The following is a 144,179-nucleotide window of genomic DNA, read 5'->3' as shown; positions in this document are numbered from 1 at the left end:
GTGGAGCGTCATATAGCAAAAACATCTGATCGATTAAATTGTGCGCTATGTTCAAAACTATCTAAACGATCTGTATTATCTTAAAAATAAGAAAAAATATTTATGACGAATACGGAAAGTATCATCTACCATGTGCAGACACGGAGTCAAAATTACATAATGGGTCTACCTTATTTACCAAAAATACACAAGCATCTAAAATTCTGCCTCATCTATAAATTTCTTCTCTCTGTTTTATACGTCACTAAAGAAATGATATTTTGAAATACTGTCATGAGTCATTAGTAAATTTCATCTCTTTCTATGTTTTATATCTCACAAATTATTATGTATGTCAAATAGCATCTCATCAACGAATTTCACCACTCTCCGTAATGATTACATTCTATAACAATGCAAAACACGTTGCTAAAAATAGGATCCTCCTTCGTCCTAGGAAACGTGCTTGAGAAACTGGCTTCAGACGAGGCAGTAATACATTAAAATTACTTGTGCGATCCACATTCCTCTAGATAAGTCTGAAGTAAACACTCTTGAATAACCTTCAGCTTTTGGTGCCGATGTTTCCTTTTGATATTTGCACTAGGTTCACTGTCTTAATCCTATGATGCACAAACACAGAACTCTAGGTTCCGTTTGCACTATTATTCCTTCAGTTCTTCCTTTCCAGTATGGTAAGTAGCTATGCAGTTACTTCTCGTGGGAGAGGAAGGTATAAGGGTGGCTTCAAAGGATCTGATAAAGGCACATATTATTTACTTTTTTCTAATATTTCTCTTCCAATTAAGTAATTTACTGTGTATTTCTAAAGACCATCAAATAGAATAGACGCTTGAATGACCTATGGGGAACAAAACTGATCTAAGCGAATTGAATTTCAAATGCACTGCCTGGCCTGTGGCTTGGCGACACTGGCCTGCACACTCTCCTTTTGTACCGTATTTTATATCTTAGCAGTTGGGAAAAATTTATTTACCAAAGTAATAAGTCCATAGTAACCTTGCCTTAGCCTCGTTTTTAAGACATCGTGAGTGTGGAATCTATCCGAACTTTGTAACGCCGGAAATGCATATCCTCCTATTTCCATCTATTGTACTATAATTTTTTTCCTTGGTTTGTTACCTCAAGATATGACATTTCTGTCTCTTTATATATTGTAATTGTTTTACTGTTTGTATATATATATATATTTATGCATTTATGTTTGTTTGTTTTGTGAATATTATTTGTATTTATACGCTGGGTCTGGCCTAAGGAAAACTATGCTATCGTACGAATACATCGATAGGTCGTGTGGAGAACCAAAGCGATTAGGATCTTTGGTAGTGTTAACTCTTGTCGCGTGGAGCGCGGGCAGAGAGAGAGTCTGGCTGGAGTAGCGAGTGGAGCAGGTGTGTTGTGTGAAGAAGCTCTCGCGAGTTGCCGCGCTTTCGGGGTTTGGCAGCATGTAATTGCGCTCGACTTGCGATGATAGTTTCTGACATGGTGTCGCGGACGGGAAGCATTAGCTGGCGCACATCAAGAGCCCGTTTCGTCTGGTGACCGTGTCGAGATGAAGGCGCGCCAACATCCAGCTTCTGCAACAGCGACGGCCGACAATGAGTGACTGTCGCCACCTCCTCGATCGACGGCTTCAAACCTTCAATCAACCAACAAGGAAGACTGGAAGCACGTAAAGTTTTAGAACTGTATGGCAGACCTCAGCTTTTCAAACTTTTAAAATTGTTGCATCACAAAATTACAGCTACTTAGCATGAACCTTTGTTGCTCATTGTCCCAATGGCATTACCAAGCAGGGTCCCTTCCTTTTCCGGAATGAACCCGAGTGTCGTTGAAATTCAAACGCCAGCATCATTCCACTTCACTACTTTAATTTCAAAGTTCAGTTAAAGTATTCATAGCTGGCTACAATATTCAGATTACACAAGCACAAATTAAGAGTGCGAGTTTTGTTACCGTATTTTAGCTTACCTGTGACTGCAGCTCAGCTTGGTACGTACTAAATTTTACTATTGTTAATTGTTCAGAATCATTTAATTCAAGTTCAAAGTTAAATCTCTTCTTTCTAAATTGCGTAGATTCAAGTAGCTTTTGAAATGATTGTTGAGGTAGTCCAAGACTAACCGTATTTTACTGAATTTCGATGTGCTTCAGAAAGAAAGCTCACTATTAACTGCAGTCACTAAATTAACTTTCGATTTTTCGGTTTTATTAATTCTTTTGCTAAATTAAGTCAGAGTATAGCGAAATTTATTACTTCTGACAAACTTTCAGTTTTCACACTACACGTGTCAACCTTCAGTTGCCACGCTTCTAGTGCTATTTATATGTGTAATAACCTTTCTTTTTCAGTTACTATAGTAATTGTCCTTAGGACTGGCGACCGTAATTTCCCCCAAATCTCAATATCTAATTACCGCTAGTTAATTGTTAACGTAACGGCTGCACATTTACTTTCTTCATTAACTTTACCTTTTTTCAAAATTAATTACCACCAGTTGCATTAGCATTTTTCCTTTCATTTAGATGTAACCCTTTCCTCCCTCTTTACCGACAGATTAACTTCGGTGACGATTGCTTTTCCCAAATTTCCATTAGGTACACGCGGTTTAATTTTTCACTGTCATTAAGGTCGATAAGTGAGGGGGAGGTTACACGTGGCGACCTAGTGACAGGACAATCTTCGAATGTGAGGTTGTTCTGGACACGAATTTTGCATTGTGCAAATCTCGTAACAAAGTACTGGTTACGAAATGATCGATACGTCAGCGAGAATATTAGTGTGAGGAATCCTAATTAGATTTGAGATTTGGCATTTATATTGAAAATTATTAAAATGAGTGAAGGCAACAATTACCAAAATTTGGTAGACTTGGATACGGAACAATCGGTCGAACAGTGGGAAACGCGCACCGCAGAACCAATTGTTCAGGGGCAGGCGGCTAGCATGAAAGACGCGACCGCCGAAACGCAACAAAGAGCAGAAATGGAATTCCAAACTTTAGAAAATGTTTCGGAATCGGAAGTGAAAATCAAATCTGAATCCCTTGATGACGAATACGGGGGGACAATTACAGAGGAAATCCTGTTGGATGACGGAAGTAAAAGTTTAGTGGAAGAGATAATCAAATTCCCTCCACGGATTAACATTAGTATTGGTGTGAAAAAAGATCGTTTGCGAGAAGTAATGAAGCTAAAAGCCGATGCTCGCATACGTCGTCATGATGCTAAAGCGCGTTTTGCTAAGTTTGCAATCGGAGACTTAGTACATGTAAAAGCTCATGAGAAATCGTGCGAGATAGACCATGAAATCTCTAAATTTAAGTTTGTTTATAATGGACCATATAAAGTCATTGGTATACCTCACACAAATGCTTATTGCTTAGAGTATCCAAGCTCTGGAAAACTGTTAGGTATACGGAACATTGTAGACTTGAAATTGTACCAACCTAGGATCGATTAATACCACACAATGGGTAATTTGTACAGTATGTAAAATAGAGTGTAAGATTTAACGATTTGCTAGATTGCCATGCTTTTGACTGACCAAGGTCATTAAAGAAGTTGTAATTAATAAGTAATTAATTTTGATTAATCAATTTAATTTTAGTCAATTTAATCATGATCTCATCAACTGAAAAATCTAAGCTGCTAGTTTAAGTTTTCAGCTGAGTCACAGTAGATTAAGGAATGTAAATATGATTTTGTAAATAGCTGTAAGATTTCATAAATATGTGATTTACTAGTCATTGCCGATGTACTTAGACGCTGTTTTAAGTTTCAGGCTAGTACATGCGTGCGATGATGGACAGTGTTGAGTTATCCACTGTGATAGTGTTTATGGACTCCTTGAGATTACTCGGGAGTGAGTTTTTCCTAAAGAATTCAGTGAAACGGACGTTCTGGAAATGCCGTTACACAGGCGAGTGAGATCAAGCGTGCCGCACAGACGGGCGCAACAATACTTGCGAAGCGAAGCCGCTGTCGGCCCTTGTGCCGCTTTCGGCTCTTGTGCCGGTGTAGGAATTCTTTGTACTTGCGGGTACGGAAGGCGGAATTGTTTTTCTTCCTGGACAGCTGAAAGAATTCTACTGTCAATATTTATGGTTTTTTCGATCTGCTGAATATTATTTTCTTGTTTAGCATTAAGTGGACTCTCATGGCGAGAGTATTAATTATGAAAAGATTATATAAAATGTGTATTCTATGTAATTAATAATTAATTTGCGTATTTTGATCTACCTGTTTTTATGACCATGTACTCTGATTAACTTTGTAAATAGTATTCCATTTCTCGATAGTGTTACGGATTTTGACGATTTTGGAATAGCTAAACCATTATCTATATTTTCTATGAATTTTAATATGTTGTCAACCTGTTTTATTTTGATCAAGATGACAGAGTGGAATAAGATTAGGAGTGTCTCCACTCAATTATTAGCGTCTAAAAATTGGTTTATGGTTAATTAGTCGAATGCTAAATTTTGTTGATGTTTTGAGCATATGCATTTCTGCTGTTTCTTTTTTGGGACATTTTCTGAGTCTATTTAGGTTACACGAACATCCTCAGACAATGTGGGGCGCGTGTAACGCCGGAAATGCATATCCTCCTATTTCCATCTATTGTACTATAATTTTTTTCTTTGCTTTGTTACCTCAAGATATGACATTTCTGTCTCTTTATATATTGTAATTGTTTTACTGTTTGTATATATATATATATATATATATATATATATGCATTTATGTTTGTTTGTTTTGTGAATATTATTTGTATTTATACGCTGGGTCTGGCCTAAGGAAAACTATGCTATCGTACGAATACATCGATAGGTCGTGTGGAGAACCAAAGCGATTAGGATCTTTGGTAGTGTTAACTCTTGTCGCGTGGAGCGCGGGCAGAGAGAGAGTCTGGCTGGAGTAGCGAGTGGAGCAGGTGTGTTGTGTGAAGAAGCTCTCGCGAGTTGCCGCGCTTTCGGGGTTTGGCAGCATGTAATTGCGCTCGACTTGCGATGATAGTTTCTGACATGGTGTCGCGGACGGGAAGCATTAGCTGGCGCACATCAAGAGCCCGTTTCGTCTGGTGACCGTGTCGAGATGAAGGCGCGCCAACATCCAGCTTCTGCAACAGCGACGGCCGACAATGAGTGACTGTCGCCACCTCCTCGATCGACGGCTTCAAACCTTCAATCAACCAACAAGGAAGACTGGAAGCACGTAAAGTTTTAGAACTGTATGGCAGACCTCAGCTTTTCAAACTTTTAAAATTGTTGCATCACAAAATTACAGCTACTTAGCATGAACCTTTGTTGCTCATTGTCCCAATGGCATTACCAAGCAGGGTCCCTTCCTTTTCCGGAATGAACCCGAGTGTCGTTGAAATTCAAACGCCAGCATCATTCCACTTCACTACTTTAATTTCAAAGTTCAGTTAAAGTATTCATAGCTGGCTACAATATTCAGATTACACAAGCACAAATTAAGAGTGCGAGTTTTGTTACCGTATTTTAGCTTACCTGTGACTGCAGCTCAGCTTGGTACGTACTAAATTTTACTATTGTTAATTGTTCAGAATCATTTAATTCAAGTTCAAAGTTAAATCTCTTCTTTCTAAATTGCGTAGATTCAAGTAGCTTTTGAAATGATTGTTGAGGTAGTCCAAGACTAACCGTATTTTACTGAATTTCGATGTGCTTCAGAAAGAAAGCTCACTATTAACTTCAGTCACTAAATTAACTTTCGATTTTTCGGTTTTATTAATTCTTTTGCTAAATTAAGTCAGAGTGTAGCGAAATTTATTACTTCTGACAAACTTTCAGTTTTCACACTACACGTGTCAACCTTCAGTTGCCACGCTTCTAGTGCTAATTATATGTGTAATAACCTTTCTTTTTCAGTTACTATAGTAATTGTCCTTAGGACTGGCGACCATAATTTCCCCCAAATCTCAATATCTAATTACCGCTAGTTAATTGTTAACGTAACGGCCGCACATTTACTTTCTTTATTAACTTTACCTTGTTTCAAAATTAATTTCCACCAGTTGCATTAGCATTTTTCCTTTCATTTAGATGTAACCCTTTCCTCCCTCTTTACCGACAGATTAACTTCGGTGACGATTGCTTTTCCCAAATTTCCATTAGGTACACGCGGTTTAATTTTTCACTGTCATTAAGGTCGATAACTGAGGGGGAGGTTACAACTAACATGACCTAATACTCTGTCTACTCGTCATTAGTTCTATATTCATATCTCTTGTCTGGCAGATTTAACCAGTGACCCGGCTCCAAGAGCTCTCCGATGCCAATGACCGAGTTACTGGCGTTCTACCAGTCCCATTTCTAGCGTACAGTATTTCTACAATCCTCCTTAATACTCCCCTACCTACTGCCGCAATACCAGCCAAATCTGTGTCTTGTGTAAAAATTACCACTACTTCTTTAACTTCCACATACACTATGTGATCAAAAGTATCCGGACACCTTGCCGGCCGCTGTGGCCGAACGGTTCTACGCGCTTAAGTCTGGAAGCGCGCGACCGCTACGATCGCAGGTTCGAATCCGGCATCGGGCACGGATGTGTGTGATGTTCCTAGGTTAGTTAGCTTTAGGTAGTTCTAAATTCTAGGGGACTGATGACCTCAGATGTTAAGTCCCATAGTGCTCAGAGTTATTTCAACCATTTTTATCCGGACACCTGGATGAAAATGAATTACAGGTTCGTGGCGCTCTCCATCAGTAATGCAGTATGGTGTTGACCCATCCTTAGCCCAGATGACAGCTTCCACTCTCGCAGGCACACGTTCAATTAGGTCCTGGAAGGTTTCTTGGGGAATGGCAGCCCATTCTTCACGGAGTGCTGCACTGAGGATAGGCATCGATGTCGGTCGGTGAGGCCCGGCACGAAGTCGGCGTTCCAAATGACCCAAAGATATTCTATAGGATTCAGGTCAGGACTCTGTGCAGGCCAGTCCATTACAGGGATGCTATTGTGGTGTAACCACTTCGCCACACAACGTGCATTATGAACAGGGGCTCGATTGTATTGAAAGATGCAATCGCCATCTCCGAATTGCTCTTCAACAGTGGGAAGCAAGAAGATGCTTAAAGCATCAATATAGGCCTGTGCTGTGATAGTGCCACGCAAAACAACAAGGGATGCAAGCCCCTCCATGAAAAACACGACCACACCATAGCACCACTGCTTCTGAATTTTACTGTTTTCACTATACACGCTGGCAGATGAAGTTCGCCGGGCATTCGCCATAACCACAACCTGACATCGGATAAGCTTGCATACACCAGTTACTACCAAGCCTTACTCTAAGCTGTACTAAGACTGAAAAGTTCACATGGTTATGCTTCACGGAAAGTTTAAAAACAGGTTGTTTCTTTTAGAACAGTTCGCTTAAATGTTGTATATCAGTCTCACGTACCAAAAGTACACGTTCACCAGTAAGACGCCATGCGAAATTTAGTTATTTACAATATCAACAATAGTAGTGAATTTCAGTATCATGAAAATCATTCCCTGGTCTCTTAACTGATGTCCTATCATCCTGTCCCTTCTTCTTATCAGAGTTTTCCACATATTCCTTTCTTCTTCGATTCTGCACAGAACCTGGTTATTCCTTACCTTATCAGTCGACGTAATTTTCAACATTCGTCTACAACACCGCATCCCAAATGCTTCGATTGTCTTCTGTTCCAGTTTTCTCACAGTCCATATTTCACTACCACACAATGCTGTACTCCAAATGTACATTCTCAGGTATTTCTTCCTCAAATTAAGACCTAAGTTTGATGCTAGAAGACTTCTCTTTGCCAGGGACGCCTACGTAAAAACAAATGTGTATGCGGTCTTCAAATGGTCTATTTCTCACTATTCTGCAGCAGTTAGTCTGCTTTTGATGTCCTCCTTGCTCCATCCGTCATTGGTTATTTTGCTGCCAAGAAGCAGAATTACTTAACTTCATCTACTTCGTGAGCATCAATCCTGAAGTTAAGTTTCTCGCCGTTCTCATTACTGCTACTTCTCATTACTTTCATCTTTCTTCGATTTACTCTAAATCCATATTCTGTACTCAATAGATTGTCCATTCCATGCAGCAGAACGTGTAATTCTTCTTCACTTTCATTCAGTATAGTAACGTCATCAGCGAATTCACCTTGAATTTTAATTCAATTTCTGAACCTTTCTTTTATTTCCATCATTGCTTCTTCGATGTACACAGTTACTTGATTCTTGATCGTTACTCTTATTATTCCTTCTTGGCTCTTGTACATATTGTATATTACCCGTCTCTCTCTATAGCTTACCTCTATTTTTCTCAGAATTGCGAACATCTTGCACCATTTTACATTGTCCAGGTTACAAACCCTATGAACGTATGTTTACTTTTATAGTCTTGCTTCCTTTATCAACCGCAACATCAGAATTGCCTTTATCTTTCCTAAAGCCAAACTGATCGTCGCTTAGTACATCCTCAATTTTCTTTTCCGTTCTTCTGTAGACTATTCTTGTCAGCAACTTGGCAGTATAAGCTGTTAAGCTGATTGTGCGAGAATTTTCGCACTTGTCAGCTCTTGCAATCTTCGGTACTGTGTGGACGATATTTTTTCGAAAGTCAGTTGGTATGTCGCCTGACTCCTACATTCTACACACCAACGTGAATAGTCGTTTTGTTGCTACTTCCCTAATCGATTTTAGAAATTCTGACGGAATGTTTTCTACCACTCCTGCCTTCTTTGATCTCAAGTCTCCAAAACTCTCCTACATTCTGATTCTAACACTGGATTCCCTACCTCTTCTAAATCGACTCCTGTTTCTCCTCCTATCACATCAGACAACTCTTGCCACTTATGGAGGCTTTCAATGTATTCTTTCCACCTGTCCGATCTCCCGTCTGCTTTTGACAGTGGATTTGCCGTTGCACTCCTAATGTTACCACCCTTCCTTTTAATGACACCGAAGGTTGTTTTCACTTTCCTGTATACTGAGTCTGTCCTTCGGACAATCATTTCTTTTTCGATTTCTTCACATTCTTCATGCAGCCATTCAGTCTTAGCTTCCCTGCACTTCCTATTTATTTCAATCCTCAGCGACTTTTATTTCTATATTCCTGAGTTTCCCGGAACATTTTTGTGCTTCCTCCTTTCATTGATAAACTGAAGTATTTCTTCTGTTATACGTGGTTTCTTCGCAGTTACCTTCTTTGTACCTATGTTTTTCTATACTACTTCTGTGATGGCCTTTTTTAAATATGTCCATTCCCTTTCAATTGTACTGCCTACCGAGCTATTCCTTATTGCTGTATTTACAGCCTTAGAGAATTCACAGCGTATCTCGTCATTCCTTAGTACTTCCGTGTCCAACTCCTTTGCTTATTGATTCTTCCCGAGTAATTTATTAAACTTCAGCCTACTCTTTGTCGTTGCTACATTGTAATCTGAGTCTATATCTGCTCCTGGGTACGCCATACAAACCTGCATCTGATTTCGGAATCTCTGTGTGATCTACATGTTATCGAACTGAATCTTCCCCTATCACCCGGCCTTTTCCAAGTATACCTCCTCCTCTTGTGATTCTTGAACAGAGTATTCGCTGTTACTGGCTGAAATTTATTACAGAACTCAATTAGTCTTTCTCCTCTCTCACTCCTCGTCCCAAGCCCATATTCTCCTGTAACATTTCCTTCCACTCCTTCCCATACAAATGTATTTCAGTCCCACATGAGTATTAGATTTTCATCTCCCTGTACGTTCTGCATTACCCTTTCAGCCTCCTCATATACTTTCTCTATCTCTTCATCATCAGCTTGCGACGTCGGCATGTATACCTGAACTACAATTTTCGGTGTCGGTTTGCTGTTGATTCTGTTTAGAACAGTCCTGCGACTGAACTGTTCACATGAAACACTCTCTGCCCTACCTTCCTATTCGTAACAAAACCTACTCCCGTTATACCATTTTCTGCTGCTGTTGATATTGCCCTACACTCATCTGATCAGAAATCATTGTCTTATTTCCATTTCATTTCACCGACCCCCACTATATCTAGATTGAGCATCTGCATTTCCCTTTTCGGATTTTCTAGTTTTTTCCTGCCACGTTCAAACTTCTGATATTCCAGTCCCCGACCCGTAGAACGTTATCCTTTTGTTGATTATTCAATCTTTTTCTCGTGGTCACCTCCCCCTTGGCAGTCCCCTCTCGGAGATCCGAATGGGAGACTATTCCGGAATCTTTTGTCAATGGAGAAATCGTCATGACTTTTTTTCAGTTACAGGTCACATGTGCTGTGGACACACGTTACGTGTGTTTATTGCAGTAATTTCCATTATCTTCTCCATCCTTATGCCGTTGATCATTGCTGATTCTTCCGCCTTTAGGGGCAGTTTCCCACCCCTAGGACAAGAAAGTGCCCTGCACCTCTGTGCGCTCTTCCGCCCTCTTCGACAAGGCCGTTGTCAGAATGAGGCTGATTTCTTATTCCGGAAGTTTTCAGCCGCCAATGATTACTGTTAATCAAAATTTAAGCAGTCGCGGATTTCGAACCCGGGACGGAGGACGTTTTGATTATTAGTCAAAGACGCCACTCCTAGACCACGGGTGTGAACTTCTGCTTTACTACAGAAGTGAAAAAAGTTGAAGATGATAGACCAAAGTTCAGAAAGGTAGAAGAGGATGACTAACAACACGAAAAGATATTGAAGTAGTATTGTCAATAACTCTAGCACCTGGTAATCGCCAATTACATAGCATTGCAAAGAGTGTGATGCCCTCTGAGGTATTAACGCCAACTCCTGTTTTTTTATCTGGCTGATATCTTCAGCATTACTAAACCCACCAATTTGAAGGGCCCATTTCTGAATCTATTTTTCCCTGGCTATCCAATTACTGGAATCACATGGTCTATCTTTGAACACTTACACTCATAACACTTGCAACAGATCTTACCTCATTAAGTTACATTTCATGGTTTACAGCATCAGCTATCATAACCATAACATCAACACCTTTTACCTCCACATAAACCTCTCGTACTTCTTTGAAGTATGCAGCCTTTAGAGCATTACCATTTCTACAGCAACATACGTAACATTAATTTTAAACTTCCTCACCTTCGTTGGAGTAAGCACCACTTTTTGTGTGTTATTGCCTACAGAAACATCAACTTCAGGCCCTATGCCTGTACTCAGTAACGACTGACTTTCACCGAAGCAGATTCAATTTTGCTTTCTTCAATATTGTTACTATTGCCCACCATTAAACTTCTTTCACCACAGTACATATTCATTTTACCAAACTCCACAGTTGACTCTAATTTATTAACAAGAATGAATACCAGAACCTTATTACTGCCAACTTTAACATCCATACAGAACATAGAACGCGAAGCATACAAAATAACGCTACAACAAAAATTATTTCTTGCCCTACTTTGCAAGAATTTTTATGCAAGAGTTGACAGGTGTTACTAACGTATAGCTGTACCAAAGCTTCCTTTTCCAAATCAAGTGATACACAGAAGTTGTAGCAACATAAAATAGTGTAGACACCAGATAGAAAAGTAAAACAAAAATCGAAGAGCACAGTGGGAACAGAACCCAATTAGATATGAGTTAGTATAGAGTGCACCAGAAAATAAGAACGGAAACACCTAGCTAGAGAAGGTACCACTCGCCAAAGGGTGTCCCTACAAAAATCAGCAAACCTCCTACCTCATTTTACTCCTGCTGTTACTGAAAATACTCTTCAGGTCAACAGTGTTTCTTAATCCAAAAGATTTCCCAGACTTCCAGTATTCCAATCTGTAAGCATTTGGATGCGGGTTTTCTACTGCCATAAGAGGACCCATGTACTCATCTGTAAACTTCTTCGTTTCTGACGTGATCTTCTTCATCTTTTCCCTAGTTTTAACTAAAACCAAATTGCCTATGAGAAAAGTAGTGAGAGGTGGTCTAGCAACATGTCACCTCCTTTTCTCAAGTGCCTTCTTGCTAATATTTTCTCTAGCCGTTTTTTCCCATTTCCCCAATGAAACATCGGCAATCTCCAGCAGTTCCACCAATTCAAACAGTAAATTATCGGGTCTTATTGAGGACATCGTCTCACATGCGGCGAAACCTGTTGCTTCGTGCTTCAAATGATTGATGAACTCCTCAAAATACTCTAAATATTGAGGCCATGCGGTATGCTTTCTATGGCAATATGTTCTATACAACATGTTAAGCTCTTTCTTAATACGCTCACACACCTTGCCTTGGGGAAGGTATGCATAAACTTTGATATGTTCAATATTTTTACTTTCTGAACACTTCGTGAACCTTTTTGAAGCAAACTTTGGGCCATTACCTGGCAATGTGGTTTTAGGTACTCCCAATGTATTGAAGTAGTCGTTTTTCAGATTACTTACTATTACTTTTGCGTTTGCTGTTCTAGTAGGGAATAATTTACAAATTTGCTAAACCAATCAACTAACACAAAAACGTTCACACCCTTCTCAGGCAAAGGACTGAAGAAGTCCACAGCCACTAGATCGAGTTTGTTTTGTGATTCCCCACAATACTTTTGTCCTTGTATTATCCTATTAGTTGCCCTAACTTCTCTCACTTTTATGTATAAGACGCCTTCACGTATTGTTAAAGATAACAGTCTCACTTAACTTGGCGATTCATTTTATTGCCTCAAAGTGACCAAAATTTTTGTGTACATAGTGAATTACCATATCCACATGTTGCTCGGGAAAACAAATTTTCCAGTGGGTTTCAGTGTTACCTTTCTTCCTAACAAGATGCCTTTATGCAATTTACAGTATTCTTCTACCTTGGGATATTTCGGGTTTCCCAAATAACTTTTAACTAACTTCAGATTATCATCCATATTTTGTTTTCGCTTTAGTTCTTTACAAACCCTCTTCAGATGACCTGCATCATCTATGTTGATTATTGTAGCAAAAATATGCACTACCTCTTTATACAACAATGAATTATCGTTCTCAGCTCCTTCTTCTATACTTCTAGATAATTTATCAGCAACTACATTTTCAGATCTTTAATGTACTTAATCACAGTGTCATACAGCTGAATACATAAAGTCCATCTAGATAATTATGGCTGCTAAGTTTACAAGTTTGTAAAAACGTAAGTGCCCTATGATCACTACACACGTGCACTTGCTGCCCCAGCAAATAATGGTGAAACTTTTGCAACCTGGACATAACAGCCAAAGCCTCGAGTTTTGAATTACAAAAATTCATTTTTGACTGCTGAAACGACCTACTAGTGAAAGCTACACTCCTGGAAATGGAAAAAAGAACACATTGACATCGGTGTGTCAGACGCACCATACTTGCTCCGGACACTGCGAGAGGGCTGTACAAAGCAATGATCACACGCACGGCACAGCGGACACACCAGGAACCGCGGTGTTGGCCGTCGAATGGCGCTAGCTGCGCAGCATTTGTGCACCGCCGCCGTGAGTGTCAGCCAGTTTGCCGTGGCATACGGAGCTCCATCGCAGTCTTTAACACGACAGCGTGGACGTGAACCGTATGTGCAGTTGACGGACTTTGAGCGAGGGCGTATAGTGGGCATGCGGGAGGCCGGGTGGACGTACCGCCGAATTGCTCAACACGTGGGGCGTGAGGCCTCCACAGTACATCGATGTTGTCGCCAGTGGTCGGCGGAAGGTGCACGTGCCCGTCGACCTGGGACCGGACCGCAGCGACGCACGGATGCACGCCAAGACCGTAGGATCCTACGCAGTGCCGTAGGGGATCGCACCGCCACTTCCCAGCAAATTAGGGACACTGTTGCTCCTGGGGTATCGGCGAGGACCATTCTCAACCGTCTCCATGAAGCTGGGCTACGGTCCCGCACACCGTTAGGCCGTATTCCGCTCACGCCCCAACATCGTGCAGCCCGCCTCCAGTGGTGTCGCGACAGGCGTGAATGGAGGGACGAATGGAGACGTGTCGTCTTCAGCGATGAGAGTCGCTTCTGCCTTGGTGCCATTGATGGTCGTATGCGTGTTTGGCGCCGTGCAGGTGAGCGTCACAATCAGGACTGCATACGACCGAGGCACACAGGGCCAACACCCGGCACCATGGTGTGGGGAGCGATCTCCTACACTGGCCGTACACCACTGGTGATCGTCGAGGGGACACTGAATAGTGCACGGTACATCCAAACCGTCATCGAACCCATCGTTCTACCATTCCTAGACGGGCAAGGGAACTTGCTGTTCCAACAGGACAATGCACGTCCGCATGTATCCCGTGCCACCGAACGTGCTCTAGAAGGTGTAAGTCAACTACCCTGGCCAGCAAGATCTCCGGATCTGTCCCCCATTGAGCATGTTTGGGACTGGATGAAGCGTCGTCTCACGCGGTCTGCACGTCCAGCACGAACGCTGGTCCAACTGAGGCGCCAGGTGGAAATGGCATGGCAAGCCGTTCCACAGGACTACATCCAGCATCTCTACGATCGTCTCCATGGGAGAGTAGCAGCCTGCATTGCTGCGAAGGGTGGATATACACTGTACTAGTGCCGACATTGTGCATGCTCTGTTGCCTGTGGCTATGTGCCTGTGGTTCTGTCAGTGTGATCATGTGATGTATCTGACCCCAGGAATGTGTCAATAAAGTTTCCCCTTCCTGGGAAAATGAATTCACGGTGTTCTTATTTCAATTTCCAGGAGTGTATATATTTGTGAACCTCTTCCTCTTCTTCCTTATCCACTTGAAACAATTCTACACCAATCCCATACCCACATGCCTCCTTCTGTAAACAAAATTCTTACTGAAGTCTCGATGGTGAAGTATTTCACTGTTACATAAAGCTTCTCTCAGTTCAAAGTGGCTAAATGGTTCAAATGGCTCTGAGCACTATGGGACTTAACTTCTGTGGTCTTCAGTCCCCTAGAACTTAGAACTACTTAAACCTAATTAACCTAAGTACATCTCACACACCCATGCCCGAGGCAGGATTCGAACCTGCGACCGTAGCGGTCGCACGGTTCCAGACTGTAGCGCCTAGAACCGCTTGGCCACCCCGGCCGGCTCCTCTCAGTCCCTCGAATGCTGTTTGAAACTCTGCAGTCAACTGATAACTTACATTTTTCTTTAACAGATTTCTCAAACATGGAGCATTAAGCAACTGTCCTGGTACAAAACGACGATAAGATCCGAATAGACCATACCCACCCTTCAATTCTTTTCTGTTGGTGGGAGCTTTAAATTCCCTTATAGCCTCAGTTTTCTCCAGATGTCGAAGAATTCCTTCCCCGCTAATGATATGTTCCAAAAATTTTAGTTCCGCTTTTACAACCTCAATCTTATTCACCTTTAATTTCATCCCTCCTTTCTCAGCTGTATCCAAAACGTTGTCTAATAATACACAATGTCCCTCCCACTTTACAGTCGAAATCAAAATATCATCAGTATAAAAAGTTATTTTTCTCAGTAGTTTGTCATCCAAAACTTTTGACATAGCTCTCACAAAAGCACAAACACTTGTACTTACTCCAAATGATACTACTTTATAGTAATAACACGTACCTTCAGATAAGAATTCTGTATACTTCTTGGGTTCCTTTGCCTGTGGCAAATCCCAATAGCCACATGCCATGTCCACTGAAATCAAGAATTTAGCCTCTTTAAATTTTTGTGATAGTTTCTGATGGTTTCCGGCCTATCATTTTCAGCTTTCTCAATAATTTCCCACTTTAACATTTTCTGGATTAAGTCCCTTACTGCTTACCTATGCGTTTTTGGAATTGGTATAGGTCTTTTGAAAACTGTGTATATTCTTTCACAGTCAAATAACATTCATAGTCCCTTGCTAAATGTGGCTGATCTGAGAAACCCTTTTATGCTTGCGTAAAACCTCTTTTAATTCTGATTTCTGACTTTCATTTAATTCATTTACTTCCTCTACTTCCACTTCTATCTTGTTCTGTAGAACCAGAAACTCTTCTGTATTAACCCCCATCTCCTCAGTGCCAAATTCATTATACCTTTCCATATACTCTCCTTTTCTGCAATATCTAACGGGAAAACTGTCATTCTCCTCAGTAGTTAGATTCTTTTTCCTAGAAAATGGTATAATTACATTTCTTCCCAGTATTTCTAACGTCATAGAATCCTCATTGAAATCTAGATTCCCTTTCTATTTATTGAAGAAGTCCACCCCTATCAATATGTCCACATCTAATCGTTGAATTATTAGGACATTATGGTAAAACCGTATACCATTTGTTTTAAGAGGCAGCAATACTTCATATTTAGCAGGTTTCTTAACCTCTCCTGTGGCTACAAATATTTTAATCACCATGACAGGCATTATTACTAATTCGTCCTTGTTTGGAAAAGCATCTAACCACCTTTGGCTAATATCACGTAGAACACTGCCTCCTGCCTTCTTGCCAATATTGCTGACTTCAGATTCATCCAGCAAATCTTTCCCCATGCCTACAGATTACACTGATATTTTTAGGAGTATTTTCAGTATTTAACTGCTTAGTAGCAGTCAATCTGTCCACTAATTACAAATCAAAACACCTTGATACATTACCTTTTTCTTCCTGAACCTCCTCTAATCTGTTACTTAACTGACCCCTTATTGTCATCCTCGGCATGTTCTTCTGCCCTTACTAAAAACAAATTCTCATTAATCATCTGCACATTTCTGTCTTCAAAATATTGCAATTTTTTACTATCTCTGCTCTCCCGTTCTTCCTGAAAAGATTCCTCGTCTGTTACGTTGGACACGTTTCCATGTTGATTTGAACCTGTGTCATCAACTGTACACACACATATTAAATCCTCATTACCGTAGTGTTCCCTCCTTCTGTTCCTATTCAAAAAGTCACCTAAGCCACCATTAGATACAAGTATTTTAATGTAATTTACTCATTCCTACTGCCGCATCGTTACTTCCCTGTTCAGTTCACAAAACGAGTTTCTAGTAGTTTTAAACTACCATTTAGCGTCCTACAAACGCTAGCATCTTCACGGATGGGATCTAGTTTCCCATAGTCTGTGATACTGCCATCCCTTCGGCTCGCTCTCCGCTCTGTTGTCTGTTTTGGACATCACTATAGTCATATACTGGAGATCGTCATCTGTTAGCACGTCCTTTATCGGAGTTAGTTTGCCTATCTGCCATAGGATGGTGCCAGACTCTTGTTACTCTTCTCCTACGATTACCTCATGAGATACCCACTCTGTTTACATTTACATTCTGTCAAGGTTCTGCTTTATTCGAGGGCCTAAATATTCTGTTAGCCTGAGCCTCCTCCTGCATTAGTGGCTCTACTCTTTCCAGGTAATTAATAAATTAGTTAATATCGTCCCTGGGAGCCGCATTTATTTTGTTATGCCAGTTCATGTGCAGCTTCCCATATAAACCCATTATAATCTGCTTTGGTTCTAATTTGTTAGTGAGATATAATAAAATTGCAACCCACTTTGAAGCAAATCTTTTCATACTCTCCTTTTCCCCAGCCCAGAAACTGTTTCCAGCTCCATCTGCTTACGTTTATCCCAGTATTCTTTGAAAAATACATCTTTAAACTTTACCAAAGTATCGTATCGTTCAGTAGCACTCACACTCTAGTTCTCAGTTTTCCCCATAAGTTATGATGAAATAAAAAACGATCTTTTGCCTATCAGTCCACAGTCTTGCTAAACATTTTCAAAATCATTCCGCAATTCATTTGGATGCACATGTCCAGGAGGATCAAAACGTAACAACTGTCTATTAGTAATACAAGCTACTTCAGCCAACTCTGTTATCAGACTGCCACCCACACTGTTGGTACACACTTTTGTATTATGTTCTACTTTAGTTAGTCTGTTATTATAATTATGCAGTTCATTTGCTACAACTCCCACATTATCAGCCAACTGATTCATGTTAGTTTCTACATCCTCCGCCTTTACAGCTTTTAAACGATTTTCACTTTCCTCATTGATTACTATTCAAAATTGTATGCTCACTTCCATATACTCCTAGAACTGTAGTTATTTTATGCTCTACTTTCTGAACATTTTGTCGGATCTGATCCATTGTTTTCTTGCTTTCATTAGCTAACCTTTGTACAGTCTCTGTTAATTCCTTTTTTACACTGTCTGAGGCTTTCTTGCAATTTTCTTCAACTTGAGAAACTTAAGCCTTCAGTTCTTTCTTGGCACATTTCCTTTAGATCAGAAACCTGGTTTTTTAACTTAGTATCAGTTTCAGCTCTGAAGTGTGCAAGCTCATCAGCTAAATCATTAATAGTACCAGACTTCTGTTTAAGCTCTAATAGTATTGGACTGATAATCAATTATCCTATTAAAATTATCATTCTGTTCTTCAAATTTACTCAGCTGTTGTTGTTTTACTTCTTTAACATCTTGCTTAAGATCCCTAGCTGAATTTCCATTTGAATCATTAATGCTAAGCATTAATGCTGCTAATATCTCCTTTAAACTTCCCTGTTCGGTTCACTTTACTTGCAGTATACCAAGTTTGAAATCTAAATCTCTTGTCTACTATTCATTTACGTCACCCTGGCTCATGTGAAATAAACCAGAATCACTAAAATTACCTAATCTATTATTAAAGGAGCTGGTACCTTCTCCCATAGTTACATGTGTTAAAACATTTTGTCCCTGTTTCTCTCCCACAGTTGTACATAATTTGGAACTGAAACATCATTTATTTCCAATTCATCCACATTTCTCTGTCTGGTAGTGCTTGTCTGATTGGCACTTCCATAAAACTGAATCACATAATCTTGACAACTACAGAATTATCATTCCCCTCCATTTTTAAAAAGTATTTTTTACCCAAGGAAACAACAGGGGACTAAACTTAAACTATCTCTACTTTCGATTGTAGTCTCGGCACGCTAAATAAAACAACAGGGCTTTCCTCCGCCTCTAGGTGTACCATTTCAATGGTTCCCATCTACCACCACCGTTAGTGCAGAGGCTGAGACAGCGGCTGCCGCTGCGTCCGTCGTTCCATCTGCTTCTTCTGTCTTATGTACGATGACCTTCTTCTTCTTCCAACTGTAGAATTACAGTTCTCGTTCAAATGTCCTGCTTTCCCACTTTGTCACACACTGTTCTGGCCTGTCTTTCGATCACTGAGCGACATTGTTCGTTTTCACATTTATTCTCGACCGTGGGTCTCTTATTTACAGCTTTCTATAATTCCCAACCGATGCACCATTTGCGGCGCCGCGGTGCTGTGCTGCTGCGAATGAAGTTCGACTCTCCTTGTGGTGAATCTGTTCTCACATGTACGCCTCCCTAAAGTTACTGAAATGCACTTCTCGTCCAGAAAAAGGTACAGGAAAGAAACAACTGCGCGTCTCGTAACCACAAGTCGCATTATAAATTGATGGTGGACGGTTAATATTAGTTAAATGAAACTATTTACGTGCGTAAGATTTCAATCTATTACTGTAATCTTGCATACACCAGTTACTACCAATCCTTACTCTAAGCTGTACAAAGACTCAACAGTACATATCCACATACCATTCATAACCGCAGCCAGTTTATGGTAATTATTGGTGATTCAGAAACTTTACAAACGAATTGTTTCTTTTAGAGTTGCTCGCTCAAATGTTGCTATAATCAGTCTCACGTAACAAAAAGTACACGTTCGCGAATAAGCAAGACGCCATGCGGAATTTAGTTATTTATAATGTCCGCAAAAATTCTGAATTTCACACAGTGCATTAAATGGAAGTCTTTTACATACTTTACTGCACTTCTCAAACATATTGGCATCGAATTATCGCAATATCAATAGCTTTCACCGGAGCATCTATCAAAGGGTCTGATGATTACTATCAGATCTAGGCCCCGACTCTACTCATCTTTCCACACAAAAGCAGTTTCTAGTTCCCAAAATACGTGCGAATATCCTAATTTCTGTTTGGCAGAGAAACATCACAGCTAAATGGAAATCAGCATAAAATCCTCTAAATCTGAGCATGTATTCAGAACCAATCAAAATTTGTCACTGAGTCAGAACACTAAATTAACATAAATAAATTTAGAAAACCCACAAATTAAAATTAACTCTCTCTTGGCAAAACTACTTTACCAAAATCATAATCTCATTTCACCAATATCATAAACTGACGTAATAAAATGGTTCAAATGGCTCTGAGCACTATGGGACTTAACAGCGGAGGTCATCAGTCCCCTAGTACCGCTCGGCCACTCCAGCCGGCTACTGGATCACAATAGTATTCTTGGTTACAGATAATCATCATTAAAATTGTACCATACCTCATAATATCATTGCAAAAAACAGGAGCAAATTGCCCCATACATCTGCATGATGTCACAACGCCAGCTGCAAAGCTATAAGCAAATGAAAGTTATTTGGTGAGGAGGCTTACTTACGATAACACATCTCCATGGACCACTACATTCATGGTATGCAGACTTCATGTCGGTACATCTGAAGATAATTGTTGACACACTAAATCATTGGTGACATACATTGTCACCTTGTTGGAGAAAATATACATAAGGATTTGTATAGATATCAAACGATCATAGTTGGAAGTGGCAATTACCGTTGAAAGCGGAAAGATATGAAGAACTGTTGATCAAATGAAGGTGAATAACATTTCCATTTTTATCAAAGGTAGATGTGGCTCAGTAATTAAGCATAACTCAAAATTAGCTTCAGTCTAAATGCCCCTCCAGTCATATATATATATATAATTTCTTTTCATATTTCCCATAACACAGTTAAGGTATGTGGCAGTATAGTTTGTTTAAAAAAACACAGCTAATTTCTTTCCAGTCATTGTCCTGTCTAGGCTGGGTAAAATCTCTAATCATCTGTTGACTAACAGAATAGTTCCAAACATTTTATTCTTCCATTCTTTCAAATCAAACTATGTTGGCTGATGCTTCCAAAGCCTTTTCTTATGTCTGTCAAATAAAACTATGTTAGCTCCCAATTTGCAAGTTAAACTGTGTCTCACAGATCATGACAACTGTTATCCTTTGACCTTCAGTTCAGACTGCATTGTGTTGAGCTGCTTTAATGTGATACCAAACCTCTTTCATTGTCCCATATCCTAGCTCTTGAATGTTCTCAGATGAACATTCTACTTGACAAATCTGTTGTCCAAGATTTTTGGTACAATCTTTGACAGCAGAATGCGAACATAATTCTGAGTTGACATGATTTCAGTATCCCAACAGTTATTATAGAGTTCGTGAGGTATTTGTCATCTAGCAAAATTCGTCTAACTTACCTATATTAGCAGCTTTATTTCTCCATCTTCTAATTATTTCCCTATTAATCGATACATACAGCGCAGCAAACGGATTGCAGCTCCCTGGCTCTGGGTGTGAAGGTCATCACAGCCCTATTCTGACAATATTCTCCCAAGTCAGTTTCTGCACGTATTACGAAGTTATTACTACAGAACTGTTTTTCTTCTTTGTGTTGTTTATAGAAACCAGTGTAACATGAATTCATCTTATACTACTACTTCTTTTCTCTATAGCACATTTGCTTTGTGGTGGGGTTGCTATAATGTGGGATAAAATATACTTTTTGCTTTTCATGCGACCACTGAGTGATGCAGCATGGTGGCACTGACCCTTGTCTGTCCCTCTAAATAAAATTTCATATAACTCTCACTGATATTCATAATCAAGAAAATAAACTTATTAGGTAGGATATATAGCTATGGTCGGTAAATAATGTCACATAATCATGTCATCTGTGATTATTAATTCTGCTTTAACAATTTCACACATTCCGCAGTGGACTGGTGAAGACCGACACAATTGCTGTCGAAATTACAACCTGTATATTACTGTGGCACTGAAGTAGTGGTTTCAAGTTCAATAGATATTGTAAGTAGGCTGTTTAGGTTCTTATATTGTTAACGCCGCCGCCACGTAGCGCTCTGTATGAAAATCACTGGCTGTGCTGTGTGCAGTCTGTGGCTGGTTAGCATTGTTGTAATACTCGCCATTGTAGCGTTGGGCAGTTGGCTATTAACAGCGCGTAGCGTTGTGCAGTTGGAGGTGAGCCGCCAGCAGTGGTGGATGTAGGGAGAGAGATGGCGGAATTTTGAGAGCCGATGATCTGGACGTGTGTCCATCAGAGACAGTACATTTGTAGGACTGGATGTTATGAACTGCTATATATATTATGACTTTTGAACACTATTAAGTTAAATACATTGTTTGTTCTCTATCAAAATCTTTCATTTGCTTATGCCTATCAGTAGTTAGTGCCTTCAGTAGTTTGAATCTTTTATTTAGCTGGCAGTAACGGGGCTCGCTGTATTGCAGTAGTTCAAGTAACGAAGATTTTTGAGAGGTAAGTGATTTGTGAAAGGTATAGGTTAATGTTAGTCAGGGCCATTCTTTTGTAGGGATTTTTGAAAGTCAGATTGCGTTGCGCTAAAAAATATTGTTTGTCAGTTTAAGCACAGTCATGTATAATTTTTCTAAGGGGACGTTTCAATATTTAAAAAATATTGTAGAAGGGGAATGCCCCTTCTGCTGCACTTCGCTTTTCTGACAACTTGTGCTGGTCAGTGTCCCAGCCATTATGTCACAACTCATGACCCTCATATATATGACATACAGAAACATCCCATATTAGTGACGTCATGTTCATGATTTCACAAACCACATCCATTTTTGTATAATGTCATATTGGCGCTAAATTCGCTGAAACAAACAGTCAGTAAACAACGACAACTGGCAATCTGATTGACTAGTATTATTCAAATTACGAATACATCACCAGAATTACATAATATGGCGCCATTTTCAAAAAAGGTATTTTCAGTAATACAAATTTTCCATGACGACAAAAGGAAATATAAATGCTTCCCCTGAACTGCATAAACTGGGCCATACAGCAAATTCATCTCTCTCTCTCTCTCTCTATCTCTCTCTCTCCCCTCCCTCTCTTTATCTCTCTCTCTCTCTCTCTCTCTCCCTCACACACACACACACACACACACATACACACACACACACACACACACACATACACACGAGAGCGCGCACACATAAATGCACACACACACACACACACACACAAACAAAATACGTAAAGATACATTATTGCAGTATTTCCAAGTAAAAAATAAGTAAACTTCACATGAAACGTAAATAGCGTCACGATCAAAAGTATCTAAACTGTCTGAATTGCGCAGCATGTTTAAAGGTACCTAAGTGACTTGTACTATCTATCAAAAATATGTATGAAAGTTAGGTCAAATACTGTACCTAACATCTGACATCTGCATCAAAAATACATAATGGGTGTAGCTTACAGTATTTCCACATCTGCACTATCAAAAATATGTAACCATCTAAAACCGCTGAATCATAAAAAATTCATCTTTCTTTTTTATACGTCGCATAAAATGTTTCTGTGAAAGTCTGTCCTTAATCATTAGTAAATTTCATTCCTTGTTTTGCACCATACCAAAAATGCTTATTTCAGGTACCATTATACCCCACCGATAATTTCATCGTTCTCTATATGTGACTTTCTACAACAGCTCAAAACAATTGTGGCCATACATATGGTATAACATGCTAAGCAGGCAGTTGACAGTTGATTTCACGCCTAAGTAACGAAATTTCGAAGAAGCCTGCGACATTTATCGATTTCAGCTATGATACAAAAGCTTTTAAGTGTCTGCAACATTTATCATAATACATAAAGATACTGGCATATGGATATGAGACCATGTTATTAGTGGTACATTTAACTTTGATTATTTGGCGTTTTTAGAAATTTTTCAGAGATACTTCTCCTCACGAAGCACCTTTTTGTGGGGAAGAAGAACTCATCGTACTGTGAAACAGAAAAATATAATTGACTTTATTTCCTGACTACCATAGCTTTTCTAATTACTTTCACTTACCTGCAGATACGTTCCACACAAGGAGATTTTCATAACAGGCCAGATATTTGATGTAAGGACACGGCATTGCTCCACAACACAACATGGTCAAAAACAATGCTTGAAAAAGCTTCCACATAGAGACAGAAGTTTGATATTTCGGAACTACGATATCTGCCGCAAAATAAAATTACTTACCACAAGACATGCAGGTTAATTATCATAATAAGAAAGCATAAATTCCGATCTCTGACAGGAAACTAAACTCCGATCTTGCACCAGAATAAAATTATTTAGAAAAAATGTACGATCTTAAGTACAAATCACACATGACACTACTTTCACAACTTTATTGTTCTATAAGATTTTAATAAATTCTCATGGTTTACATAATACAAGTACTGATAAAATTTACAGGCTAAGCCAACATCTTGCCGACCAAGGCTCTACACCTGTGCCACACTTTTCAAGGTACAAAGTCCATTTTACTTGCCATAACATACGGTGCTCGTTTATTGGCACTGATTTTATTACTTACGGGTCAGCCAGTGAGCTCAGTTCGAGGCCTGTACCACACTTTAAAAAAAGCAGCATAATTATTATTTATCAAAATACATTGTTGTTCAATAACATGTTGCCAAGGTTGTTTCGATTACTCTGAAAAAGTTTCACTGGGAAGCTGTTACACATCATCCATATAGTCCTCTCCCTACGTGATATATACAATTTTGAAGTCCTGAAGAGAGACGTCAATGACCACCGAATTGCTTCGGATACAACAGTGGCTCCATAGGCAACCGCAAACGTTTTTCCATGAAGAAACTGACTGCCTTGCCTCACAGTGAGACAAATGTATTAACAGTTTTAGTGTTTACTCTTGAAATGATGAAAGTTTGCATACTTATTTTTCATTTGCCTAATTTTCATTTGACTGACCCCAACACATGGATGTCCAGAAAACACCAAAGAATAACGTCACAGAACACCAAAACTATTTCACTATCGCAATTGCCCCTTCAGCACAGTCATTCTGATTCCATATTTCTTGTATAGCATAGTCAGTAGTTTGGCAATTTAGCAGTAGAATGGCACAGGTACTACTATGACCCACAACAAACTTTGACTCAACAGACAACTCAGATCTGGTGAGAAATGTAAGACAGTACTTTGAACTCTTTATCCCTAACCGCACATTCAGAAAAATGAGTTTTAACGTAGAATTCTTACTCTTCAGAGTCACTCCACAGCAATCCAAGTCCATCTGCTGTTGGTGTGTCGATAAAAGCTCCAATATTTCGGTTGGCGCAGTAGCGCAATTGATAATAATAGCCTCGAATTAGTAGGCCTGACGTTTAATATTAACAACAGCATTCATTTTGATTCTCTGACCGTTTTATCCAGGGAATATGTTCTACTTCCGGAGATACGTGCGGGTATGCCTATGCTTATATAGAGGGAGCGTGTCAGCGTAAAAGCAAAATTAGTATCGATTTTAGTATCCCCGTGCTTGATTGTCACTCCCTTCTTACCAGTTTTCCTTGTTCTGTCTACGAGTGAGCACCCCTTACCTACACGGTCACAGTGAGGAATTGCTAGATTTGGTTAAAATTGTCCAAAGGTTGAGTGAGCAGTAACATATGTTATTGTAGGGACTACGGGGGCTGTATGTTGGTGAGCAGATCAGGTTGAGAGTCTTTAGTGGTTATTCACTAAGGTAACGAAAGCCGTGGAATAGCAATAGGCACATATACAGATGGCGGTAGTATAGCGTAAATGAGGTATAAAAGGGCAGTCCATCGGCCGTGCTGTCATTTGTCCTCAGGTGATTCATGTGAAAAGGTCCCGACGTGATTATGGCCGCACGACGGGAATTAACAGACTTTGAAAGCGGAATGGTAGTTAGAGCTAGATGCATGGGAAATTTCATTTCGGAAATCGTTAGGGACTTCAATATTCCGAGATCCACAGTGTCAAGACTGTTGCGAGAATACCAAATCTCAGGGATTACCTCTTACCACGGACTTCGCAGTGTACGAGGGCTTTCAGCTAACAACCGAGAGCAGCGACGTTTGGGTGGAGTTGTCAGTGCTGGCAAATAAGCAGCAGTGCTTGAAATAATCGTAGAAATCAATGTGGGGCATACGATGAACGTGTCCTTTAGGACAGTGCGACGAAATCTGGGCGTTAATGGGCTACGGCAGCAGACGACCGAGGCGAGTGCCTTTGCTCACAGCTCGACATCACCTGCAGTGCCTCTCCTGGCTTCGTGATCATATCGGTTGGACCCTGGACGACTGGAAAACCGTGGCCTGGTCAGATCACTCGCGATTTCGGATGGTAAGAGCTGATGGTAGCGCTTGAGTGTGGCGCAGACCTTACAAAGCCATGGACCTAGGTGCAAGCTGATGGTAGCTCCATAATGGAGTGGGCTGTGTTTACATGGAATGGAACCGATCATTGACTGGAAATGGTTATGATCGCCTACTTCAAGACCATTGGCAGCCATTCATGGACTTAATGTTATATACAACGTTGGACATTCTGGACAATTCGAGCGAATGATTTGTCCACGCAGACCGCACGACATGAGTCCCACAGAACATTTATGGGACATAATTCTGCCCTGGCAATTTATAAGTATGCACGGCTATAGAAGCAGTATGCCTCAATATATGTTGATTCGTTCCCAGGTGAAAAAACGTGATGCAGAGACACAGAGAATAAGGCTTACACGAATAACAGACAGCGCACACGAATCGGCCTCAAAGTTAAAATAAATTAAATTTGCCAAATTATGTAAACAGAGTGCATCGTACGATGGGATATACGCAAGAAAATAGAAAGTACAGGAATACAGTCTGATTTTTGTTTCCACTGGGGTTAACGTCGATGTGTCTCTTTTGTGTTACCTCGTTCGCTCTGCATACTATCATCAGTTATTCTGGTGGCCCCAGAGGTTGATGATACGGTGTGACCTCAGTGGGTGATTTCATTTACAGAAGTACACTCATTGTGCATACATTTTGCCGTAAAACGAAATGCACCTAAGTCCTGTGTGTGTAAGCTGATAAAATGTACATAGTAGGATTCAGTTTGTGAAGGAAACGACGAGGGAGTGCAATCGTCACAGCCATAGCGTCTGGCTGCACATATTCCAGCATATAATTTTCCCGTAACACCTCCATCTGATGACGAATCTGCAGTACTGGCTCAGAAACTAGTTAATGGTGCAATAAACCGACCGCTACGGTCGCAGGTTCGAATCCTGCCTCGGGCATGGATGTGTGTGATGTCCTTAGGTAAGTTAGGTTTAAGTAGTTCTAAGTTCTAGGGGACTGATGACCAAAGACGTTAAGTCCCATAGTGCTCAGAGCCATTTTTGAACCAACCTACGAAGGTCGTTCAATAAGCAATGCCCCTCATTTTTTCTCAGAAAATATTTATTTTTAAAAGTCACAATCTGGTGACAATATACGTCAATATGTCTTGTCCATGTCCTATTTTTCTACGTAGTCTCCATCACGTTCTATGGCCGTAAGCCAATGTTGTTGAAGAGCGTGCATACCCTGCCGGTAAAATCTCTGGTCCAGTAGGCGTAGTCATGTTTTCACTGCATGACTGACACTCCCGTCATCTTCAAAGTGTGTTCCTCGTAGAGAATCTTTAAGCGACCCAAAGAGATGGAAGTCCGAGGGTGCCAGATCTGAACTGTAGGGTGTATGAGGTAATGATGTCCAACCCAAATTTGGTGATGTGTTCCTGGGCTCTCACATTTGTGTGTGAGCGTGCATTACTACGTTGGAGCAAGATTTCTGCTGGATTCTTGTCCGATTGGACACGTCGGAAACGGTTCTTGAGTTTATTCATAGTGTTCACGTATGCCTCTGAATTGATGGTTGACCCTCTTGGCATCACATCCACGAGAATGATGCCATCACAATCGCAGAAGACTGTAACAATGATATCTCCTGCAGTCGGGGTTGTCTTGAATTTATTCTTTTGTGGTGAATGAGGATAATGCCACTCCATGGATTGCCTTTCTGTTTCTTGTGCTAAGTGGTGCACACAGCTTTCGTCCCCCGTAACGATCCGTGACAGAGAGGCCTCTCCATCGTTCTCAAAAAGCTCCAACAATTCAGATGAAATGGCCTTTCTTTGAATCTTGTAGTGCGCTGTGCGCGTTCGTGGAACCCATCGTGAGTACCTCTTTGAGTATCCAAGTGTCTCTATCATTGCAGACGCCCTTCCAATGCTAACCGACAACTGTAGAGCCAATTGTCGAATTGTGCTGCGCCGGTCGGCACGAATAATGCCATCCTCACAATTCAGCATGTCTGGAGCAGTGGCTGTGACAGCACGTCCCGGCGTGGCTGATCATGGAGCTCTGTTTCTGCATTTCCTGAGGATGTAACTTTCTTTACCAGTCGCCGAACCGTACTCCTATCAACTGCAGCATCGCAATACACTGCACACAAACATTTATGGATGTCCACCAGGATTTCTTATTCTGCACACAAGAATTCAATGACACCATGCTTCTTGCGTCGTATGTTGACGTTATTTTGACGCTGTACTACGGCTCTGCCATCTGCCAGAACGGTTCGAAACTTCGCCGGCGCGCCGGCCAATTTGGTCGAGCCGTTCTAGGCGTTTCAGTCCGGAACCGCGCTACTGCTACGGCCGCAGGTTCGAATCCTGCCTCGGGCATGGATGTGTGTGATGTCCTTAGGTTAGTTAGGTTTAAGTAGTTCTCAGTTCTAGGGGACTGATGACCTCCGTAGTTAAGTCCCATAGTGCTCAGAGCCATTTGAACCATTTTGAATCACCGGCGCACGGAGAAAACATCAAATGTGAAGAACAAACAACGACGTTTGCCTATGTATATTAATGACTTTCTAAAAGATGTGGGGCATCACTTGTTGAAAGACTCTCATACATTTATCTTGTGAAAAAGTAATAAGTTTAGTCTCTTCTTTCGTGCTTTCTTCTCTATGTACACATAAAGTTTCGTTACTCGTTACTCGTACTACAGTTTAAAAGATAAGACCCCGAGCATGTTAAGTTTATATCAGCGTCACATGATGAGGAATGAGTGCTAGTCAGACACACGCACGTTGCATGTAGCATCAGTAAGCTTACTGTCCTTGTGTAGAATGAGGAAGGCGCGCCATCTGCCTGAGTTTGACTGGGGGCATATTGTGATGGCCCGATGCTCAACACGAGCATTTGTGAAACTGCACGACTTGTCGGGTGTTCGAGAAGTACTGTGGTGAGTGTCTTCAACACGTGGCGAAACCAATGTGAAACCACTTCTAGACGTCATGGGGTTGGGCGGCTATCCCTCATTACAGACGTCATAGGCTGGGCAGATTGGTAAAACAGGTCAGGCGGCGAACTGTGGCTGAATTAACATCAGACTTTAATACTGGACAGAGTACAAATGTGTCTGAACACATACACACTGAACACTCCCACCGAAAGGCCTCTGGAACAGACTACGCATGCATATGCCGATATTAACACCACGACAACGGCGACTACCACCACGACATCGGCAACACATGGTCTGAAGAATCCCGGTACCTTCTTCATCATGCCGATGGGAGGGAGCAAATCTTCGGCTTCCAGGGGAACAGCTCCTTTAACACCTGTACTGCGGGATGGAGACAAGCTGGTGGCAGCTCCACTGTGCGCCGGCCGCGGTGGTCTAGTGGTTCTAGGCGCTCAGTCCGGAGCCGCGCGACTGTTACGGTCGCAGGTTCTAATCCTGCCTCGGGCATGGATGTGTGTGATGTCCTTAGGTTAGTTAGGTTTAAGTAGTTCTAAGTTCTAGGGAACTGATGACCATAGATGTTAAGTCCCATAGCGCTCAGAGCCATTTTTTAGCTCCACTGTGGTCTGAGGAACATTCATCTGGGCGTCTACCGGTACAGTGGAGCTCGTGCAAGGCACTATCACGGCCAAGGAATATCGTACACTAGTTGCAGACCAAGTACACCCCTTTATGACGATCATCTTTCCCGACGACAGGGGCATTTTTCAACAAGGCCGTGTTACAAGGCCAGGAGTGTGATGGAGTAGTTCCAGGAACACAATGACGAGTTCCAGTTAATGTGCTGGCCCGCCAACTCGCCAGATCTGATCCAGATCCGGTATGTAATTGAACGTTGCGTCGGAGCTCATCTCCCTCTCCATGGAGTTTACGGGAATTAGGTGACTTGTGCGTGCAGATGTGTTGCAAACTCCATACAGCGACCTACCAGGCCCTCATTGCTTCCATGCCACGACGCGCCGCTGCTGCTATCAGTGCCAAAGGGTGGACATACACCATATTAGATAGGTGGTCCTAATGTTCTGGCTGATCACTGTATACGAGAAACGAAACTGGTTGCTTCCGTCAGTCTAAAGAACCCATGTATCGCCTAAGAGACACATGCTAATAGTTCGTTCGAAGGCTGCAAGGTATCATTACCTACTGCAACACGTTCCAGCGCTATGTGTCGACTATTACGTCGAACAGAGATGCTAGATAGATAAACTTATTTTTCTACTGGTGGAACTGAAGAGGTTAACAGTTGTTAATACGCTGAACCTCAGCCTGAGTGCATTTCGCTCACCGTCCGGCTTCGCCATATTTCGTATATCTTTACCAGTTTAGAGAGCAATGAAATTGAAGTGATCATAAAATGTCATCAGAGGATGACAATTCATCTCCGAAATGCATTGTAAACATTAATAATGAAGCCAAGGGCGACTGGTTAAGGTGTTTCACACTACTGGTCGTTAAAATTGCTACGCCAAGAAGAAATACAGATGATAAACGGGTATTCATTGGACAAATATATTATACTACAACTGACATGTGATTACATTTTCACGAAATTTGGGTGCATAAATCCTGAGAAATCAGTACCCAGAACAACCACCTCTGGCCGTAATAACGGCATTGAGTCAAACAGAGCTTGGATGGCGTGTACAGGTACAGCTGCCCATACAGCTTCAACACGATACCACATTTCATCAAGAGTAGTGACTGGCGTATTGTGACGAGCCAGTCGCTCGGCCACCATTGACCAGACGTTATCAATTGGTGAGAGATCTGGAGAATGTGCTGGCCAGGACAGCAGTCGAACATTTTCTGTATCCAGAAACCCCCTTACAGGACCTGCAACATGCTGTCGTGCAGTATCCTGTTGAAATGTAGGGTTTCGCAGGGATCGAATGAAGGGTAGAGCCACGGGTCGTAACACATCTGGAATGTAACGTCCACTGTTCAAAGTGCCGTCAAAGCGAACAAGAGGTGACCGAGACGTGTAACCAATGGCAACCCATACCATCACGGCGGAATACACGCTTCCAATGTGCGTTCACCACGATGTCGCCAAACACGGATGCGACCATCATGATGATGTAAACAGAACCTGGATTCATCCGAAAAAATGACGTTTTGCCATTCGTGCACCCAGGTTCGTCGTTGATTACACCATCGCAGGCGCTCCTGTCTGTGATGCAGCGTCAAGGTTAACCGCAGCCATGGTCTCCGAGCTGATAGTCCATGCTGCTGCAAACGTCGTCGAACTGTTCATGCAGATGGTTGTTGTCTTGCAAACGTCCCCGTCTGTTGACTCAGGGATGGAGATGTGGCTGCACGATCCGTTACAGCCATGCGGATAAGATGCCTGTCATCTCGACTGCTAGTGATACGAGGCCGTTGGGATCCAGCACGGCGTTCCGTACTACCGTCCTGAACCCACCGATTCCATATTCTGCTAACAGTCATTGGATCTCGACATACGCGTGCAGCAGTGTCGCGATACGATAAACCGCAATCGCGATAGGCTACAATCCGACCTTTATCAAAGTCGGAAACGTGGTGGTACATATTTCTCCTCCTTACACGAGGCATCACAACAACGTTTCACCAGGCAACGGAGGTCAACTGCTGTTTGTGTATGAGAAATCGGTTGGAAACTTTGCTGATGTCAGCACGTTGTAGGTGTCGCCACCGGCGCCAACCTTGTGTGAATGCTCTGGAAAGCTAACCATTTGCATATCACAGCATCTTCTTTCTGTCGGTTAAATTTCGCGTCTGTAGCACATCTTCGTGGTGTAGCAATTTTAATAGCCAGCAGTGTAGTTGTCTGTTGAGAGCTACGAAGGTTTCTGCCATGTACAGATGACGCAAGCGAACTGGGGCTCTATTGACAGGCATATGGTGACAAAAAATATTTAATTTTCGCGCTAGCGTCTGTGTTGTTTTGTGTATTTTCATTGGCTTACGGAAATCAGTGCATATCGGCTTGATATATCTGCAGAGCTACATAAATAAATCATATGGCTGTTTAGAGCAGAAGTAAATCTGAGATTTAAGATATGTTCCTAGTGTTACATCAGAAATGTATTGAAGGCCATTGGCTTCGCCGCGCGGGATTAGCTGTGGGGTCTACGGCGCTGCAGTCATGGACTGTACTGCTGGTCCCGGCGGAGGTTCGAGTCCTCCCTCGGGCATGGGTGTGTGTGTTTGTCCTTAGGATAATTTAGGTTAAGTAGTGTGTAAGCTTAGGGACCGATGACCTTAGAAGTTAAGTCCCATAAGATTTCACACACATTTGAACATTTTTTGCAATTGGCTTCGCACAGCCAGGGAACAGTTGTGCCTCATTCGGCACTGACTACGACAGCTATCGCTTCACGCAGAGCCGGCGAGTGTACTTCCATTCTGTTGCTGTCTCTTATCGCTAAAGATAACACGCAAATACTTAGCCGGCACCACACTGTTATGTCAGAGACGTGCGTGCCTCTTGAAAGTGCTGCATCATCATGACGATCCCTTCAGTCGTAATAAAGTCGCACAGATAAGATTATCACCTCCAGTCGCAGTTCGATAGTTAGAAATTCACGTCGTAGGCAAATACTTTTCCTGCTATTTCCAGTATATGTTCAGTTGGAAGCTTTCAGTAAACTTCCTGGACTGGTTTTCTCGCTTCATATGCATTTAACCTATTCACGAAATATCAGTGTAGCGTTGCTGTGCTCCACAAAACTTTCGCCCAAAAAACGATCCTAACTGTATAATGGCAAATAGACTAAACATAAAGGCCTTGTGTCGTCGCAAGCTTTCCCTTGATTGAAATCCGGTCTTTACAGGTGATTTTTTAAAATGTACGGTGCTTCACAAAAAAGTGGAGCACGCAGAAGACGCGGGCGCATGTTAAAGTAGCTTCTTAACGTACATTGCATCGGCGTGCATTAAATGATTAGAGTAGCAATTCTCTGCGACAGTTATAGCGGCCACCACAGTGCATTAGTGTTGTTCGTGCTTAGTGTTGTTACTGGGCCAGGTGGGGCGTATAAGGGGCGTGAAGAGCGTCAGATTTTGAATGATCATTGTGAAGGACTCGAAAATTCCGTGTCCCAGTGTGAATGTCATCGGCCTCACTCTGGGTCTCTGTGTGGTCAAACAGTCGAATCGTGCAGTATCCACGTATATGGAGCATTCGGGTGTGACAGTGGCCCGATGTTGGACGACAAATGAACGTGAAGGTAGACAGACTCACCATTAAAGGTGCGTCGACCACGTCTGACCACAACACGTGAGGATCGCAGTACTGTGCACCAGGCATGTCCTAACGCCTTCACATCACCAGTCATCCCCCAAGAAGTAACGGAATCCCTGCAACATTCCCGGTCGTCCCGCACCACCGGTCGGAGACTAGCTGCAGCCAAAATAGTAGATTACCTTCCCACGAGATGGCTACCTGTTAACATAACAGGAACTGCTGTGTTAGCAATGGTGCTGTGGCGAGAGGCACGGATCGCTCGTGAATGACGTCACGTTGTGTGAATCGCGCTTATACGCTATCCCAGATGCCCGTCATTGGCGACTATGTCGTCTAAAAAAATGGTTCAAATGGCTCTGAGCACTATGGCACCTAACTTCTGAGGTCATCAGTCCCCTAGAACTTAGAATTACTTAAACCTAACTAACCTAAGGACATCACACACATCCATGCCCGAGGCAGGATTCGAACCTGCGACCGTAGTGGTCGCGCGGTTCCAGACTGTAGCGCCTAGAACCGCTTGGCCACTATGGCGTCTACCTAGATACAGCTCCAATTGTTTCAGTGCTTAAGTCAGGCACAGCGGTGCTACTACTGGCAGTATGATGTGGGGAGTTATCGCCTATGACTTCAGGCCACGACGGCAGTGATTGAGGGAACTCCGAAGGCGCATTGGTATGTCACGGACATCTCGCGGCCTGATCAGTCATCTCTCACTGTGTGATGCTGGGGAACTTGTAACCTCCACCTTACTTATCTGCCTATCCTGCTTGCGATATGGGATATGACCGTAGATCGCATGCATGCCTAATGGATTTTTACTGGTTGGATAAGGCTGTCTTTCCCGAAGGAATAATACCGATAAGTAGGAGGAAAGTGTAGAACAGACCCTTCTGATGGAAAAAATCTACTGAGAATAAAAAGTAATTAAACCGAAAAGGATAATAATTTGGAAAAATGAAAGTAGTTTTGTGCATTCACTCACGAACAACACTGGACAGAAAAGAGGTACCACTGATCATGAATCCAAAACTCACACTAATGAACAAAAAGGAAATAAAATTTGCTGGCAGATTAAAACTGTTTGCCGGACCGAGACTCGAACTCGGGACCTTTGTCTCTCGCGGGCAAGTGCTTGACCAACTGAGCCACCCAAGCACGACTGACGCCCCCTCCTCACAGCTTTACATCCTCCAGTACTTGCACTTACCCGCGAAAGGCAAAGGTCCTGAATTCGAGTCTCTGTCTGGCACACAGTTTTAATCTGCCAGGAAGTTTTGTAACTATTCAGTTTTTTTCTTATGACACTCGGTTAGCATATAAGGAAAAAAAAGGAAGAAGGACCGTGCTTGGGAACAATGTCTGAGGGCAATGAGGACACAATCGCCCTGAATTTAACTGATTATTATTTAAATAAATTTTATCAATCAAATCACATTCAGTTGTGCTGCTAGGTTGGCCGTTAATACTTTCTACCAATGAACAGTCTTACTTCAGTGCTGTGCATACAACGAAACTCGGAGCCGACGACGAATCTGTGTTGCTGGAACTGCTACTGTTGTTGAAGATGGTAGCATCTTGTGAAGCATGGCTAGTTACAGGAACGGGCAATCGTAATTAATACAGCCTCTTCCGACCATCCACTGTACTTACTTCTTCTATTAAACATCAGGGCGGCGCTCGTACAAGTACATGATGCCGCCGAAATGGTACACTCTCCTGCGAGAGCATTAACACCACACTTCCGCACACTACAAGCGCTGAAACCCGTCTCCCCTCGCCGTGCGCTCTGTGCAACAACTCTCTACCCCAAAGATTTTACTACGCACAAGCACTGCTATTATCGTTGGTAGTCGATGCAAATAACAATTCCTTTGGCTTTTTCCCTGAGCTTATAAGTTTCACAGTAAGACACAGATAAATACAACGAAATGCCAACAGACCTCTACCTAAATTTACACATACAGTGAAGCAATGTCCTTACTTATTAAAAGAAAGCATTTAAATTACAAATGTTTACATACAATTCAATACATACCAGCTCAGATGTCAATCTGATCCCACTGCCAGTATGCTCGAGAGAATACAACGACTTTATGACGTTCTTCCCAACGGAAACAGCACATACGTCCAGCGCATTCTGATAATTGGTCTCACATTGATAAGTAATTCGTAAATTTGATACAATTTTGTGATCTGCATCTACATCCATACTTTGCAAACCACTGTGATGTGAATGGCAGAGGGTACATCAAATTATACCAGCTAGTGGTGTTTTTCTCCATTTCCAGTCATGTATGGCGCGTGGGAAGAATTAGTGTTTAAATATCGCATGCTATAATTAACCTACTCTTGTCCTCAATATCCCTATGGGAGCGATACACAGGGGGTTGTGGAATATTCCTAGAGTTATCATTTCAAGCCAGTAAGCGGGCTTTCTCCAAATAAATACTTTCAACATTTCGCGGCCCTGTTAGCAACTGTATAAATATTAATTTTAATTTTAATAATCAACAGCCTCAGTTGCACTGTTTACCTAGAATTTACCTAGGTTTCAGTCGGGATAACACAACCTTCTTCAGAATAACAGTAACTACCATTTGTCCACAGTGGACATTGTCAAGCTAAAACTACAAATCCGTAAATTATCGTCAGACTGTAAAACGTATCTGAAACTGCCTCGGCCCCACTTCGCGCCCGTGATGCAGCAGCCACGAGTGCTGTACTGGAGTTCTTTCCATTTCGTATCACTTCGCAGCGTTACGCCCCGATATGTAAACGACGTGATTGCGTCAAACAGGACACTACTAATGCTCTATCCGAACATTTCGGTTTGTTTCTTCCAACTAATCCGCAGTAACTTACATTTTCATACGTTTAGAGCAAGCTGCTATTCATCACATCAATTAGTAATTTTGTCTTAGTCATCTTGCATTCTTCTACAGTCACTCAACTCCCACAACTTCCCGTGCATCACAGCATCGTTTCCAAATGACCACAGATTGCTGCCCACAATGTTCGCCAGATCATTTATGCATATAGAAAGTAATAGCGGTCCTCTTACACTTCCCTGTGTCAGTTCTGACGATAAACTTCTCTCTGATGAAAACTTACCGTCGAGAACGACGTACTAGGTTCTATTACCTAAGAGGTCTTCGAGACACTCACATATCCGGTAACCTATTCCACATGCTCAAACGTTCGTTAACAGTCTGTCGTGGAGCAGCTTGTCAAATACTTTCCGGAAATATAGAAGTATAGTGTAGCGGGATTTTGAATTTCGCCGCGCTACACTCGTTCCCTCAGATATAAATTATACCGTCGCAGCGGTATGAGCTCTCGACGGCAGAGAAAATACTAAAATTGTAACTCTTTTTTTGTTTTCTATCCGTCTATTGTCTCTCGAGAGCGGAAGCTTATTGCAGACGTAAAAAACTTATTAGCTAGTCTTGATCTGATTAAGATGAAAAAACTTATTAATGTGTAGACATATTGTGGAAGTTGTTATGAAATTCGGAGGATGGAAGTAGCAACGTAAAATAAATTGCATTCGGTGTCAAAATGATTTTGATTAGTATAAACTAGTGATTCCTGGACAATTGCAAGATTTCGGAGCAGCTACTACTTTTCAGGCAGAAAGGAAGTAGGAGATTTTTGAAGACCTGGACGCCGCACGAAAGAAGACATGTTAACATGGTAAAGGATGAACTCTTATCTACGCCATTTCCCCTTGTCAGTTACATTTTGTTATTCTCTGTTTTTTTCAAATAATTTTTGTAGTGGAAATTGGTTTGACTTTTGCTCAGAAACGCCACAAGGACCACCCCAATAATAGCTTTTCCGAATCACTAAGTCCGATAACTTTTCTGTAATACGATGTCCGATTTGCATTTCATTCTTTCCCTTTTTTCACGGTCATTAACGATTTTAAAACCCCCTTTTTATTCACCATTTCTTCCCACATTTTCAAACTTTTTTTTTCTTCTCTTTTTCTTTTTTATTAAACACTACAATAGAACCGGCATGTTTCACTTCATCGTTAGTTCGCAGTATATCATGTGAGAATAGCGATGCTTTCTTAATCATTTGAAGGAAACGTTGGGTAACCTAAATTGGGATTCAAAATTTTTGGTAACATTTTCGGGAAGCAGAGATCTTGCAATCTATACGAAACCAGTGAAAAAACAGTGAAGATCGCGATGGTACTTTCTTAAAATGACCGGTTTGGGCCTATACTTAGGCCATCTTCAGACAGCACTCTCAGCTGAAGTTGATGATGCTTACAATAGCCAGTTGACTTCAGGCCGTGAAACTGTCTGAAGATGGCCTAAGTATAGGCCGAAACCGGTCATTATCGCTATCTAGACTGTTTTCTCACTGATTTTATCTAAATTTGAATGGTGAGATGAAAATCTAAACCGCTGTTAGCACAAATAGGAATCAAATATCTTACCATTAGCCCCGCCGAGGCGTAAAAGATTATGAACAGAAGAAGAGTAACATAGTTAACCCAATATACAATAACCAGTCCAAATTTTGATTTCAAAAAGGCTTCCTATAGATCATAGAGTTTTCATTACGTAGTTTGTTGTAGCTATGTTTCGTTTTTTTGGAAGACATCATCTTCGTCTTTGACTGGTTAACACTGTGTATTTTGAAGTCCACTATTGAAATTTCAGGTGTTTTGTCGTTTTCAGGTGGAGCACGCCATAACGTTTGCTGCTACCCACTTGAAAGCTACTAAACGACTATAGTTGTAACAGTGAATTTTATGAGTAAATAGTCTTAACAATCAAAATCGACAATGTTGTCTTTCAAAGACGACCTCTTTCAATTTACAAATCAGAACATGCATAAAACGCAATGCATACATTTTGGCGCGCGCAAATTCAGACCACACGGTAAGAAATAAAGCACGAGAGAAAATAATTAAATGAAACAGAATTTTGTAAACTCTCTGGCGCTTGTGTTGATACGAAGCTGAAGTGGAAGTCAAATGCTGCAGATTATTTTAAACGCCTAAGTGAGAAATGACTCAAGTGTTTCCTCAACCTCTTTTCCTACGCCAGTCGTATCTCGGGGTTGGTGAAAGTCAGCTTGTGCCAAAAGTGACGAACAGAGAGATGTTTTATCAGTGCCTACTTAAAAACTCTCAGCGGCCCTATTGCCAAGGCAGTTCTGTCGGTAGGTGCATTAGACTACATTATGTTGTTTTGAATTTCACTTTAAACTACTACTCTCACGCTTGTCACACCGAACTTACCTATGAAGACGTGAAGACTATCCACCCGTGCTTGTTCTTGCCTTTTTAGGAAATTAGTGACGACAATTTTTTTTGGATCCTGGAAAGCACTGGCACTTCCCTCTGTAGAAAGTGAAATCAGCTTTGCTTGTTTTGGAGCAGGGTCACGGCATCTACCGAGTCCTTTGATCGCCAATTCATTTGTGCCATTTAGGATGAGACCAAACATCGTTCAAATGTCTCTGAGCACTATGGGACTTAACATCTGAGGTCATCAGTCCCCTAGAACTTAGAACTACTTAAACCTAACTAACCTAAAGACATCACACAGATCCATGCCCGAGACAGGATTCGAACTTGCGACCGTAGCAGTCGCCCGGTTTCGGACTGAAGCGCCTAGAACCGCTCGGCCACCGCAGCCGGCTCAATGGGATGGGACCACGTCTGATCAAAAGTAAGAAGTTCAGCGTACCATAACAATTGGATTGTTATTTAAATGTTGACGGTATAGTTGCGAAATCCTTTGGCTTAGCGTTTAACAAATGCGACATGACCATACACGGTGTTTTCTCATTATAATTCATGTAATATGTACCATATTCTTTATTCTAATGTTTCTACGTCGTGGGCAGCACCAGGAAGCTTTACACATATAGCGGTGTTATTGTGCGCTTTTTAGATGCTTTCATGTATGGTTTGCAGTTTTGGGACTTCTTACTTCTGAATCGTCTTCAAAGGTATTTGTAGCACCCTTGAATTCAACAACCCATTTTTAAGTGTGGGATTTGTAGGATTTGGCTTCTTATAGGCCTTCAGCAACTTATTTTATGGAGTTCCGTTGGCGATAATCTTCTAAAAGGGGATGTCCTGATCGCCTCCGTACCTCAGTGGTCAGGTCGGCTAATTACCATCCAGGGGCCCAGATTCCATTTTCGGCCCGATCGGGCATTTTATCCCCTGGGACTTGGTGTTATGTTGCCCTCATCACTTCATCATCATTGACGCGTAAGTCGTCGAAGTGGCGCCAAATAAAAAGACTTTAGCGGGCCGCCGAACAACAACAGACGGGTTCTCCTGTCCAATAATGCCATACGATAATTTCATTTTCGTGATGGCACCATATTTTGTTTTATCCTTATAGACGAAACATACACGAGATAATGTGAAGAGTTTCCATAAATTTTTCCGCGTAGTAGATCATGTCATAATTTATATTGATGAAACAATCTTTCGGCCACTATTGCAAGTAATAATACGATAGCTACGCAACTTAAGTGCGTCGTCTTTAATCTTGCCCCTCTAACCCCTGAAAAGGAGTGCAAATAAAGTTCGTCATATGACCGAATGTTGGGCGCGAAGTGAAAAGGAGGAGGTGGAATTTTTATTAGCAGAAATCGGGGAATCAGGAGGGCCACGTGTGGTGTGACAACTGACGAAGGGAGTCTCTGTAAATGCTGGCTAGTGACGTGTTTTGTGTTCTGGCTCACTACGAACACTCCAATCACATAGTAGGGGAGAAAGGGCAGGTTGGTCCACTTTTGCTCTCTTTTTTTCCCCCAGGTTGTATTTTAAATGTTTGCATCGATCGTTCTATGTGGAAACATTGTGAGGTTCTTTCAGCACCTTTACGAATAAGTAATTACTGCTTCTCAGTGATTGTCTATTGCTTGGAACATATTTAGTACAGAAATACCTCCTGAGACAACCTACCCCATCCATAGGGCAAGTTGGCACAGCAGTTGGGGCAAGTTTGCTGTAAGAATTTATCATTTAACTTAGTTATGACATTGGTTATTTAGTTGAAAAGATATCTACTTTAATACCTACAGTCTATTTTAGTAAAAATTCCTAGCGCTTTGTAACAAAGACTAAAATCATAAATTGTTTTACTATTGTTATAATAACCGTTTGACAGAAAAGTATGTCTGGAAGTTTTATCATTCTTCGACTGGATGCCCAATAGGATCTTCACAGTTCAAACATTCATAAAAATGTTCTTTCAATTTTAACTCATGAGAAATGTGCCCACAGGTTACAATTTGTACATTGAGTCCATTTTGCCTGTATTGATGTGACAAAATGATTTAAGACACCTATGATACAGGACATCCGCATCGTCATCTTCTCCGTCATGAAGAATCTTTTTAGGAATGCTTACGTTCTTTCTGTGTTTTATTCGAGGAGCTTTATCATGCGATTTTACTTGACCGTGGTCACTCTTTTTTAGGTTTTTATGCAGAGAATCCATACTTCTCTTTAACTGGGGACGTTGATGAAATTGACCAAAAATGTCATTTTCGGTTTATTTTTTATTTGTTAGTACTACTCATGGACAATAAGTTCCCAAAGTTTCAATGTTGAAATCGCATCCGCCTGAAAATTAATTAAAAGTGTGACGCGGCCTCCCTGTCATGCCCACGTTTTGAAGCAGCACTTCAATACCAGCTCAGTGAACAACGATTCTGCCTATTATTTTCAACCAAACGTGTGCGGGATACATCTAGAAGGCCGTGATACAAACTCTTTGGTTTTATAGATCATCTCTGGCATATCCTGCACTTCTCAAAAAGTGTGTTCATCGCAAAACCAAAAATCCAAATGAGTCTCTAAATTCACTCATATGGAAACGATGCCCCAAAAACTCATTTGCATCTGATACAGTTGTCAGAATTGCAATTTATGATGCAGTTATTGTATTTAATGGTGTTGTCAGTGCAGGATTCTGTGGACAAATTGACCTCTCGATTATGTCCCACTAATGTTCGATGGGATTCATGTCGGGCAACCTGGGCAGCGAAATAATTCGCTCGAATTTTTCAGAATGTTTTTCAAACCAATCGCAAACAACTGTGGCCCAGTTACACGACGCATTGTCACCCATATAAATTTCATCCTCGTTTGGGAACATGAAGTCCATAAACGGCTGTAAATGGTCAGTGATGGGTTTAGCTGGACCAGAGGATGCAGTCCATTCCATGAAAACACAGTCCACACCACTGCAGACCCACCACCAGCTTGAAGTGTATCTTGTTGACAACTTGGGTTCATTGCTTCGCGGAGTATACGCCACGCTCGAACCTTACCATCCTCTCTTATGAACTTAAGCTGAACTCATCTGATCAGGCTACGGTTTTCTAGTCGACTATGATCTTACCGATATGGTCACGAGCCCAGGGGAGACGCTGCAAGCGATGTGGGGAGTCTGCTGTCATAGCCCACTAACGATAAATTTCGCCTCACTCTCCTACCGGATATGTTCGTAGTAGGTCCCACATTGATTTCTGCAGCTGTTCCATGCACTGCTGCTTCTCTGTTAGCACGTTGCTGCTGTCGGTCGTTAAGTGATTGCCGTTTGCTGCTGTCTTGACTGTGGTGAGAGGTAATATGTGAAATTTGTTATTCTCGGCACACGCGTGACACTGTAGGTCTCCGAACATCTAACTCCAACTACCATTCCGCGTTCAAAGTCTTAATTTCCGTCGTGCGACGCTAATCACGTCACAAATTTTTCATAATAGGGCACAAATGACAGTTCCGCCAGTGCTCTGTCCTATCATACCTTGTGTACGCGATACTACCCCATCTGTATATGTGCATATCGCTACCCCATTATTTTTGTCACGTCAGTGTAATTTGCTATTATTGTTTTCGTGTGTTGCTATTAGTGCTAATAAAACTGTGGATACTACTAGTATAATAACAACAATACAACTGTAATTTCTTAGATTTTCTCGGGGATTCGCTGTCATCTCGTGGAATTGGGTGTACTGCCGGTGATGTGCGTCTTCCCAACACAATATTTCGACGTCTTCATCAGGTGTTTCCTGCAAGGAAGGAAGGAAGACCCCATTAATTATGCCAGCACCTTCAATGTTTCTACAGGAGCTACTACCAATAAAACTTATTTTACAAATATTAGCAATAATATTAATTCTTCTAATACGTTAAACTGCGCTAGGGTCGCTGACTTTCAAAGTATTGTCTTGTGTGGTTCTAGTCAATATTTCTCTCCTGTAATCTGAAATGGACACATGCGCTTTGCTGCTATTAGAATACACTGACGGAAAATAATCGCAGCACCATAAAATAATAAAGGTAGAGTAATGAAATTTTGGGAACGCATTTGTCTAGGTCACATATTTAAGTGATTAATTGGTTCATGTTAGCGTGAGATAAGTCATTGCAAATACGAAATGCTGGTACATTAGCCGGCCGGAGTGGCCGAGCGGTTAAAGGCACTACAGTCTGGAACCGCACGACTGCTACGGTTGCAGGTTCAAATCCTGCCTCGGGCATGGATGTGTGTGATGTCCTTAGGTTAGTTAGGTTTAAGTAGTTCTAGGGGACTTATGACCACGGCAGTTGAGTCCCATAGTGCTCAGAGCCATTTGAACCATTTTTGCTGGTACATGAATTACCGGTTTAAGCATCAGAGTGTTGAATGCAAGACTGCAGACGTGCATGTATTGTGTCGGGGATGTCAGTTTGTTGGATGGAGTTCGATGCATGTTGCATTTTGTCGACCAATACAGGGACGGTGTATGCGGTTTGTGGAGGGTCCTGGACTAGTCGTCGGATGGCGTCCCACATGGGCTCGACTGGAAGCAGAGCTGATGATCAAGCAGTTCAAGGCATCATGTCAACTGAGAGCTGGTTTCTCAAGATGGGACAGGATAACGTTACGATTGTGGACGGAGCAGTAATCAGTTACTCTCGGTTGCGCAACAAATACGTCAACAACAAATACGTAAACTTCATTTAAAGAAATTAAAATTTTAAAACACTCTCTTTAAAAAAAAAACACAATTGACTCTATCACGGCTGAAGGTCTTACCATAAAAAATTCCACAATTTTAGGGACGAAGGCCACCAACAATAACCTCAAACAACAAACGGCTGAAGGTTTGAATTAGAAGTCAGAAAAAAATTCCAAATAGCACATATTAAGATAAATACTTCGTTTTAAAACAAACTGTAACACGGCTGAAGGCCTTGTGACCAAGGAAGTGAAATTACCACTCGGCTGAAGGCCACAAACAATTTCGAATAACATGGTTTAAGGCCTGAATTAGAAATCAGAAAAACAATTCCAAAACGCACACATCTCAACAAATACCTTGCCTTTAAAACAAGTTTGCATTAAAAAAATTTATTGTAACACGGCTGAAGGCCTTATTATGAAAGAAGTGAATTTATTGCTTGGTTGAAGGTCACACACAACTTCAAATCACAAACGGCTGAAGGCCTGAATTATAAGTCAGAATAACAATTCCAAATAGCACTTTGAAAATAAATACCTTGCTTTTAAAACAAGTTTGCTTAAAAAAAAACTTACTGTAACACAACTGAAGGCCTTATCACGAAAGAAGTGAAATTATTTTTCAGCTGAAGGCCACACCAAGGATAAATTTAAAAAAATTACAAATATCCTTAAAACAAACATCACAACCCAAGGAATCAGGACAAGTGGGTCTGAGCTAGTGTTCAAAGGGTCGGACTGGGAAGGTAACTCTAACATAAGGTAAGGTGAGATAGGCAGCCGGCCCTGGTGGCCGTGCGGTTCTAGGCGCTTCAGTCTGGCACCGCGTGACCGCTACGGTCGCAGGTTCGAATCCTGCCTCGGGCATGGATGTGTGTGATGTCCATAGGTTAGTTAGGTTTAAGTAGTTCTAAGTTCTAGGGGACTGATGACCTCAGATGTTAAGTCCCATAGTGCTCAGAGCCATTTGAGACAGGCAGCCAAGAGTTGTACTCACGTAACAGGACGGCAACTCAGACTAGGGGCAGCTTAAGCGCAGACCGACTGACTAACCTATTCGCCTAATATCCGATCACTGGTACAACGATGGAATATTTTAAGGCAAGAGCGAAGAGACAGAGCACTACGTCTTCAGAAAACACCGAAGGCCGTAGGAAACACTAGAACCAAGGTAGACCTAAAAAAAAACAAAGTGCACAGTACAATACAAGAGGCTGTCGAACTACACGCCATGCTGGATAGCATCAACACGACGAGGGAAGGTATGCTGCCGGAAAAGTATGCTACCCTCCAGGGCAGGTAACTGGGGCGTTAGCGGCCACAAGGCGGAAAATACCGCTGGTTGTACCTCACTAATAACGATAATACTAAGTTCAGTGATGAATAACAAATAGAGAAAGACGGCTGCAATATTTCACCCCCTCAAAACACTTCACTCGTTTTCTCCAGGCTCAGCGGCTCTGGGAGCAACAACCCGCCGGCCACAGGCGAGATCTCAGAATAGTCGAAGTTGCATTAGCAGTTAACTCTTCACTCAACGTAAACGTCCAGGGTTCGGTGTGCAACGAAGTAGTCGCTCTCGCAGCTACCCCTCCTCGATCCGGCAGTGGCAGCACCCTGATAGCGGCCCCCGGCTTGCCCTCGCGCTGCACGGACCTGCTCGCTGCTGTGCCCCAACCAAACTGATCTCCGTTCGCAACTCTCCACCCCAAACAACGCGACCCCGGAAATATTAGCGGTCGTTCCAAAGATAGTACCACAGTACTCGTATCAATAAGTGCTGCTGCTGCCAATCACGGGCAGGCAAGCCAGCAACTTAGTGACGCTAGTAAATCGAATAAGAAACGAGATGTATAAGCACAATGACAAGATGCCAAGCAATAAACGGCATGAACACGAGCTGCGCACGGCTCATCAACAATCAGTACAATATGACGAGTTACAACAGTGGTGTGTGGGTGAGCGTTGGAAAACACCCCAAAATGATGTTCATGAATGGCAGCTCAGTGGGTCGAATCACCAAACTAACGTACATAATTGCAGTTGGAGTGCGTGGGATAGCAACGAGAGTGCTCCTGCTCTCATACGAAATCGCACCCGCGACCATAACTCAAGGTATAAGTCCAGGTGTCTAACACGCTGACTGCTTGGTATCAGTCTCTCAACTGGATTCCTCCTAACCATATAGGGCTCTTGCTGGCAGCGAAGCAGAACCAGGGTTCATTTGGAAACACAACAGACCTCCACCTGGGCCTTCAATAAGCTCTCACTTGACACCAGAGAAGTTGGAGATGGCGGTGGTTTGGGGTCACAGTAATGCATACTGCAGGGTGTCTGTCTCGGAGCTGTCCCTAAAGTAACCGATTTGTAATAGTTCGTTGTGTCACTGTGGTGCCAACTGCTAATAAACTTGCTCCTGCAGATGCAATACAGTGCAGCAGAGCCATATGTCGAACACGATGGTCTTCGCTCTCGGTAGTGCCACGTGGGCATCTGGAGCCGGCCTTCTCACGACCGTACATTCTCGTGACTACCGCTGACAGCAATCGTGTACAGTGTTTGTGCAGTATCGCAGAAGGAACATCCAGCTTCTTGTAGACCTATTACACGGCCTCGTTCAAACTCAGAGAGGTGCTGACAATGGCGTCTTTGTCACCTTAAAGTCGTTCTTGCCTATCGTCATCTCACTATGTTCAATCTTATCCGCGTGATAGCGCTACCAGCACCACTCTTATGGGACTGGCGCGAAATTTAAACAGACGTCACCTTTCAAATGTAGAAACATGCCTACAGACTTTCGTTTATGTCACAAAACTCCTTCTTGGTGTTGCGATTTTTCTTGCCAGTGTGTCATCTACACTCTCCGTATCCTTCGTAGCAGACTGGCCAACAGTGTCTTGCTGCCTGCAGACTTCGTGGCGAGAGATGAGCTTTCATTGATTTCTCTTGTTCTTCTCAGGTACGCTACGTCACTTCACAGTTCCGTGAATGGGCCGTGGGATAGTAGAGTTACCGGGATTCGTTATGGTTTGTAGTCTCCTCTACTAGCCAAGCTCCTGTTTGATATGGCTAACTACAGTTAACCCTTGATTTTTCTGAGACAACATAGGTTTAGAGGCTGAAAGTCCTTATTTACTGCGTCATACTGCAAACACTTCTACGCTTTAATTCCTGCCTACCATTCCCTGATGTATCTTCAGCTATTGGTCAGACCCATAAAACACTGTCAGATGTGATGATATAGGAGCAGTGAGAGCTTGTCGTTTCCCTACTACCTATTCTATTAGGATATGTAGTCCCTTTCTTGGATCAAAAAGTGTTACGTGTAGCCTTTGCTTTACATCAGGAAGATACTGAAACGTTCTTCTTCCTGCATCAGAGGAATTCAATTTCTGTTGCCACACTGTAAATACTAAATTATTTACTACTAACAGATCTGTTGCTAGCTCTCCAAAGTATTGCGTTGTTTTTTCTTTATGAAATAGATGTTAGCCTATTTTCTTTGTAGGTCCAACGACTTACTCCATTTGATACATCTAAGACTTCTATAGACGTGTTCTGAAGTCTCGACAATAGCGTAGTAGAATTCCAAACTGTACATTTCTTAATGTAGTAGCGTGTTTCATCACCATTAACGTGTTCACCCAAAAACTGCCTCCATAGCCTAAAATTGCAGTTAATATAGTCTCAGTGTATAGCCTGATTATTTTCAGGGATAATTTAGACGTTTGCGCCATATTAATAATTTTATTTATCATACAGCTGCCTTTCTTTCTGTATTTTTTGTGTGTACTTAGAATATTTCTCTTTCATCTAGGTACACATCTAAATACCTGTTAACCATATGTCTTTGAATTTTCGTCGGATTTATTTTAATCACTGGCGTCCCTAATAAGTCTTCCTTTAACAAGCATGTGTCTCGATTTTTGTGGTGCCACCATGAATGGCCCCTCATGAGTCATAGACTTTGCCGAGGCAGGAGGAGCGGGTGGAATTGGGGGGGGGGGGGGGGGGGAAGGCAGGCGGGCGGCGGCTTGCGAACATGTGTGGAGAAGCCAGGCTAATCCATGTTTCCTGAAGAGGGGCAGCGGCCTTTTCTAAATGTGATGGGGTAACATTGTGGATGGCTGACTCATCTAGCCTTGTAATATTATAAGCCAACATGGCCTTTATATGCTGTACGGCGAACGGCTCAGAGCAAGTGAAAAATACTACCTTTACGTTTGCCGAAGGCATGATGCTGTACAGTTTGTCATGACATCCTCTTGGATAAAATATTTCATTAGCAAAAGTAGTGCCAAACTCTGATCTCCAGGAAAAACAAAACTGGGAGTGTGCAAGTTGGAGCGTGTAGTGTTAGATCCCTTAATCGTGTAGCTAGACCAGGGAGTTTGATATAAGAAATGGATAGACTAAAGTTACAGTAAGAATTAGTGAGTTGCGATGGCAGGTAGAACAGAACTCTTCCTCGGATAAGTACAGGGTTATAAATACAAAATGAAACGGGGGTATTGCAGGAGCAGATCAAATGACGCGTAAGACGATAAGAAATCACGTAAGCTTCTGTGAACAGCGTAGTGAATGTAGTATCGCAATCAGGACAGATACAAAGCCAATTAATTTATGGCACAAATTGATTCAAACAAGGGACTGATAAATCAGACACGTCCTGAGGCAGGAAAGAATCGTTAATTTGGTAATGTAGAGAACTGCAGAGGAGAGAGTAGGAAGGTTAAAAATTGTGAAGAAGAAGATTAGTGTTTGAAATTGAAGTTATTAGAGACAGAGTAAAAACTCGGATTGTGTCAGAGATGGAGGAGGAAATCGGCCGAGCCCTCTCAGAGGGACTATTCCGGCATTTGCCAGGGGTGATTTAAGAAAATAACGTAAGACCAAATTATGGATTGCCGGATGCGGATCTGAACCGTCGTCCTCCCGAATACGAGTCCAATGTGCTAACCACTGCACCACCTCATTGGGTGTAAAAACTTTCTCAGTTTGAGAAGCTCTTTCTCTTGAATAAATCACCAATTTTTTGGAAATCTGTCTGTCTGTACGTGTCCATAACGTCTACCGATTCCCGCACATTCGGATAATTCCTTTGTGGTGCGTCGTTTTCTTTTTTTTTTTTTTCTTTGAGTATATGATGACAAATATTTCTCAGCCGATAGTTAGCTTATGCTATCCTTCATTCTTTAGAATACTAAGGGAGAAGGACTGCTTTGGAGTAATGTACAGTTGCTACTGGATTACTGTAGAGACTAATACACGACACTATCAAGTCCTATATCAACAGTTACCAAAGGTACTACGAAAGGATGTTTTCAAGCATCTCCTTGCGGTCTAGAATTCAGGAACACTATGTGGTCAAAAGTATCCGGACACTCCCCAAAACATACGTTTTTCATATTAGGTGCATTGGGATGCCACCTACTTTCAGGTACTCCATATCAGGGACCTCAGTAGTCATTAGACATTGTGAGAGAGCAGAATGGGGCGCTCTGCGGAACTCACGGACTTCGAACGTGGTCAGGTGATTGGGTGTCACTTGTCTGTACGAGAGATTTACATACTCCTAAACATCCCTAGGGCCACTCTTTGCGATGTTATAGTGAAGTGCAAAAGTGAAAGAACCCTACAGCAGAAAAGTGTACAGGCCGACCTCGTATGTTACTAACAGAAACCGCCAATAGTTGAAGAGGGTCATAATGTGTAATAGGCAGACATCTTACAGACCATCACACAGGGATTCCAAACTGCATCAGGATCCACTTAAGTACTATGACAGTTAGGGGGGAGGTGAGAAAACTTGGATTTCATAGTCGAGCGGCTGCTCAAAAGCCACACATCACGCCGGTGAATGCCAAACGACCGCTCGCTTGGTGCAAGGAGCGTAAACATTGGACGACGGAACAGCGGAAAAACATTGTGTGGAGTGACAAATCACGGTACACAATGTGGCGATCCGCTTGCAGGGTGTGGGTATGGCGAATGCCCAGTGAAGGACATCTGCTAGCGTGTGTAGTGGCAACAGTAAAATTCGGAGGCGGTGGTGTTATGGTGTGGTCGTGTTTTTCATGGTGGGGGGGGGGGGGGGGGAGCTTGCACCCCTTGTTGTTTTGCGTGGCACTATCACAGCACAGGTCTACTTTGATGTTTTAAGCACTTTCTTGCTTCCCAATGTTGAAGAGCAATTCGGGAATGGCGATTGCATCTTTCAACACGATCGAGCACCTGTTCATAATTCACGGCTTGTGGCTGAGTGATTACATGACAATAACATACCTGTAACGGACTGGCCTGCTCAGTGTCCTGAACTGACTGCTATAGAACACCTCTGGGATTTTTGGAACGCTGACTTCGTGCCAGGTCTTACCGACCGACATCGATACCTCTCCTCAGTGCAGCACTCCGTGAAGAATGGGCTGACATTCCTCAAGAAACCTTTCAGCACCTGTTTGAACGTGTGCCTGCGTGAGGGGAAGCTGGCATCAAGGCTAAGGGTGGGCCGATACCTTACCGAATTCCAGTATTACCGACGGAGGACGCAACGAACTTGTAAGTCATTTTCAGCCAGGTGTCCAGATACTTTTGATCACATACTGTATGTTAGAAGAACTTCGGGATAGACTGGAGAATATTGAGGAATTGTTGCCCTCTGAAGGCCTATTATTCCAAGTGCATGTGAGTCGTCATTTGCTAGAAGATAATTGCAGCAACTCCTTCAAATCTGGCGTGAGTGGTGCTGGAAGTGCGACTCAGGGACGTTGTTGTTGCTGTTGTTTTTATTGTTGGTAACTCCAAAGACTGCTTTTATGCAGTTCTCCAAGGTTCTCTGTCGTGTCCAAGCTTCATCATCTCCATGTAACTATTGCAACCTACACACATCAGAAGCTGTTCACTGTGTTCTTCTCTTGGTCTTCCTCTCGCTTGTCAGCGGGTTTAGTTCGAAGCGGAATTTATCACGGAAGACTAATCTGCTCCAATCAATGAGACTCCAGGCCAGAGAAGTATCTGGAGATGTCCTGGACAGCGGTGGGATACCAGCCTGAATGTCACCCGCCATGTAGCCCGACAACCACCAGTGGTTTTCTAGGTTGTCATTTCATTTCATAGCAGGCCCATATGGTTGTCATGCGTGACACCATTACAACACAGAGCTACGTCGACGATACTGTGCACCCCATTTTGTTGCCGTTCATGGCGAAGTCATTTTGGACTTTCATTTCAGCAAGAGAATTCCCGCCCACAGACGGTGAGTTTCTACCAATTGTCTTCGTCCTTGCCAAATCCTACATTGGTCACCAAGGTCGTCTGATCCCCTCCCATCAAAGAACGTTTGAATCATTATGGAGAAGACTCTCCAACTATCTCGAGATTTTGACGCTCTGACGCGTCAGTTGGAATGTGTTTGGCGAAATATCCCTCAGGAGGACACCCAACAACTCTACCAATCAAAAGCCAAATAACTTCTTGCACAATGGCTAGTGGTGTGCCAACCAGTTACTGACTTGCTCAATTTGTGGAGATCTTTCTCTTGAACAAATTATCCAGTTTTTCTGAAACTGTAACTGTTCGGTTGTCTGTACATGTACATCACATCAAACGATTTTCGTCGCATTCGGGTAATTCCTTCGTGGGACCTTTCTTTGTCTTAGAGTGTATCTGCAATGTAATTTGTGTAAGCACCATTGGTTACTGTGGACGCAGCAACAACTCATGAAAGCAGTTCCCTCCAGTTTTTGCAGTGAGTGCCAATCAATACATCGTACGCTTGGTCTATAAAGAGCTGTCTCCCTTCTCCTCACACACAACATTCTATCACAGCGTGTGTTCTGTTTTCACACCTTTTAAGGAATAACGAGGACAGAAGCAAAGACTGGTTATTATATTTGAGTTTGCATTTCCCGAATAGTGTTACATAACATGGTGAAATCACTTAGGATAGTGACTGAGCATTTGTACATCATTTTACAACAAGGTATAGAAACTGACTCTGATTGCGATAGACTACTAACTATTGTGTAAAAAATGTCATTTTGTAGATAAGGTGGATACTTGAATTACGTTATTGTGCAATATGTAGCAACATTGTAACAGAAACACAATTTCGTTGGTATCCACGTAATTTCTCTTTGCTAGCCCGAGAAATGCATCCACGTATGTTGGCGAATACTTATAAACCTTAAATAAGTCAAATCAACTAAGAATATAATCCAGAAACTTGTCTTTTATCTGTTTTTGGGAGGATTTACAAACCCAAACTCTACTTACTGTCACAAAGAGGGCGTGACTTAAACACACGAGTTGCCAAGTCATTACTGCTTATCACAAAGCAGAACTCAACGTTACGCAGCATGCATGAGTCGGCACTTCCGCCTGCCTTGGCTCCGAGATACCCAGACGCTCCTCGTGAGAAACTGCTCTAGTGGTGACGTCACCGAATGCTGTGTCTGCCGAGGTCAGCCAATGCGAGATAAAAGCAGCGGAAAGGAGCACTTACATGCAGACGACATCACATTGCCCTGAAGGCGGCGCCGACGTCCGTGGCTGACAGGTGAAAGTCGTTACTTAATACGTTATGCTCTCCACAAACTTAATCTTATGTTAATCTTAATGTACATTCTTGAAGAACGTTCGTATAAAAGCTCACTCCGGATGGAACTGGCGATTAACGCTCTTGATTGACACCTTTTTGACGATCTTCTTTTCGACCATAACATTTCTACCTCAGAAACCATCATCATGGATGCTTGAATACGGACCGTGCCCTCTATATCAGTGGTTCCCAACCTGGGGGTAATTACCCCCGAGGGTAAAATGAAATTTTCTAAGGAGTAAAATGTAATCGATTCGATTCTGTTTCAGTCATACAACGAAATTATTTTCAAAAGATCATTACTATTGCCACAATTATTTAAGACTGTTATACTGGTTATATAAGTTACCAGTAATTACTTTTTCTCAATTAGTAGCATTAATGCAATGGAGGTTACAGGTTTCTCACATAGTCCATGCACTACACACATTGTTGTGCTTTGTGCTCTATATCACTCTTTTTGATTGACAGGTCCTTAACCTATTGCTCCCCTAACCCCTCCTCCTCCTCTCCCCCTCCAACTCCTCCTCCCTCTCCACCTCCTCCTCCCCCATCCCTCAGGGAACTTCCCTTACTGATACAAGCACACTTTTGATGTTAATTTGATTGACTAATTAACTAAATCAATTAACTAATTATATCCACCCTCTGCAAAACCCCCAGCCTTCCCCCTCCCCACCACATCCCGGAAACTGGCGGGAAGATTGAGGCAAGGAGGTTACGAGAACACAGGATGTGTTGCAGGGAGAGTTCCCACCTGCGCGATTCAGAGAAGCTGGTGTTGGTGGGGAGGATCCTACGGCACAGGCTGTGAAGCAGTCATTGGAATGAAGAATGTCATGCTTGGTAGTTTGTTCTGCACAGTTCGTGACTGGACTGGAGTAGATGGTGGTGGGAGAATGTATGGGACAGTTTTTGCATCTGTGTCTATTACAGGGGTGTGAACCATAGGGTAAGGGCTTGGGAACAGTGGTTGTGTAAGGATTTACGAGTATAGTGCAGGTTTGGTGGATAGCGGAATACCACTGTGGGAGGGGTGGGAAGGATAGTAGGTAGGACATGGACATCAGGACATCAGGGTGTGGCAGAGTGGGTTATAAAAGTTTGCTCGTTTGTCGTACTGTTCAATGCAAAAGTTCCACCTACCTCAGTACGGCGTCAGTTCACCATCCTTTCCCGCGCCCGGGTTCCCGGGTTCGATTCCCGGCGGGGTCAGGGATTTTCTCTGCCTCGTGATGACAGGGTGTTGTGTGATGTCCTTAGGTTAGTTAGGTTTAAGTAGTTCAAAGTTGTAGGGGACTGATGACCATAGATGTTAAGTCCCATTCTGCTCAGAGCCATTTAAACCATTTAAGTTCACCATCCTGTTTCTTTGCATACGTGTGTACTGTTCAGACGGCGTAAAAGCAGTATTGATGAAACGTCGCCGATACACAGCAAAGTCCGCGTAAACTCTAGTAGCCAGCTATGCTGTAAATTGCTAATAATAATTTTAGTGCGGAAGGTGCTTGCTTCTTTCCTTCAGTAAAATATCAAATTTCTAATACAAGTCTTTTTATTTCTTTAGCTCAAATGAAAAAAAAACGTGCCATCAAGCCCGCATGTACTTAACTAACAAAACTACCACAGTTCATGCAATCCAGATCAAACACAAGCAGCCAGAATTTGACCTAAGTCCTACCGAAATAATTACACGATCTTACAGTCAAAGTTCCGCTACTAATAGTGAGTTTCAAATTCTGTCCTTTTCAGTGGATTTCTTTAAAAGAAACTACTCGCCAAATATTCCACACACGAAAACAGAACATGCCACATTTTGAATTTTCTCTCACACGACACATGCACGTCCGCTTCTGTCCCGCTCACCCAGCACAGTGGTCACTTCGCCAGCCGTCGCTGCCGCGGTCAAGATCAGACAGGTAGGCGCATTCTCTATAGACGTCGAAGGCTGAGCTAATACGCTACTTCCGGTTGCCAACTCCTTGTGACCGCCCTTGCAGGCAGCCGCGGTGCCCTGCGAAACAAGCAGCTGCAGCTTGGACATATACAGTCCTTCTAAACAATTCCACCCCGACATAGGTCCATCAGTTCAAAAAATCTACTTTACCCAATCCCAGGCAGCGATGTTGTCGACCATACATCTCGAATTTCTCACGCGAAATGTAGATTCCTCGATTTTCGAAGATAGTGAAATCGGACAATACATGCGTTTTCACGTCGCTGAAGTATCGTTACTTGTTGTGAAAATCCCGTACAGGGCTCTGGCATAGGCTATATTCCCTCTTTCTTTCATTATGTAGAAAAATTTCTTTCCTTATCCGTCACGTCATGCATCACAGGACTAGAATATTAAACTCTTTTTGGCTCATGACGGAGTGCTTAAGGGCCGCGCCATTAAAAACACGGTCACAACGTCTATGTTACCGTCACCCTGCATAAAAAGTGGTCTCAGTTCTGCAGGTACACACAAGAGTCGCTGATAGTGTTACGCTTTCTGGTAGAAATACTGTATGCATTATGGAATAAAGTCTTTCCATTCAACCATATACCTGCGTTGGATCCTATGGAGATGTCATTTACTGATTACAGCCACCAGTGAATCATATTCGTGGCACTCTCATATCTCGAAACGATTCCCCTTTCTCTAACCTATCTGCTACAGTAAAATTCCAACCTCGTTTTAAATAGTCTCTATGCATCTTGTAACTGCTCCTCAGTCTCTGCCACAACATCCCTGCAGCTTTGCGCATGTGATTATTCCAGTTTAAATCGGAACAGAGCAGAAGTCAGAGAGCGCTATACCTCCCACCTTCTGCAACCCATGTAGAAACAGAGTGAGCTGAGTTAATGTGACAGGACCGTGTTTTGACCAATCGATGGACATGGGAACATGTCATCGTAGCTCCACCAACCGTGTACGATGTGTAAGGTCAGTGCCAAACGAAGCCTGCTCCTGCAACACGAGGTAATATAAAAAATAGTACAGACAGTTACGGTGGTGTTTCTTATCGGGAAAATTAGGAAGACTCCACGTCACACAGGTACTGCAGTCTGAAGCAGATCTGCGTCGCTCAGGGTCAGTTCACATCAATCACACAAACATTCTATCATCGTTACTCCGTATCATCCAATAGAGAAAAATTACGATCTATGAAAGCTCTGCTAACTTCATCCGGCAGAGAACTGGGTAAAATTGTTATACTGAATATCTCTCTTCTGATGTATAGGAAACAAATACTGTCTGCATACTGTCGCCGGCCGGGGTGACCGAGCGGTTCTAGGCGCTACAGTCTGGAACCGCGCGACCGTTACGGTCTCAGGCTCGAATCCTGCCTCGGGCATGGATGTGTGTGATGTCCTTAGGTTAGTTGGGTTTAAGTAGTTCTAAGTTCTAGGGGACTGAAGACCTTAGAAGTTAAGTCCTATAGTGCTCAGAGCCATATTTTTGCATGTTGTTATCGAGCGTGTATGTTGATCCTATTAAATATACAGGCACTGATCCACTGGAGGAGGTGGCCAGGGATCAAGTCGCTTGCACAGACCAGTGTAAAGTTTCATCGCCTGTACTGTAGGAGTCCCACATCCCAAGGACTATCAGTAGCAAGAGAGGGTCCCCGTTCTGTAGTTTGATTCTTTGTTTCTTTCTGCTGTAACACGTTTTTTACACTGTTATACTTTATGTTTTTTCCGCCACAACTTCGAGATCTGTGTCAGGTTCTAAACTGAGATTAAAATGCTTTGATCCATTACCTCTCATAGAAAACTAGAGTCGCACAGTGTAAATGATGTTGCTGCTGCTACCTCAACACACACACATGATGATTTTAAATAAAAGACAGCCACAACAAATGGAAACTGGTAGAGTTTTGGGGGGTTGTGGAGCATTTCCAAATAGCTGCCCGAAGGTGATTGATGGCGTCTACATTAAAACTTATCTTTCACAGTGACGGAACAGCTGGTGGCTCAGTGATCCGTTTCGATTGATACCTCGTTTTGCAGTCATGTACCGATCACTGTTTTAGTGCTAGGCATCCCCGGAAGGTGTTGCCCCTCCTCCAAGACTCTTTCTCCATCTCAAACAAGCGATCTCAGTCAGTCATTACGTGATAATCAACCAACAGCATACCAGTGAAAGATAGTATGGAAAAGACACCGTCGATGTTCTGTAATAAGCATCACAGTTGACAATGCGATCAATTTTAGCAATTTTACCGTTATTTCAACAGCGACATTTGATATGGCAGCATGCATCACAATTTCTGTATCATTGCTAAACTGTCCCTTCTCTACTTTGCCAGTATTACTGCGAATGTAGGTAGATGACTGTGCAGTACATCCATTCATTGTTAATTCTCGAACATATACATCAAAGTATGTGATGCACATATTTATAGCACATGGAGCATAGTGCGTAATTTATGATCTTTCTGTATGTGAATGGGAGTCACAGGGTATTCTCGCAATCTTAGGATAAAGTTAGAGACTGAAAGATCTCCTTGCATTGTCTGTGACCAATGCTCCCTGCATTACCATCGCCGATTTAATCTGTAGCTGGCCAGAAGTAGATCGCCACATTCTGCGTCTCGTGAAGGAGTAGAGCGAGCCAAGTCTGTAACTGCTGTTCCACACTCGTCCAAGAGCACAAGATTTCTCCATGTGGATGAGGTTAGCACCCTTTTTCTGTGTATAGGAGTAAATGTGAAAGTGTTGTGGCATAATAGCAGACGGTTGAGAAGAAGAAGAAACGGGTGCTTTTTATGCATGACAGAGCTCCAGGCGGACGGAGTTTGAAGAATTTTACGTAAACCAACTGTGCTGTCAATAATTCTAAAGTATTTCTCTAGTATCTGGGGTCAGTACCAAGAAGATATTGACAAGAGAGAACGTAAATACATGCACTTCTAAGGTTACACAGTTCTACACTTAAAACGGGCTATAATGTTAGAGCAGTGCGTTTTTCGACCTTTTATTCATGTGGAATGCAACGCTGTTAATGTTCCAGTGTAAGAAATATATTTCCAGAGCATGACATACATTCTCCTTGCAGCTTTCTCTACGGTAAACTATGGTGAAAAACCGTAAAATGAAAAAAAAACTACTACCTTAAAACATCGATTTTGTATGATACATGCACAATACAGCTTTCCAAATGTGTATAGCGAGCACTGTTCACATCAGATCACGTTTCAGAAATCATACTATGCTCGTATCAATCATACATAAAATAATCGTCAGTAATGGAGAATACCTCTTATAAAGAAAGAGACAAACGCATAGCAGCGATGATTGACATGTGAAATTACACGTCATGGTGCCACTAACTCCATAAATAGGACATGTGTCAAGTAGAGGTATACACGGGGATTGCAGTACCCCACAAACACTTGTCGCTAACTTAGAATCACCGCAGTTATGAAACTGAAGACTCGACTTTATGACTGAGATAGAGCAGGGGAATCGATTACGTCGCATAAATCTTCGTTTGTCTAAAGGAATGTGTCGAAACACGATGCACATGAGATGGGAGTACTTTGATGACTGAGGGGTTTTCTGTTAACGATCGCAAATACACAAAAAGTTCTCTAAGTCACACACAGAATACGCAGTTGTATATGAGTCGAACGAAGGTTATCTCAACAACTGATTCATCCCAACAGAACGGCAACATCTCTCTCTCTCTCTAGAATGTATCATCAGTCTACCATTAAATCATACCTCATTACGACTCCATCTCATCCGATCACTCCATCCATTCTCAATTATCCTTTAACGCAGATGCAAGTAAGTTTACAAGCAGCTGATTCTCTTTTTTCCAGGAAAGCATCAAAGTAAGCAGTCAACTCGCGTGTATCACTATTAACTCAATAGACATGCAGTAAAATGTTACCTCGACGAAAAAAATTACTGTTATCCTGGTTCCCGGTGCTTCCATGTCAACGTTTCTTCATATTCCTCTTACTGTCGTATATCCGTTCGCATGTACAAGAATTGCTCTGCACCAAGCAGAAGAAGTGCAGGTACTACCTCAATTTCCCCGTATTTCGACGCACTTTCACCCAATTTATACGTGTTTGCAGTCATTTTTGTCATTTTATCGATTTTATGTCACTTCTACCCATGCGATCATGACATCACTTCTAATTTCTTAATCTAAAATTGCCTGTAGTACAGCTGTTAGCAGCTAGCGCAAATGCACTATTTTCTGGTCGGGAGACGTACTACGGCATATACTCGAATGCTGTATGTCTGTGTCGCGGAAGACTCCCATGACCCGGTCTTCCCGCTGGTGGAACCGACTTCAAACATGGAACACATTTCCAAATGTAACACGCGGTACATTCACCTTCAAATACTATCCTGGATGTAGTATACTGTGGATCTGCATCCCAATATCGTTCCGGATATTATGCAAACGGATCCGCCTTCAACCCTATCCCGGACGTGGCATATTGTGGATCTGCATCCCAACAATGCCCCAGATATAACGTGTGGACGATCCACATACTGCACCTAACTCGGGTCTACTCTGGGTCATTGGAGCCTTCTACAACACAGACATACAGACAACAGTGAAAATGCACTGCAGCTGTAGAATATGTGGTTGGAGGTGCCTGGATGCATTCGAGTACAGTGCTGGCAGCGTACATGGGGATAGGGGCGCTGGGTGTGGAGCATGGGACAGGAGTGCAAGTGTTTCCAGCTGTCTCCGACAACTAGCCCTGACAGATTACTGTTATGGACTAGTTCGTGGTATAAGTGTGTCGTGTTTAGTGCTTTTGAATACATGAGAGTGGACTCTGTCTTGCAGTGGTATCTGCTATTCTATCACTCAGTAGAACCTTCGTCCCTTCTTCCGCATGTACCGGAGAGAATGAATGTGGGAAGTCTATGGCACTTTTAAAAATGCAATCGCGACGTCAAATTCCCAATTGATCAATTTATTGTTTCCGATAGTTATGATGCGTGCGTGCATGCATGCGTTCGGTGTGGGTCTCTCCGAGCCAGAGCAGACGGGGGGTACCCTGCAGTGGGCTCACGGCGCGCGCCTCGCGATCGCTAGCTTGTGTGAGGGTAAGGAAAATTTTTTTCACCAGATACGTTTAGCGGAACTATTGTGGTGGAGGAGGGCGTGTATAAGACCTCGGATGCATTTAGCGCTACGATCTATTTGTGCGTGTGATACTCAAACGTTGAAAATATGTTTCGATCTATTTGACTCCGGAAAATTTTTAAACAATTAATTTGACAGCTTAGTGCAAATGGATTAAATCTCCCTATTTTGACATCGAAATTAAGTCAGCTTCTCTTTGCCTCCAGCATTAGACAACAGGAATATAGTATTCTGAGGTGAGATGAAAACTTCCAGCTTCATGTTTGGAGACATTGGTTCACACAGACAAGAATGGAGTGGCTTCTGGCGACCGACAGAGAGAGAAAGAGAATCTGGAATTTGGCGATGTACAATGCTGCCACTTCATGATTTGCTTGGGGGCCACGAGATCAAAGGAGGCTGATACCTGGTCCGTCGTTAGTAGTATTTAGTAACATAGTCTGTAATTAGGATATTTGGCTGTCTTGACTTTCGTGACTGACGATAGAGACACACGCAGGCTCACCCAAACGAGGGCTAACATATCGCACTTAATTCCATTCCCTTGTGATTACAGTTATTATGTCATGGGGTGCAAGGGTTGGAGTGCGGTCAAGTTGTCTGCACGTCTCCTGCAAAGTGATCCAATAAAGAACGTTTATCGATAAATATTATGGACTTTGATCTGAATTTCGTGTTGTGAGATCCTTCTTCGCCATCACAGAGTGAGTCTTTTTCTTACCAGTTTTTTTTAGGAGGGGTAGGGAGGGAGGGGTGAGGAGAAGGGGGGTGGAATGCTGCGGCGGCGCGGTTCTTTCCGTCCCTTTACGACGGACCTGCATCTACCTGTGAACATTGTCTCAGCAGATCATCAGTAGGAAAGCCGAGTGAAACCTACTGTACTTAGACGTGAACCAGGCTGCAATTTAAGTCACTAATCTACGTTTCGGGAGAAACACGAAATGAAAGGTTGGAAATTTTGTCCTTAATTAATATATTCTGAAACTTAAGCGAACAAGTATCACTGCCAAGCCCGTGCTAGTCTTAACACAGTCACTCATAATCACTTTCACTCACGTTAACAAGTTTATGGTGTTGCATTGTTGCATTTCCCGAAAAAGTAATAGCTACAAAAATACTGATTGTTTTAGATCGATAATGCTCGCCAATTATTAAGTCTGTCGGTACCAAATGCAGTCACAGTTTTTAGCCACCGACCTGCTAAATACGCCACGCGGAATATATGTCTTTTCTCGTCACAAAATTCACTTAAAAATTCCGAAATTTCTACACACACATCGGAATAATTATGCCGTCACATTCCAACACTTTTGATGTATGAAACACTGCTAGATCTGGCAACTTATCATTTCCATCGGAACTACTACTGCACACGTCCGATCTCTTTCATGGCTAGCCTTCGACCCTTCTCTAGAATACTCTGTCTTCTCTACCAGCAGAGAAAGGCGCGCGAAGAATATTGCTTTACCATTGGTCAGTTTACTCAACAGCCAATAGCAAAACAACATTCTCCCGCGTCAGTCCGCGCTTTTCATCAATAACCGATCGCAAAATAGTAAACCTAACGACTGCACTTTTTACCGACGTAATTATCTAATATGCTGAAGTTTTGTTTATGCATAAAGTTATTTAATATTGTTATTTACACCTGAATTAACTTTCCCTTTACCATAAACTTACTTTACAAAACTATTCTACAAAAATCCCCATATCCATACTTCTTCGAAATGTTCCCACACTAAATCCCACTACATAACTCGTTAAACAATTATCTTCATGTTAACCTTAAACCACAATCACGCATCATTCATACTGCTAAAACACATTTATAACATTTTACATGCACAAAAAGAAATAATAACACTTTATGAAACTACTAGAACAGTTTATGAAAGACATTCTATTACTTTAGTGCACTCTACTGGGCACAATCGAAACTAAAATCACAGTCCCCCTATTCAATATTGTCCTCTATCGGCTGATACATAAACTACGTGCGCGTCCAGTCTCGCGTCACCATCTGCCACTCTCCAGCTCTGAGACATATTTCCCACTTAACTGCCTCCAAGGGAGGATCGTTATAGGGCGCTATGCCTCAATTTTTTTTTTCTTTATTGTGATTTTAAAACCTGTGGAACAGGTAGGTTGGCAGCAGCACAATACGCCGCTCTTCAGCCGAAGATAGTACAATGATATAAACAGAGAAGATACATCACTTGGAAAAACGGCGGGAAAAAACAGTAGACACATGAACATAAAAAAACATGAAGCCGTTCACACTCGATGACAATCCACACGACAAACTGTTGACACGAAGCACAAACACTGAAGATGACGATGGCACTGGTGAACGATGGAGTGTGACGGTGAACACTGAACACTAAACACGACGGCACACACGAGACACTGATGGCGATGATCTCTGGCGCGCGAATGTCCACTTAGCGTGTGCGAGTCCGGGGACCTGCCAAGAGAGGAACAAGGATGAGGTGGGGGAGAGGGGAGAACAGGGATGCCAATGGCTGAGGAGATGGGGGCAGGAAGAGAGGGACAGGGGAGGGGAAGCCCGGGGGAGGAGTGGGGAGAAATGGAGGAGGGAGGGAAGAGGCAGAGAAGGGAGGGAGGGTGCCCAGACGAGCAAACACAGAAGGAGGGTGGGAGGATCAAAGTTGGTAGGAGGGGTAGATGGAGGGGAGGAGGGCATCATCAGGGAGAGGGAGCTGGCGGAAGCCACCTTGGGAGAGGGTAAGGAGGGTGGAGAGATGGAGACCGGGTGGGACATGGGAATACAGCACGGCAGCAGGCAGGGGTGGGAGAGGATCGGGGAGACTAGCGGATGAGGAGGATCGAGTTTGCGGGAGGTGTACAGGATCCGTATTCTTTCAAGGAAAAGGAGGAGGTGGGGGAAGGGGATGAGATCGTACAGGATTCGCGATGGGAGGGGAGACAGATGCAATACGCGAGGCGGAGAGCATGGCGTTCAAGGATTTGGAGGGATTTATAAAATGTAGGGGGGGGGGGGGCGGAGATCCAAGCTGGATGGGCGTAACAAAGGATAGGGCGGATGAGGGATTTATAGGTGTGGAGGATGGTGGAGGGGTCCAGACCCCACGTACGGCCGGAGAGGAGCTTGAGGAGACTGAGTCAGGAGCGTGCCTTGGCTTGGATTGTCCGGAGGTGGGGAGTCCAGGAGAGGCGACGGTCGAGGGTGACGCCAAGGTACTTAAGGGTGGGAGTGAGGGTGATAGGACGGCCATAGATGGTGAGATAGAAATCAAGGAGGCGGAAGGAAGGAGTGGTTTTGCCTACAATGATCGCCTGTGTTTTGGGCTATGCCTCAACGCCCTCTCGTGATAGCACTGTGAACTAGCGAAGTCGATCGCTGCATGTCAAAGTGAGCACACACGGCCCGCATCTCGTGGTCGTGCGGTAGCGTTCTCGCTTCCCACGCCCGGGTTCCCGGGTTCGATTCCCGGCGGGGTCAGAGATTTTCTCTGCCTCGTGATGGCTGGGTGTTGTGTGCTGTCCTTAGGTTAGTTAGGTGTAAGTAGTTCTAAGTTCTAGGGGACTTATGACCACAGCAGTTGAGTCCCATAGTGCTCATAGCCATTTGCACCATTTTTTTGAGCACACACAGGAAAATTATCCAGTAAGACAACTCCTTCAATCTGCTGCATTGTAATTACGTAATTAGGACATGTAGTTGCTGGATGCGAGCTTTTGCCACCAAATAAAACTGAGATCCAGCCCCTGAAAATTAAATTTTATAAATAAACAGTATATTGTGTACTAACTAATTCAATTCATTGTCGTGAGGGCCTTTCTCTCTAGCACAGATAGCAGCTTAGAGCCCACGGCGGAATCCATTCTCAGTCATGAATTTGCTTTGGAAGGCACCTCGCACTCGTCGGTATTCCGCAGGTGTTCACCGGGTAAAGGTCTTTATGGCGGCTTGTTCGCACCGCGATAGATGGCGCGTGCAGGCCTGGCAGTGGCATGTTACACTAGGAGAAACAGAGAAAGATCACGTGTTTCGACTTTGGGGGCTGCGAGAATGGGCAAGGGCAATAAGAATATAGTGCGGGACAATGAGTTGGGAATGTGGGTCTCACGGGAGGCGTGCTAGAGATAAGTCCCTGCAGTCGGCCGGCCGGGGTGGCCAAGCGGTTCTAGGCGCTACAGTCTAGAACCGCGTGACCGCTACGGTCGCAGGTTCGAATCCTGCCTCGGGCATGGATGTGTGCGATGTCCTTAGGTTAGTTGGGTTTAAGTTCTAGGGGACTGATGACCTCAGCAGTTAAGTCCCATAGTGCTCAGAGCCATTTGAACCATTAGCCCTGCAGTCGCACTATCCTCCGTGTCCTCGGTGGCTCAGATGGAAAGAGCGTCTGCCATGTAAACAGTCCCGGTCGGGGAACACATTTTCAGCTGTCCCTGTTGACTTATATCAACGCCTGTATGCAGCTACGTGTATTCATTTCATTGTAATTCTATATACGTCATGAACTTTTAGATATGTAATTGTTCCGATTTTACAGTCTATGCTTGGACACCAGTAAGCTTAGAAAAATGAGGAAAATAAATAACAAGAGCCTTAAAATCCCTGATTCTGGCAGCAAATATAAATTAAGCCTACTCAGCCTTTCCAACCGCGATCAGAATAAGAAAAGCGCCGCAATTGTTTAAATATTCCATACTGCGATCGATTTTCTGACATATTCTTTAAATAAACTACATTCCATAACCACCTTGTATCCTGTAAATTGTTTAAATAAACAGTATTTTATATACTGCAGTCAATTTCCCGACAAATTTTTAAACTAAGTAAACAAAATACACACACAAAAAAGTTCTGCATCACTCCGGTTCCCAGAACTCCTGAAGGTAGACGTAGACTGTAGGTATTGTATCACAGACACAGTCCCTTTGACTGTTGAGAGATGTCACTAAATCCGTCCAAAGATGTAAACAACCATGCATGAGCAGCGCCTAATAGACGGAGGGGGTCCGACAGCCAATCAGTTCCAGTTATTCCACCAGGAAGGAGGTACATGGCATGTGTTGTCTGCAATTCATCCGTGCCTAGACGGTCAATACCGACGTTCGATCGCGTCCGCGTTGTTACTTTGTGCCAGGAAGGGCTTTCAACAAGGGAGTATCCATGCGTCTCGGAGTGAACCAAAGCAATGTTGTTCGGACATGGAGGAGATACAGAGAGATAGGAACTGTCGATGATATGCTTCGGCCAGCCTGCCCAAGGGCTACTACTACAGTGGATGACCGCTACCTACGGATTATGGCTCGAAGGAACCCTGACAGCAACACCACCATGTTGAATAATGCTTTTCGTGCAGCCACAGGACTTCGTGTTACGACTCAAACTGTGCTCAATAGGCTGCATGATGCGCAACTTCACTGCCGACGTCCACGGCCAGGTCCACCTTTGCAACCACGGCACCATGCAGTGCGGTACAGATGGGCCCAACAACATGCCGAATGTGCCGCTCAGTGGCATCACGTTCTCTTCACCGATGATTGTCGCATATGCCTTCAACCAGACAATCGTCAGAGACGTGTTTGGAAGCAACCCGATCAGGCTGAACGCCTTAGACACACTGTGCAGCGAGTGCAGCAAGGTGGAGTTACCCTGCTGTTTTGGGGTGGCATTATGTGAGGCCGACGTACGCCGCTGGTCCGCTGGTGGTCATGGAAGGCGCCGTCATGGCTGTACGATACGTGAATGTCATCCTCCGACCGATAGTGCAACCATGTCGGCAGCATACTGGCAAGGCATTCGTCTTCATGGACGACAATTCCTGCCCGCATCATGCACATCTTGTGAATGACTTCCTTCAGGATAACATCACTCGAATGATGTAGCCAACATACCTTCCAGACTAGAACCCTATCGAATATGCATGGTATAGATTGAAAAGGGTTGTTTATAGATGATGTGACCCACCACGTACTCTGAAGGATCTACGTCAAATCGACGTTGAGGAGTGGGACAATCTGGTCTAACAGTGCTTTTATGAACTTGTGAATAGTGTGCCTCGACGAATAGAGGCATGCATCAGTGCAAGAGGGCGTGCTACTGGGTGTTAGAGGTAATGGTGCACCGCGTCTGATGGTCTCGCTATATGGTGGTACAACATGCAATGTGTGGTTTTCATGAGCAGTAGCCAGCCGCAGTGTCCGACCGGTTCTGGGCGCTTCAGTCCGGAATCGCGCTAATGCTACGGTCGCAGGTTCGAATCCTGCCTCGGGCATGGATGTGTGTGATGTCCTGAGGTTAGTTAGGTTTAAGTAGTTCTAAGTCTAGGGGCTGATGACCTCAGATGTTAAGTCGCATTGTGCTTAGAGCCATTTGAACCATGAGCAAAAAAATGAGTGTAAATGATTTTTATGTTGATCTTGATTCCAATTTTCTGTACAGGATGTGGAACCCTCAGAACTGAGGTGATGCAAATCTTTTTTTGATGTGTGTATATTCCAAACACTGCCTTCTATCGTGCAAATTGTTTAAATAAACAATATTCCACACTAAGTAGTTTAGACAATATTCTATACACTGCTATCGATTTCCTAACAAATTTTTTAACTAAATAAATAAACTATATTCTGTACACCGCATTGAATCCCATAAATTGTTTAAATAAACAATATCCCATACATTGTCTAAATTGTTTAAACAATGTTTGATACACTTCAGCCCATTTCCCTTGAAATGACCGATCAACGGTGTCTCTTTCCCGCCAATTTACAGGAGGTGGGGGGGGGAGGGGGGGCTGGGGGTTTCGCAGAGGGTGGATTAAATTAATTGATTGATTTAATTAATTAGTCAGTCAAATTGATGTGAAAAGTGTGCTTGTATCGCCGGTCAGTGTGGCCGAGCGGTTCTAGGCGCTTTAGTCTGGAACCGCGCGACCGCTACAGTCGCAGGTTCGAATCCTGCCTCAGGCTTGGATGTGTGTGATGTGCTTAGGTTGGTTACGTTTAAGTAATTCTAAGTTCTAGGGGACTGATGACCTTAGATGTTAAGTCCCACAGTGCTCAGAGCCATTTGAACCATTTTAGGAAGACTAATGACACAGGTGAACGTTGAAATTATCATAACTGTTGAGAAATAGCTGAGTTCATACTAACCTAAGGACATCAAACACATCCATGCCCGGAGTAGGATTCGAACCTGCGACCGTAGCGGTCTCACGGTTCCGGACTGAAGCGCCTAGAATCGCTCGGCCACTGCAGCGGGCATTAGTCTTCCTCTTTCTGGTGATATTATATACGACTTCTTAGTATTATTGATATTATTTATTCCTTTTTTAAATTCACTGTTACTCTGTCGGTAATTGTAATTATGCTCTTGATGACACCTCAAATATTTAGAAAATGAGAACATTTTACAGTTTTTTTGGTATATACAGTTCATGATGAGAGAGTGAGAGGGGGGGGGGGGGGGGGGCTGGAGGTTCTACAAAGGCAATGGATAAATACATTCAGCTCATTAGCATCACGCAGATAGCCCTTTCCATTCGAAACTGCTTCGGTGAGGTAAATAAAAACTGTGGGGTTTCACGCAATTTATGCCGCTACACGTCTTTCTATTGTACAATTCGCGAATGAAATTCGGGGAACTTATTGCTTTATAGCTCTTTGTTATTGTTAACAGTAATGTGTAAACAAGTACCTTGGGAGGACTGTACTTTCTTACGATGTACGAATACAGATTCCTGATATTTTAACAACAGCTCTTCTCACCATGTATGGTATCTTTTCCTATATGTTTGTGGAATGTCGCACTGACGTTCAGCATCTCTGTAGCTCTGACTTATGAGCCCAGTACCTCACTGGTCGCACAGCCCGTCTTTGAAAGTGTTATTTCTCTTTTGTGAACAGGATAAATGACCCAGACATATCACTGATACCTTGCAAAAATCTCATGTTCAAACATAAGTATTTCTGAAACGTATCTCTTACAGTCTTCATTACACTGAGGTGATAAAAGTCATTTGATACTTCGTAGTGTCGTGTCGGACCTTTTGCCCGGCGTAGTGCGGCATGGACTCAACAAGTCGCTGGAAAACTCTTACAGATGTATTCAGCCATCTGCCACTATAGCCGTCCATAATTGCGAAAGTGTTGCCGGTGCAGAATTTTGTGCTCAAACTGACCATTCCATTATGTTCCGTAATTGTTAGATGGGAAATATGTTGGGTGATCTGGGTGGCCAAATCATTCGCTCTAACTGTACAGAGTGTTGTTCAAACAGACTGATAACAACTGTGGCCCGGTGATAAGCTGCATTGTCATCCATAAAAATTCCATTGTTGTTTTGCAAAAAAACGTCCATCAATGGCTGCAAGTGGTCCCCAAGTAGCCGTAACCATTTCTCTTCAATTACTGGTTCAGTTGGACCACAGGACCCAGTGCATTCCATGTAAACACAGCCCACACCATTATGGAGCCATTACCGGCTTGCACTTTGCCTTGTTGACAACATGGGTCTAGGGTTTTGAGGAGCCTGCGCCACCCTACCATCATCTCTTACCAACTGAATCATCTGATTAGGCCAAGGTTTTCCAGTCGTATAGGGTCCAGGCAATATGTTCAAGAATCCAGGATGGGCGCCGCAGCAATGTCATGCTGTTATCAAAGGCACTCAAGTTGGTTCGCCTGGTGCCATAACCGATTAATGTCACATTTCGGCGCACTGTCCTAACGGATACGTTTGCCATAGATTCCACATTAATTTTTGCTGTTATTTCATGCATTGTTGCTACCTTTTAGCTTTGACAGCTCTACGCAAAGGCCGCTGCTCTCGGTCGTTAGGTGAAGGCCGCCGTGGTGAGAGCCAATACTTGAGATTTGGTATTCCCGGCACACTCCTGTCTCTGTGGGTGTCGGAATATTGAATTCCCTAACGATTTCCGAAATGAAATGTCCCACGCGCCTAGCTGCAACTACCATCACGCGTTCGAAGTCTGTTAATTCCTGTCGTAAGGCCATAATCGCGTCAGAAACCTTTGCACATGAATCATCTGAATACAAATGACAGCATCGTCATGCACTGCCTCTTTATACCCTCTGCACGCGATACTACCACCATCTGCGTATGTGCATATCGTTATCCCATGACTTTAGTCACTCCAGTAAATAAGCGTAACTTCTGCTTGTGTTTTCATTTGAGTGTCACTTTTTGTACGAATTACGTACATATTTGATGTCACTGCTAAGGCATATTCTTATTTTGTCTGGTGTATTGCAGTTTTTGACATCCATGATTATTTTGGAAAACAGAATATTTTCCCTCATATTTTCAACAATTTCTGTTTCGTAACTGAACAAAAACATATTACATGAACAGAAAAAGATAGAGAAATAGAAATCAACACCTGTTGCTATTCTATTTGGTCTTAAACAGATTTCGAATCTACGTCTATTTTTCAAAAGCCACCTTACAGTGATAAACGGAGGGCAGTTCTGGACTATTATTATCGCCCCCTCCCACGCCATTTCAGTCCCACTCGCGACCTGTGCGTCGTGAGAACCTCCTTATCATCCTAATTTCCATTATTTTTCAATCGTGCGGCGGAACGCACCTGATAATAAGCAATTTTCTGCCCAGCTTCCCTCGTAACGTATGTTAACAGTAAACATCGCCGTGTTGCAAAACCCCTCTCTTGCTCCGTTTGCCATTGGTGTGTGTCGAACATCTCCATAACGCTCTTGCACTTACCAGACGAATACTTCACGAAACGCGCCTCTCTTTGTTGGGTCTGCTCCGTGTATCATCTCTTAAAGTAACTCTTTTGGGTATAAAAGAAAGAATAATAACGAGCAGGCGAGCAGTACTCAGGAATCGATTACACGACTGTTTCGTCAGATATACTTGGCGGACCGAAATCGCAACCACAGTTGAAGTCCACTATCGTGAATCAAATGAAACATGCCTTCCTTCTTTATTTACTTTTGGGACACACAGACGAGGAACTATTGCTTTAAAACTAAGAGGAAACTGATCTTGTCAGTATTCCAGGTCAGGTCCAACAAGGCACAAAGTCTTTTCTGCAAATAAAATACAGTAGTATTATGTCCACATAAAATGCATGTCACTGAGTAGATATACGTTTGTAAATGATCACTGCAGCTTAACAAAAAGGCTTTCTACAGTATATAAAGTTTCGCATGTTAAAATCCACTTGAATTTATTTTTCTTTCCATAAGAGATATTCTTCGTTCTACAATTTGTTGTAAATTAAGCCCCTTTTGCGTTGTGTGAAACACATTTGTACGATGTGCAGATAATTTCCCATGGAAGATGCGAGATGATTATGACTATAAAGCAATGGGAGCGACTTCTGTTGGTGTTGAAAAATTAAATTTACTATCTATATTTGGCAGAATACGTGAGAACTGTTCACACAATTTCATTTATATCAGACTGACCGTCTGTCACGGCGAGCTAGGGTTGCAGGTGCACCATTGTTTCTATAAATACGGAAACACAGTAGACGGGGAAGGTAAAATAAATGCACCAAGTCACCGTCAATGGAATCACGTTAGTCATGTACCACGCTTTGACTTCTGTTGGTGTTGAAAAATTAAATTTACTACCTATATTTGGCAGAATACGTGAGAACTGTTCACACAATTTCATTTATATCAGCCGGTAACAGACTGACCGTCTGTCACGGCGAGCTAGGGCTGCAGGTGCACCATTGTTTCTATAAATACCGAAACACAGTAGACGGGGAAGGTGAAATAAATGCACCAAGTCACCGTCAATGGAATCACGTTAGTCATGTACCACGCTTCAGCATCAACAAGCTATTGGTGACCGCTTCATTGCTCTTGTGCAGGAGGGAAATATGATACTATCGAAAGCGGGACACGGTATGGCGTTCCTGAGCAAACTCCGAGACGGTGGCTAAATCATTATCGAGATACGGGTGAATCCTGTAGGCGTGTGGATCTGGACTTGGGCGTGTAACAACACCTGCCCAGGATAATGAACTTGTCAACAGGTAACGACAAAATCCTTTTTTTAAATGGGGTGCGGATGAAACATACTACTGCGTTTCTCGGCTCGGTGGATTCGGTTTGGTGCCGGCCACTGGAGGCCGCTACTTAGGAAGCATGCGGCCATCAAGGAAAGGTTCCGAGATGATAATCGACTCTACTCATTAACGTTTGCCGAGGACGAGGTCAATCGTGATTGGCGGAACGTGAACTGGTATTTTCTCAGAGAATGACTGTCCAGTATGAGTGAGTATACAGGCCATGAGGTGCCCATTTCCACACCAAATACAGCCATCTCGCAGCGACCGTGTGTCTGGCAGTGTGGGGCTGGAAGTGTTCATGTGAATTGCTTGACGGGCTAGATGGTCAACTTGATTCTGTCCAGTATACCCATATTAGGAGTAATATTATCGTCCCATAAGAGTGATAACTGTGTCTTCGTGGCTGCAGTGGCCGAGCGGTTCTAGGCGCTTCAGTCTGGAACCGCGCGACCGCTACGTCGCAGGTTCGAATCCTGCCTCGGGCATGGATGTGTGTGATGTCTTTAGGGTAGTGAAGTTTAAGTAGTTCCAAGTTCTAGGGGACTGATGACCTCAGATGTTAAGTCCCATAGTGCTCAGAGTCATTTGACCCATTTGATGGAGTAATCTGTTTCCACAAGGACCAATCGTCGATGTACATGTCAGCGATGGTGCAGCAGTAGTTTGCAAAAAAGAATGAGATTTCTCTTCTCGACTGGTCCCCTTCTGCGCCAGAATTAAAACACTACTGCACACTTATGGGCGGAGACGAATAGGACCTTGCGAGAAAACAGGCCTGACCCTCTTGCCGGGGAGGAGGAGGCAGAAAATACAAGATTTATTAACCACCTCAAAGCCTACCTTTCTCACAGGTCGCAGACAATTATTAAAGTTCAAGATCTTGGGACAAGATATTAAGTGGTAAAGAGAGCGCTTGGTTGAATGCGGAGAAACTAACACCCAAGGAGACAATGACCAACATTCCATTAGTAATGACACGAATTCACTCCTGTCCATGTTGGAGCATAAATTTACGACAACACAAAATTAGTGTATCAATTGAAATCTATATCTTACACTACTGGCCATTAAAATTGCTACACCAAGAAGAAGTGAAGATGATAAACGGGTATACATTGGACAAATATATTATACTAGAACTGATTTGTGATTACATTTTCAAGCAATTTTGGTGCATAGACCCTGAGGAAGCAGTGCCCAGAACAACCACCTCTGGCCGTGATACGGCCTTGATACGCCTGGGCATTGAGTCAAACAGAGCTTGGATGGCGTGCACAGGTACAGCTGCCCATGCAGCTTCAACACGATACCACAGTTCATCAAGAGTTGTGACTGGCGTATTGTGACGAGCCAGTTGCTCGGCCACCATTCACCAGACGTTTTCAATTGGTGAGAGATCTGGAGAATGTGCTGGCCAGGGCAGCAGTCGAACATTTTCTGTATCCAGAAAGGCCCGTACAGGACCTGCAACATGCGGTCGTGCATTATCCTTCTGAAATGTAGGGTTTCGCAGGGATCGAATGAAGGGTAGGGCCACGGGTCGTAACACATCTGAAATGTACGGTCCACTGTTCAAAGTTCCGTCAATGCGAACAAGAGGTGACCGAGATGTGTAACCAATGGCACCCCATACCATCACGCCCGGTGATACACCAGTATGGCGATGACGAATACACGCTTCCAAAGTGCATTCACCGGGATGCCGCCAAACACGGATGCGACCAGCATGACGCTGTAAACAGAACCTGGATTCATCCGAAAAAAATGACGTTTTGCCATTCGTGCACCCAGGTTCATCGTTGAGTACACCATCGCAGGCGCTCGTGTCTGTGATGCAGCGTCAAGGGTAACCGCAGCCATGGTCTCCCAACTGATAGTCCATGCTACTGCAAACGTCGTCGAACTGTTCATGCAGATGGTTGTTGTCTTGCAAACGTCCCCATATGTCGATTCAGGGATCGAGACGTGGCTGCACGAGTCGTTACAGCCATGCGGATAAGATGCCTGTCATCTGGACTGCTAGTGATACGAGGCCGTTGGGATCCAGCACGTCGTTCCGTATTACCCTCCTGAGCCCACCGATTCCATAATCTGCTAACAGTAATTGGGTCTCGAACAACGCGAGCAGCAATGTCGCGATACGATAAACCGTAATCGCGATAGGCTTCAATCCGAACTTTATCAAAGTCGGAAACGTGATGGTACACATTTCTTCTCCTTACACGAGCCATCACAACAACGTTTCATCAGGCAACGTCGGTCAACTGCTGTTTGTGTATGAGAAATCGGTTGGAAACTTTCGTCACGTCAGCACGTTTTAGGGTTCGCCAATGAATCTATCTGGCATCTGCTCTACCGATTATTACTTTTATATGGTCATTCCATTTTAAATCACTCCTAATGCCTACTCCCAGATAATCTATGGAATTAACTACTTCCAGTTGCTGACCCGCTATATTGCAGCTACATGATAAAGCATCTTTCTTTCTATGTATTCGCAACACATTACAATTGTCTACATTGAGATTCAATTGTCATTCCATGCACCATGCGTCAATTCGTTGCAGTCCTCCTGCGTTTCAGTAAAATTTTCCATTGTTACAACCTCTCTATATACTACAGCATCATCCGCAAAAAGCCTCAGTGAACTTCCGATGTTACCCACAAGGTCATTTATATATAATGTGAATAACAACGGTCCTACGACACTCCCCTGCGGCACACCTGAAATCACTCTTACTTCGGAAGACTTCTCTCCATTGAGAATGACATGCTGCGTTCTGTTATCTAGGAACTCTTCAATCCAGTCACACAATTGGTCTGATAGTCCATATGCTCTTACTTTGTTCATTGAACGACTGTGGGGAACTGTATCAAACACCTTGCGGAAGTCAAGAAACACGCCATCTACCCGGGAACCCGAGCCTATGGCCCTCTGAGTCTCGTGGACAAATAGCGCGAGCTGGGTTTCACACGATCGTCTTTTTCGAAACCCATGCTGATTACTACAGAGTAGATATCTAGTCGTCAGAAAATTCATATACTCGAACATAATACGTGTTCCAAAATTCTACAACTGATCGACGTTAGAGATATAGGTCTATAGTTCTGCACATCTGTTCGACGTCCGTTCTTGAAAACGGGGATGACCTGTGCCCTTTTCCAATCTTTTGGAACGCTACGCTCTTTTAGAGACCTACGGTACACCGCTGCAAGAAGGGGGGCAAGTTCCTTCGCGTACTCTGTGTAAAATCTAACTGGTATCCCCTCATGTCCAGTGGCCTTTCCTCTTTTGAGCGATTTTAATTGTCTTTCTATCCCTCTGTCATCTATTTCTATATCTACCATTTTGTCATCTGTGCGACAATTTAGAGAAGGAACTACAGTGCAGGCTTCCTCTGTGAAACAGCTTCGGAAAAAGAGATTTAGCATTTCGGCCTTTAGTCTGTCATCCTCTGCTTCAGTACCATTTTGGTCACAGAGTGTCTGGAGATTTTGTTTTGATCCACCTACCGCTTTCATATAAGACAATAATTTCTTAGGATTTTCTGCCAAGTCAGTACATAGAACTTTACTTTCGAATTCATTGAACGCCTCTCTTATAGCCGTCCTCACACTACAACACTACATTTTGCTTCGCGTAATTTTTGTTTGTCTGCAAGGCTTTGGCTACGTTTATGTTTGCTGTGAAGTTACGTTTGCTTCCGTAGCAGTTTTCTAGCTCGGTAGTTGAACCACGGTGGCTCTTTTCCATCTCTTACGATGTTGCTTGACACATACTCATCTAATGCATATTGTATGATGGTTATGGACTTTGTCCACTGATCCTCAATACTATCTGAATTTGAGATAAAACTTTTGTGTTGAGCCGTCAAGTACTCTGGAAGCTGCTTTTTGTCACTTTTGCTGAACAGAAAAATTTTCCTACCTTTTTTAATATTTCTATTTACGGCTGAAATCATCGATGCAGTAACCGCTTTATGATCGCTGATTCCCTTTTGTGCGTTAACTGTTTCAAAGAGTGCGGGTCTGTTTGTCACAAGAAGGTCTTATATGTTATCGCCACGAGTCGGTTCTCTGTTTAACTGCTCAAGGTAGTTTTCAGGTAATGCACTCGAAAAAATTTCACTGGATTCTTTGTCTCTGCCACCCGTTATAAACGTTTGAGTTTCCCAGTCTATATCCGGCAAATTAAAATCTCCACCCAGAACTATAAAATGGTCGGGAAATATACTCGAAATATTTTCCAAATTTTCCTTCAGGTGCTCTGCCGCAACAGCTGCTGAGCCAGGGGACCTATAGAGACATCCAATTATCATGTTTGAGCCTGCTTTAACCACGACCTTCACCCAAATTATTTCACATTTCGGATCTCCGTCAATTTCCTTCGATACTATTGCACTTTTTATCGCTACAAACTCGCCTCCCCCTTCACTGTCCAGCCCGTCTCTGCGGTATACATTCCAATCTGAGTTTAGAATTTCATTACCGTTTACATCTGATTTCAGCCAACTTTCCGTCCCTAGTACTATGTGGGCATTGTGACCGTTTATTAATGAGAACATTCCTGGGATCTTTCTATAGAGGCTCCTGCAGTTTACTATTACCACATTAATATTGTCATTCCCTGTTGCGTTTTGCCCACTTCTACCTTGTCGCGTCTCAGGAGGCGTTTTGTCGGGCCTAGGGAGGGAATTCTTAAAACCTAAAAAACCCACATGCGCACTCCACACGTACTCCGCTACATTTGTAGCCGCTTCCTGCGTCTAGTGCACGCCTGACCTATTCAGGGGGACCCTACATTTCTCCACCCGATAGCGGTGGTCGAGAAATTTGCTCCCCAGATCTCCCCAGAATCGTCTGTGCCTCTGGTTTAAGCCTTCCACTCGGCTCCAAACCAGAGGACCATGATCGGTTCTGGGAACGATACTTCAAATAGTTAGCTCAGATTCCACCCCTCGAGCGAGGCTTTCCGCCTTCACCAACTCCGCCAGCCGTCTGTATGAACCGAGGATGACCTCTGAACCCTGCCGGCAGGAGTCATTGGCGCCGACATGAGCAACAATTTGCAGTCGGGTGCACCCAGTGCTCTCTATCGCTGCCGGCAGGGCCTCCTCCACATCTTGGATGAGACCCCCCGGAAGGAGACAGAGTGAACACTGACCTTCTTCCCCGACCTTTCCACTATTTTCCTAAGGGGCTCCATCACCCGCCTAACATTGAAGTTCCCAATCACTAATAAACCCCTCCCCCCGTGTGCCTGCTCGGACCTTGCTGAAGGAGCAGCAGAGCGGGCGATGCCACACGGCCAGCCTCCACATTGACCCTCCGCCTCGTGCGACGAGAACGCCGCTGAACCCGCCACTCCCCTTGGGGAGAGAGTGGCCCAACTGCCCCCGGTACCCGAGAAGATGTCTCGACAGCAGGGACCGTGGCTGAGCCGCTCGGGATTAGCCGAGCGGTTTAAGGCGCTGCAGTCGTGGACTGTGTGGCTGGTCCCGGCGGAGGTTTGAGTCCTCCCTCGGGCATTGGTGTTTGTGTTTGTCCTTAGAATAATTTAGGTTAAGTAGCGGGTAAGCTTAGGGGCTGATGACCTTAGCAGTTAAGTCCCATAAGATTTCACACACATTTGAACATTTTTTTTGGACCCTGGGTGAAGCATGTAACACCTGGGGTGTACCATGCGACGCACCAGACTCCCCACTGCCGCTACACTCTGAGGCAGCAGCCTGACGACGGCTGACCGTGGCCATCAGCACGTTAAGCTGCTCGTGAACAGTGGCCAGCTCCTCCTGCGTCCGTACACAGCAGTCACACATCCTATCCATCCTAAGAAATCAACAGTTTACTGTAGAGAATTGATCAAGTTTTAACTAGATTGCTAATTCACTAAAGGCGGCTGATAGCTGATTAAACTGTGGTTACTAGACACTTCTTGTTGGAAACAATGAAAATAAGCACCACCTGTCACTGGACTGTATTCAAAACAAACGCTATTACTAGTAGTCGAAAATTAAAGCTTCCTAAAACAAAAACACACGGAAAAAGAAGTGACAAGTAAGAAAAACACAGTTAATACTTAATTTACGTAGTTTGCTGCACAGCAGATGTGAAGCAGACGGCAGTTACGACGACACTGGCATTACAGTTACCTAAAAAGAAAGGATATAATAACACACTATGCCCTTTTGAGGACCGAGAAGATCTTAATAAGAACTGTGAACTGTTCGTTCTATTGATTTCTTAGCTTAAACAGAACAAATTAACAGAGGAACACAAAGTATGGCACTAAGCGAAATTTGAACAAAACCTTGTCGCCTGGTAGTTGTCTACTACTACAGGCCAGGTAATTGTCTATTACGCAAGTGATGGTGCCATTTAGCTGAAAATGTCGATTTTTAGGTACTACCACTCTTGTCTCCACATTACGAAACGAAGCTCCTTTACTAGTCCTATAACGCTACGAATGACACTGAGCAGTTTTCTTTCATGTTTTCAGAGGGTGTGTCCGTATGCTAAATGACAAAAAGGTGTCAGTGATTCTACTACATCTACATTACAACGATTCCTTACTCTGATGAGCACATCTGTACGCCTCGTGGTGCGATTTGCTGCTGCGTAACACGGGCATAATTCAAATTTCAGCCACTGTAAATGAGATTTTCGTTCTCCAAAAATGTGATTCTGTGTGAGCATATCCTGTTTCATAATTCTACAACAGATTTATTATATGTACTACAGTCAGAATTTAGGATTTCCGTACTATTCCTTTCTGATTTGAACTACCTTCCTGTAGCTAATACCATGTAGGCGTTTCTATCTTTAATAATCAGGACTAATTTTGGGACATTACTACGGATGCTGCTGCATTTTACTAATGGGACTCATATTACTGTAACTTGTATTCTGCAAACACATTGGTTTCGCGTTATCTAATACATATGAAGCAGAACATTTATTGGTTAGGTGTCAGAAATTATTATTGCTAGTTATTCACGTAGCTTGGAAAGCGTCAAAGCTTTTCATGTTTATAATTAAAGGAGATAATTGCTTTTAAAATCAGTCATTAGTTTATTGTAATATATGAAATGTGACGGGGGTGAATTATTGTGTCATTAAGCACCGGTAAAGGGCTATGATTCTTCTCTTTGCAAACTTGGTACACTTTGTGCATGAAAGGAATTCTTCTGATGCGTTCCTAGCTGGGAAGCCCGGCGACCAGGTGGACACAGGCAGTGCGCCCACGGGCGAGCGGCGGTCGCGCGCCCATGTCGGCACGCTTCACAGAGGGCAGGCCCCCAGAGGATTAGCGACAGGCGAAGACGCTGCATACATCAACACGCTGCCAAGGGAAGCCGTGGACATTCGCACGTGTGCCCGAGGCAGCGGAAACTATAAACTTAGTGCGAAAAACAGTTTTGTCACGATTCTAGGTAACGCGGACAGAGCGGCGAGTTGAATAGCAACAACACGACTTGGATGTCCAAGAATCTCAAGTGGCCCGGGGAATTTTGGCCGTTTCCCGCGAGCAGAACACCTGGGAACGTAGCGGCAATACTCAAAGGGAGAAGTCTTGGTTTATTTGTATACTCTGTCTCACACAGGGTATCGCTCTCTTTTCCTCGCGGAATGCGACGGCAAGAAGGAAGGAAATTTTGAAACGGACCTCTTCATTGGCAAAAATCTCATATTCGCTTTGAAAAATAGTACGAGCTACGTAATTTGCGGAAGGGCGGAGACAAGACGCTGGAGGGGAGTGGCTCTCTCTCTCGCCAGGTGCGAGGAGTGCACTCGTATTAGGGATTCCGAATATTGCATCTGAGGAGGCAGGAGTTCACTCTTAAGTCGCAGAGGATTCTCTTATCGCTTGTCATGAGACGATGCACTTTGCATTCGTCGCAAACAGCGTAGGGAGCAAAGTTTGTTAGATCCAAGTAGGCGGGCTTCACTCACTGTGCGCGTTATCAAGAGCTTAACTCAGGATCACATTTTGATTTACTACATGTCCGATGACGGTAGTACTATTAGAACAGTTTTGAGCTTTGTTTAATGCAGTTTCACGTAGGTTTGCACTTGCACATGGGCGCATACCGTCGTCCAGTAATGATAACTTCCAGTAGCAGGTTTCGGTCACTATTTTCAGCGTAGGGCATGTCAGGCGCTATCAACTACGTCGCCGACAGAGTCTTGTTGCAGCCGTACGCAATCAGCCGACTCCACCGCCACGCCGACCACGCTATGAACATGGTAATACAGAAAACGCCCGATTACCTAGCTGCGCATTCTTCTATCGCTTTCTTCAATTTCCTTGCAATGTGTTAGATGCTCATTAAGCCGCAAGGACAGTATTCACCGTTTGCCCGCTAAGGGAGTCATACGTTCAGCTGTTTTTATTATTATTATTATTATTATTCCTTCCTCAGTTATTACACCAGGTAAACCCGTCTCGTGTAATTTATTTATATGTTAAATTAGAATGAAGTCATACAATGCTCATGTTAAAAGGAAAATACCAGGGCAGGCACCTTATATAATTCACTTGTTGTGAGCTCTTGCTGTCAATTCAATTCTATTTGTCTTTTTTTTATACTTTCTACAGTATCTGGCGACCCAATTTTTTAAATATTTTTGTTTATCATTATTTGAATAATTTGTTAGTGAATGTTTAATGAATTTGATAAAATTTCAATAATTATTTCATTAAAGTTTAATGCAGTTTCACTGAATAAACCACTTATATGTTGAACAACACTCGTTGCATTTCATTTATAGAGTCTGAATAAAATTCACACCTCTTTCTCCCTCCCACACGTGGTATCTTGCAAGCTGATTCCGCAACTGAATGATCAACTAACGTAAAGCCACTCCAGTACATTAAGTCCAAGACCGGTTTCTGCCTTCACATCAGGCAATTTTCAAAGGGATCTGAAAACTGTTCTGTAGAGAAGTAACGTCAGATTATTATATTTAACCTCAGACAAAGTGCAGCGAAGGAAGCTGTAATTTACCTTTTTACTATGATCGGTCCGAAACGAAAGAGCAAAGAGGTCGTGAAGAAGACGTCAGCCAACTGCACGCTGATCCTCTATGCAAAGAGGACGTAAGCGCCGCGCCGACGGGTCGAGGTCCTTCTCTACAGCAGCATCAAGATTAGGCACTTAAGGACCAGCGACTTAGTAACTGTATATACTGACGAACATTTTTCTGGTTCCGCGCGGCGCGGAATTTGAATCCCCGCCAGACGTCATGGACGTCGAATACCCCTAGAGGTCTCTGCACCATCGCGCCCTAAGCTGTGGCGGCGCGCGCCTCCTGGCCCGCTTTTAGTGTGAGGGCGCCACAGTGGAACACGTGGTTCCAGCGGCCAATAGCGGCGCCCCCGATAGACTACTTACAGCACCTGCCTCTCGCTCAGCCAGCTGCCTCCCCCCCCCCCCCCAAATTCTATAAGTCCCTCCAGATCCTTGAGCGTCATGCACTCCGCCTCGCCTTCCGTATACGCCTCCCGTCCCCCACGCGGATCCTCTATGATCTCATTCCTTTCCCCTATCTGCTCCTATTCCTCGAACATATCCGCATCCTCTACACCTCCCGCCGCCTTGAACCCCCTCACCCCCTGGTTGCTCCTCTCCTCTCCCATCTCCGCCCCCTGCCACGTCCTCACTGTCGTGTCCCCCCTACCCTCCATCTCTACACCCTACATCTCCTTCCATCAACTCCCCCTCCCGGATTGGTGCCCTCTCACCCTTCATTTGTCCCTCCTATCAACTCTGATCCTCACTCCCCCTCCTTTCCTCTGTCCTTTTCCCGGGCTCCCTCTCCCCCCCCCCCTTCTATCCTCTTTCTTCCCCACCTCCCCTCTCTTTGCCCCCGAGTCATTTTACATTTCCCTCCTCTGCCTCCTCTCATTCCCTCTCGCGTCTGCCCTTCTCCCCCTTTATTAGTCCTCTCCCTCCTTGGTTCCCCCCCCCCTTTTTCGTTTTTTTCCTTCCTCCCTCCTTGTTCTTCCCCCTCCTCCAGGTCCCCCCCCCCCCCCATCTGTCTTTGGCTCGGGAGTGTCATCTTTGTGCCGCCACTTTCGTGCAGTGTTCTACAGTGAGTGTTCTACAGTGCGTGTTCCGTGTTGTGTTTTTTGGGAAGTGTTGCGAACGGCCATCATACTGTCGCTGGGTGTGCCTTTTATCTCTTGCGAACAGAAACCAGACTGTCGCCGTGTTTTTTAATTTGTGTGTTCTATGTTACTTGTCTGATTCCTGCGTCTTTTATTAACGGTGCCAACCCCTTTTGCTTTCTGTTTTAACTTTCCGCATTTTTTCCGCCATTTTACACTTGACGTCATCGTTTTATCGCCGGTTTTTCTTGTTTCTTTTCTTCTTCCGTTCTTTAAAATAAAAGTCTGTAGGCCGCAGAGCAGCGTACTAAGCTGCTGCCAGCCCGCCCCCTTCGGGGGGAATTGAAAATCAATAAAGGAAAAAAAAAAAAAAACTCAGCCAGCCAGTCTAATCTCGCGTACGTGTGTGGACACATCGCCTCGCGTTACACAGCTTACATACTTTCTTGTTCTGTGTACGAGTGGACGTGTTTGTTAGGTTCCCTTGTGACTCCGTTGTTCGATCTTGTTGTTCGTTCTGTCCTTCGTTGCTCGTGTCCGTCCTCTCCCATTAAGTTGTTCGTGGGCCTCTCCGCGGGTCCCACCGCGCTTTCCGTCATTTCAACCCCGCGACCACCCCGGCCGCAGTTACAACAATTTTTGATTTTGTCTCTCGCCCTTAGCTATGTTTAACACAAGGTTAAGAATTGTGATCGTTTCCTTTTGTAATAAAATTCATTAATTCGATTTGCTTGAATTGCTGTCTAGCGATCCGAGAAAGCAGGCTCCTAGACCCACTATCTTTGACAACTAGGCAGGGTGCAACATTTTTTCAACTACGAACATTGAACAGTTTTTTTTTGTTTTTTAAATCTAGCTCCAATAAAAAGAAAATTCGACCTTCTTAATCTAGTTAATTTAGCGTCATTTCTCATTACCAATTTCTGAATAAAAGTAATACATATTTTACCTATTTTAATTGCTAACGTTGAGTAGAGCAACATGATGGTGTAAAAACAAAATTCCTTGGCGTGAGTCTTGCTCACTATCGATTCCTCACCGACAGCGCGAGGCTACATATTTGGCGGTCGTTGAGCAACGTCATTTATGACGTCTTGCGAGACTGTGCACGCGTGACCGGCCGCGCTGGCTTAACACGGTGCTGCTATGGCTCTCGGTCAGTTCCGTCTTGCTGCTAGCTGAAGAAGGAAATTCCTGACAAGGGAAACTCCCAATCGCTCCTCACTCAGAGGTAAGAGGGCCCAGTGGACAGCCCGTCGAAAAGTAAACACGTATCAAACATGAAAACACGAAGAAGGTGTTACCAACTATGAAAAAAATTCAAAATAGGAACAGTGAACGGTCCAAGCAAAAGAAGGGCAGCATAGGGCGGCCTTAAGGAGCGACCGCGTCGTGGGTTACGGTGCTTGACTGCCAAGTGGGCGAGCCGTGATAAATGTCCCTCGTGCCAATTCTTTTTTTTTCCGCTGTTCGCTGTATTCAAATTTGTGATGTGTCGTGGCGTAACGCCCATTTGCAACAGCGAGATGTAAGGAAGGAACCTATAATGACAGTTGATTCTGCACAACTTCTCTATTAGCAGCTGACATGAAGTGGCATTCGAATGGTAACCGCAGACATTTGATGACAAAGCGACAAGTCAACCGAATCCTCCATCGGGAAACACGTCTGGTGTGCCATACACGGCGTTAATGACAATACGTGTGTCATATGATAGGAATCTCTTACCGACGGACCTAATCTGTACGCCTGGCAAGTGGGTGAGATATGCCTCCTTGCCCGACTCAGGTGTTCGTACGAATGTGAATGTAATCACTCCCAGTGAAATGATGAAAACATAATAGTTTGTCACGTAAGCTGCATCAAATGAACGCAACAGTTTCAGAATCACACAGCTTCTCTGTGCTCTGTCAAAACATATGCTTTTAACGATTTAGAAGTTGTGTTTCGTTTTCGAAGTTTTGACTCTTGAATTCCTTTGTTGAAACACCCGTTTACTTGTTGTTTTCGTTTCTGTGAGACGTCTATGTGGTATCTCACCTGCTCTCACTATTTGTCACGTTTTTCCTTGCGGCGGTAACGTGTTCTTACCACATAACTCATATTTATAATCAATTTATAGAATGACAACTGCCAAGACTACACGAAAACAACATTTCAAAGACCGAACAGAAAGTTCATAAGGCTGCGAAAAAAAATTAAGATAAATGGCAGAGACAGTTCTGAACACGACTCGTCCGCCTCACAGTCCAACACTGTGTCCACTTAACCACAACGCCGTCGCTCTGGCAGTCCGCCCTAGATTGCACTGCTCGCCCGTGGACTGTTCACTCTTTCTATTTTGCTTTTTCTCACAATTCAATGCACCTTCTTCCTGTTTTCATGCTTGATCTGTGTTCAGTTTTTAACGGGCTAAGCACTGGGACGTCTTACCACTAACTCTGATGGGAGTGCGATGGGGAGTCAAAATGGTCAGTAGCTAAAAATGGTGGTTCCGCGGGGCTATAAACGTAAGAGCATTTCTCGGTGTTGCGCTGTCTTGCGAGCGGGCCGTGGATTGCTAAGCTCACTTGTCTGAGAAACACGGCTTTCGAGTTCCAACACGGCCTTTGCTGTTCGGTCAGTGGGTACATGGGCAGAGTGGAGCAGCAGACGCATATGGTTGTGTTTGGCGGGCATCTTGCTTGACCCTGTGGCGTGCTTTACGCTCAGTGGCTAAGGGTACCCGCTTCCAAGGGCCGTGTACCAGTAGCGTTATTGGGTTCGTTTACCGACGTGCAATGGCAGCATTGCGTTTTGGCGTGTATGTGTTTACCAACTGTTTGTTAGATGTGTACAGTGCACGGGAAAGCTCAAGTTTCCAGTGTTGTACCATTTTTTTTCGTCTTTTTCTACCGAGCGCAGTGAACTGGTCTACGTTGGGCATATGTGCGTTTGCTGGACGAGGTGAAGTGGTTTTGTTAACAATGAGCTAGTTAGCTTTTCGGGCTCTGAGTCATTGGTACCTTGTTTGATCTGTTGTTTTTTATTTAAATATTGTTTAAATTGAAAAATACTTTTAATGTAATTTTTTGCCCAATAATAGCCATTTTAATTGTTTTTGGTGTGATGAGGGTATTTGCTTGACGCTTACGATTACTGGAAAGATATTTTTGAAGATCAGCATTTTGAGCACACTCGTTCGTGCAAACACTTGAGCTGCATCTTTTTTTAATTGTATTTCGCCCACTTGTTCTTATAGCCATTGGTTATGACGGATCACTGCTTGATTTGACCCGATTCTTAAACGTTCTTGAATGCTGCTTCTCGCAGTAAGTCTAATGTACATTTTTTCTCTGTTTTCTTGAATGCTGCTTCTCGTAGTATGTTTAATGTATATATTTCTCTCTGTTTTAATATTGTTGTTCTAGTATAGATTAAACCAAGGGCAGCAAAGAATAAAACTAATTACATTTCAACTATACGTACTTTCTATGATTATGTTACTGATATCTCAAGGTTTATGAACTGTTGTTCATTTGATTAAATACTCTTCTAGAGAAATCTTTTTGGTAATTATTATCACTCTCTAGCTACTATTCTCAATATCCAGTTTTTTTAAAAATTCTTTTACCTGTAAGAGTCATTTATTCTAGTGTCACAAGATAGCGTTCTGTAATAAAAAGCGAAGTGGAATATCTGAAATTTTTTTGGAGTTAAACGTAACTGATATTTTCGAATAAATGTCTTATCTGACACAAGTGTCACTTTTCATTTTCCAGCATCTTACTGCTGTCAGTTCCCTGCTACCTGCCCCATTTTAGAGCGATAGCATACCGTGTGAGTAGTCTTTAGTGAAATTTTTCAACTCGAAACTGTGAGATGAAATGGAAATGAAGCCCAAATATTAGTTGTCTGCAGAAGAATCTCTTATCATAAGACCCAACTGAGCACACGTCTTAGATCTGAATGTTAGCATTAGTTTCAATGTTTCTCTCAACTACTCGTATGGGCATCCAGATTAATGTATTCCGTAGGTTTCGTGAATCGTTTATCACGGATGCTGGGATAATTCCCATGAAAAGATAACATTCGACTCTTTTGCCGAATGACGTCCAATTCTAGCTTGGATGTCGACGGTATATTAACTCTTAATATTCTTTTTTGCATATCGTGAAGGTCTGGTACTGGCGGGAGAAGTGATGGAAGTGTAGATTAGCCACAGCTAAGAGTTGTTTCCGTAAGAGTCAAAGAAACTAGTACACTTGGCTAATATCGTGTAAGGCCCCACGAGCACACAGAAGTGCAGCCACACGACGTGGCATGGACTCGATTAACGTCTGAAGTAGTGCTGGATAGAATTAACACCATGAATCCAGTTGAGCTGTCCATAAATCATTAAGACTACAAGGGGTGGAGATTTCTTCTGAACAGCACGTCGGATGCCATCCCACATGTTGTTGTTGTGGTCTTCAGTCTTGAGACTGGTTTGATGTAGCTCTCCATGCTACTCTATCCTGTGCAAGGTACTTCATTTCCCAGTACCTACTGCAACCTACATCCTTCTGAAGCTGTTTAGTGTACTCATCCCTTGGTCTCCCTATACGATTTTTACCCTCCACGCTGCCCTCCAATAATAAATTGGTGATCCCTTGATGCTCAGAATATGCCCTACCAACCGATCCCTTCTTCTAGTCAAGTTGTGCTACAAATTTCTCTTCTCTCCAATTCTATTCAATACCTTCTCATTAGTTATGTGATCTACCCATTTAATCTTCAGCATTCTTCTGTAGCACCACATTTCGAAAGCTTCTATTCTCTTCTTGTCCAAACTATTTATCGTCCATGTTTCACTTCCATAAATGGATACACTCGATACAAATACTTTCAGAAACGGCTTCCTGACATTTAAATCTAAACTCGATGTTAACAAATTTCTCTTCTTCAGAAACGCTTTCCTTGCCATTGCCAGTCTACATTTGATATCCTCTCTACTTCGACCATCATCAGTTATTTTGCTCCCCAAATAGCAGAACTCCTTTTCTACTTTAAGTGTCTCATTTCCTAATCTAATTCCGGCAGCATCACCCAATTTAATTCGACTACATTCCATTATCCTTGTTTTGCTTTTGTTGATGTTCATCTTATATCCTCCTTTCAAGACATTGTGCATTCCGTTCAACTGCTCTTCCAGGTCCTTTGCTGTCTCTGACAGAATTACAATGTTATCGGCGAACCTCAAAGTTTTTATTTCTTCTCCATGGAATTTAATACCTACTCCGTCCATCCCACATATGCTCGATAATGTTTATGTCTATGGAGTTTGGTGGCCAGCGCAAGTGCCTAAACTCGGAAGAGTGTACCTGGAGGTCATTCTATAGCAATGCTGGAAGTGTGGGCTGTCGCACTGTGATTCTGGAATTGCCCAAGTCCGCCAGAATGCACAATGGACATGAATGGATGCAGGTGATCAGACAGGTTGCTTCCGTATGTGTCACCGGTCAGAGTCATATATAGACATAGCAGGGTTCCCATATGACTCCAACAACACACGCCCCACACCATTACAGAGCCTCCACCAACTTGAACAGTCCCCTGCTGACATGCAGGTTCCATGAATTCGTGAGGTTGTCTCCATATCCTTACACGTCCATCCGCTCGATACAATTTGAAACGAGACTCGTCCGTCCAGGCAATATGTTTCCAGTCATCAAGAGTTAAATGTCGGCGTCGACGGGCACAGGCGAGGCACAAAGCTTTGTGTCGTGCAGTCACTTGTTGATGTCCCGGCATTGAAATCTGCAGCAGTTTGAGGAAGGGTTGCACTTCTGTCACGTTGCAGGATCTTTTTTCGGCCTCGACGATGTCGGAGATTTTTTGTTTCAGCGGATTCCTGATATTCACGGCTCACTCGTGAAATGGTCGTACGAAAAAATCCCCACTTCATCGCTACCTCGGAGATGCTGTGTCCCACCGTTCGTGCGCCGACTGTAACACCTCGTTGAAACACACTTAGATTTTGATAACTTGCCATTGTAGCAGCAGTAACCGATCTAACAACTGCACCAGACACTTGTTGTCTTAGACGTTGCCAACTGCAGCACCGTATTCTGCCTGTTTACATATCTCTGTACTGAAATATGCATGCCTACACCAGTTACTTTGGCACTTTAGTGTATAATATGCCATGGACTGTCCAGAATGACAGCAATGCTGCGTGTTGGGTTTTAGTTATTTCTCCGTGTCGCTGACCAGTACTGTGCTGTGATGTAGTCCTTGTATCTGCCTGTAGGTGCATAGTTCGCAGTTTCACGATGAGCGCCCCTGTGACGATGGTTCTGGTACTGATGCTGGCAGCTGGAGCGAGCCACTCAGCTAAGATTCTGGGCATCATCCCGTCGCCGTCCATCAGCCACCAGCTGCCTTTCCGACTGATAGCTCTCGAGCTCGTCAGGAGAGGTCACGAGGTCACACTAATGACTACAGACCCCATAAAAGTAAGTAGATCTCTGGCTGCATCTAAGATACCATTGTCTTAATACTGGAAGATGGAATCTTCGGTTTAAAATACAGGTTTATGTCGTATGGAGTACAGGTTTCTTCACTGAAGGGTATTAGTCGGTACCGCAGGAATTCTGTGAACAGCCTACAGAACTGTCTACAGAACGTTAGCAATGTAGATGAAATTTCTCGTCTGTTACGGCATGCGATGAGAAGACTCTTTTCATGAGCAGTTGTCCTTGATCAGCAGTTACCTGATTTCTTTGTTTCCTCGCTGCCGTTAATAACACAAAGAAAGCGAAATCACGCATTTATGCTCAAGGGTCCACTCATTCTTTGTGACTTATTGCTGCTTCCTTTCTTGTCATGACATCAGTGGATGCGAATATTCGAGAAGCCTATACAGGGTGATTATAATTGAAGTTAAACTTTCAAACCATTGCAAAAATAACACCTCTGGTCGGAATGACGTCAAATTGCAACGGAATATTATCGGAGAAGGGGGAAAACGTATGACAGAAATGATTCAAATGGCTTTGAGCACTATGGGACTTAACATCTGAGGTCATCAGGCCCCTAGAACTTAGAACTACTTAAACCTAACTAACCTAAGGACATCCCACACATCCATGCCCGAGGCAGGATTCGAACCTGCGACCGTAGCGGTCGTGCAGTTCCAGACTGAAGCGTGTAGAACCGCTCCGCCACTCCGGCCGGCTAAACGTGTGACAGAAGAAAAATAAATAGTAACAAAATGTAGTAATAGATGGCGCTGTAAGTATCATAATTTAATAGTTGTCGACTACAAATGACAAATGAATCATGAAACTATGCCTAAGGTTTACGTTTGACGTGAAACAAAATGTACTACTCAGTGTGCATGGTGTACAGGTGTGATACCGTTAGTTACGTAAGGCCATCCGCCACGGCAAGGTCATATCACAGCAGATGAGAAAAATAGGTTTTTAACTGTCCTGTGGCCAAAAACCGGATAAGAAGCATCAATCACATCGGTTTTTAATTGTCCTGAGGCCAAAAACCGCATAAAAAGCATCAGTCAAAATCAAATCAGATTATTAATTTCCGTGTGACTGGCGCAAAACATGTTCAATATGCTGTACACCGTTTTCTGCAACAAGATGTAGTCGAGGAACAGCATATTCCACAACTGATCGAAGTGTTTCCGGATTGGCGTTCAGAATGTGTTGCGCAATACGTGCCTTCAATGCAGCAAAGCTTGCAATCGGAACATTGAACGCAACATCTTTCAGGTATCCCCACTGCCAGAAGACACACGGATTAAGATCAGGTGGTCGGGATAGCCAGGCTGTAGGGAAATGGTGGCTGATAATTCTAGTACTTCCGAAATGGCGCTTCAGCAGCTGCTTAACTCAATTTGCAACGTGCTCCACGCTGTTGGAGAGCTGGAATGACATGGTTACGCAAAAGACACTCATAGCGATTACCAGTGACGGTACAGGTAACAGTACCGGAAGCACCTGCCTCTTCAAAAAAATATGGCCCTATGATAAATGATGCCTTCAACCCGCACCAGACAGTGACCTTTCCAGGATGAAGTGGCAAACTGATTTACAAGCAGAGCGCGATCCTGCATTGGGGCAGTCATGGCGTACGCCACAGACGCGAAAGGAAGAAAAGCTGTGTACCCGGCATGTTTACACCAACTTCAACGGCTCTTGCGCCTGACAAGTGTTTTCATTTACGTATTCTAACACATACAGCGCCATATATTGATCAATTTTCACACTATCTTTTTTCTTCTCCCATACATTTACCCCCTTCTCCGATAACATTCCGCTTGAAATTTGACGTCATTCTGACGAGTGGTGTTATTTATATAGCGATTTAAAAGTGTAACTGTAATTATAATCACATTGTATATTTATTATATTACTCTCCTGATCTCCAGAATTTCTAGTCTTTCATTATCGAGTGGACACCGATCAAATACCGCACTCCCACTTCTTACAGTGTTGAAGATCGAAACTGCGTTTTCTGATAAGCTGTACTTTTTGAAAAATAGGTCAAACTTCAGCCTGTTACCGAGAAACTGCTGCTGCTGTTATCAGCTGAGATGCTGTCATACAATTATAGACTTTTATTGCAATTATACTGAGATATACGTCCACTGAAATATCTTATTCGCCGAACTATCTGTGACCAGTCGATGAATTTGCGGAGTGAGGTGCACTGAAAACACACAGACATTATTAACTGTATAGTGCTCAACGAATAAAGCCGACGTGTTGTTATTGTTGTCCGCAGTACAAAGAATGGTTTGATGCAGCTCTCCATGTTACTCTACCCTGTGCAGGCCTCTTCATCTCCTAGTAAATACTGCAACCTACATCTTCGTGAATCTGCTTACTGTATTCATCTCTTGGTCTTCCTCTACTATTTTTAACCACCATACTTCCCCTCAGTACTAAACTGGTGTTCTCTCGATGTCTCAGAATGTGTCCTTTCAACCGATCCCTTCTTTAGTGAGCTTGTACCACAAATTTCTTTTCTCCCCAATTCTATTCAGTACCTCCTCATTAGTATCGTGATTTATCCATGTAATCTTCAGCATTCTTCTGTAGCACCGTAATTCAGAGGCTTCTATTCTCATGTTGTCCTACCTGTTTATCGTCCATGTTTCGGTTCCATACATGACTACACTTGATACAAATACTTTCAGCAAAGACTTCCTAATACTTAAATCTGTTCAAAAATGGTTCAAATGGCTCTGAGCACTATGGGACTTAACATCTATGGTCATCAGTCCCCTAGAACTTAGAACTACTTAAACCTAACTAACCTAAGGACAGCACACAACACCCAGCCATCACGAGGCAGAGAAAATCCCAGACCCCGCCGGGAATCGAACCCGGGAACCCGGGCGTGGGAAGCGAGAACGCTGCCGCACGACCACGAGATGCGGGCACTTAAATCTGTGATCGATGTTAACAAATTATTCTTCTTCAGAAACGCATTCCTTGCCATTGTCAGTCAACATTTTGCAGCCTATCTACATCGACCATCATCAGTTATTTTGCTGCCTAAATCGCAAAACTCCTTTACTACTTTAAGTATCTAATTTCCTAATCTAATTCCCTCAGCATCAACTGATTTAATTAGATTACATTTCATTATCCTCGTCTTGCATTTGCTGATGTTCATCTTATATCCTCTTTTCAAGACACTGCCCATTCCGTTCAACTGCTCTTCCAAGTCTTTTGCTGTCTTGACAGAATTACAGTGTTGTCGGCAAACCTCAAAGTTTTTAGTTCTTCTCCATGGGTTCTAATTCCTACTACAAATTTTTCTTTTGTTTCCTTTACTACTTGCCCAATATACAAACTGAATAACACCAGGGACAATCTACAACGCTGTCTCACTCCCTTCTCAACCATTGCTTCCCTGTCACGCGTCTCGACTCTTTATAACTGCCATCTAATTTCTGTACAAAGTATAAATAACTTTTCGCTGCCCTATTTTACCCCTAACACCTTTAGAATTTGAAAGAGAGTCTTGTAGTCAACATTGACAACATGTTTCTATTAGTCTACAAATGCTATAAATGTAGTTTTCCCTCTCCTTAACCTATCTTGTATCAGAAGTCGTAGGGTCACTGTTATCTCACGTGTTCCTGCATTTCTCCGGAATCGAAACTGAATTTGCTCGAGGTCTGCTTCTACCAGTTTTTCCATTCGTCTGTAACGAATTTATGTTAGTATTTTGCAGTCGTGACTTACCTAACTGTTTATTCGCTAATTTGCGCAAGTGTCAGCACCTACTTTCTTTGTAATTGGAATTATTATATTTTTCTTAAAGTCTGAGGGTATATCGCCTGCCTCATACAAGTTGTTCACCAGATGGTAGAGTTTTGTCAGGGCTGGCTCTCCCAAGGCTATCAGTAGCTCTAATGGAATGTTGTCTACTCCTGGGGTCCTGTTTCGACTTAAGTCTTTAAGTGGTCTGTCAAATTCTTCACGCAGTATCATATCTCCCATTTCATCTCCATCTACTTCCATTTCCATAATATCGCCCTCAAGTACATCGCCCTTGTATAGACTCTCTATATATTCCTTCCACCTTACTGCTTTTCCTTCTTTGCTTAGAACTGGTTCTCCATCTGAGTTCTTGATATTGATACCAGTGGTTCCCTTTTCTCCAAAGATCTCTTTAATTTTCCTGTAGCCAGCATTTATCTTTCCCCTAATCATATATGCTTCTAAATCCTTACATTTGTCCTCTAGTCATTCCCGCTTAGCTATTTTGCACTTCCTGTCAGTCTCATTTCTGAGACGTTTGTAGTCCCTTTCGCAAGTTTCATTTACTGGATTTTTGTATTTTCGCGTTTCATAAATTAAATTTAATATCTCTTGTGTTACCTAAGGGTTTCTATTAGTCCTCGTCTTTTCACCTACTTGATCCTCTGTTTTCACTATTTCATCCCTCAGAAGTACCCGTTCTTCTTCTGCTGTATTTCTTTTGCCCGTTCTTGTCAATAATTCCCTAACGCTCCCTCTGAATCTCCCTACAATCTTCTGCTCTTTCAGTTTATCCAGGTCCCATCTCCTTAAAATCCGTCCTTTTTGTAGTTTCTTCAGGTTTAATCTACAGTTCATAACCAATGAATTGTGGTCAGAGTTCACACCCGTCCCTGAAAACGTCTTATAATTTAAAATCTGGTTCCGAAATATCTCTATCTTAACATTATATAATCAATCTGAAACCTTCCGATGTCGCCGGCCGCGGTGGTCTAGCGGTTCTGGCGCTGCAGTCCGGAACCGCGGGACTGCTACGGTCGCAGGTTCGAATCCTGCCTCGGGCATGGGTGTGTGTGATGTCCTTAGGTTAGTTAGGTTTAAGTAGTTCTAAGTTCTAGGGGACTTATGACCTAAGATGTTGAGTCCCATAGTGCTCAGAGCCATTTGAACCTTCCGATGTCTCCAGGTCTCTTCCATGTATACAGCCCTCTTTCATAGTTCTTAAACCAAGGGTTAGTTATGATTAAATTATGCTCTGTGTAAAGTTCCACCAGAAGGTTTTCTATTTCATTCCTTTCCCTCAGTCCATATTCTCCTACAATTTTTCCTTCTCTTCCTTTTCCTTCTATCGAATTCCAGTCCCCTATGACTGTTAAATTCTCGTCACTCTTGACTATCTCAATAATTTCTTTTATCTCGTCGTACATTTCTTCAATCTCTTCATCATCTTCGGAGCTAGTTAGCATATATACTTGTACTACTGTGGTGGGTGGGGGTTCGTGTCTATGTTGGCTACAATAATACGTTCACTGTGCTGTTCATAGTAGCTTACCCGTGTTCTTATTTTTTTATTCATTATTAGACCTCCTCCTGCATTACCTCCATTTGATTTTGTATTTATAACCCCGTATTCACTTGACAACAAGTCCTTTTCCTCCTTCCATCTAACTATATCTAACTTTAATCTATCCATTTCCTTTTTTCAATTTTCTTACCTACCTGTCCGATTAAGCGACCTGACATTCCACGCTCCGATCCGTAGAACGCCAGTTTCGTTTCTGCTGATAACGACGTCCTCCTGAGCAGTCTCCGGCCGGAGATCCGAATAGGGTGGGGGACCTTTTTACTTCCGGAATATTGTACCCAAGAGCATGTCATCTTCATTTAATCATATAGTAGAGTTGCATGCCGTCGGGAAAAATTACGGCTTAGTTTCCCCTTGCTTTCAGCCGTTCGCAGTACCAGCACAGCAATGCCGTTTTGGTTAGTGTTACAAGGCGAGATCAGTCAATCATCCAGACTGTTGCCCCTGCAACTACTGAAAAGGCTGCTGCTCCTCTTCAGGAACCACACTTTTGTCTGGCCCCTCAACAGATACCCCTCCGTTGTGGTTGCACCTACGGTACGGCTATCTGTATCGCTGAGACACGCAAACCTCCCCACCAAAGACAAATTGCATTTACAGTCATTAATTTCGGGAGGAGATGTGGAGCTGTGTCTTAAATCCTATATAACAACTTCGAAATATTGTATGTTTTTAAAATCAATTGCAGCATCAAACACCTATAGAGCATGTAGATTCTTTTACAAATATGTGTGTTTATCTCTCGGACGTGATTAATTGTTACAATATTTCAAATTTCGGGTAATAGACAGGGGAAGTCGCTTACTCATGTTGTATGTAATTACAATAGTTTGGTTTCAAGCTTTCCATAGGAAGTACGACGTTAGTTTCTTTTTTTACTGTATTTTAAACGCATTTTGATGGTTATTACAATGTTAAATTGTACTTCAATGTGATTCCTTTCGATAATTTGTTTATTTGTCTCGCAAGCTTCAAATTGAAAACTTCTTTGTTGTCTTTGTGAGCATTAATCAGTACAGACTAGCATTGTCAGTCTTTTAATTTCTGTTCTATAAGGGACTTTTAATTCTCTTTAATTTACTGTCATATCGTTCATTACACATCCAAACGTATCTTCATCGTTTTTATTCATTTTTACCACGGAGTTACCTTGACACTTATTTTTTAATTTTCGATGTTTATTTATTGATTTATTTATCCTACCAAGATTAGGGCAATAAGACCCTCCCCTACATCTAACAAGGCACCAGGACCTCTTAACTCTGGGGCATTGTACATATTTTACGTTACGTTCATTACGACATGCGATACTTGCAATTCGGCCCATTGGAATGCAGGGTGGAATTGATTAATTGAACTTGAATTACCGGTCAGATATTTATCATTTACTGAGAACATTCATAAACAGCCTCACACAGACACAGATTTGACTTGACCAGAACAATGGTACAATCACACGATTCAGTAACATATCTTTTTCCAAGACCAACTACTAATACAGAAATAAAACTAAATGAATTTGAACAACAGTATAAGAAAACGAGCCGGTGTAAGGCAACTTCAGAGATATATTGGGTAAAAAGATCAAATAATTACCTTAAGTACTGTCACAATTAAGAACATTAATGTCCCTCTTGAAGGACCATGAAAACTCAAATCGCTCTCTATTAAGGCCTTGCACCAGTTGAGGAGGTTGGATAGGAAACAGGGTTCCCTAAGTGGAAACATGCTGAATATTCTCTCAAGATCTTAGACTTATTAAACTTTGTCATTGTAAGAGCTGTCTTAACTTGGTACTGAAAAGGTATACGTTGATAAAACTTTAATTCAGTTAATCAGGCAATATACCACGAGTATTCTTTACAAAAACAGAACACACAGGATCAAGTCCCAGCAGAAATAAAATTAATGTACAATAGAATGATACAATCAATCGGCAACTATTAACTTTCAGTTATGTTTTAAAAGAGAAGAGTTTCATTGAGCTCCTGTGCATCAAACAATGTAAGGCATTACAGCACTAAAACAAAATCTCGATGGGTTATTAAAGGAAATTCTGAAGTAGTCACAAGAAATTTTTATCTTTAACGAACAGCAATATATGACCGCGTAGGGCCACTTTCAAGCACCTTTTTAGTGGTACATTCAGCTTTAACCATCGCTTTAGTAGTACGTTACAGGAGATAACAATATCTCTGAACTTCCAATCTAAGAACAACATGCTGTTATTAACAAACTACTACTGATCATTGACAAATGGTTACAATAGCACTAAGTAAGAAAAAAGCAGTAAAATATTCTCGAAAACCTAAGCCCAGAAAATCTGTGTACCACCATCCTACGATATCCAGCTCAATTAAACGTTACAGGGCCAGAGACAGAATATTCACCATCTCGTTAGCAGCTCGAGAGCAGGCAAACTCGTTGCAGGCCGCTTGCAACTACAAAATAATCCAGTGGTAGCACGGAAAACTAGTGCACAGAATATTATCAGGCTTCTACAGCAAACAGAGAAGTGGAATTAGTCAATTCAAATAACATACACTTCAGTACTTGAGCCTAATTAAACGCTGCAGCGTGCACAATCTACGAAATAAAACAATCCAAATCGGTTCTTTCATAAATGTCATACTTGGCGGCAAAATATGCCAACCCTCCCAAAACAGCTTATTTCGAAATTTCAACCTGTAGCGAAGAAATATCAAAGCAGTCACTTGAACAGAGCGTGAGTTGACGTTAATCCTAGCAGTTAAACCCTTGTAATGCCCACAAGGACAAAATTTCAAAACCTAGTGAGTCTAGCGAAGGCAATGCGTAACATGTCTAAAGAGCCACGACGCCATCACAATCTCCCAAAGTTCGAAGTTCTACCTCGCCATAGAGACAACCGTCCAACTTTGGTACGGAACGTCTCACTTCTCACACGACGTCTGCACACTGCACGTCATCAAAACACCTCGTCTAGTGCAGCCCACGGTGCTCGCTCACTCCCGTCTTCCGCACCGCTCTCTCGTGACTGCCCCACGCAGAGCTGCTGCCGCCATCTTGCGACGCGCTCTGTCCGGCCACCGCCTTTCGTTCAATGCACTGCTTAAGAGCCTTTTCCTCGTCACGGAGCATGCTCCCTCCAGCAACCATCCAGCGATGTTGCTGGACTTTAATAATAAATACAGCGATCTAGTTATTTGAAAGGATATATACTGAAGCGCCAAAGAAACTAGTACAGGCAAGCGTATTCAAATACAGAGACATGTAAACAGGCAGAATTCGGCGCTGCGGTCGGCAACGCCTATGTAACACAACAAGTGTCTAGCAGAGTTGTTAGATCGGTTACTGCTGCTACAATGGCAGGTTATCAAGATTTAAGTGAGTATCAACGTGGCGTTATAGCCGGCGCACGAGCGATCGGACACAGCACCTCCGAGGTAGCGATGAAGTGTAGATTTTCCCGTACGACCATTTCACGAGTGTACCGTGAATATCAGGAATCCGGTAAAACATCAAATCTCCGACATCGCATGCAGCCGGAAAAAGGTCATGCAACGTGACAGAAGTGCAACTCTTCCTCAAATTGCTGCAGATTTCAGTGCTGCGATATCTGCAAGTGTCAGCGTGCAAACCATTCAACGAAACATCATGGATATGGGCTTTCGGAGCAGAGGGCCCACTCGTGTACCCTTGATGACTGCACGACACAAAGCTTTATGCCTCGCCTGGGCCTGTCAACACCGACATTGGACTCTTGATGACCGGAAACTGTTGCCTGATCGGGAGAGTCTCGTTTCAAATTGTATCGAGTGGATGGACGTGTACGGGTATGAAGACAACCTCTTGAATCCATGGACCCTGTATGTCGGCAGGGGACTGTTCAAACTAGTGGAGGCTCTGTAATGGTGGGGGGGTTTGCTGTTGGGGTGATATGGGACCCCTGATACGTCAAGATACGACTCTGACAGGTGACACGTACGTAAGCATCCTGTCTGATCATCATTGCGCATTCCGACAGACTTGGGAAATTCCAGAAGGACACGCCACACTTCCATAATTGCTACAGAGTTCCTCCAGGAAGACTCTTCTGAGCTTAAACACTTCCGATGGCCACCAAACTCCCCAACATGAACATTATTGAGCATATCTGGGATGCCTTGTAACGTGCTGTCCAGAGGAAATTTCCACCCTCCGTACTCTTGCGGATTTATGTACAGCCCAACTGGATTCATGGTGTTAATTCTCTCCAGCACTACTTCAGACATTAGTCGAGTCCATGCCACGTCGTGTTGCGATACTTCTGCACGCTCGCGAGGGCCCTACACGATATTTGGCAGGTGTTCCAGTTTATTTGGCTCTTCTTTGTATATTCCTCTAAGAGCCTAAAGCAACAAAAGTGCAATGTGCGATAATTTTGATTAAATATTATGTTTCAGAATGATTGTAACACCATAATACGTCTCTAGAGCGGGCATCCAATAAAAATTTCTCAGTTCACAATTATTGACGTACTTGCTTAAGCGAGAAGTATTTGGACAAAATTCTATTCCTCACGTGAACTTGAAATAAGTCGGTCAATTACAGTATAACAATTAACTGACCAACTCGTTTCGTATTATACTACTTACGCCACTGTGAGGGACAAAGGATGAAGACAGTAATCATAAATGACACAAAACATTGCAAGAAATCAATCAATGATACATTATGCATGCTCTAATGTGGTTGTGAGGCAAAGGTCAATCAATTTTTATGAAACATAAAGAAAGTTAGCTTTGTTCTCTTGTTAAATTCTTAATATGCACGCGCTTTAGAATGTATTTAGAGCCACCAGGCGAGAAGCTAGCGGGAGGTCGTCTTTCTTCTCTGTTCAGAAGAGAGCCCTTAGAAAGAGACCCACGCTTCAATACTGAGCCGAATTATCGTCACTGGGATGCAGTTTGTCCCGATGAAGCACGCCCGTAGTTTATACACTAGTGGTGGAGTGATTTAAAAATCGGAGGTGTTTTCGTGCGGCTTAGCCATAACCACTCACAAGGCGTCTTGTCTTTTGTAGACGCGCTCCTCTGTAATTCTCTCACAAGCAGAGTGAGAATGAGTGTCTTGTTTTCTGGCAGCAGCGAGTCATTTTCAACTATTCCTTAGAATATCACCATGGCGTTAACCAGATTGCAGCTTACTCACGCAGTGGCCATATGGTGACACATCGCTCGTGGTCACATTCCTCTATTTACAAAATAGTTATTGTGATAACAACCTGGCGTCACACAGTTCAGTACACAACAATCTTTTCCACTCACGGATGGTAAAATCTGATTGGCCACAAGCTTAATTTCATGTGGAAGACAACAGCAACTATGCGATTATCTATCCTGATTGGTGAACTGGGGGTTGTACGATATTGATAGGCCGAAGCAATCGATGCATTTTTCTTAGGAGAGGATAAGCGAAGCTGGGTGGAGAAGCACGAATGATATTCTTGTGCGAAACTTCGAGAGGATCAGAAGTGGCAAGTTGTGAGGGGAACAGCCCTGAAGAGTTCGTCATTGGCGGACCTCTGTCCTGACGGCCGATCACGAGTGGCATAGACACCGAGCCCCTGAGAGCGGAGTCCGACGGCTGCTGATACTGTCTTCACCCTACAACGGACAGCTTTAAATTTGATAAAAGCTGGAACTCGAAAGAGGATGCTAGGCCTGATACAACGTTTCCAAGCTTGACGGAACGCATGGAAGCGCGGGTTTCACTTAGCTTCATTCTGTTGATTCAGTCATCCGCTTCTCTTTTATTCGCAAGTGAACGACAGACAGATGATTGCTCGATCATGGCCGAGCATATGTAATTTCGCCTCATGCATGCTTAACTAAAGTTTCTACAGTACAATATCGTCAAAGCTACTGTTTTTCCCACTCGCGTCGCATAGTTGATGCTCTTCACGATTATGCGGCCGGATTTCATTGTCCTGGCGACATGATATTTCGACGGTCCACCTGGCCGCCATCATCAGGTGAGATAGCAGGTGCACAGTCACGCCGGAAATGAGGACAGCCCTTTCGCTTCTCACGCACAAGCAGAGGCCCATTTCCAGGGTATAAAGGGGCTGACGTTACCTCAGTTCCGGCGTGATTGTGCACCTACAGTCTCATCTGAAGATGGCGGCTTGGAGGCCCGTAGAGATATCGTGTCGTCAGGACGATGGAGCCCGGTCACATACCCTGAAGAGCATCAACAAGCACTACGCCGGAAAAAATCTACGTAATCACACGTCGCATAGTTTTTGGCTGAATTCATTCCAAGTGACATGTTTTATTCCGTCTTGTTAGTTTTCCTTGCGGCCCAACCACCAATGTCCAATGTGATTTTCTTATGATGTTTCAAGTGCCAATCGGTATTCATATGTTCCTTGGAGTTGGAAATAGCTCTTATTTGGTGATCGAATTACAAACAGAATATTTAGAATCGAAAATAAATTTAAAATAGACAGAAGTTCAAGATGATTTTCTTCCACATGTATGTCAATATATGGGCTCATCGTTACACACTGTATATTATTTTTTTGATCTCAGTGTGCTTCACGGCCTACACGAAGCGTTTCAAATAATTAATTATTAAATAATTGATAGGTTTCTAGAACATGTAACTAGTTGTTACGTTTTACTAATAACTAACAGTTAGCCCATCCATAATGTCGTTACAAGGAAGTAGGAAGAGTAATTAGTGCCGAACATCAAGTCACCGACGAGGCCATCAGAAGCAGAGCAGAAACTCGGATTGGGAAATGAAGGAAAAGAAAATCGGCCGTGTCATTTTCAAGAGAACTATCAGGGGATATGCAATTAGGTAAACTACAGAACACCAGAATCAGGATGGCCGGACTGAGCCAAGAGCTTCTGGCCTTCTGAATGATAGTCCAGTTTCTTATGATTACATCAGCCACCTCGCTCGGTCACATGGTCGTAGTATGTTATCTCTGTACCTTAGGTTATGAAAGGCATTCAACCGATCATCAACCAAGTTCTGACAAATTTAATATGATGCCTTGTCAATCACCAAACTGTCCACTATGTTCCAGTAACTGAACTGGCAAACATCATCTTTCCAGATGAAAGTGCCATGGAAATAAGTCTACAATTTGTAGCTGGATTCAACTGTGGAGAGCCGGCCGGTGTGGCCGTGAGGTTCTAGGCGCTTCAGTCTGGAACCGTGTGACCGCTACGGTCGCAGGTTCGAATCCTGCCTCTGGCATGGATGTGTGTGGTGTCCTTAGGTTAGTTAGGTTTAAGTAGTTCTAAGTTCTAGGGGACTGATGACCACAGATGTTAAGTCCCATAGCGCTCAGAGCCATTTTGAACTGTGGAGAACGTATTTGTCACTTATAGGTCCTCGATACTGTTGATACCATATTCTTCTTCTTCAGTCTATCTCAATCCACTGCTGAGTACAAGCCTCTTCCATATGTTTCCATAGTCTTTGATTTGCAGCCATCTGGTCCCATAATGTACCAGTCACCAGATCTTTTAGGGTCTCCCAATGCCTCCTGTGATCCCACTATCTCCAGTGAACAATTGTAGGGGCCCACCTTCTACGATCCTATCGAGCTCCCTGTCCAACCCATTGCCACTTCAGTCTTGCTGTTCTCTCTAGAAAGTCAGTAACCTTTGTTACCTTCTAATGACCTCATATCGAATCCTACCCCTGAGGCTGACTCATAGCATCTGTCGCCTCATGGCTCGTTATACGTACTTTACTTTACAAGCGCTTGCCTTAGTCAAAGTCACAGTTACCAGACCATAGACTGCAACAGGTAGCCTGCAGGATATTTGGGACATTCTTATCGGTCAGGATAAATCTCAGCTTCTGGAATTCTGACCAGCTCAGTCCCATTCTACGAGACATTTCAATATTTTGATTGTTTTTCCCTTGCTTAATTCTGTGGGCGAGGTACATGTATTCATCAACAGCTTCTTGTTGCCAACTGTAAATCGTTGGTTGTCTGGGTTTCATGTTTTTCATTTCAAAACCAATCTTTGCAACTGTCAAGTTTTAGTTCGTAGATCGTACTCTTTAGTTCTTACGAATTTTCCCTTATGAGCATAACATCATCGGTAAAGTGCAGGTGGCTGAGATATGAGCCCTTCAGCTTTATTGGACTGTTGTTCCAATCTAGTGATTTGAATTCTTCTGGTAATGCGAGGGTGAACATTTTCGCAGAGATTGTGTCACTCTGCCAACTACTTTGCCGATTGGTATTTTACTGGTGATAAGGTCTTCATACGCTCTAATTGGCATTGATGTCTGTTCATAGATGTATGTCAGGAGCTTTACATACGGTGAATTTTTCATGACTCTCAAATCACTACAGAGTCGTAAGTATTTCGATTAATTATGAAGGCCAGATGAATCCTGATGCTCCACTCAGTTGTTTTCTCAAGAGGTAGGCGAATAGTATGGGTGTGATCCATAGCCGAAAAACCTTTTCGAAATCTCTTTTGCTCAGGGGACTGATGTAAATCCAATACTCTTGTGAGGCAATTGGTTACGATTTATCCACGTTTTCCTTATCGCCTGTTTTGAAGAGTAGTACCACTTCAGCATTTTTCATTTTTCTAGTTTTCTTCCTCAGTTGATGAATTTTTTGATTAGTATTCTAACAAGTTCCAGCAGGTTACTTCCACCCAGTTTCAGCACTTTATTGCGGCTCCAGTTCAGCACCGGCAGTGGAGGGTGAAGCTTTGACACTCGTGCTGGCGAAACGTCAGTAAAATCATCAGACGAACGTCGTCCGAAGAACCCGAGACAGAATCAAATAGGCAGTTTGTCAACAAGTGGCCACGAAAGCCGTAACAATTTTGTATGCGTCCACAACCTGTACCGTACATCCATTATCTATATTCCCTTACAGGGGATACATCTTACTTGAAAATTGCTTGCCAGGTGTCGGTGCATGAATACGATATTCCAGTGTCGGCAATTGCATCGTAATTCGGAATAACACTGCCACTATAACAATGTATATATCGCATCCTGATATATGTTTTCCGCGTTTCCACTAAATCGCCTCAGGCAAATGCCGAGATGGTTCCTTTCAAAGGGTCGGCCGATTTCCTTTCCCAGTTTTCCCTAATATGAGCTTGTGCGTCTCTAATGACCCAGTTGTCGACGGGACGTTAAAACACTAATTTCTTCCTCCTCGAGTAGCAGCACGGGGACCGCCGAGTTTAACGTCCTCATCAACCCAACGGATCACTGTCAACAGGTATACATGCCCTCACTCCATGAAACGTTGCGGACGTGTGTAGAATTTAGTCTAGGACACTGGCGCATAGTTTGATGCTACACAAATTCAGGGCCAACACCTCTCCTCATCTTGTTGTCCATATATAGGCAGGGAAATGTCTCCCACCACCAAGATCCGAAATGGTTACCTCCAAGTCGTGTGCCACTGCAAAAGCGTCTGTTATGGAGCTCGGCCAATGAGACGAGTGCCGTCTTCAAACAGCTGAAATGACACTTGATACCTCATTCAACGCTATTTAGACATTCGTCAGCGTCTGTACTGTATCTTGGCGCCTGAAGATTGTGCCCCACAAAATAGGGTCCAAACGACGTCCGTCTACCATTACTGTGTAAACTTCACATTTAGACTGCTCTCTGCTCCCAACGAAAGTGAAAGCACAGTTCAGGAATTATGAGTCTGATGCTCTGCGTTCTGTCATCCACTAACATCGGTGAAGCTGGATGCAGGTCATGTCTAAAGAGTTAGCAAATTTACACATATTCATTCATTTGCAGCAAGTTAGCAGTTTTCCTCTTCCAGTTCTCCTCTTCCAGTTCTCAACTTTTAGATATTAGAATGTAATTCATTATTGGTCTTGTTAAACATGTTGGGAAACTGCTCACTAAAACACATTTTTTCCCTTAGAAAAATATTCAGAATTATTCAGAAATTGATCTATCGATGTCGTACGACTACTGGAGAACAAAGTTCGATTTTGTATCGATGGCGGACCAAAGTCCAACTGAAACGCTAGCGACTTGGACTCCTATGGGACTGGCGATTTGTGAGATGCAATTAGAATCCCAACAGATGAAGGATTTTCTTCGGTAATTATAATGTTTGAATTGAATGAGATATTTAGCCCCCAAAAATTTTCAGTACTGAGATAATGTGACATCTCAATTTCTTTTGCAGGTCCCAGCCGTCGTTCGACGTAATTATCCTAGAGAAGTTAATGTATTATTGCTATTATGGCCTAATTCACCAGCTGGGATCGCCACCAGCAATTGGTTTCGTGTCTCTGGGTGCTCCTGCTCCAGTACTCTCTTCTTTCGGAAATCCCAACAACCCAGCATATTCCCCCGATCTCATGCTTGACTACACAGACCGCATGTCTTTCTGGCAGAGGCTGTATAATGCCTACGTTATCGCACTATTTTCTTACACTTGGAACTATGAAATGATGCCAATACAAAATGAGCTCCTTAGGCGGTATTTTGGTCCCGATCTCCCCCCTACGTACGAGATGGACAGAAACTTCAGCCTCCTTCTTGTCAACAACCACTTCAGCGTCAATTACCCGCGGCCACTGCTACCTAATGTCGTGGAGCTGACGGGACTACACCTGGAGAAACAGCGGAAGCCGCTTCCTCAGGTAAGTAGAAAAATCTATTTTGGTTAAACCGTAATGTCCTTTCATCTTTAACACTAGAACCTAGAAACGTAGATAAGGTGTCACTTTGAACCCACATATAATATTTTCATATCGGACTTAAACAAGTAGTTCATTTTCGTTTTTGTTAAAGCATACCTTTTTTTCTAGTAATCACAATAATTATTTAACACGATAATTAATAATTATTATTTCACCAATAGCATGCCTTACAAATTTGCCAACAAGTAGCTTGTCATTTATGAACTATTTGTACAGCCTTCTAGACACATTTACTATATTTGGTCCCTATTACTCTCGCATGTGTTCTACACACGGTTTTCTATTATTTGTCACTCCAGTTAACTGCCATCTGGGAGACGCACTTAAAACAGGTGATTTCTGTTTTACGCGCACATTTTCTGCACACTGCTTTGAGGCACTTCACATAGTTTTCGCTGGCCTTGTTGCCTTTTCAGAGGTTGATTTGGCATTTCCTCCGCTTTGTAGATGTTGTCAGTCCCGTACCCTCTTCCTTTGCCTGATGTTCTTTCTCTTTCGTTCCCTTGAGTTCACTCTCCTTGTGAAGTATGAACTTCTTCCTTTCCATCTTCTTATTCATTACCATGTTGTAGATGACCCATGCGTTTACTGCCATCATGTCCAAGAGTCTGTAGAAGACATGCACTGGCCCTCTACTAAATGCAACCTTTGTGGTACATTTATAGGTCACTTGACCAAACACGTCCGCCCCATACTTTGTTGCATTGAAGAATGTTATATATTCAGGTTTCTTCTTTCCTTCCTAGTTTATTGCTATCCAGCAAGCAGTGTAGTCAGAAGAATGACATTTTTATTCTTCTTTCCTTGATGTACGGTCATGATGCACTCTGTCTCGCCACTATGGTGCAGGATGGTGATGAAGTGCATTTCAGCATTCGTCTTCCTTACATCATGGGGGGGGGTCTCACTAAGGTCTTGTTCACTGTAACAAGTGAAGTTTTCTTTGCTTTGAGATTTCAGCAAGTTGAAGGGACGTAAAAAAGTTTTCTGTCGTCACATTTCTTCCTCGATTTACACTCTCCAAGTGGTTGCTTCTCTCTGTGGGTGTCATCTTTGCCGAGTTATGGGAAAGCGTTACATGTAGACTTTGTCGTTACATCGGCAGCCAACCAGAAGTTAAGACCAGATTTGTCTGGTTTGTTGGAGATGAACTGAGTTAACGTAAATCTTCTTTTGCTTCGTTACAGTAACTCGCCAATAGTTACATTTTCTCCAGGGCGGTAAGAACGAATACTGTTTTCAATTAATTTTCCCTAAATTTCGGATAAAGAGCGAATTTGTTGGCTGCCAGGCGTTCAGCTCAGATTGATTTTTCATCGAAACGGAGGCAAAAGTAATTCACTACCAGATGATGCTCTCACGCTCTTCATTAGGATTGGTCACCAAGAATATTGGGGTACCATATAGTGGTCTGGATGGTCACATAATGCCTTGCTCTAATATTCCTTCTAAATGTTCTTTCAATACTTTCGTCCTTGGTGGTGACAACCTGTAGGGCGTCTCCTTAATAGGGATCTAACCGTTTAAGTCGGCCCCATATTCAACCAAACTGGTCATCCCGTACTCCTTAGTCAACGCATCAGGAAACTCTTCCCATACCCGTAGGAATTTCTCCCTGACTCGGTTGTTCCTCAAACGCATTTCAATTCGAATTTCCTCTATCACTTCCTCCCAAATAAGATTTAGTCTTCTTTCCGGCCATGTTCCTCGTTGACAATGCTTACAAAAGTAGAATTATTCCACAGGCCTAAACTTAAGACTGTTACCCTGATCAATCAGGAATTTGGCAACACTGTCTGACATGCCACAAAGAATTGGTTGTCAAAAGTCGAAACCGTGCTGCACAGGTCGATTAAAGCACATACTGGTTCTTCATTAACTGCGCACACGCATGGGGAGTTTGGCATCTCATTAACCTTCATCGCCCTAATTAACCTACCCTTCCTTGCACTACACAATCATTCATTTCGTGGCCCTACCTACCATACTTCCAACATGTAACCTACGATGATGCTATTTCACTATATTTTGCAGACTAGGAGCTTCTTTATTGTGGTCTCCTACAGTATTTTTGCTGTTTCTGTTTTCCTTACGCCTGCCTGTTGCTCACTGCCAATCCTTTTAAGTCATGTTCATCCCAGTGTGCGCAGCTATTAATTACATAGCCCCTGTTTGCTTTATTACTTCGTTTGCTGGGAATCTGACAAAATAAAGCTCCCTGTCTACTTTCAGGATTTAACTTACCTAATATAAGACTTACGACCTGTTCTTCAGTGTATGCCATATGAAATACTACTACGGTTCGGTTAACTCGTGCCACATATTTTATTAGCAGCTTGATAGCATCGAGATAAACCAATTCTTGCATGGCTCTAGACGGCATTAATTCACAGGTCCTACTCCAGAATTACCTCCATGTGCTACTTCCCATATGGCTAGCAGTACTTTTTCAAGTAAGCTACCCTTCACTGTTACAGCAATTACTCTTAATGCCTCTAAACCACTCATTTGCAACGTTCGTGATCTTATCTGGAATTCAACCACAAAGTTAAAAAATTCGCCTATACAGTCAACTGTATCTAACGAGAACTTAGAACATTCATGTAACACATCTTGTAGTGTGTTTGGCAACTTAACGAATAAGGTTTCAAAAACTGTCTGCCCCATTATTTAAGCATGATCTGTCTGATCTACTTCAAAAATGGTTTTGCTAGCATTACCGCTCCTATCCCGCAACAGTTCATGAACCGTATTACCATCAGACAGCAAATTCTGTATCTGATCTCTGTTCACACCTGCAAAATCATTCATTCTATCAAGGTAGTTGTTGAAATGGGCCTGGAGTCTATGCAGTTGGTTAGGACTACGAGTAGCCTGGCTCCGCAAGACTTTGAACATTTCCTCATATTCAGTAACAATGTTGTCGGCAGCCAAACTCACTTCATCGGGATCACTAGTGTTTTGTGTGGGCACGTGACTGTTTTGTTGGACTTGTTCCATCAGTTTATGAATGTTTACTTTTGGCTCTATCTTCCATCGCTTCAGTTTGCACTCCAACTCACTTCTCAAAAAGGCCGGATCCTCCACCTCACGCATTCTGAAAAAGCCAAGCTGAGTAAACAGAAAAGACGACCTGTATCTTAATCCCTCCTTACTCAATCACTGAACCACGCTGTAGCACCACAAGTGTTACTGTTTACTGGGCCACAATGAGAAATGGATAGAGCGATTGACTGAGTAACGACAGCATTAACAACTTTAACAGATTCCACTCTTGCCACAGTGACTGCAGCGTCCCACGCAAGTCGTAAACTTTTTCGGATTCTTTGTGTGCCTCCTGCTTATAAGGTGAAGGAGAAAACCAGATCACCATCTATTTCAGAAATACTGTTATCGATTTCAGAACTATAGGAACCAGATTGTCCTATCAGACCCAGAATTTCTTCATTAGTCCAACTATCCCCCAACCGCCATTTTAGGATAAACTTTTGCAATCGAGACAACTAGGGAAGTACACAGAAACAACGAATGTGCGAGCACTGATCACGCGAGTAATTTGATTTTCGAGTCACGTAGCACTTTATGGAAGTCCGAACACCAAGATAGGAGCTCTCCGAAGTACTGTAATAGCGAACAACTGACTTGAGTGTCCCTGTTCGGAAATTATGTATTTTGAAATAATAGTCAGAGATGGGAAGTAACAACGATTCGGGTGGCGACAGGAATGTGTCAACATTTATTAAGATCAAAATATACACAACTTTGGTCACTGATCACCATACAAAACAATTCTCATTACAATTATCCAGCAGAGAGCAGTCTCTATTTTTCGTTTAACACTTTCGCTACGGCGAACTTACGCTGAAGTCGGGAGTGAACGTGCCGCTCAGCCGGCGGACCGCTGCAGGAGCTCCGCCTCGCGTCATATTGAAGTTTGACCAACGCACCATCTATCGGCTTTGTTCCCCGTGCTCAACTGCTCATTTGCAGCCTTGTCTCTAACCTGAACTGACGTGTTGTTAACCTCAATTGGTTTCTACTAGGAGTGTTATGGCAGGTAAGCTCTTTCTCTCATACTGGGTAATGACTCTGAAAATGACAGCGAATCATCGCTCGAATCTGACGATGAACATGAAACACCTTTGTAGCTGCTTGTAGATCATGTATACGTGCTTCTTCAGCTGTTCCATTGGATTTGTGCACGGACGCAGACAATGTCAAAAACATGTGTGATTTGTATGAATATTTCCCCGAATAAATATATAGTATAAAGTCCGATAACTGCGACAACACTACGAGTGTGAAAGCAGGACAGAGCAACGCCGCGGGCAGCGCAGGAAGTGCGCCGTGCAGGGGCCACGGCCGGGCCGGACTGGCGCTCGTCCACAGAGCACGACGCAAGTCACGGCTCCGGCGTGAAAGGCTTAAATCTCTTTATTTTAAAATATCAGTCAATCTGTATTTTGAGCAAGCAGTAAAGGAAACAAAAGAAAAATTCGGAGTAGGTATTAAAATCCATGGAGAAGAAATAAAAACTTTGAGGTTCGCCGATGACATTGTAATTCTGTCAGAGACAGCAAAGGACTTGGAAGAGCAGTAGAACAGAATGGATAGTGTCTCTAATGGAGGATATAAGATGAACATCAACAAAAGCAAAACGAGGATAATGGAATGTAGTCGAATTAAGTCGGGTGATGCTGAGGGAATTAGATTAGGAATTGAGACACTTAAAGTAGTAAAGGAGTTTTACTATTTGGGGAGCAAAATAACTGATGATGGTCGAAGTAGAGAGGATATAAAATGTAGACTGGCAATGGCAAGGAAAGCGTTTCTCAAGAAGGTAAATTTGTTAACATCGAGTATAGATTTAAGTGTCAAAAAGTCGTTTCTGAAAGTATTTGTATGGAGTGTAGCCATGTATGGAAGTGAAACATGGACCATAAATAGTTTGGACAAGAGGAGAATAGAAGCTTTCGAAATGTGGTGCAACAGAAGGATGCTGAAGATTAGATGGGTAGATCACATGGCTAATGAGGAGGTACTGAATAAAATTGGGGAGAAGAGGAGTTTGTGGCACAACCTGACAAGAAGAAGGGACCGGTTGGTAGGACATGTTCAGAGGCATCAAGGGATCACCAATTTAGCATTGGAGGGCAGCGTGGAAGGTAAAAATCGTAGAGGGAGACCAAGAGATGAATGCACTAAGCAGATTCAGAAGGATGTAGGTTGCAATAGGCACTGGGGGATGAAGAAGCTTGCACAGAATAGAGTAGCATGGAGAGCTGCATCAAACAAGTCTCAGGACTGAAGACATCAGCCATAAAGCACTTCTAAATGAAATTAGTTTCTCACGAAAAATATTTAAAACAATATTCCAGCCATACCAATAATAGGAATAAAGTTCACAGTTTTATATCTAAAATTATTCCTTTTATGCATTGTGCCAGCATTATTAATATTACTTTATCTTTTATAATTTCAGTTCATTAATGAAGTAGCTCTTTCCACACTGACGCAGAAGGCACAAACAATCATATCAAAACCAAAGGCAAAATCTTTATGATTACGAAGAATACCAAAATTAACAAGTCCTAGCGAATAGACAGGAAATTAGTTCACGGTTAGTAGAGGAATCAACAGCAACTAGCTGATATTAATGCTCACAGAACGTGCATTCGAAATAAACATAGCTTCCCTTTTAGTACGTTCATCCCATAATCTGTCTGTCGATATGATGCGTTCACCTACCACAGATCACAGAAATACAAGACAATACCAGCTCTTACATCTGAAACAGCACAGTATGAGACTAAGAGTAAAATGACCTCTAAAAGCCACATTGTTCAGGTATAATTCAGTTCCAGTCACTTGACGCGGTCGGCACGGCAAGCAGCGTTATCAATAAACAACGTGACATAAGCGAGCGACATCTGGTTCTGTAAATAGCAACAACCGAAAACATGTACTTAAGCAGCCGTCGAGTGTTAAAGTAAAAGGCTGCACAATCAACAGAAGCTAAGCCTCAACTACAATGTTCAGCAGTACGATATCACAGAAAGATGTTCCACCAAAATGATGACAATAAAATATTCCCGAAAGGCAGTACCTACTGTAAACCTTCCCATCTGCACAGCGGCTGCACCTGCACTTCACATATCCCGCCTCCTGGGAGATGGAATGGAATGGCTCTCAGCACTATGGAACTTAACATCTTAGGTCATCAGTCCCCTAGAACTTAGAACTACTTAAACCTAACTAACCTAAGGACATCACACACATCCATGCCCGAGGCAGGATTCGAACCTGCGACCGTAGCAGTCCCACGGTTCCGGACTGAAGCGCCTAGAACCGCACGGCCACCGCGGCCGGCTCCTGAGAGATGTTATGCGCACATGGTTGCTTTGAGTCGCCATGTCTCTTACGTACTCCAAGCGGAAAGGTAATCGCTCTCCTCAGCCTAACTTCGACCAAGTAAACACCCGAGTTAAGGAGTTAGTGGGAAGGAAGAAGAAGGCTTTCACTCTATAGTTCCGAGAAAGAACCGAATTAGCAAGACAGAAGCATAAGAAAAATAAGGAAGAGGCAAGTAAGACAGTTGCTAGGGAGAGGAGAAAGTGGATGGAAGAATGGACAAAGATAGTGGAGAAAGACTGCAAAGGAAGTAAGAAAGTGCTACGTGAAACGGTCAAAAGTTATAGGAGAGGTGTGACATAGGATGCAACAACGACAGAAATGGAAACGTGGTTACTGACAAAGAGACACTGAAGATAGTGCGGAAGGAGTATTTTGAGCATTTGCTAAATCTAAACGGAATTGTAAATGAAGATAATAGACCAAAGGAGGTAGACGTTAACTCTGAAAGGTGTAGGCGGGAAGGACCCGACATGGAAAGAAATTATACTATCACTGGACGAGATGAAAGGAGGAAAGGCACCGGGTATGGACAAAATAAGTGTCGAAATGGTTAATGCAGCTGGGGAGGTTGGAGAACGTTGGTTGTATGATGTTATGAAGGTGGCGTGGAATGATAAGAAGACTTCAGAAGATTGGAAAAGATAGTTGAAAGGATTTTAGGAACTACAGAGGTCACACTGATACCACACTGTGTAAAGGTATATGACAAGATCCTGGAGATCAGAATCCGAAGAAATGGTAAAGAACAAATTTAGAGAGTAACAGCATGGGTTCAGAACCGAGGGGTCAACTGTTGACCTCATATTTGCAGTGAGGCAGCTGCAGGAGCACCACTATTGATTTCGGTTAGAAACTGTGGTGACCTTTCTCGATATAGAAAACGCGTTTGATTGCGTCTGCAGAGGAAAGGTCCGGGAAGCACTAGAAAAGAAGGATATGGAAAATAGATAACAAGCAGAGTGTAGGAGATGTAATGTGGAAGTCTGAGTGATGTGAAACAGGGCAATGAAAGACAGACTGATTCCAGCAAGTAAGTGGTGTGAAACACGGCAGTCCATAGTCATCCCTTCCCTTCATTGTGGTACATGTATGAGGTAATGACTAAGCTGGCAGAAAAAACTGGAGAAGACAAGATGAGAGCAGTGGTGTTCAGGGATGACTTGATGATCTGGGGAAGCAGGGAGGAGGAGATTCAGGAACAGCTGGATGCTTGGGAAGTAACTGTGAGACAGTATTGAATGAAATTTAATGAAAATAAATGTGAGATCCTTGTTACAAATAGAAAAAAAAGTTTGTTGAAGAAGAACTGGAGGTGAGCAACTGAAGAAGGTGGAAAGTGTTAAGTACTTGGGAAGTGGGGCAGAGGAAAACGGAAGAAATGAGAAAAAGATCAGTGAACTTCTGCGAAGTTTTAGGAGTCTGGTTTGGAATACAGATTTCCCACGAAACAGCAAAGAAGTAATATGTAGAAGCCACAGCATCCTAATCCTGAATTATGCATTTGAGACAATAACGAAGAAAACCAATGTAGGCTGATTACAGGATTGTGAAATGAAGTTCCGCAGAAGTAGGACAGGAGCAACAAGGAGAGATAGGATGAGGAATGTAAGGGTAAGGGAAACAGTGAAAGAGGATCCCTTACAGAGCAGGATAGAAACATCAAGGCCAAGATGCTATGTGCACTTAAAGAGAATAGAAAACAGGAGGATTCACAAGAGGATACATGAAATGGAGCTGAGAAGCAAAGAGAAAAGAGAAAGACCATGGGATAAATGGCAGAAAGATATGGAGGAGTTTGCTGAAAAAAGAGGTAGGGACTGAAGATGGTGGGAAAACAGGACTAGATGGCGAGGCTTACGTTCAAACGGACCCAACCTGGGGCTGGAAACTGTTGAAGAAGAAGAAGAAGATGATGATGATGATATCTGGCCCATTAGGACACGTTATTCATCAACGTCTGCCTCTAGTCACCCTGTCTCTTTCATAGTTCATGCGAGAAGCTAATCGCTCTCCTTGGCGTAGTCTCCACCAAACAAATAGCAGCGCTCCAGCGTGGTACCTCGCTTTCAACAAAATCTGCACGGTTCCTCCTGTTTCCTTGCGTCACACTCTCTGTAATATACTACCGCTGACCTCCTCCTGTTTTCCAAAGAATGCCCATTTCCAGATAAACCACTTCCCCCTCAAAGGAGTTTTACATAATTTGGATAGGGAGGTACCACCAACCTACGTCGGCTAGTGCCATCCTAGGGCATCGTGCTTTGCTGGGCACTCATGTTCGATTTTTCAGTATTTATGTGACTCTCTCGTGTGTGTCAAACAAATCAGCGGCCAGTCCTGTTCGGTATAGCTCCCACAAACTGGAGCGAAAGTGTAAGATTGATCACATTGGTGTCTCATGCAGTCTCGTGTCTAATCTGTCATTGGGTGCTAAGTTTCTCCTTTTTGGGAAATGCACAATTTTTCATTTGTGTATACCTAAAGCAAATTGTCAAATTTTCGACCACTTTGAAATCTTCTGACTGAATAATTGTACAGGTTTTTGCACTTGGTGTTTCATTATACATTAAAGTGACCAAAGTCATGAGACATCTCTTGATATCGTATCGGACCTCCGTTAGCCCGGCGTAGTGCGGCACCTCGACGTGTCTTGGACTCAACAAGTTGTTGGAAGCCCCCAGCAGAACTATTGAGCCATTCTGCCTCTATAGCTGTCCGTAATCGCGAAAGTGTTTCCGGTGCAGGATTTTGTGCTCGAACTGAGATCTGGATCATGTCCCATAAATGGTCGATAGGATTCATGTCCAGCGATCTGGGTGGCCAAAGCATTCGCTCGAATCGTCCAGATTGTCCTTCAAATCCCTCATGAGCAGTTGTGTCATCCTTAAAAATTCTATAATTGTTCTGGAACATGAGTCCACGAACAGCAGCAAATATTCTCCAAGTAGCCCAGCATAACCATTTCCAGTCAATGATCGGTTGATTTGGACCAGAGTACCAAATCCATTCCATGTAAACGCAGTCCACACCTTTATGGAGCCACCAACAGCTTGCAAAGTGCCTTGTTGATAACTTGGGTTCATGGCTTTGTGGGGTCTGCGCCACGTTCGAATCTACCATCACTTCTTGCCAACTGAAATAGGTATTCATCTGGCGTGGCCACGGCTATTCATTCGTCTAGGGTCCAACCGATATGGTCACGAGCCCTGAAAACGTGCTGCATGTGATGTCGTGCTGTTAGCAATGGCACGTCCATCGATTCTCTGCTCCCATAACTCATTAACACCAAATTTCACCGCACTGTCCTAACGGATACGTTCGCTGCACATCCCACATTTATTTCTGCGGTTATTTCACCCAGTGTTGCTTGTCTGTTAGCACTGATAACTTCACGCAACCGCTGTTGCTCCCAGTCGTTACGTGAAGGCAATCGGTCTTTGCGTTGTCCGTGGTGAGAGGCAATACCTGAAATTTAGTATTCTCGACACACATTTGACTCTATGGGTCTCGGAAGACTGAATTCGATAATGATTTCCGAAATTTAATTTCCCATGCGTCTAGCTCCAACTACTATTCCGTCTTAAAGTTTGTTAATTCCCATCCTGCGACCATTTCACATGAATCGCCTCGGCACAAATTACAGGTCCTTTTCATGGCCTGTGTAGACTATACTACTGCAGACTGTATATGTGCACATCGCAGCCCCACGACTTTTGTCACATCCGTGTAAATAAAGGCAACTTCAGCAAAATATCTGCAGCTGAGACGTGGGACTTAGGGAAAGCAGGAAAGGTGTGGACGGGGCCTAATCAGTTACCGCTGGTTGCACAGAAAACACATAAACTTTATTTTTAAAGAAAAAACACAAACCTCTCAACAATCAATTTAAAAGATTTTACTACACTGGCAGCTGAAAGCCTTATTAGAAGAATTGCAAGATATTGTCGGCTGAAGGCCACAAGCAATGTGACACACAATCAACGGCTGAAGGCCTGATTAAGAAGACTCAAAATTATTCGTCGGCTGAAGGCCAGAAGCAGTTTCAAAAATACACAACTGCTGAAGGCCTGAATTGCCAATAAGGTGGACAATTACACGTTAAAAATACCAAAAACCTTTTTAACGTCCTTAATAACTTCAACAAATTATAGTGGCGACTGAAGGCCTTATCAAGACAGACTTGAAACTATTTGTCGGCTGAAAGCCACAAGCAAAATTACAAACAATTAACGGCTGAAGGCCAGCAGCAATTTTAGAATACACAACGACTGAAGGCCTAAATTACAAGTGGGGAAGGCAGTTACAGATTAACAAATACTTCTTAAGAATCAAAACGGTAACAAGCTATAGTAACGACTAAAGGCCTTGTTAAGAAAAAAATTGCAAATAATTGTTTGGCTGAAGACCACAGACAATCTTACACACAATCAACGGCTGAAGGCCTGATTAAGAAGGTTGAAAATTATTCGTGGGCTGAAGACCACAAGCAATTTCAGAATATACAAGGGCTGAAGGCCCGAATTACAGATAATGTGGACAATTACCCTTAAAATACTAAAACCCTTTCTAATGATCTTAATAACTTGTAACAAGCTTTAGTGACGGCTGAAGGCCTCACTAAAACAGAACTGAAAGTTATTTGTCGGCTGAAGGTCACAAGCAATATTACAAACAATTAATGGCTGAAGGCCTGATTAAGAAAGAATTCAAAATTATTGGGGCTGAAGGCCACAAGCAATTTTCAGAATACACAAGGGCTGAAGGCCTGAATCACAAGTAAGGAAGGCAATTGCATGTTAAAATACTAAGACCTTTTTAAACAATCTTAACGAACTGTAACAGGCTATAGTGACGGCTGGAGGCCTTATTAAGAGAAAATTGAAAATAATTTGTCAGCTGAAGGCCACAAGCAGTGTTACAAAGAATTAACGGCTGAAGGCCAGAATTACAAGCCGGGAAGGCAATAACATGTTAAAACATTAGGGTAAATTTTAAACAGTTATGACAGCTTGCCAAAATAAGATGGGGAGATCCACAGACAGTGCTCTCTGGATCAACCTGAGGAAGATGACTACAGCTGTGTAAACGGTGAGACAGGCAGCCAAGAGTTGTACTCACGTAACAGGATGGCAACTCACACTAGGGACAGCTTAAGCGAGACCGACTGACTAACCAAGCCTTCTAACGTCCGATCACTGGTACAGCGATGGAATATTTTTAGGCAAGGGCAAAGAGACGGACAGCACCACGTCTTCAGAAACACACCCAAGGCCGAAGGAAACACTAGAACCAAGGTAGACCTCCCAAAAACATATGCACAGGACAGTTCAACAGGCTGACGAACTACACGCCATGTCGGACAGGATCAACACGATGCGGAAAGGGCAGGTAACTGGGACGTTAGCGGCCATAAGGCAGAAAATACCGCATGTTGCACTTCTCTAATAAGAATAATACTAAATCCAAACTAACATCAAGGAGTAGAATGCGGCTAATAGCTTCCACCAATCTGACAGGCTCCACTTGTTGCGGATGGCCTCACCGACCCTGGGAGCAGCAACATGCAAACAACAGCGAGATCTCAAACAGTGGAGGTTTCAGTACTGGATGCGGTTCACTCAACTTCAAACGTCCTGGGTTCGGTCGTCGGCCACAGCCCCTCAATCCAGCGATGCCTGCACGCTGCCAGCGGTCCCAGCCTGCCTCCGCGCTGCGGACCTCCTCGCTGCTCCATCCGAAGGCCCGAACTGCCTGACGCACACAACGACCTGGAAATAGTTACCGTGGCACCAGAGATAGTACCACAGTACTGGATATCGATAGCCGCTGCTGCTGCCACTCGCGGACAAACAACGCTAGCAATTCATTGGCGCCCGTAAAACATGAAGGAATCGAGACGCCACTACCGCTTTTCAAGTTATGAACGGCAACAATGCGAGCCGCACATAGCTGACGTACTTATCACCAAAAATTCCACAATATTGGGCCGAAGGCCACTAACAGTAACCTCAAAAAGTAAATGGCTGAAGGCCCGAATTAGAAGTCAGAACAACAGTTCCAAACAGCACACATTTCAACAAATACTTTGCTTTTGAAACAAGTTTGCTTTTGAAAAAAAAACTTATTGTAACACGGCTGAAAGCCGTATTATAAAAGAAGTGAAGTTATTACTCAGCTGAAGGCCACGCCAACAATATTTAGGAAATTACAAATAGCCTTAAAACAACATCACAATCTTAAGAATCAGGCCACACGGTTCTCAGCAAGTGTTCCAAGGATCGGCGTGGGGAGTTAACTCAATCATAAGGTAAGGTGAGACAGACAGCCAAGAGTTGTACTCACGTAACAGGGTGGCAACTCAACTAGGGACAGCTTAAGCGCCGATCGACCAACTAACCAATCCGCCTAACGTCCGATCACCGGTACAACATTGGAATACTTTTAGGGAAGGGTGAAGAGACAGACAGCACTACATCTTCAGAAAACACCCAAGGCCGAAGGAAACACTAGAACCAAGACAGAACTCTCAAAGAATATGCGCAGTATAATACGAGATGCTGTCGAGCTACACGCCGTGTCGGACAGCACGCCGAGGAAAGGTACTCTGTCTACAATCTGCTTCCACCGCCTTGTATCTCTTGCAGCCTCTATCAACCCTGTGGAATTTTCTAATGCTGCGATGTCTTCCTCTGTGTCATTTTTCCACCTTGTATGGGGTTGGCCCAATGGTCTTGTTGCCTGTAGAGTTCCTTCAATGCTTTCTTGGTGATTCTGTTGTTTTCCAATCTAGTCACATGTCCAGCCTATTGCAGCCCCTACTTTTTAATTTCCTCATGATAGTGGATTGAATCATTAACTGATAAATTTATTGTTCTTTCCAATTCTCCATACACCATTCTCCAACACAGTTCCCCAGATTTTTCTCATTACTTAGAGGAAAGGTACACTTCCAGAAAAGTAAGCTAACCTCCAGGGCAGGCAACTGGGGCGTTAGCAGCCACAAGGCAAAAAATACCGCTGTTTGCACTTCACTAATAAGAATAATACTAAATTCAATGATGAATAAAGAATAGAGAAAGACAACTGAAATATTTCACCGCCTCAAAATACTTCACTCGTTGCGCCATTATCAGCGGCCTTGGGAGCAACAACCTGGCAACCAAAGGCGAGATCTCAGAATAGTTGGGGTTGCATAAGCAGTTAACTCTTCACTCAACTTAAACGTCCAGGGTTCGGTGTACAACGAAGTCGTCGCTTTCGCAGCTACCCCTCCTCGATCCGGCAGTGACAGTACCCTGCCAGTGGCCCTGGCTTGCCCTCGCGCTGCACAGACCTGCTTGCTGCTGCGCCCCAACCAAACTGATGTCTGTTCGCAACTTCCACCAAATCCAGTACGCAGACAGCATTAAAATTAGTGCTCATTCAAAACAACAAGATGCGCGTGGATCTGAGAAAACAATTCCACCAACAACAGCCGGCCGAAGTGGCCGTGCGGTTATAGGCGCTGCAGTCTGGAACCGCGAGGCCGCTACGGTCGCAGATTCGAATCCTGCCTCGGGCATGGGTGTGTGTGATGTCCTTAAGTTAGTTAGGTTTACCTAGTTCTAAGTTATAGGGGACTAATAATCTCAGAAGTTGCGTCCCATAGTGCTCAGAGCCAATTCCACCAACAACTCATAATACTAAAACCAGTCACTGTGAAGCAACACGGACGAATTATAAGTCGGCACAAACATAGAGAAGCTACAGGCAGTCGGAAGACCAAATGCACGTCGTCTGTTGCGATGATCGACCTAACGAGCAACCAACGGTCGTCCCCACATAAGTTTCGCATGGGAAAGATCCCAGTATAAATCGTGGATTGACAACTTATGCCATGTGGTCACTTCGACGGGCGGACACACACACCCCAGTGAAAGTTGCACTACTCGAATATCACGGTCCATTCAACTAAAACTCCCTGAATGTGGTCCTTGACGTGGTCGTGCACTCTCGCGACCACATCCTTCCTTCAGACAGTGCATGTGTGTGGCCAGCGGATGCGGGCGAGTACTGAATGTCCGGACCTCACTGCTTCTCAGCTCTGGACTGAACAGCGGGAAGGTCCACTGCACGAGGGGAGGCCGGGACCGCTGGCGGCGTGAAGGCACTGTCGGATCGAGGGGCTGTAGCTCTGTAGCTGACGACCAAACCCAGGACGGTTGAAGTTGGGTGAACCATGTCCAGTACTGAAACCTCCACTGTTTGAGTACTCGCTGTTGTTTGCTTGATGCTGCTCCCAGGGTCGGTGAGACCAACTGCAACAAGTGGAGTCTGTCAGGTTGGTGGAAGCTATTATCCGATGTTAGTTTGGATTTAGTATTATTGTTATTAGTGAAGTGCAACCAGCAGTATTTTTTGCTTTGTGGCCACTAACGCCCCAGTGACCTGCCCTCTAGGTTATCATACTTTTCCGGCAATGTACCTTTCCTCGTCGTGTTGATCCTGTCCGACACGGCGTGTAGCTCGACAGCATCTCGTATTATACTGCGCATATTTTTTGAGAGTTCTGTCTTGGTTATAGTGTTTCCTTCGGCCTTGGGTGTTTTCTAAAGACGTAGTGCTATCTGTCCCTTCACTCTTGCCTAAAAGTATTCCACTGTTGTACCGGTGATCGGACGTTAGGCGGATTGGTTAGTTGGTCAGTCGGCGCTGAAGCTACCCCTAGTGTGCATTGTCATCCTGTTACGTGAGTACAACTCTGGGCTGCCTGTCTCACTCCTTACACAGCTGTAGTCATCTTCCTCAGGTCGATCTAGGGAGCACTGTCTGTGGATCACTCCGTCTTACGTTGGACAAGTTGTTATAATTATTTAAAATTTACCCTAATGCTTTAACATGTTATTGGATTCCCTACTTGTAATTCCGGCCTTCAGCCGTTAATTCTTTGTAATACTGTTTGTGGCCTTCAGCCGACATTACTATTTTTCAATTTTCTCTTAATAAGGCCTGCAGCCGTCACTATAACCTGTTACAGTTCGTTAAGGTTGTTTAAAAAAGGTTTTAGTATTTTAACATGCAACTGCCTTCCTTTCAAGTGATTCAGGCCTTCAGCCCTTGTGTATTCTGAAATTGCTTGTGGCCTTCAGCCCACGAATAATTTTCAACTTTCTTAATCAGGCCTTCAGCCGTTGAATGTGTGTAACATTGTTTGTGGCCTTCAGCCAACCAATAGTTTGCAATTTTATCTTAATAAGGCCTTTAGCCATTACTATAGCTTGTTACCATTTTGACTGTTAAGAAGAAAATATCTTAGTATTTTTTAATGTGTAACTGCCTTCCTCACTCGTAATTCAGGCCTTCAGCCTTTGTGTATTCTGAAACTGCTGCTGGCCTTCAGCCGTTAATTGTTTGCGACATTGCTTGTGGCTTTCAACTGACAAATAATTTCAGTTCTGTCGTGATAAGGCCTTCAGCCATCACTATAACTTGTTACAGTTATTAAGAGTGTTAAAGGGTTTTTGGTTTTTTTAACGTGTAATTGTCCTCCTTATTGGTAATTCAGGCCTTCAGCAGTTGTGTATTTTTGAGATTGCTTCTGGCCTTCAGCCGAAGAATAATTATAAACCTTCTTAATCAGGCTTTCAGGTATTGATTGTGTGTAACATTGCTTGTGGCCTTCAGACGACAATAACTTGCAATTCTTCTAATAAGGGTTTCAGTCGCCAGTGTAGTAAAATCTTTTAAAAATGACAGTTGGGAGTTTTATTTTTTAAAAATAAAGTGTATGTGTTTTCTGTGCAACCAACGGTATCTGATTAGGCCCCATCCACACCTTTTCTGCTCTCCTAGTCCCACGTCTCAGTTCTGCGGTTATTTCAAGCAGTGTTGCTTGTCTGTTAGCTCTCATACCTTTACGCAGCCACTATTGCTCCCATTCATTACGTGAAGGCAATCGGACACTGCGTTGTCCGTGATGAGAGGTAATGCCTGAAATTTAGTATTCTCAACACACTTTTGACACTATGGGTTTCGGAAGACTGAATTCGCTGTGAAACCATTTCACACGAATGGCCTCGGCTCAAACTACAGGTCCCTTTTATGGCCTGTGCACACGATACTACCGCAGACTGTATATTTTCACATCGCAGCCTCATGACTTTTGTCACATCCGTGTAAGTAAAGGCAACTTCAGCAAAATATCTGCAACAGCTATTGAAACGTCCGCTTAGAAGAATTGTATACACGACTGTGCTTAACCTGACACACAATATTATTTAGCGCAAAGCAATCTGACTTTCAAAAATCCCTACAAAAGAATGGCCCTTACTAACATTAAACTATACCTTTCACAAATAACTTACCTCACAAAAATCTTCATTACTCGAACTACTGCAATACAGTGAGCGCCACTATTGCCAGCTAAATAAAAGATTCAAACTACAGAAGGCACTAACTACTGATAGGGATAGTTAGCAAATGAAAGATATTAATAGAGAACAAACAATGTATTTACCTTAATAGTCATAATATATATATAGCAGTTCATGACAAATTACAAAACTCCGCCATCTCTCTCCCCACATCCACCACTGCTGGCGGCTCACCTCCAACTGCGCAACGCTACGCGCTGTTCACATCCAGCTGCCGCTGCCCAACACTACAATGGCAGACAACAATGCAAACTAGCCACAGACTGCACACAGCACAGCCAGTGATTTCCATACAGAGCGCTACGTGGCATTACTAATATAAAAATCTAAACAGCCTACTTACACTATTAATCTTGTTTACCAGGTCAGTGAGTGAAGTATCACATGAGCAGCATTGGTTCCATTACATTACCTTGGCATGCCACAGTTTCTTCTGCTTCTGTGGATGACCCTCCACCCAAGATAACATGATGCAATCTCCATAGCAAGAAATTCCCATTCCGGTCTCACATTTCGTTTGGTATATCAATGACCATTCTTTTATTAATAAGCATTGGTATGCTACTGAGTGACATTCTTTTCAAATGTCTAGAAGTAATACATCCACTTGGCTACCTTGAGGCATGATTTTCAGGATGCCATGTGAGAAAAACAATACTGGGATTTCCTGTCCAAAACCCTTGCTCTTGGTGTGGAGCAGGACTTTCAGCTCGAGATACGTCTTTATGTTTGATTTCAGAATATTATTGCATGGATCTGTACCATATTGTTGGCTGTTATACTTGGCGGTAGTATTGTAAAAAACTTAAGGAATCTTCGAAATACTAAGTATCGTTTTTTGTATAAGCATTCTGCAGTTTAAGAAGATAAAGATAGTGGTCAAATAAGCTGTAGATTCTGTATAGACTAACAAATATTCCGTGGACCCTGGAACCTTGTTCAGTTTTAGTGATTTAACCAGTTTTCAACGCCATTGGCATTAATATCTACATCGCTCATTTATTCGTTGCCAGTACTGATGGATCATGCTTTATAAAGTAACATTTGGAAAGAGAGTTCAGAATATCGAAAAACTGTAATCACGATAGAGAAAGAGGGTTCAGAGAACAGAGTTGGATGAGAAGAGAAGGATAATGTAACAGTTTTTGTAGTGTAATTATTGGTAACATAGTATATGTTATCAGTTCACGAAGACTGGAGGCACTAGTTATCATTGTGTTAATGAGCAAGGTAGATGAGAAAAATAATCAAATTATTTCAAACAAATCTAAAGGGTGGTAAAGAAATAGAAGGAAAAAGATTTACTGTTAGATGTTAATCCATTACAAATCTTACTTCAGTTTGTTACAGAAACTGAGAAACTGGTAATGATGTTAGTTGGATAACATTAGACATCAAGATATTTCTTCAAGAAATGAATGAAGGAGTTGTACTTTATCACTCAAAGAAGAATTTAAAATGTTGCAACATCTCTACCAGAACTATTGATCAAAATATCAGAAGTGACATGGGTAGCTGGAAGTAAACTGCATTATTTCAGTTCAGTTTAGAATAATATATCTATCAAATAAGTTGATGTATACAATGTATGACAATAAAGGAAGTAAATGTATCACATTACTACAGAAATTAGGAAACAGTTTAAATTAAAACAAAACTATGCTGCACTTAATGTAAAGGAAACATTATTGAGTACAGAATATATCAATGTTTATAATTTAGAGGACCTAATCTAATCTTAAATATAATAACATATCCACACAAATGTAAAATGTGAACAGAAAGCATAAAAACGCTAATCTTTAAGAATTGCCACTTTATGTACAATCTATGACCGACAAAGGTCAAAGAATAAAATACAAAGGATTTAAGACTGAAACATTACAAACTCTAAAATTATTAATTCCATCATAAAAACTCCATTGTATGGAGGGTATTGGTATTTCAAAGAAAATGGTAAAAGCAATTAACACTGTGGAGATTTGAACATCACAAATTATTGTTAAACCATAGTATACAAATAGAACTAGTTTTTATATCCTAAATATAACATACAGAGTGGGAATTAGTGAAGTTCGGTGGCAGGAGGAACAAGACTTCTGGTCAGGTGAATACAGGGTTAAAAATACAAAATCAAATAGGGGTAATGCAGGAGTAGGTTTAATAATGAGTAAAAAAATAGGAGTGCGGGTAAGGTACTACCTTACGACTTATCTTAGAAGAAAGATTAAGGAAAGGCAAACCTACGTTTCTACCATTTGCAGACTTAGAGAAAGCTTTTGACAATGTTAACTGGAATACTCTCTTTCAAATTCTAAAGGTGGCAGGGGTAAAATATAGGGAGCAAAAGGCTATTTATAATATGTACAGAAACAAGATGGCAGTTATAAGAGTCGGGGGGGGGGCATGAAAGGGAAGCAGTGATGGGAAGGGAGTGAGACAGGTTTGTAGCCTCTCCTCGATGTTATTCAATCTGTATACTGAGCAAGCAGTAAAGGAAACAGAAGAAAAATTTGGAGTGGGTATTAAAATCGAGGGAGAAGAAATAAAAACTTTGAGGTTCGCCGATGACATTGTAATTCTGTCAGATACAGCAAAGGACTTGGAAGAGCAGTTGAACGGAATGGACAGTGTCGTGGAAGGAGGGTATAAGATGAACATCAACAAAAGCAAAACGAGGATAATTGAATGCAGTCGAATTAAGTCGGGTGATGCTGAGGGAATTAGATTAGGAAATGAAACACTTAAAGTAGTAAAGGAGTTTTGCTATTTGGGGAGCAAAAAACTGATGATGGTCGAAGTAGAGAGGATATAAAATGCAGACTGGCAATGGCAAGGAAAGCATTTCTGAAGAAGAGAAATTTGTTAACATCGAGTATAGATTTAAGTGTCAGGAAGTCGTTTCTGAAAGTATTTGTATGGAGTGTAGCCATGTGTGGAAGTGAAACATGGACGATAAATAGTTTGGAGAAGAAGAGAATAGAAGATTTCGAAATGTGGTGCTACAGAAGAATATTGAAGATTAGGTGGGTATATCATGTAACTAATTAGGAGGTATTGAATAGGATTGGGGCGAAGAGACGTTTGTGGCACAACTTGACTAGAAGAAGGGATCGGTTAGTAGGACATGTCCTGAGGCATCAAGGGATCACAAATTTAGCATTGAAGGGCAGCGTGGAAGGTAAAAATCGTAGAGGGAGACCAAGAGATGAATACACTAAGCAGATTCAGAAGGATGTAGGTTGCAGTAAGTACTGGGAGATGAAGGAGCTTGCACAGGATAGATTAGCATGGAGAGCTGCATCAAACCAGTCTCAGGACTGAAGACCGCAACAACAACAACAACAGAGTGATGAAGATATGGATGAAGATATGGGTTTGTGTGAGATTTAGAGTAGTGGTAGACCAGCTATTTTAAGGAACGTCGACAGGGGTAATTACTTGTGTAGCAAATGCTCTAAAGGTTAATAATATTTAAGAGAATAACTGCAGCCTTGCTTTTTTGCTCTAAATTCTGTTACTGATGTGGAAAATTATTAGATAAGCTATTAGATCCCTTTGAATATCTTTCAAAAATTACTTTTCTGTGTTTTAGGTGTACTTAATTACGTAAAGCGCAACTTCATAAGTAACATAAATACAAGAATGTATGAGAGAAAGCCCATTAATTACAATTTATGTAATATATTTGAATCATATAGTACTGAAAGTCACAGTTTTATCGACAGAAATGAGATTTTTCGATTGTTAAATGATAGCTAGTTCACCTCCTTTTTAATTGTCAGGTTAGAAAAGCTCTTAGTACAGAAAGGTCTAGGAATGTATGCAAGGAATAATTTCCATAAATTTACGTAAATATAGCATAATTTATATGCTGGATGTAACCATGTTCCTTATATAGGTAAATGTCTCAAATTTAACACATTTCCTTTACTAGGTGGCACTGAGCAACCACATATGAAATTTCTTTAATGTGACTGTTGAGATAAGCATAAAAAGATAATATAGTTATTTGAGCAAGGCTGTATATACGAACAGAATTTTAACTTAAATGAAGCCAAAGACATAAGTTTTCTGGGTGTTGATATTTCACTACAGCAAATGATGAAATATGCGGTATATCAAGAGAAATATTGTTTTGTATAGGGATTCTAAATTTATGAAAAACTGAACTGGAAATCACTTCACTAAAGATATGTAGGTATACAATTACTTACAATTTTATTGGGTTGATTTTTATTCATGAGTATGATGCATGTAATATTAGTCACTATTACTTTCAGTTTAGTTGGTCATTTGAAATTAGAATTTGATAATTTAATAACAATAATAATAATAAATATTGCTCAATTTGAAGTGGCTTGTAGGCAGCTCTGTTTCAACATGAGTAATGAGAGATGTCTGTAAGTACATCTTCACACTTGTGAAATTTGACAGCAGCAGCCACTCATGTTTTGAAACTGTGTATACATGCATAGTAAACATATGAAACAGGTGATCTCTGGTGTAGGTGAACTCTGATGTTCTCACTTCAGACTTGTTATGATACAAAGAGGAGTGAAGCTCTAATCTGTGGCTAAATATATCAAGATTTAAAATTAATAAAATATACCAAAATTATTGTGGAAATAAAACAAGATACGTTGGCAGCTGGTGACACAACAGAAATATTGCACATAATGATTTCAGTTTCCTCAGTTATCAGTTAGCGAATATATCCAGGAACACATCATTAATTCTTATCTGCAACCTACTACAAATTCTTATCCACAATGCCAAACAACATAGATATACCCTCTAAGACGAGGAGTAGCGCTCCGGGGGAAATAGACTTTGATGTTCCCATAGGCTCAGTGATGCAAATGAGTTTAGTGGCTTTTAATCTATAGAGGAGAATACCTCGTGATGAAAATAATGTGACACCCAATTTACAATCGTTACAAGTGATAAATGTAGTGTTTATTCTGCTTAGGAATAAAAGAAATTTACCACAAATGCCATCAAAATCTGTCTCTTTGATTGCTTTCTATATATTTGTGAAACATTACCTATTGTAACAATTTGCGCGCAGGATAAACTGGCTCATAAGACTACTTATTTTACAGAATATCCAGGATTTCCTCGATGGTGCAAAAGATGGTGTAATTTACTTCAGCCTCGGCAGCAACGTGAGAAGCACTGCGCTGCCAGAGCATAAGAGGCGAGCGTTCCTCGAAGCCTTCGCACAGCTGCCGCAGCGGGTGCTCTGGAAGTGGGAGGTGGACAGCCTGCCTGGACAGCCGGAGAACGTCATGATAGCCAAGTGGCTGCCCCAGCAGGACGTCTTGGGTAAGCTTCTGTACAGTGCACCAGTCTTTACAAGTAAAGCTTCGTCAGTGTCGTAACTTTTACGTCTATTGCCACTTTTTCAGCACATCCAAACATTAAACTGTTCATTACCCAGGGAGGACTCCAGAGCATGAATGAAGCAAGTTACTTCGCAGTGCCTTTGATTGGCATTCCTTTCATGGGAGATCAGCCCCACAATGTGGCTAAGATGGAACAGGCCGGTATAGGCTACCGCTTGCAGTTCAAAGACGTCACTATCGATACGGTTCTGAGTGCCATTCATGCAGTACTTGGAAACGCTAGGTAAGTTTATACGTATCCATTTTGTAGAGAAAGTAACAAACTAACACATACTTCTACTCCTCATATTTCTCGAACTGAGCTCTCAATTACCTTCAGAGATCCCTATATCGACAAATTATTTAGCCTTGACCTCATTTCATTCCTTTAGTCGAGCGTCGACGTATTCTGAATCTATTTGCACTTGATATACATTTGTTTTAGACATAAAATAGATAATTTCTATGGATGAATGTAGTTGCGTAGACTTCTACAACCAGAGTCAGTTGACATAAAAGTTTTCTGATTATTGTACCGCACTATAATGTACACTACTGGCCATTAAAATTGCTACACCAAGAAGAAATGCAGATGATAAACGAGTATTCATTGGACAAATATATTATACGAGAACTGACATGTGATTACATTTTCACGCAATTTGGGTGCAGTACGCATAACAACCACCTCGGACCGTAATAACGGCCTTGATACTCCTGGGCATTGAGTCAAACAGAACTTGGGTGGCGTGTACAGTCATAGCTGCCCATGCAGCTTCAACACGATACCACAGTTCATCAAGAGTAGTGACTGGCGTATTGTGACGAGCCCGTTACTCGGCCACCATTGACCAGACGTTTTCAATTGGTGAGAGATCTGGAGAATGTGCTGACCAGGGCAGCAGTCGAACATTTTCTGTATCCAGAAAGGCCCGTACAGGACCTGCAACATGCGGTCGTGCATTATCCTACTGAAATGTAGGGTTTCACAGGGACCGAATGAAGGGTAGGGCCATGGGTCGTAACACATCTCAACTGTAACGTCCACTGTTCAAAGTGCCGTCAATGCGAACAAGAGGTGACCGAGACGTGTAACAAATGGCACCCATACCATCACGCCGTGTGATACGCCAGTATGGCGATGACGAATACACGCTTCCAATGTGCGTTCACCGCGATGTCGCCAAACAAGGATGCGACTATCATGATGCCGTAAACAGAACCTGGATTCATTTGAAAAAATTACATTTTGCCACTCGTGCACCCAGGTTCGTCGTTGAGTACACCATCGCAGGCGCTCGTGTCTGTGATGCAGCGTCAAGGGTAACCGCAGCCATGGTCTCTGAGCTGATAGTCCAAGCTGCTGCAAATGTCGTCGAACCGTTCGTGCAGATGGTTGTTGTCTTGCGAACGTCCCCTTCTGTTGACTCAGGGATCGAGACGTGTCTGCACGATCCGTTACAGCCATGCGGATAAGATGTCTGTCATCACGACTGCTTGTGATACGAGGCCGTTGGGATCCAGCACGGCGTTCCGTATTACCCTCCTGAACCCTCCGATTCCATATTCTGCTAACAGTCATTGGGTCTCGACCAACGCCAGCAGCAGTGTCGCGATACGTTAAACCGCAATCGCGATAGGCTACAATCCGACCTTTATCAATGTCGGAAACGTGTTGGTACGAAAAATTCCTTCTTACACGAGGCATCACAACAACGTTTCACCAGGCAACGCCGGTCAACTGCTGTTTGTGTATGAGAAATCGGTTGGAAACTTTCCTCATGTCAGGACGTTTTAGGTGTCGGTACTGGCGCCAGCCTTGTGTGAATGCTCTGAAAAGCTAATCATTCGCATATCACAGCATCTTCTTCCTGTCCGCTCAATTTCGGCTCTGTAGCATGTCATCTTCGTGGTGTAGCAATTTTAATGGCCAGTAGTGTAGAAGCTAAATATGAGAAGCCAACGTTCCGGCCTTCTTCTGGGTCTACTGATGTGCCATAGCTGTGAGGTGTCCTTGAAAGATTCGCTGCTCGTGACATTATTGCCTACCAAACTTTTGTTGTTGGTGATGTTTATAATAGAGAAGTGGAGAGTCTTATTTATATTCGACAGTGCCCTTTGTTGTGAGAACACGGAACACGTAGTCGTCATAAAGTGAATCAAGATGAGTCTGTATACATGTGGTATGAAGGACATGGTGTGTATGTGAAACTATACATTCTGTTGGTGATTTGACTCTACATTATCATAAATAAAGGTTCCCATCTTTGTAAAAAAATGAAAAAAACATTAATCTTGGCAAAAAGCGAGAAGCGGTTGTTGTAGCTCTGAGGGGTACTCTGCGGTGCTCTCTATGTGAGGCACCTCAGGACATCTCTGTGAGACTGGGGCTCGATTGTGTGATTCGAACACAGAGCCACCATTGCCTGCGCGCCCGCCCTAGCGACACCTCATAACGAAAGCACATCAGGTAGACCCAGAAGAAGGCCAGTCTAACCATGGCCGAAAGGTCAGTCCTCCTGTATGACTTTTATAATATGATATGGTAAGATACTCAGAAAACTTTGATGTAATACAGGTTGCTACCTTTCGCTTGTACTTTTTTATTCTTTCTGAACTTGTATCTGAATCGAGTGTGAAGTTTAGTGTGACTTGTAGAAAGGTTATCCTAAATTTATATTGATTTTTTGTTTCCTATTTATCTATTAGTAGGTTTTACTTCATGGAAGCTATTTTTTCTTGTGCTGTTCTTTTACCGTCACTCCTAATTACTACTTGTAACAAATAATCACCCATCCTCTTTTACCCACAGCTACAGAGAAAATATGAAGCGATTCTCAGCGGTATTCCGCGAGCACCAGGAGAGGTCTCTGGACACTGCCGTGTGGTGGATCGAGTACGTGATACGCCACAATGGAGCTCCCCACCTGCGCAGCGCAGCCCTCGACCTCAGCTGGTGGCAGCTGCTGCTGCTCGACGTCATCGCATTCGTGGTTGCAGCGGCGTCAGTCGCGATCTATTTGCTGTACAGGATAGCCTGCTATTGTAAAAGTCTTGTGGCTGTTAATCTGAAGCAAAAGACTGCGTGAAGCTAATTTTGGAACGAATCTGTAGGCGTTTCATTGTTTTTGACTATAGCTGGGGCCAATTGTTAGGCCACAGAGAAGGTTGTGTTGCAATGTGAACCTCAGCAAATGACTGCTTAATTTTACATGGCACTGTTATAAAAAAGATATTATTCCTGCTATACAGACAACTGGAACATAACCCCCTTTATATTTATTGATGGAATGACTGTATTTTTTATAAAGTAAACATTTTTGTTTCGTATTATCTTTCTTTGACTGGTATTTGCAATGTTATGTGATGGCGAGAAAGGAAACAGTTCTTATACTGAAGCTTCATAGCAGATGAAAACTGAGTGTCGGACCGAAATTCGAACTCAGGATCTTTGCTTTTTGCGGGAAAGTACTCTACCGACTAAGCTAACCATGCACGATTGATTACCCGACGACACAACCATCCTTCCGCTATAACTTCAGCTCTTAACTTCATTCCTTCCGGTACACAGGTCTAATCTGCCAAGAAGTTTCATAGCAGCAGAAACTCCGCTGCAGAGTGAAAATTTCATTGTGGAAACGTTACCCAGACTGTGGCTAAGCCATATATCACATTATCCTTTTTTCCAGGAGTGCTAGCCCCGCAAGATATGCAGGAGAGCATCTGTAAAGTCAGGAAGATAGGAGATGAGCTACTGGTGGAAGTGAATCTGTGAGGACGGGTCGTGGGTCATGCTTGGGTCACTCAGCCATTAAAGCACTTGCTCCCGAAAGGCAAAGGTCCCTAGTTCGACTCTCGGTCCGACACACAGTTTTAATCCGCCAAGAAGTTTAAAATCAGGGCACACTTCGCCGCAGAGCGAAAGTTTCTTATTCTGTTTACTTTTGCATTTACTGTTTCTCTATGGGTGTCAGTTGCCTCTTTCTATTTTTATTTATTTATTTTGATGGAGCTGTTTTCTCTGTTTTCATGTTTTTCACCTACCTTACAGAAACTCATACGTGTTTGGGTACACTTGTTAATTTTGTTGGTAACACAGATAGCCACAATGTATGTATGTATGACCAAGACAATTGTTTCAAAATATTCATTTAATTGTCGTTCTTAGAAATCATAGTGGAAGTAATATCGATTATGTGGTGTCACCGCCAGACACAACACTTCCTAGGTGGTAGCCTTTAAATCTGCCGCGGACCGTTAGTATACGTCGGACCCGCGTGTCGCCACTATCAGTGATTGCAGACCGAGCGCCGCCACACGACGGGTCTAGAGAGACTTCCTAGCACTCGCCCCAGTTGTACAGCCGACTTTGCTAGCGATGGTTCACTGCCTACTTACGTTCTCATTTGCCGAGACGATAGTTTAGCATAGTCTTCAGCTACGTCATTTGCTACGACCTAGCAAGGCGTCATTATCAGTTACTATTGATATTGTGAATCATGTACCGTCAAAACCGACGTTCATCATTAATGGATTAAAGTTAAGTATTCCACCAGATACGTCCGTTTTTCTAAATTCTAATTTCCTTGTCCTGTTCCAAACCTCACGCCAGCCTGCGTGAGCTAAAACGCGTGCCTTTCGGCCTCCTTTAGTAAAACGGTGTTGGCTCTCTTGCCAATCACAACAGATTACATTAAAATAGATGCTCTTGCTTCAATTATAGTCACCTTTATTCAATAGGAAAAAATCATTAAGTAACGCAAATCAAATCTAAGCTTCTGCATTATCCAGGATGGCTTCAAAAGAATGTCTTTGTTAAGATAGGGTAGCCGCAGTAGCAGTTGATATTTCTGGGTCGCCTTCTGCGATCAATCGTATGATGACATAGGATTATTTGCAACAGACAAGAATCAGTTACCTGTCTAAACTCAGTATAAAGCAATCAAGGATTATCGTTTCAGCTCCAAAGTGAATACATCATTGACAAAAGAAGATAGCATTTTAGCAAAAATATGCAAGTAGTAACGAGCGGTGTGATTCGCGCTGCATCGGATTCTATAAAGAAGGAAAAAACACTACAACAGTAATAGCTTGTCAAGAGTTGCAGCAGCTGACAAAAATGTGGTGTATAATCACCACAGCAGCGCACCGTTCAACTACCACACGAGAAAAAGCGGACCTGCAGTAAATGTGCCTCATTTGTAAGCTTCGAATAGAAGAATGTAGGTAGATGATGGTGAGAGAAGACTTTTTGAGACGTCAGCCACCAAACGACCTCAACTGTACGATATTGGATGTGCGAAGAATTTCATGTCAGACATGGTAAACTGATCATGTGTTACTCCTTTGGCTTTTCACAGACCGTTGCAACAACTTATCGCCAACGGTTTCATTAACAGAATGTTCACCTAAGGACGTTCAAGAACTATGACGTGGGCCAGTGTCAGAGTTTGGCTGCTACACTGTTAAAACATGCTTTTGGAATAAACGAGCTAAAATAAAAATTGAGTTGAAGACCAAAGTTTTCATAAAGGCTCGTTGTTTCGATGAACTGAAGGAAAAAGCTTTGGATTATTATAATTAATGGTTTTGTTAACCACCAAAAGGTTCTGGTAACCAGCAAAATACTCGAGATGAAACGTAATGGCTATATGAGTGAGCTGAGACAGCAATTGGCGATGCTCTTTTGGAAACGGCAACACTGACACTTTCATTAATATAATCACTGAAACATCGTAGAACCTAACGATCGATATCCTGATAGGGTTTTGAAACGATGCTCCTTCCTATTTAAGCGCTGTGGCACCTCAGTGTGACCGTAGTGAAACTTTAGTATAAAGGTTGTTGCTGTGAGCTTCAGTCCAGAGACTGGATTGATGCAGCTGTCCTTGCTACTCTATCCTGTGCAAGCTCCTTCATCTCCGAGTAACTATTGCAACCTACATCCTTCTGAATCTGTTTAGTGTATTCATGCCTTGGTCTCCCTCTACAATTTTTACCCTCCGCGCTTCCCTCCAGTTCTAAATTAATGATCCCTTGATGCCTCAGAACATGTCTTACCAACCGAACCCATCTATTCACGTTGTGCCACAAATTCCTCTTCTCCCCAATTCTATTCAGTACCTCCTCATTAGTTACGTGATGTACCCATCTAATCTTCAGCATTCTACGGTAGCACCGTATTTAGAAAGCTCCTATTCTCTTCTTTGTCTAAATTATTTATCGTCCATGTTTCACTTCCTTACGTGGCTACACTCCAACAAATACTTTCAGAAAATACTTTCTGACACTAATATCTATACTCGATGTTAACAATTTTCTCTTCTTCAAAAATGCTTTCCTTGCCATAGCCAGTCTAAATTTTATATTCTCTCTACTTTGACCTGATACTTGGCACTTACTGGAATTAAAGAAAATATGTAAGGGAGGACCCACCAATATGACTTTCTTTCCACACAATCTGTTTATTTAACAATATATAAACAGTTTTACAGAAAATCGAAGCATTTAAGCATAAAATTTTCTGAACAAATTTGCAAAGTTCTTTTGACCTGAAACCTTAAGTAGAATAAGCTTTTAATATTTACAAAAAATCTGAAGTGCTGTACTGCAAAACAGCAAACAATACGACAATGATAAGGCTTATTTCATAGCAACCAACCTCTTAATTTCATTCGGCAACAAAGGTGCGACTGGACTCCGACCCGTTCCTTCTGACAATTGACTAAACACCTGGTGACAGTTGGCTGTTAATGTTTCCAAGGTTAAACTAACTGTCGATTATGAAGACTGCTCTGAAGGAACGTCTTAAAATATCACTTGTGGCCGGCCGTTGGCGGCCGAGCGGTTCACGGCGCTTCAGCCTGGAACCGCGCGACCGCTACGGTCGCAGGTTCGAATCCTGCCTCGGGCATGGATGTGTGTGATGTCCTTAGGTTAGTTAGGTTTAAGTAGTTCTAAGTTCTAGGGGACTGATGACCTCAGATGTTAAGTCCCATTGTGCTCAGAGCCATTTGAAACAGAACTCACTCAACGGAACCACAAGATCCATCTAAAATACACTAATAATGACCCGATTTTTCAAACACGGAAGCGAACTGCTTAGTACAACTGTTTGCTCAGATTATGATTAATGACTGCGAAATGTAATTACAGTCAAAGAATTGAACCTGTTAACTGTTAAATCTAGCCACAAGGGCCAGCTTTTATTTAACGGCAACCCGTGGTTTAGTACAATTGTTCCGGCTGTGTTTCGACCAAGAGCTGATTAATTAGAGCTGATTAATTAGAACATTAATGATCGGGTACAAACCAGAAAGGAATGGCAATATAATAAGGGACAAATTTTCAAACGACAACTAGTGTCTTAGTACAATACTACTTCCTATATTTGCGACCAACGAGCCAACGGAGTGCCTGTAAAACTCTGAGGGTTGGATACGAACCAGAAAATAATAAGAAGGGCAGGTAGACAAAGAAACAAATCACCACGAGGATTACACAATGTTACTTCCCTTTATCAGCAAGCATTTCCACGGATCCATGGTGCGTCGCAGCGGTTACTGATCAGTGTCGATGAAAACCAGGTAGCAGAGGGAAGCCAGATCACGAGCGGTCGTCTGTCACGAATGTTGCCATCCAACCAACGGAATGTCGGCCTGCTCCTTGTAGTTGACGCTGACACCGGTGAAGTACTCCGGTATCTTCGCTCTTTGCAGGCCCTCCTTGTACAGCTCCCTCAGAATCCATAGATTTTAATTCCTACTCCAAATTTTGCTTTTGTTTCCTTTACTGCTAGCTCAGTATAGAGATTGAATAACATCGTAGATTTGCTACAACAATGTCTCACTCCCTTCTTAGATTAGATTAGATTAGTACTTGTTCCATAGATCATGAATACGACACTTCGTAATGATGTGGAACGTGTCAGGTTAATAAAAGGTGTCTATACAAGATATTACATTATACAAAATATTACATGACACTCAATATTTTTTTTTTGTGTTGGGGAAATTACCCACTTACTATATCCAAAAATTCATATAATGAGTAGAAGGAAAATAGGCGTAGTAAGCTAATTTACTCAGATGTAAATCTCCAAAATTTGCAATGGCGCTAATAGCATAAGTAGCTCAACTCAAACGTTTCAGCAGATCCCCAGTGTGTTTTTTCCAGTTCAACCCCTCATCGATGCATACACCTAGAAATTTTGAATGTTCTACCTTAGCTACCAATTTCTGATCGAAGTCTATATTTATTACTGGTGTCATTCCATTTACTGTGTGGAACTGTATACACTGTGTTTTGTCAAAGTTTAATGAGAGCCCATTTGCAGAGAACCACTTAACGACTTTCTGAAAAACATCATTTACAATTTCACTAGTTAATTCATGTCTGTTGGGTGTGATAGCTATACTTGTATCATCAGCAAAAAGTACCAGCTTTGCATCTTCGTGAATATAGAATGGCAAGTCGTTAATATATATTAAGAACAGCAGAGGACCCAAGACCGAACCTTGCGGCAGCCCCATTCTTGATTGTTCCCCAGTTTGAGAAATCACCAGTTTTTTTGCAAATTATGTGAACTGCTTATTTCAACTTTCTGCACTCTTCCAGTTAGGTATGATTTAAACCATTTGAGCACTGTCCGATTCATACCACAGTACTTGAGCTTATCTAGAAGTATTCCACGATTTACACAATCAAAAATCCTTTTATAGACCACAAAAAATCCCAACGGATGACTTCTGGTTATTCAGAGCATTTAATATTTCATTAGTGAAAGTATATATAGAATTTCCGTTGAAAAACCCTTCTGGAAACCAAACTGACATTTTGTTAAAACTTTATTTTTACAAAGGTGTGAAGCTACTCTACAATACATTACTTTTTCAAGAATTTTGGATGAGGCAGTCAGAAGAGAGATTGGGCAGCAATTGTTGACATCAGTCGTATCCCCTTTTTAACAATGGCACACTTCAGTCTATCTGAAAAAATACCCTGCTTCAGAGAGCTCTTACATATGTGGCTAAGAATCCCACTTATTTCTTGGGGACAAGTTTTTATTATCCTGCTGGAAATGCCATCAATTCCATGTGAGCTTTTATTCTTGAGACAGTTTATTATATTCCTAATTTCAGAAGGAGAGATAGGTGGAATTTAAATTGTATCAAATGGTGTGGGTAAGGTCTCTTCCATTAACAGCCTTGCTTCTTCTAATGAACATTTAGATCCTATTTTCTCTACAACATTTAAAAAATGGTTATTCAAAATGTTTTCGACTTTCGGCTTGTTGTTTATCAAGTTTCCATTCGCTTTGTTGGTGATGCCGTCATCCTGCACTCTTGGTTGCCCTGTCTCTCTTGTAATAATATTCCAAAATTGTTTTGATTTTGTTATCAGAGGTATTAATCTCAGACATGATGCACATGCTTCTGGACTTTTTAATAACCTTTCTTAATGTAGCACAGTAGTTTTTATAATATTTGGCTATTTCTGGGTTATTACTCTTTCTTGTTAGATACAGTTCCCTTTTGTGGTTACAAGATATTTTTATTCCTTTAGTAAGACAAGGTTTTTTGCATGGTTTCTTATGATTAGATTTGACTACTTTCTTGGGGAAACACTTTTCAAACTCTCTTAGAAGTGTATCATGAAATTAGTTATATTTTAAATTAGCATCGGGTTCCTTGTACACCTCATCCCAGTCTAACTGCTGAAGATTTTCTCTGAAATTTCTAATTGTTGAGTCATTAATTGAACGCACAACTTTGGAGGGTAGTTTTGAATTACTGAATGAAGCTATGTCATATACTGTAACTAGCTGACCATCATGATCAGAAAGCCCATTCTCAACAGGACAAGAATTTATGTTTTTAAACCTATCTTGGTCTATAAAAGTGTTATCTATCAATGTGCTGCTGTCTTTTACTACCTGAGTAAGAAAATTAATGACAGATGACAAATTGAAAGAACCAAGCAAGACTTCCAGATCATTCTAACTATTACACTCTTTCAGTGAATCAACATTGAAGTCCCCACAAATAATAATTTGCTTTCCTCTATCTGACAGATTGCACAACAAGGCATCCAAGTTTTCCAGGAATAAATGAAAGTTTCCTGAATGGGACCTATATACTGTTCCAATTATAAAAGACCCCTCCTACAATTTAAGTTGACAGGCACTTGCTTCTGTATGTTGCTCTAGACAAAACTTTTTTATATCTAAGCTTTCTACACAGTGGTAACTTTTGACATATACGGCAACTCCTCCTCCCACCTTATTCTCTCTACTCATATGTGCAGCTAGTTTATAACCACTGATATTTACCTTTTCCATATCAGACACAATGTGATGCTCAGACAGGCATAGTATATCTATTACATTATCAGATTCAGTGTCATGTAAACAAACCAGGAGCTCATCTACTTTATTCTTCAATCCCAGAATATTTTGGTGTAAAATGGTAACCTTATTTTTTACTTTACTTTTGTGAGAATCTACTTTTTTCTTTAATCCACCAATATTTTGGTTAAATATAGTAACATTATTATTTACTTTCCTGTTGTGACATTTTTGTGAGTTTTAGACCTCTTTAGCACCTGCCTGTATGAACTTCTCATTGGACACTGATATTAGTCTAAAAAAGAGTACTAGTGTCCCCCCTTATTGATTTCGCTAACAATCCTGCCAGTTTACCCTCCCTTTCCTATTGAGATGTAGGCCATGCCTTGTGAAATCCCCTCTATCAATAGCCTCGACAGCAACCAATCCAATGTCTGACAGAGTGGCCGCCCTACGCAACCACTGCTTCCCTTTCGTGCCCCTCGACTCTTATAACTGCCATCCATTTTGTGTACAAATTGTAAATAGCCTTTCGCTCCCTGTATTTGACTCTTGCTACCTTCATGATTTGAAAGAGAGTATTCCAGTCAAGATTGTCAAAAGTTTTCTCTAAGTCTACAAATGCTAGAAACATAGGTTAGCTTTTCGTTAATTTATCTTCTAAGATAAGTCGTAGGGTCAGTATTGGCTCGTGGATTCCAACATTTCTACGAAACCTAAACAGATTTTCTTCGAGGTCGGCTTCTACCAGTTTTTCCATTCGCCTGTAGAAAATTCGTATTAGTATTTTGCAGCCATGACTAATTAAACAGATTGTTCGGTAATTTTCACACCTGTCAACGCCTGCTTTCTTGTTATATTCTTCTTGAAGTCTGAGATTATTTCACCTGATGGTAGAGTTTTGTCAAGGCTGGCCCTCCCAAGGCTATCAGTAGTTCTAGTGAATGTTGTCTACTCCTGGGGCTTTGTTTAGACTTCGGTCTTTTAGCGCTCTGTCAGTATCATTGAAACATCCCCTTGGAAAAATTTATGATTGACTGTGTTGATAAACCTCTAACGTTATTTGCTTTTCAAACAGCTGAGCAAAACTGAACGTACTCAGACGTTACTCTCTTTACTTATTCTGATCAACACTAAACTGACACACAATATTTTTAGCGTAACGCAATCTGACTTTCAAAAATCCCTACAATAGAATGGCCCTGACTAACAATATCCTATACCTTTCATGAACCACTTACCTCACAAAAATCTTCGTTACTCAAACTACTGCAATACAGCGAGCGCCACTACCGTCAGCTAAATAAAAGATTCTAACTACTGAAGTCACTAATTACTGATAGCCATAGTTAGCAAACGAAAGATTTTGATAAAGAACAAACAATGTACTTACCTTAATAGTGTTCAAAAGTCATAATATATATATATATATATATATATATATATATATATATATATATATAAGCTCATGATATCCATATTACAAATTTACTGTGTCTGATGGACACACGACCAGACCACCCGCTCTCAAAACTCCGGCATTTCTCTCCCCACATCCACCACTGCTGGCGGCTCACCTCCAACAATGCAACGCTATGCACTGTTCACATCCAACTGCCCAACAATACAATAGCGAATATTACAACAATGCTAACCAGCCACAGACTGCACACAGCACAGCCAGTGATTTTCATACAGAGCGCTACGTGGCGTTACCAATATAAAAACCTAAACAGCCTACTTACATCATATCTCCTATTTCATCGTCATCTACGTCCTCTTCCATTTCCATAATAGTGCTCTCAACTACATCGCCCTTGTATATTTCCTTGAAGTACACCTTCCAGCTTTCTGCCTTCCCTTCTATGCTTAGAACTGGTTTTCCATCTGAGGTCTTGATATTCATACAAGGTCTCTTTAATTTTCCTGCGGGCAGTATCTGTTTTACCCCTAGTGATATATACCTCTACATCCTTACATTTGTCCTCTAGCCATCCCTGCTTGGCCATTTTGCACTTCCTGTCGATCTCATTTTTGAGACATTTGTATTCTTTTTTGCCTGTTCCATTTACTGCATTTTTATATTTTCTCCTTTCATCAATTAAATTCAATATCTCTTCTGTTACCCAAAGATTTCTACTAGCCCTCGTCTTTATACCTACTTGATCCTCTGCTGCCTTCACTATTTCAACTTTCATAGCTACTTATTCTTCACCTACTGTACTGATTTCCCCCGCTCTTGTCAATCGTTCCCTAATGCTTTCTCTGAAACTCTCTACAACATCTGGTTCTTTCAGGTTATCCAGATCCCATCTCCTTTAATTCCCACATTTTTGCAGTTTATTCAGTTTTAATCTACAGTTCATAACCAATAAATTGTGGTCAGAGTCCACGTCTGCCCCAGGAAATGTCTTACAGTTTAAAACCTGGTTCCTAAATCTCTGTCTTACCATTATATAATATATCTGAAACCTTCCATTGTCTCCAGGACTCATCCACGTATACAACCTTCTTTCGTGATTCTTAAACCAAGTGTTAGCTATGATTAAGTTATGCTCTGCGCAAAACTATACCAGGCGGCTTCCTCTTTCATTCCTTATCCCCATTCCATATTCACCTACTACTTTTACTTTTCTCCTTTCCCTACTATCGAATTCCAGTCCCCCATGACTACTAAATTTTCGTCTCCCTTCACTACCTGAATAATTTTTTTATCTCATCAAACATATCATCAATCTCTTCATCATCTGCATAGTTAGTTGGCATATAAACTTGTACTAATGTAGTAGGCGTGGGCTTCGTGTCTCTCTTTGCTACAATAATGCGTTCACTATACTGTAGCTTACCCGAACTTCTGTTTTTTTTATGCATTATGAAACCTGCTTTTGCATTATCCCTATTTAATTTTGTATTTATAACTCTGTATTCACCTGACCAGAAGTTTGTTCCTCTTGCCACTGAACTTCACTAATTGACACTATATCTGGCTTTAACCTATCCATTTCTCTTTTCAAATTTTCTAACCTGCCTGCTCGATTAAGGGATCTGACGTTCCACTCTCTGATCCGTGGAACACCAGTTTTCTTTCTGCTGATAACAACTCCTCCTGAATAGTTCACGGCCGGAGATCCGAATGGAGAACTATTTTACCTCCGGAATATTTTACCCAAGAGGACACCATCATCACTTAACCATACAGTGAAGCTTCATGCCCTCGGGAAAAGTTACGGCTGTAGTTTTCTCTTGCTTTCAGGCGTTCGTAGTACCAGCATAGCATGACCGTTTTGGTTAATGTTACAAGGCCAGATCAGTCAGTCGTCCAGACTGTCGCCCCTGCAACTACTGAAAAGGCTGCTGCCCCTCTTCAGGAAGGTAAGTGCGTCTAACTCCATACCTCTCCGCTTGCAACTCTGAGTGCCTAGGATTATAGCTATGGCTCATTTGATGTCTGTACTCATCCTAGTGTACATGCAAGACAGAGTGACTTTGTTCTGTAAGATGAGAATGGACTATCATAAATGACATATCTCGTGGGCGATTATCTCCAGACACGAACTTCCGACCTAAGATCCATGGAATAATCTAGTGAAGCTGATACTTACTTCAGTCCAAGTACTTGCCAGTATATCACACTCATGTTCAAAAAAAAAAAAAAAAAAAAAAAAAAAAAAAACAGAACATCTTTAGCAACTAGAGAGAGGACGTTCACATTCACAGGATGTGTACATTAGTACGTCCTGCAGAAATGATTAGCATTTTAACCACGTCGGCCAGCGGGTTGAAGGTCAACATTGATATCGCGGCGCAACATCACCTACCAGTGAAATGTTCCTGCGGCTCTCGTTGTCTCCACAAACTGAAAGTAAATTATCAGTGTGACTTGAGCAGAGCTGCACGATAACCCGTAGATGTGTAAGTGAACAGTACCGTCAAATCAGTGAGTTTGAAAGAGGGCGTATTATTGGCCTGAGAGAATATGATTCATCCATCCAGGAAATTGTTGCTTGTGTGGGGTGAAGTGTTTCGGCAGTGCAACGAGTGTGTGCAGAATGGTTCTCGGAAGGCCATAGAACGTGATGAGATGGGTCAGGTCGCACCACCCAGACCACCCCGCGAGAAGATCAACACCTCATTCGAATAGTACTGCTTTCTCCTCGGCTCTGGCGCAACAGGGGAATAGTGTAATACATCACACTGTATCGCGGGTTGCCGTTTATTATGATATGGGTTACGTTCACGTAGTTCACTTCTCCGCCTTCCTTTGACGAAAGTGCAGAAACATGTTAGATGGCAATTGTTTATGAAACGATGTCGCTAGCGACAGGAATGGAATCAGACAGTGCTTTTGGACGAATCCAGTTTCTGTTTGTTTGAAAATGATCGCCGCATTTTGGTTCGCCACAGACTGAGGGAGCAGCATCACAGTGACTGCATTCGCACAAGACGCACAACACCAATTCCAGGCCTCATGGTGTGGCGTGCTGTTTTGTACAAACACAGATCACAGTTGGTGCGTGTCTGGGGCACAGTGGCTAGTGTGGCGTGTGTGAATGACATCCTGCGGCCTGTAGCCATACCCTTTCTGCTCAGTACCTCAGATGCCATTTTCAGCAAGACAATGCACGACCACATGTTGCTGCGCGAACATGTTCCTTTTTGGTGTCACAGGATCTCAGCTTTCTGCCCTCGCCCGCCAGGTTATCAGACTTGTCACCAATCGAAAATGTGTGGGATATGGAGAAACGACAGGTGCACCGCTGTGACCCAAAGCCAACCAGCATAGATTGACTTTGGAACCAGGTGAATGCAGCATGGATGGCTATGCCAAAGGATGCCGTTCGTGCCTTATACACGTCGGTGCCAACACCCATCGAACAAGTTATCAGGGCCCAATACGGACCTTGTGCCTCCTAGGCAATCGGACACATGCTGAACTGAGGTGACTGAAATGCTAATCATTTCTGTAGAACATACTAATGTAAATGTCTTGTGAAGATGACCGTCCTGTCTGTAGTCGTTCAAGGTGTTCTGCACTTTTATTTTGGAAATTTTAGTAAGATCTTATATGACCAAACTGCTGAGGTCATCGGTCTCTAAGCTTACACACTACGTAATCTATCTTTAACTAACTTACGCTAAGGGCAACACACACACACACACCCATGCCCGAGGGAGGACTCGAACCTCCGACGGGAGGAGCCGTGCGAACCGTTTTATTTATTTATTTTTGTTTTTTTGACCATGAGTTTAGTAGCTTCGCAGAAGAATATCGTTCATCATCTACTTAAAAGGATTTAATGTTATGTCCTTGCCTTCTTTTTATGTAAACCAGTGTATATCCAAATGATACTGAATTTTCTTTTGTCAGGCTCGCTACAGACACACTATAATAGAGTCTCCCTAGCATATTTATTCATTTAACAGCATAGTAATACACAATGTCCACGTCCTAACCTTTTAGACAACAGATCGTCATAAGCACGATAAGAGACTATGTAGAGGGGAAACTGTGAGTAACCTTAAAGAAACGCCATGTACTGATATCGCATACATGAGTTCAAATACAAGTAGAATCCATGTTAACAAACTGATGAGTGGCAGACACACCAAGATGCAAACATGAAGCGTTGAGCAGTTTTCCCAAGATGTGTAATGTACTATCACGGGAACCAGTTTTTCCTATCAAAACAGGTCCATGGCAGGCATGGATAAATGTCTTCGCTTGTCGCTACTGTGTTTAGTTCTCACTAATGCAAGCTACATTTTGGCTGTCTTGGTGTTGTAGTTACCATGCCTGCTTCTGATTTCATATTTACATTTCATTGTTACAGTTGGTCCTCTTCCTGTAGTTGGTATATATGGTTAGTTTTGGTCTGTGCTATGGTGAGTGCACCTCACAGTAAATGCAGATAATGCAAATGCCCCAGTTAGTGTCTCCATGGATGTTGATGCTTCATGTGGAGGTCAGTACTGTAGTGGTGTTGTTTGAGTCGTTGCTGGTTAAGGTTGCATGCAGGTTGGGCCCTGAGGTGGGAATGGTGTTGGGAGTGTTAACTGGAATACTAGGGATTCTCATAGACGCTCATTTTGCTGGGCCATCGACCCTCGTCTTCTTCGGGCTATAGTCGGTGTTTGTGAAACAGCAAAGGGCCTTGCTGAGTTTTCTATTTACATGTTGGCCTGCCCCAAGTACTGTGTCACTTCCTGGGCTTCGCCAACTGCAGTTGATTGTAATGACATATCAGCTCCCTGACCCCAGGAAAGACGCTATGTGTTTATTGCCTGTTAAATGTTGTTTGGTGTATTGCAACCTACGTGATTTTCGTCAGGTCTCCTAATTTGGGGGAGAGCATGTTAATTACGCATGGATAACTTGACAAGAATCTCACCACAATGAACCACGTCAACTTCAGGTAGAACCCTACATAGTCTAGGTGAGTGGCAAGCGATATCCGCAAAGTGAAAACCGACGTGGGGATCGCGATGTTTGATGCTCACGGTATTCAATGTCTTTATCTGTTTGGGCCATAATGACAAGCAAGATTTTTTTGTACCTCTATTAATACAATATATGAGGATCAGGACGAGCTTTCTCAGTGGCTTATCAGTGACCACGTGGAACATACTTCGATCTGTAACCAGCAAAATAACACCCATCAGTCTGCGTTTCAAGCAAGAAAAATGTTCGAAGTAGGGAACGAATAATGTATTGGTGGTAATCATCTTGTTTTGAGGCGTGTGATAAATTAAATGCTCTGATCTTCTTGGAAAACAGCTTTCTTCTCAAGCGTGAATATTGTACATCGAATGTGAAAGAGGAAGCAGCCAGTATTCCAAAGGAAAACTCGCAGTATCTGTCAACAAGAAGAAGAAGAAGAACAGATCTAGAAATCACAGTTTAAGTAATAGGTGAATACCGATCGGAGTGACACATTGGGCTCACCAGATAATAATTACGAAAACAGAAAATAATTAACAATATTAGAATACATCTAACGAGGAAGGGAAGGTGGGGGAAGGACAGTAATCCACTGGAACGGATCAGTATATTAGTATATTCACGATGTCAGGAGGAAAAGGGGATGAGACAACATGGGGGGGGGGGGGGAAATAAGAGGTGAACTGGCGTTAGACTTCCTACTCACCCATTCCACTAACTGACCTCTACAGTTGGGCCAAACCTCCTCCTCCAATGCCCTACTACCACTTTCGCCTTTCCAATCACGCTCTTCACCTTCTTCCTTTCTTTTTTTTTATCGTATACGGCTCTCACATAATATTATCTACTCCTATTTCTTCTCCTTACATTTCCACCCTCTCCCCACCTTCCCTCCTACCCCCGTTTTTTCTCTCACATTTAGTACTTTTTTATATTATTACTGGCACTTACTATACCGTTATGTGTTATTCATTGGAATTTGTACTTTATTTCATCTGTTCCTTATGGACTTCGTTTTCTTCAGGTTGCAGAATGTTTGTTCACTTCATATTATTAACGATCTGATGCACACATGTAAATGTAAAGATGGTGATTCACAAACTGCCTCGTAAGGTAACCACATGCTGTCTGATGACACCTAACACTTACAAACTATTATCTATGATACTTTTGTATTTACTATGTGTTCCCTAGTCTACATTCTTTGACAATTACATCTTAAAGGCATGTGTTATTCTTGTTTACCTACTTTGGTCTGCCTTAACAGATACGATGTGTTAATGGTCTAAGAAGCAAGTGAATATATCGTAATTTTATATCAGTGTGCATCTAATATTTTTAAAAATTTTTGGATTTTTTTGCTTTGTGTCTTACTGTTTCCTTGTTCTAGTTTTTAGCATTGTACTCGAAAATGTCTTAAAAGCCGAAATCTAGATAGTACAGAAGATATATACAACAATATATAATCAAATGACAGTTTACGCTTTAAAAAAGTGATATTCGTCGTACATCATTTGTTGATCGTCGTTTTGTCTTCACATTATTTTTACATATTAAAGTACCTCGCTAAAGACCGAAATAAGTATCCCATGAAATACATGCATATCTTTTCATTACAGAGTTCTTCTCCTTCTGACAGTGTCTACATCTCTTCTGCGTGATTTCAGTGCTTTGGTTAGTTCCATCTGTGTCAGTCTCCTTCCTGTCCTCGTCGTTATATACAATTTTAACCAAGTACCGACAACAGAGGCAAGGAAATTGTCCTCTGCAAGTGGCATTGAACCAACTCTTTTCTTATAGCTAGAGGAAAAACTCAGCGTCTCATTATACGTCTGCATTTTCGAATTATACAGGGTGTTTCAAAGTGTCAGCATCAACCGTCTGGGTGTGATTTATCACGTCCTGAGGAACAACTTTCGCTGGCACCAAGATATCCTCTAATACCCAAGCATCCGTTAGTGTTTGGTGACTGTGGAACGACGAGATTTCACTGGATTAGCAGGGTCTAATATCGAGGTGTGCTGCTGGCTATCTACCCCAATAAATTGATTTAGAGATATTCAACAAGAAAACTTTAAGAGTGACTGTCTCAGTGGATAAAATATTAAGAAGCGAATCAGGACATTTTATTTTGCTGGACCTACACTCTGTCACACAAAACAAATGTCTCGATTATATAGTTTGAGGCAGGGAGAACTTCCTGGTACGCTCCACGAGGTCGTGTGTTGTTTACGTTGTGCGGACGAGTATTGCGATTCGCACTCTTCGTTTTATTACAAGT

General features: G+C 42.6%; 1 protein-coding gene across 2 annotated transcripts; it reads left to right on the top strand.

Moving 5' to 3' along the window:
* The first annotated feature begins 51,911 nt into the window (after positions 1-51,911).
* Positions 51,912-128,404, top strand: LOC126174952 (UDP-glycosyltransferase UGT5-like). Of its 2 annotated transcripts, none has more exons than XM_049921413.1 (7): positions 51,912-52,033; positions 86,640-86,836; positions 102,112-102,293; positions 102,382-102,841; positions 124,833-125,055; positions 125,139-125,358; positions 127,927-128,404. In XM_049921413.1, the coding sequence occupies exons 2-7, from the start codon at positions 86,654-86,656 to the stop codon at positions 128,201-128,203; spliced, it is 1,545 nt and encodes a 514-aa protein (XP_049777370.1). In that variant the 5' UTR covers positions 51,912-52,033; positions 86,640-86,653; the 3' UTR covers positions 128,204-128,404. The 2 variants fall into 2 exon arrangements, with proteins under 2 accessions (XP_049777370.1, XP_049777368.1); XM_049921411.1 differs by having other exon boundaries at positions 51,913-52,033; positions 86,632-86,836.
* The last annotated feature ends 15,775 nt before the right edge of the window (positions 128,405-144,179 follow it).

The sequence above is a fragment of the Schistocerca cancellata genome, chromosome 3 (genome assembly GCF_023864275.1).
Source record: "Schistocerca cancellata isolate TAMUIC-IGC-003103 chromosome 3, iqSchCanc2.1, whole genome shotgun sequence".
In the NCBI taxonomy this organism is placed as follows: domain Eukaryota; kingdom Metazoa; phylum Arthropoda; class Insecta; order Orthoptera; family Acrididae; genus Schistocerca; species Schistocerca cancellata.
The sequence above is the reverse complement of the archived record's forward strand: the minus strand, read 5'-3'. Positions and strand labels throughout refer to the sequence as shown.

Excerpts from the sequence above, each read along its gene's own strand:
- LOC126174952 (XM_049921413.1), top strand. The coding sequence starts at position 86,654 with ATGAGCGCCCCTGTGACGATGGTTCTGGTACTGATGCTGGCAGCTGGA. Across the intron at positions 102,294-102,381 it reads CAGATGAAGGATTTTCTTCG|GTCCCAGCCGTCGTTCGACG; the intron begins GTAATTATAATG and ends TTTCTTTTGCAG. Across the intron at positions 125,056-125,138 it reads GCCCCAGCAGGACGTCTTGG|CACATCCAAACATTAAACTG; the intron begins GTAAGCTTCTGT and ends CCACTTTTTCAG.